At 57.5% G+C, this 142,644-nt stretch overlaps 1 protein-coding gene across 1 annotated transcript; it reads right to left on the bottom strand.

Moving 5' to 3' along the window:
• Positions 1–2,096: 2,096 nt before the first annotated feature.
• Positions 2,097–118,443, bottom strand: TSNARE1 (t-SNARE domain containing 1; the record flags this gene model as incomplete). Its single annotated transcript, XM_082858400.1, has 13 exons — positions 118,419–118,443; positions 89,338–89,463; positions 83,112–83,261; positions 81,522–82,019; positions 76,981–77,058; positions 76,179–76,248; positions 70,915–71,005; positions 68,035–68,130; positions 67,540–67,599; positions 57,435–57,593; positions 46,145–46,217; positions 41,427–41,509; positions 2,097–2,189 (listed from the first exon to the last, which is right to left on the bottom strand). The coding sequence occupies exons 2-13, from the start codon at positions 89,423–89,425 to the stop codon at positions 2,097–2,099; spliced, it is 1,539 nt and encodes a 512-aa protein (XP_082714526.1). The 5' UTR covers positions 89,426–89,463; positions 118,419–118,443.
• Positions 118,444–142,644: the final 24,201 nt, after the last annotated feature.

Here is a 142,644-nt window from a genome sequence, read left to right on the forward strand (position 1 = left end):
CTAAAGCGCACCTGCCTTGGAGACCTGGCCGGAGGAGCCGGGGGACATGTCACTGCTCCTGGGCCCTGGCTGGGGGCCGCCTGGGCTCGGGGTAAGACAACAGTCAATCCCGCACAGGACAGCCACGGAACCTCACCCAGACACCAGGCATCACAGCAGGAACACCCACGTCCTACCCGCGATCCTGCCCACTCCCACCACCCAAGCAGCTCCAAGCACCAGGAGTTCTCCTTGCAGGGCCAAGACTTTAGCAGCAGAACCTCCGTGTGTCCTGCTTAATGTTCGTGTCCAGAAGTCCTGCAGCAGAGGGTGGACGGGCTGACCAGGGCCACGTAGGGGCCACATAACGTCTGGGTCACGCGCCACACGTCTTTGGGGAGATCCAAGCCCTTCTGAATCCAGGGCCGCAGGGAGCCTGCCCATCTTAGGAGGTGGGGAGGACCATCAAGGTCACGGATGGGCAATGCCCACTCACAGTAGGCTGACGGTAAATGGGAGCCTCCCTTCCCCAGGCCCCACCTTCTGAAGCTCAGCGCAGACCGGAAGTTGGCTCCTTGGCCTCCTGGCGGCGCCCCAGCCCCACCTTGGGGACAGTGTCATCTAATCAGAAGCAGCCCAGCGAGGACGAGACTCTGGACAGCATGGCAGCCAGGGCTCGCTACCCTGACTTTGCATCTCAGCCTCACCAGGGCGGCTCCGTTCATGACAGGGGCCCTTCTAGGAGAAGTCTGACACGTGTGGCATGTCCTCTGCGAGGGCTGCCGACTGCAGTGACTTCCGTGGGGCTGCTGCAGCACCTCGCCTTCTGCCCCCCACCCCAGAGGCTGTCACAGGCTACGGCGGGAATCGCGGGGGACGGGGACAGGGTACACCCGAGGGTAGCCACGGAGCTCAGTGGCTTGCCTGCTCCTCCCCAACACCCTGGCCTGGCCCCTGCCATGCCCCAGAGCTGGGCCCAGGCGCTGCACACCCGGACGCCCCAGAGCTGGGCCCAGGCGGTGCACACCTGGATCCCCAGAGGAGGCACACTGGGCAAGATGAAGGCCAGCGCCCGAAGGCACCTGACCCTCCTCTGCCCCCTCCCTGAAGCCGGAAGTGTCCTTCTAAAGGGCCAGTGCACGAGCAGGTGGCCTGGGCATGGAAGCCAGCCTCCCAGATGCCCACGGTCAGCCCCCTGGACTCACTTAGGGGCCCATCGCAGCAAGTGGCGCTGACCCTGTTTGAGCAGCAGAACGAGGGTGGCGTCTGCCGGGCTCTCCAGAAGCCCTCACTCTGGGGGAAGCTTAGAACAAGATCCTCCAGCCCCTGTTGGGCCCTCAGATGATGCAGCCCGGCCGACATCCGTCTGCACTTCCAGAGAGACCCTGAGCGGAACCACCCAGCTGAGCCACCACCCAACTTCTGACCCACATAAACTGTGACAGTACACGTCTGCTGCTGCTTTAGGCCCTGAATTTTAAGCTAATTGGTTACACGCAGCAGGTAACACAGACACCCACTCAACACGCTGCGGGGCTCTGGCGGTCCATCAGGGCACCACACGTTTTCTGTCCCAGACCAGCTGCTCCAGGTCCTGCCCGGAGCCCATGCCCTGGAGGACCCCCACCCCATCCCGTCCAGGTCTCAGCACCCCCTCTTCCCCAGGAGCCCGTGAAGCTCCCTGACAACTCTCACCACGAGGGGCTGCTCCCTGCCACCTCCCCGGGCTCCCGGCACAGGCCCGCTGCACGACCCGACACTCTCTGCTCACGACTGCCCCAGGGGCCTTGCCAGCCGCGACCTTCTGGAGGTCAGTGCCTGCACAGAGGGGAGCTGCAGGAGCGCCTCTGCCGCAAGGCTGTGAGTCCCAGGAGCACAGGGCTCCCCTCTGCCTTGCTCACCAGTGGTCCCCAGGGCCCAGCCTGTGCCTGACACAGAGAAGGATGAATGGATGGATAAGTGCACGGGTGGATGGATGGACGGATGGACGGACAGATGGATCAAAAATGGGTGGATGGGTGGATGGATGGATAAATGGACTTATCAAGGATGGGAGGATGGGTAAGAGGAGGACAGATGGACGGTGTGGGGCAGGAGGGGCACTTACCACAGTGGCATCACTTTCGGGTGGAGGTGGCGACGATGAGGACGATGACCAGGACAGTGACTCCAGCCAGCAGGACGTAGCACCTGATCTTGGGTCTCTGCAGCTGGGGGAGAGAGAGAGGTTGCTGTCGTGTCTTGTCCCCCCCCAGCGCCTCCCATCCTAGGGGACAGTGGGCCTCTGACTTGCAAGGGGCTCTGCCCTGATCTCGCACATATTCATTCAAGATCTGCTCTGGACTGGCCCTGGGGCCAGGACCACAGGGAAGGAGGCAGGAGAGCCAGTGGGATTCCCGCAGCTCCAGAGGCAGCCGGGCCGGGGGTCGGCTCCTGGTTTGCTGTCCTCGAGCCAGGATCTTAGCCACATCCCTGCTTGGGACCTTGGATTCTTCTGGAAGCATAGGGTGATGCATGGACTCCACAGGGACACTTGAACCTTAACGAAGATGAATCATGCGAAGTACAGAGCCTGGGGTCTGGCAAGTACCAGACGTGAAGTCCTCACCAGACACTCTTCTTATCCTGTATACCGTTATGGTTATTATAAAGGTAACAACTTCTGGGCCCGCCAGAAGGCCTCAGGGATGGGAAGACACACAGCTCTGGGCTGGGTGGAGGCGGGGTGACTCCCCAGACCGGCCAGGAGGTAGGAGGTAAGGGACCAAGGGGGAGCCTGGAGAAAAGCGAGAGCTTAAAATAATCTGGTAGGTCACCAAGTGTCCGTGGGATGGGGAAGGGGAAGGGAGATGGGCAGGCCCTCAGATCACAGAGAGGTTTGGACAGCACCCCTGAGATAGCACAGTGAGGAACTGTAAGCAGGGGAGTGACATGTTCTAGAGAGTTAGTGAGGAGGCCACTTAGGAAGAAAATAGGAGGCTGGGTAGGAAAGCGGAGGAGAAACAGGAAGGCTGACCCCTGGAAGGACAGGGACCTAGTGCAGAAACGGGAGACCAGAGAGGACAGAGGCAAGACCGGGAGGGGAATCCTCAGAAGCTGGCTGTGACGGGATATTGGAGAGAAGGGAAATAGGTCAAGAATGAGTCCCCAGGGGCTTCCCTGGTGGCGCAGTGGTTGAGAGTCCACCTGCCGATGCAGGGGACACGGGTTCGTGCCCCGGTCCGGGAAGATCCCACATGCCGTGGAGCAGCTGGGCCCGTGAGCCATGGCCGCTGAGCCTGCGCGTCCGGAGCCTGTGCTCCGCAACGGGAGAGGCCACAGCAGTGAGAGGCCTGCGTACCGCAAAAAAAAAAAAAAAGAATGAGTCCCCAGGCAGCTCATCTGAGTCATTAGGTGGAAGTTGAGGCTGGCCATTCTTTCATCCATTCATTATTCCACTCACTCATGCACCCACCTACTCGCCAGCCCACACACCCATCCATCCCTCCATCCGTGCATTCGCCCTTCTGTCCACCCACTTTCAAGGGGGCTCTAGGCTCTGGAGTGAGGGTCGACAGTGGGGCATCTACTCAGCTGTGGGGAAGGGAAGAGACCAGCAGGGACAGGGCAGTGGGCGGTAGTTCCTGGAGTAGGTGGAACTGAACTCTGGTTGGGGGGCCAGTGTCCTCCCAAAACAATGAGTTTTGGGGTGAGGATTGGGTCTAGGGCGGTGTCTCAGATCTGCCGGGCATTGGATGGACGGCTGGCCCCCATCTCAGCTGCCTTGGTGTCTCTCCATTTTGGGAGGGACCCACACACCAGCCTGAAGACCAGCCATCATCAGAACGGCCCTGCCTCCTAGGCCTGGGAACAAGTATTGTCACTGTGTTCTGGGCCAGGATGCTGGTCTCAGAGAGGTTAAGCGACCTGCTCCAGTCTTCACAGATGGTGTGGGGCAGATCTGAGCTTCAGGCCTCTCTGCCCCTCTTCCCAGCTACTGTCACAAGTCACACTGCTGCCCAGACATGCCAGCTGGGAGGGGCTGGGAGGGACCAGAGTGAATCAGACACAGCCCTCAGGGAGCGCACAGCTTGGGGTGGGCAGGAGGCCGGACACCCACAGCCCTCCTGGCAGGGAGAGGGCCCAGAGGGAAAGGTGCTCCAAGCCAGGGGCCCTGCAGGACCCTGGACAGCACCCATGCCCACGGTCCCCGTGCAGCAGGACAGCCACCCCTTCCCGAAACCTTGTGACGAGCCCCACGTCCTGCTCGGGTTGCGTGCACTCAGACCCTCGCCCGGCACTGGCAGGTGGGTCCTGTCGACACACGTCTGCAGATGAGGGGGTGGCTCAGAGAGCCTCCGCTCGGGAACTGCAATCAGGATTCGAACCCGGCGCCTGGCTGCAGAGCCTGTGCGTAACACCACACCCCTCACAGAAGGGCCGATGCAGTCCAGCAAGGTGTGCCCTGAGGGTACTCAGCCCCCCAGCACACCCAGGCCCCCAACGAAGACCGACGAGGACACGTGCGGGAATCTGGGTGCCCGTGAGGAACACAGGCAGGGCAGGCTTCAAACCCCGTCCTCGTGTCACAGCCTGACCACGTGACCTGGGGTACATCCCTGGCCTCTCACCCTCCGGGTGGTCTCACCAGGGTCGCTGTCCCGGCTCTCCCATCGGTGCGGCGCAGGCAGAGCCCAGTGGCATGGCCGGCACTGGCCGAGCGCTCCCCAGCTGCCGGGGTGGGAGGGAGGAGGGGGCGGGCCTGTGCCCGCCCAGCCCGGCCCAGATCAACCTTCCGGGGACCCTCAAGTTGGCCTCACGCTGGACAGCAGCCAAGCACCTGCTCGGGCGTGATCTGCACCAGGCCTGTCCCTCCCTGGTCCCCCCTCGTCCACCCTCCACGCCCCACCCCACCCCCGCCGGGATGAGCAGAGGAGGCGAAGGGAGGCAGGGAAGTTTAGAGCCACAGCAGCAGCCAGGGGACTGGGCTGGGGGGAGCGTGACCCCAAGAGAAGCAGGAGAGGTCACCTGAGGGGAAGCGGGAGGCGCGTGACGTCCCAGGGCCCTCTGAGCCCACACCCAGCCTCCACCAAGCCCAGGCCCTTCCCATCCCTTCTCTTCCCCCCAGCAAACCACGTGGGGCCTCTCCACCGACTTCAAGCGGAAGAGGCGGGTGGGCGGTGACAGGCAGGCCCAGGGGCCACCAGATGCTTGGGCGAGGACATACGGCAGAGGCAGAGACAGGCTTTGATGCTGCGCTCTGCTCCGCAGCCCCCGGGTCCCCTCCTGACACAGGGCAGAGCCCCCAGCCTCCGCTCAGCCCCCACACCTGCAGCCTCGCCCACCGGTAGGGAGCTCCCGTGCCGAGGATCCAGCTCCTGCGGGGCTGGGCTGCCCAGAGCTGCGGGCCTCATCCCAACTGAGTGCCAGCAGCAGGGTGGGGGGTAGGCAGCAGCCCAGGTCCCTCAGCTGGAGGCCGCACCTCGCCCCCCCAGGTGCAACCACTGAGACGGGAGCCCCTCCCCGAGCTCTGGGGAGCAGGCAGCTGCCCTGGACACCACCTCGACTGACGGGTTGACCTTTCCAGCTCCCGATGAAAGGGTATTGACCACATCCATGACCCTCCAGGAAAGCGTAGAGGAGACTTCCGAAGGGGGATCAGTTGTCCTGTTCATATCGCTGCGCTTGATAAGGGAGAGGGTCTGGAAGGGCCCTCAAGGCGCTAGAGTGGGCACGGCTCATCTGTATGGCGCTTGGGCCATTCATAAAGGCAGGAGGGTCTCCAAGCTGGTGGGGGGTGCCCTCGTCCACATCAAGCTCTCATGACCCCAACTGGGCTCCACCCTGGCCCCCTGCTGTGGAGGACACCAGGCCACAGACCTGGGATGTCCATTGTTACAGGCTGAACTGTGTTCCCCAAAGAGACATGCTGAAGTCTTAAACCCAGGACCTCAGAATGGGACCTTATTTGGAGATGGGGCCTTTACAGAGGCCATCAAGTTAAAGAGAGGTCATCTGACCGGCATCCCTGTAAGAAGGGGAAATTTGCACACAGCTTCACAGGGAGAACACTGTGTGAACACGCGCATGGCTATCTACAAGCCCAGGAGGGGCAGAGTCTTCCTCACAGCCGCAGAAGCAGCCAGCGTGTCTTGGCTACTCTAAGCAGTGCTGCAATGAACATAGGGGTGCACGTATCATCTCGAACCACGTTTTACTCCAGAAATATGCCCAGGAGTGGGACTGCAAGATCATATGGTAGCCCTATTTTTAGTTTCTTTAAGGAACCTCCATGCTGTTCTCCATAGTGGCTGTATCTATTCACATTCCCACCAACAGTGCACGAGGGTTCCCTTTTCTCCACACCCTCTCCAGCATTTATTGTTTGTAGATTTTTTGATGATGGTCACTCTGACCGGTGGGAGGTGCTACCTCATTGTAGTTTGATTGGCATTTCTCTAATGATTAGTGATGTTGAGCATTTTTCATGTGCGTCTTGGCCAACTGTATGTCTTCTTTGGAGAAATGTCTATTTAGGTCTTCTGCCCATTTTTTGATTGGGTTGTTTGTTTTTTGATACTGAGTCGCATGAGCTGTTTGTAAATTTTGGCGTTTAATCCCTTGTCGGTTACATCATTCGCAAATATTTTCTCCCATTCTGAGGGTTGCCTTTTCATTTTGTTTATGGTTTCCTTTGCTGTGCAAAAGCTTTTGAGTTTAATTAGGTCCCATTTGTTTATATTTGTTTTTATTTCTATTACTCTAGGAGACGGATGGAAAAAGATATTGCTTTGATTTATGTCAAAGAGTGTTCTGCCTTTGTTCTCCTCTGTTTACAAAAGCCAAGACATGGAAGCAACCTAAATGCCCATTGACAGATGAATGGATAAAGAAGATGTCTTATATATATACAATGGGATATTACTCAGCCACTAAGAAGAATGAAATAATGCCATTTGCAGCAACATGGAAATTATCTGGAAATTATCATACTAAGTGAAGTAAGTCAGAAGAGAAAGACAACATCATATGATATCACTTATATATGGAATCTTAAAAAAATGGGGCTTCCCTGGTGGCTCACTGGTTAAGAATCTGCCTGCCAATGCAGGAGACATGGGTTCGAGCCCTGGTCCGGGAAGATCCCACATGCCACGGAGCAACTAAGCCCGTGCACCACAACTACTAAGCCTGCGCTCTGGAGCCCGGGAGCCACAACTACTGAGCCCACGTGCCACAACTACAAAAGCCCCCATGCCTAGAGCCCATGTTCCGCAACAAGAGAAGCCACCGCAATGAGAAGCCCGCACACCACAACGAAGAGTAGCCCCTGCTCACCGCAACTAGAGAAAGCCCGCGCGCAGCAACGAAGACCCAATGCAGACAAAAATAAATAAATAATTTTTTAAAAAATAGTAAAAAATTTTAAAAGATACAAACTTATTTACAAAACAGAAACAGACTCACAGATGTAGAGAAGGAACTTCTAGTTACAAGGGGGAAGAGTGGAGGGGAGGGATAGATTGGGAGTTTAGGATTGACATGTATGCACTGCTATATTTAAAATAGATAAGCAACAAGGACGTACTGTATAGCACAGGGAAGTCTGCTCAATATTCTGTAATAACCTAAATGGGAAAAGAATTTGAAAAAGAATAGATACATGTACATGTATAACTGCATCACTGCTGTACACTTGAATTAACACAACATTGTTCATCAACTATACTCCAATATAAAATAAAAATTAAAAAAAGAAGTCAAAAAAAAAGGCAGCCAGCTGTGCCGACACCTTGATCCTGGACTTCTGGCCTCCAGAACCGTGAGTCCACCATTTCAGCCACCCAGTCTGTGGTGTCGGTTACAGCAGCCTGAGCTGACTAACAGACCAGGCTCTGGTCGATCTCCTCCGCTGACCCTGGGGAGCAGCGAGGGGCCTTCTGACAAAGAGCTCGTGGGTCCAGCGGAGTCTCGGGCCTCGTCCAGGCCAGCCCTGGGCGCCCCCACAACAGCACAGCTGCTACTCACCTCAGCCCTGCTCATCCACTGCCCTCGCTGCCCTGGGTGCCCTCGGACCCTGCTTCTGACCTCCCAGGAACTGGGTGCAGGACGCGAGGGCCCAGAGACCAGTAAGGCTGAGGGTCCATCAAGGCCGTCACGTCCTACAGTGGAGGAGGTGGCCTCACCAAGGATGCTGTCAGGGCTGCGGACGCCTCCGGAGGTGCTGAGCACCTGCGCTGGGCGTGTCTGGGCAGCAAGGACCACAGGTCACTGTCTGGGAGCAATGCTGGTGGGTGGCCCAGAGTCTCCCAGCCCTCTGTCCAGGTCCTGTCCCCACAGGAACATCACGAGGGCCCCAGGGAACAGGCTCCACGCAGAGGCTCCCAAGACACAAAGCAGCCCTGCCCTGGTGGCTGCCCGCCTCAATCCCCGTGGAGAGGTGCTGGGTCCTACACACTGACCACCACCCTCAGGACAGCCCTGCGAGGGGCCCGAGCACACCCATTTCAGAGGTGCGAACACTGAGGCTTGGGAAGTGCAGCTCGCCCACAGCCCCTCAGTAGGGGTGTGGGGACAACGCTGCTCAGAGACCCCACAGAGGGAAAGGGCGGAAGAGGACCCCAGGGGGACAGGGCGGGTGAAGCCAGCATGGGGACCTCAGCCCTGCCTGGCCACCCAGGAGGGGGTCTCCCGCCTGCCTCCCGCCTCACCCCCCACACTCCGGGTGCCCGGCTGTCAGCCATCAGCTGATTAATCTCTTACACGGCAGCCCCACGCTGAAGGAGGCTGATGGGGCTGGCGGTGGGGAGCCAATTAACCTGAATTACGCTCTTGATCGGGGCCCAATTAGAGTCAGCTGCATGGGGTCAGAAGCAGTCCTGGTGCAGTAATTGTTGAATTAATTCCCTGGCTGGGAAGAGCTGCACCTTCCCAGCCCCAGCACAGGTGCCGGCTGGCTTCCCGCCACTTCAGTGAGGCTGCGGCCTCCCCCTGGCCTGGCCTGGCCTGGCCCACTCCCGCTGTGAGAAGGGGTGGCTATGTGAAGGGGGCTTGCTCGGCACGTCCCAGCCCTGCAGGGCCTTCCCACATGTCCCTCCCTCTGCCTCTGCAGCTCTTCACTCAGAGAACTCCTCCTCAGTCTTTAAAACCCAACTCCAGCATCACTGCCTCCAGGATGGCCTCCCAGGTGCTCCCTGGCTGCAACGGGAGCTGTCTCTGGGGTCCCTGGCCCTGCTTCCCTCTGCACCAAACTTGCCTCCTTCCCTCTACACCTGTTGAAGGTGACCATGACCCTCAGGAGGATTGCTGCCCCGAGCTCAGCAGGACTCAGTGGAAGCAAGTTGCCCGAGAGGAGCAAAGCAGCCGTCCCAGCCATGGGGTCCAGGGAGGGGCTCTGCACACACGGCCCTCAGGCCTCCACAGGCTCGCGCCCGCAGTGAGGAAGGGCGGACGCCGGCTGGTCAGTCCAATGCGCTCACCCACGTGCTGTCCTCTGCCTGTTCCCCCGTCCCCTAGAATGAGGGCCCAGGGTGTGCAACCCAGCAAAGACAGCAAGTGCGAGGCACAGGGGCTGGAGGTTGTTGGAGGTGATCCTGGCTGAGCAGGGCAAGGAGGTGACCCCCGGGGCCTGCAGGGGCCCGGCCACAGTGAGAAGCAAGACGCTGACTCCCAGAACACTGGACAAGCAGGGCGTCTGAGGCAGCGGAGGGCAGGAGGACGCCGGCTTAAAGTGCTGACACCCGCCCCCAGGCTCCTCCCTGGCCCCGGGGACAAGGGCTGTTCTCTGGAGGAATTCTCTGAGACCCTGGGCTCTGGGACTCCAGGCCCAGTGAGGGGAGCAGAAGCTGGGGGTCAGAGCAGGGCTCGGGGTAGAGTCAGCAGCGCCGGCCCTGAGCCCCGCAGGGAGAGCTTTCTCCAAAGACCCAGCCGGCCCAGGGAAGCCGCGACCCCAGTAAAGTTCACGATGGCTCACACTTCTCGGAGCCCCTTCCAGCCAGCACGTTAGCGCCCCAGCCCTAAGTACACGCAGACATCAGGGACCCCAGATAGTTGCAGGGTACCCATTGCAAAGGACAGAAAACAAAACAAACACAGAAACTCAAAGACAGAGTCAGTGCAGGTCACAGAAGGGAACTTCCGACAAGTAACACAGTCCTGGAAGAGCAAAGCAAGCAGTGGTAGCAGAGTCCCCCGGGACAGGCCCCAGGGGAGGGGCCCGGGGGGTGGGTGTGAGAGGCCCCTCCAGGCCCGCCCCCTACACCCGCCTGCTGCACCTGCACCCCAAGATGGCGCCAGTGGAGTGGCCGAAGGAGAGGCCCCAGCCCCGCAGCCCTGCGCTGGGGATGGGCCTGGTGGGAGCGGGATGCGGAGGCCCCAGAGCAGCTCTGGGGCGGGACGTGCAGGCCCGGCGCTCCGCCCCCTCCCTGTCCCCTCTGGCCCCACTGGTTGCCCAGCCTGGACTGCCCCTGCCAACTGCTCTTGGACTCCTCAGCCATAGCAAAGTCGTGGCCACGGCAGGCAAGGCAGGAAGTGACCTAGTGACAACCCGGGCTGCACAGTGCACGCTGCACGGGCCCACGCGTCCCCCAGACACACCAGAGGCGAAGCAACTCACCCATACCCGTGGCAGGACCTCAGCCTGTCCTGGCAGCCCCCCTCCCCGCCCCCTCTTCTACGCATTCCACCCCCGGCCCAGAGACTGGCCTGCGCCTGGCTCCTCTGTCACACCAGCCACTCTGAGCTGCTTCGGGCAGTCACCTCCCCTCTCTGAGCCCCAGTTTCCTCATGTGACAACGGGGGACAATGACACCCCTCGCCATGGATTCTCTGAAGGTGGATGCCCCTCCTGGACCCGGCACGGCTCATTTCTCTGTCCCTTCAGCCTCCAGTTCGAGGGCAGCCCCGTCACAGGTGTCCCAGGCCAGCAGGGCCCGCATACAGTAGGTGCTCACGGAAGCGCGAGCCTCTTCCGGGGCCCAGGGCTGGAGGCCGGAGGCCCAACGTGTGCTGAGCCATCAGGCCAGCCCTCTGGCAACTTCTGGACTCGCTGTGCTGTGACGAGTGGGCCAGATGGGCTCGGGCCCTGGAATCCCCTGTCTCCAGCAGATAGGGGCTCTGTTGCCGTGACGAGTGGGGCAGATGGGCTCGGGCCCTGGAATCCCCTGTCTCCAGGAGATAGGGGCTCTGTTGGGGAGGACGGAGGGAGGGGCGGGGTGGGAGGGGTGAGGGCATTTGAGCATCAGGTGCCAGCTTGGGACTCAGTGGGACCAACACCCACTCTACTCCCTCCCCCGCCCCGGCTGCCACCACCTGCAGGGACCCTGGGGGCTGGTCCCCGAGGCCCTGGGGAGCAGGAAGCCAGAGAGGGGCGACGACTCACCCAGGGGCTCCCAGCGAGGGGGACTCCTGGGGCCGCGCGGCCTCTGTTGTCCTGCCTCGACCCGTCTCCCCACCAGCCCCTTCCCTCTGACCCTTGGGCGCCCTTGTCCCCTCCGCAGAAGCCACTGGGCCTTCACCCCCTTCCCCAGAAGCCGCTTCTCAAACAAATGTATTCAGAATACATGACATTTCAGAAACATCTATTTGTATATATTTAGACTCCATTTCAAAAGAATTATTCAAAATCGGAGCCATTTGGATGGATGGGTGTGGAACGGATTGTTTCTTAAGTGTTAGCATCAAAAATACCATGTTTTCTAAGTGGATTACAAATGCTGTAATTATTGAAATGGGCACATTCAGCTGGGGGAAGATTTCAGAATTATGACTTGATTTAGGGATTCTGTGCCCTAAGACAGGGCCTCGGGGCACGCACCCCGAGGCTGGAGCCTGAGGGCGGCTGAGAGCTCTGGGCTCGTCTGCTGCTCCATTGGGAAGCTGAGGCCCCCTAGGCGAAGCAGGTCCTGCACGGGCCGCAGGCCTGTCCCTGCAGGGCCTGAACTGTCCTTGTCCACTCTCCAGCTGGCTCAAGTCCTGACCAGAAGGCTGGGTCCAGTACCTCCGGGGCCGGAGCCCCACCCCATGCCCGCCCCGCTCCTTGATCGGGACAGGCGAGCTGGTCTGCCCTCCCGTCCCCGACCATGACTTCCGGTTGCAGGGCGTGGCTGGGCCAGGCCTGGCACCCCACCCTGGGCAGTGTTGCCGGTGGGGACAGAGGAGGGCCGGGAGCCGGACCCCAGGCACCGGCTGTAAAATGGGCCAGGTGACCGACCTCGGGGGTGCCCAGGGGCACAGCACCTGCCACATGCCAGACCCAGAGCAGGCTCCCTACTGGTCAGCAGCTCAAACAGAAGGTCGCTGGTGAGTCAAGCCCAGCCTGTGTCCTCCTGCCGGTGGAGGCCACACTGCCGGTCAGCTCGGCTGAGATGCAAAGGTGGCTGAACCAAGCCAGCGGTCGGGGCCGGGCTCTTCCTGCCACACTGGTGGGGGGATCCACTGGTGGGACCTCCTCCAGGTTCAAGGGCACTCAGTAACAGCTAGAAGGCTCCACATAGGCTCCCCGGCCCAGCAGTGCCACCGGGGGCTACACAGGAAGTGACGGGCAGTCACGGCCACACGGTCCCCGCAGCCACTGTGAACCGGAGATGCTCCTGAGGCCGCCCCCAGTCAGGCGCTGGGTCGGCAGTCGGGGCACAGCCAACAGCAGAGCCTCCTGCGCCCGGGGAGGCCCGAGGAGTGAAAGGCGAGGGCAGCCTCCCCACCGGCAGCTCCCATCTGTGTAACACGTGTGCACACGCGTGTGCGTGATGATCCGATCGCTGGAAGCATCGTAACTGTTATGTTGTCAGCAGTGTTTCCCTTGGAGGTGGGGTTATGGGGAACTTCCTGTTTGATTTTTGGTTTTGTGTTTTGGCTGCAATGAGCTTCTGTAACAAAGTTCCTGCTCCTCCAGACATCCCCCCACCCCACCCACCGGGAGGCGCACAGGAGAGGCAGGAGGAGGAACCTGTGGGGCCGCAGCATCCAGGCTGAAACTCATGCCCCAAAGAGGTCACAGCCCCCGGCCCTCAGCCCTGACCCCCATTCCCTCGTTTCTGCACTGAGCCTCCCCTGGGCACCTTCCCTGTGCCAGATGGCCTTGTGGACACATCAGGCACGAGCAATCCCACCAGGCTACCTCTCCCCAGTCTCCGAGCACAGTCCAGGCCGGAGGGCAGTACGTGCCAAGGCCCCGAGGCAGGGGACACTTGGCGTCCCTGGACCAAGGGGGCAGTGCTGGCGTGGGCTGAGCGGGGTAGGGGCTTCCACACGCACTATCCCTCCGCCTGGGTGCTCGTCCCCAGATATCACGCGACCCAGCCCACCTCCCGCAGGTCTCTGCCCATTTGTCACCCTGTCAGCTGTCCCTTGCTGACCATCCTATCTAAGAGGGCACCTCCTGCTCTACGCACTGGCCAGCCCTCCCCGACTCATCTCTCTGCTGGTTCTCCCAGGAGCCGAGCTGGATGTCTCCTTCACTCCTGGTCGTGTCTGCTTCCCGTCACGGCAGCGTCAGCTCCATCAGGGCAGGGTCTTTGTCACTATCGTTCCCTGAGCCCTGGGAACAGCGGCTGGCACATGGTAGGGCTGCGTTGGTGACCAATACCACACAAGGAATCCACAGGCCTCACACGAGTTGCTCCATCTAAAAGGGCCCGGCACGAGGGCGGCTCCCTGAGAACGGGCAGGTCTCCGGTCCCTGCCCCCCCGCGCTAGGCGGGCGACCTGGCCCCTCTGAGCCTCAGTTTTCTCATCTACAAAACGCGATAATGAACGGGTCTCGTGGAATCCAAGGAGGTGACGCAATGGTCCCTGGTGACTGCACGCTGTGGACATGCACGCTTTCATGCTTGTTAATGAACAGCCCCAGACTCTAGGGGATCACCCTGGGTATGGCTGCTCCCGGGGTGAAAGCCCAGGGCCCCCCGCAGTGTACGCCGGGCAGGGGCAAGACGCTCTGCACCCTGGGGGGTCAGACGCTTCTCTCGGGCAGCGCGCATGACGAGGCTGCACTCGTGTTCGTCCGTGCTGGGCTGCAGCCTCCACGCCTGCCCCTGGCAGCTTTTCAACACATCCTGCTTACAGTGAGTGTCAGAGCGGGGTTGGAGGGCGGGCCTGTTAGAGACAAACCTCTGTTTGCTTCTCCCCGTCCCTCCCATCCTGCCCCACATGCCTGGGCCTCCGAGGTTCTCACTGAGGGTGGCGGCGTGCCTGCCCCGTCCAAGGAAGCCCATCTATTTTACTTAATGACGTGATTACGCCCCACCTCCGCCAGCGATTTCTCCAGGAGAAGGAGCCTCTTTGTCTCTTTCAGGCACCGGGACTCTGGCCTCTGGTACCCCCACCCCTTCCCGGCTGCACGGGACATGCACAGGCTCCCCAGACCCCGGGGCCCTCTATGCACGGCTTCCCCGGGCCCCCAGGTCACCCCCCGTCACCACCACGCCAGGCAATTCCGTCCCCTCTGCCCCCGCTCCTTCCGCCACCACCAGCCGAGCGCCCGCACTGGGTGAGGACCCGTGGACCCCAGCCAGCGGCTCGCCACCGTCCAGCAGGGGGACGCCCAAGCAGGTACTGAGAGGCAGAGGACGGAGAGAGGGTCTCCTGCTCCCGCTCTGCCTGTGTGCTGCCCCCGCACGTCTGCCAGTTCCTCCCAGGACCCCCTTTCCCCACTCCACCCCAGTCTGCAACAGAACCCTGCCCTGCCAGCAGCACCCAGAGGCTGCCACGCCCCCCGCCCCTGTCCCCAGAAGCATGCCCTGCATGGCTGGTCCCTGTCCAGTCCCTGTGCCAAGTGTGAATTCTCAGAAACCCCACAGCCTGACCCTGCCCTTGGGACTCCCTGTCCCTGCGAACCCAAAGGTGTGAGCCGAGGGAGAGATGCGCAGGGCAGGCTGTGAACCTGCAGCCCCTAGCACCTCCTCCAGGGAGGCCCCCAGGGTTCTACTCTCCTGTGTGGGCACAGGTCTGCTGGTGGAGAGCCCCTGAATGTGAACCCAACCGTACCACTTCCTAGCTCAGTGACCTTGGCCGGTCCTCGAACACTGAGCCTGTCTCCTCTTCCCAAATGGGGTTGAGCACGGCCACTGCCCAGGCTGCTGGGAGGATTAAGAGATCTCATGAGTGCTGAGCCCAGAGCCTGGGGCTGAACAACCAGGAAATGAGAAGCATTTGTCTCAGTGAGACGCCTCTTCCCTGGCCTTCTCCTCCTCAACATCATCATCAACATCACAGACAAGGGACCACAATCTACCCCCGCCCCAGACAAGGAGAGGAGCAGGGAAACAGAGGGGTCACCCCCCTCTCCCGGGCCCACCATGTCAGGCAGTGCTGACTGCGAGACCCCACCCCCAGCCTGCTCTTGACAGTTAGAGGCACACTCTTTGGGAGTCTTTCCTTTGGGTTCAGGCAAAAAGGACCCACCTTGGGAACACCGAAGTCTGTGGGGAGGTGTCCCCATGGGAGGGACAGGGATGCATCTGATTCCCCTAGGCAGAGTGTCACCCCTTCTCCCCACCTCCCAGGAGGAGGCCCTGCAGCTTCCACAGCTGTTTTGGCCCCCGATTCCTGGCCTGGGCACTTGCCAGCTTGCCCTGGGTGGGTCCTGGAGGAATCAGTGTCCAGTGCAGGTCACATCCTCCAGACCCAAGCTCAGCGAGGAAGCTCGCGGTGCTGGGCTGACCTGGCGCTCCTGGGACCCCTCCCACTGCAGGACCCTGGAAGGGGTACTCTTTGAGTCCCATCTGAGGGGGTGGTCTCCCAGGAACTCCCTCCTTCAGAAAGCAACCCCAGAGCGTTGGGCAGGAGAATCAGGAAGCAGGGCTGAGACGTCAGCAGCCGGCAGGGGGGACCACCCAGGGGCCACGCTGCCAACCTCCTGCAGAAAGGGAGGCCAGGATCCACAGATGTGGTTACAACACCGTAGCGGCCCTGGCAGCTGGAAGAGCAGAAATAAACGCTCTCTGGATGAGAAGTCCCCCAGTTCCAACTCAGTGAAGCCACAGACTCGTAATCAAACATCATCAAACCAGGAAGAAGGCAGGCAGGTCAAGAAATAGATTAGACACAACCAGAGACTGTCAACACTGAGGGAGACACAAGGATAAAACGTCTAAAGAATGGCAGATACGGTCATCGACAGGCAACAAGGGACTATTAAGAATGAACAGAAGATCTGAAAAAGATATGAACTTCTAGAAATGAAAAACATGATTTTTTTTTTTTGCGGTATGCGGGCCTCTCACTGCTGTGGCCTCTCCCGTTGCGGAGCACAGGCTCCGGACGCGCAGGCTCAGCGGCCGTGGCTCACGGGCCCAGCCGCTCCGCGGCATGTGGGATCTTCCCGGACCGGGGCACGAACCCGTGTCCCCTGCATCGGCAGGCGGACTCTCAGCCACCGCGCCACCAGGGAAGCCCCTGAAAAACACGATTTTTGAAGTGAAAGACTTAGTTGACTAGTTAAGCAGAAGATGTGACCCAGCTGTAAACTTAGAGGCATACCCGAGTGAATCAGCCATTATCCCACAAGACAGACGGGGACCGGAAACACAAAAGAGACAGTAAAGGCGGCGGGACAGAAGGTGGGGTTTCTCACGTGTGCCCAGTTAGCGTTCCAGAATGGCAGGGAGTGTGGGAGGCGAGAGGACAGGCACTATGTAAGGGGTGACAGCTGCACGTTCCTAGGACTTACACACACCGGCATCCACTGATCCAAAAGCACACAGAGCAGAAGAAAAACAAACCCACATCTGGACAGACCTTGGGAAACCGCAGAACTGTAAGTACAAAACAAGATTTTCCACTGGCTGGGGAAAGACAGATCCCGATAAAACTAAGGCAGGCGGACGATCAGCAGACTCCTCGGCAGCAACGATGGAAGCCGGGTGGCACTGGAGGGAAATCTCACGCTAGAAATCTGGACCGAGCAACACCTCATGTGAAAGACAACATGGGCAAAACGGCGTTAAAGACAAACAGAACCCGTCCATGTGATCACCAAGAGACCTGTCCCCAAGGGTGACATCCAGAAAGGAGGAAGAGCCCAGAAGATCTGAGATAAAGGAGTGACTGGTGACCAAGGACATGACACCGCTGAGTCGTAATCAGCACGGGCTGCAAAAATCACACCATCCCAGGCGTGAGGTCCTTAAAAAACAGAGAACTAAGGATGGGGGTGAGAACAGCACGTGAGCTGGAGGCAGTGACCTGAGCTCAAGTGCTAAGAGGCCCACGTGTCCGTCAGGAAGGGAGAGAGGGTGACGATGTCTGCCTTTAGACTCTGTGGCAAAATTTCAAGGGAAACAAATGAAAGGTTGAAATAAAGTGTACGAAAAATTGAACTAACTTTTAAAAACAATGGATTAAAGAGACACGACTAAACCCGTTTAGATTAGAATCCTGGACGTCAAAGAACGTTACTGGAATAATCAGTGACACCCGAATGGGATCTGTGATTCAAGAGAGTATTTGATGAGCGTTAATTTGCTGGTTTGCTGGTTACGCAGGAGAGCGTCCTGGCCCTCGGTAATTACATGCTGAGGTGTTAAGGAGTGACGGGCATCGTGGCCGTTAAGTGATTCTCAGGACAAAGAACTGTCAATGACTGGGGAGTACGGCTAAAGGATACAGGAACTCTGGGTCCCGGCTCTGCAACTTTTATGTAAATTTGAACTCTTTTTCAAAACAAAAAGTTTAAAACTCTAGTACTAAAAAGTAAAGCAGCTTTCAAAACTAAAGATAAGTATAAATCAGAAAGTAAGATGAGATAAACAAGAGCTAATATATCAACAATGGCTAAAGCTCGGCCAGGGAAAGAACGAGAGCGTCACAATGGATTTTCAAATCCAGCTCAATGCTGGAGACATTTCAAAAGCATAAAGGCACAGAAATATCGAAAATGAAAGAACAGGAAAATATATAGTGAAAGCATTAATCAAAAGAAAGCTGGAATAGACCCACTGAGAGCAGACAATATGGGTTTTAAGATACAAAGCACCAGGACTTCCCTGGTGGCACAGTGGTTAAGAATCTGCCTGCCAATGCAGGGGACGCGGGTTCGATCCCTGGCCCAGGAAGGTCCCACATGCCGCAGAGCAACTCAGCCCGTGCGCCTCAACTACTGAGCCTGCGCTCTAGAGCCCGTGAGCCACAACTACTGAAGCCTGTGCGCCTAGAGCCCGTGCTCCCCAGCAAGAGAAGCCACCGCAAGGAGAAGCCCACGCAGCGCAACGAAGAGTAGCCCCCGCTCGCTGCAACTAGAGAAAGCCCGCGCGCAGCAACGAAGACCCAACGCAGCCAAAAACAATAAATAAGATAAAAAGCACCATGTGGGATAGAAAAGGTCACTTCATAATACTAAGAGTTTCAATTTACCGAGATTATACACCCATTCTACACTCTTATGCAGCCTGGAAAAAAGAGCCACAGAACATATAAAGCAAACATTTACAGAGCTACAGGGAGAAGTTTCCAAGTCGAGCAAATGGGGCACAAGATTTCAACAGATTCCTCTCCATTTATGATAGGCCAGGCAGCCCACAAAAGCTAAAGACAGAGAAAATCTGCACTACCAAGTGAACAGCTTGGTTCAGTGGACACTGGAAGAACTTCCCGTGTCTGTGCATTTGAAGCATGCACATTCTTCTCAAGCACATTCTCAAGTATGGAATATTTACAGAACTGGAAAGTTCTAGGCCATAAAGCAAGTCTTAGCAAGTCTCACATAAAAGAAATCCTCTAAACAAAATGCGACTGTTAGAAGGTAACAAAAAAGAGTAAATTTTAAATCCCCGCGCATTTAGAAATTTTACCAGTCATTTCTAAATAACTCATGGGTCAAAGAAAAAATCATAATAGACGTAATATTTTAAATTAAATGACCATGGACATATGATATATCACATGTTGCAGGGGCGTAGTAAACGTGGCCCTTTAAGGGAGATTTATAGACTCGAAATGCTGATGTTAGAAAAAGAGAAAGGCTGAAATTTCATGGGCTGAGCATCCAGCTTTAGACATTCGGAGGAGGAAGAACTACCGTACAACTCAGAGACAGAAGGCGAGGAGATGACGAAAAGTAGAAAGCAATCGAAAATCGAAACTAGCACAAAATAGAACAACAAAGCCAAAGACACTAATTAAAATGACAAACCTCTGGAAAGACTGATCAAGGCAAAAAGGAACTGGACAGATAAAGTAGGAATGGAAAAGGTACAGACCTCAGATGAATGGGACACTGTGCAGTAATAAACAAGATTATTAGCACCCAGAGCCGCCACATCTGAAAACCTAGACAAGTGGATAGATTCCTAAAAACAGGTGACTTACCAAAACAGAATCTAGGATAAAAAAGAACCTGGGGCTTCCCTGGTGGCGCAGTGGTTGAGAGTCCGCCTGCCGATGCAGGGGACGTGGGTTCGTGCCCCGGTCCGGGAGGATCCCACGTGCCGCGGAGCGGCTGGGCCCGTGAGCCATGGCCGCTGAGCCTGCGCGTCCGGAGCCTGTGCTCCGCAACGGGAGAGGCCACGTCAGTGAGAGGCCCGCGTGCCGCCAAAAAGAAAAAAAAAAAAGGACCTGAATGATCTGTGTGTGCTATGAGAACTTATAATATAGAACAGACGATGTGAGAGAATACATCCCTAACTCATTCTATGAGGCTGATATAAACTTGTTATCGAAATCAGACAAGATCAGGAAAAGTAAGGAAAGGTAGAGGCCAATAGAAGCAAAAATCATAAATAAAATAGTATCTTCAGTGAAGGTTCTTCAAATTAGAACCTTCAGTGAAAGTGAATCATCATCATCATTATTTACTATTACTATTTACTCTGGCACGAGTGTGAGAAAAGCTACACATGCCATGCACCACATTAACAGATTAAAAGAAAAAAACCAAATAATCGTCTTAACAGATGTATATATATACAATGTAACTGAACACCTATCCAATACTTTTTTTAAAAAAAAGTCTTATCAAGCTCCTAGCAAATTTCCTTCACCTGACGAAGAGTACAATAAGTCTAAAATGAACATTCTTAACGGGGTAAGGTTGGAAGCATTTCTTTTAAAATTAGGAGCCAAGCAAGGATGCCCGTGGTCCCTCCTTCTAAGTCAGGGCCCACCAGGGCTCCCTGCCCACACAGTGGCCAGGGAAGAGAAATTGCAGGCATAGGTAGAGGGATGGAAGAAATACCGCTGCTGCGATCAGTAATAACAGGACTATCTTCAAAGGAAACCCGACAGAATTCTTAGGCAAAGCATGAGAAATAATGAGACCTTAACATCTGGCTGAACATAGACTCAGTTCACAGAAATCACACACATTTCTATACAGCAGCACCATGCTGGCACAGGTACTGTTTATAGAAGCAAATAAACAAATACATGTTTAGGACTACATCTTTAAAAATGTATGAGATATATATGGAGACAATCGTTTAAAATGTATTTTAAAACACTTTAAAAGACATAAATATAATAGAGAGATATATTGCGTTCGCAGATAGGAAGTCCCAATATCACAAGGATATCAGTTCTTACCCATCTATGAGCCACAGATTCAATGCAATTCCAATAAAAAATGCTAACAGGGCTGTTTATGGAACCTGACGAGGTGATTCTAAAATACATACGGGAGAGCAAAGGGCCAGGGAGACCCAAGCTGCTGCTAGAAATAATAGGGGTGGGGTCCACCTGCCAGACAGCGTCATTTAGCACAAAGGCGGAGTGATGAACACAGGGAAGAGATGTGTGGGGAGAGGGCTTGGCAGGAAGAGGAGGGACCATGCGTGGAAGCTGCCGTGGGACAGCGAGCAGGGCGGTGGACGAGGGGGGTCTTCAGACACGGTGAGGGGGACTGAACACCCGAGCGGGAATGTAAGAGGCAAAGCTGGGAGAAAACAAATGAGAACATCTCCCGGACTTGGGATGGGGGCGCCTACAGTGTGCAGGGACCCCCCGGAGCTGTCGGGAGACCCCACGTTGGGGGCGGGCAGTGACGCTGGCAGCAGGACCAGACGCCCAGAGCAGCGGCGTCCAGGCTAGAACACCCGCGCACGTGTGTGTACCTTCCACAAATCGCCAAGGAGGTAAGACAAACAATCCAAGTGTTTAAATGGGCAAAAGGCATGAAGACCTTTCACAGCAAAGGAAACATAAATGTAAACGTGTGAAAAACTCCAACCGCATTAGTGATCGGGGAAATGCAAATGAGGACCACAATTACATCCTTATTTTACTCCCACCAGACCGGCCAAGAGCAGGGAATCTGACGATATCACATACCGGACGGGCAGAGCCCACAAATCACTGTGGGGAGTGTGACGATCGACACCCCCTTTGGAAGACAACTTAGTCTCATCAGGTCAGGTTGAACCGTCCATGTGCCCCACTCCCAGGTCTCAACCCAGAGAAACCCTTCCCTGCCAGGAGCGGACTCGGGGCACACGCTCTCCCTGCCCCTCCCCTCCCCCTCCCCAGCCGCGTCCCAAAGTCCTGGCTTCAGTCGAGGGAGGCAGCCTGACCAGACCCCCAACCTAGGGTCAGGCAGGCGGGGTTCCAGTCAAGCGTAACTGGGAAGGCCCCGTAGCCATGCTGAGCCCTGGGCCTGTCTTCCACATGGGCACAGGGCGACCCCGGCTCACCGAAGATCGCAAGTGAGCTGACACCTGCACACGACGAGGCCAGTGACCTTGAACCCAAAGCGCGTGGTTCACGCTCTTCTTGCCAGGCGTTTCTGCTGATGTGTGGCAGGTCCCGCTGCATGCCAGCATGCCCTGGGTGCCTGGGCACAGAACGAGCCAGGAGGTCACAAAGGCTGCTGCCCAACGTGGCCGCAAAGCCCACGTGTGCCTGAGAGCACCCCACCCCTGCAGCTCTGCTCCTTGACAAGCAGGGGCGCTAGTCCTGGCCTAAGGCACCCACAAAGCCCGAGCCTGGGTGGCCAGGGGCAGAGGCGGGAGACGGGCAGCCCCAGAGGCCCGGGACCCCACCCAGACCAGAGGCGGAGGCTGAGACCTGACAGGGGTCAGGAGAGGGCTTCAGAGGGTGAGGATGCAGGGGTGCAACAGGGACGGAAGCTCCCCAGGCACAGAAGTACGAGGACAGCCTGGAGGAGGCCCCCTGGATGAGCTCCAAACCCCACGGACCCGGGGCCTTAGGCCAGGCCACCTCCTCCCTTAGGGGTGGAGAGCAGGCCCAGGGGGTGAGAGGAGAGAAGGTTCAAACCCAGCGGGTCACTGAGGTCAGTGTGTGTGGTGGGGGGACTGGGGTCCCTCCGTGCGTCCAGGGAATGGAGGAGTGGGTGGCAATTCCCCAGACCCCCAAGGAGGGCAGGGCCTGGGCAGAGGCCACGAGAGGAGGGGACAAAGGCAGACGGGGTGGAGAGGGCTTGCTGGAGGTAGGAGTGTGATTCTGAGCAGGGGGCAGTCTCTACCCTCATTCCAAAGTGCACGGCCCGTCTCTCAGCACCTCTCCCTGCTCCCTCTTCCCCGCAGGACCGTGCACAGCAGTCCCATTGGCCCCAGGTCTGGCCTGTGACGTGCCTGGTGAGTGCAGCAGGTCACTTGCTGCTCCCAAGCACACACCCAAAGCCACTGTGAGATTCTTCCACTGCTCTGGCCTCTGCTGTGAGCCTGGCAATGTCTGAGGGGGGCCGTCCATCAGTCTGGGTCCCAGAGTCAAAGCACAGGAGCAAAGGCACCTCCAGCCCACTGTGGGCATGTAACACGAGCTAGAACCAAACCCAGCCTTGGGCTCATTTGTTACTGCAGCCAAACAGCCTGAGCTGACTGACACAAGGAGGAACAGGATGAGCTCCGTTTAACAGAGGGATGCGAAATCCTGCCGCTAACCTGCGTGTGATCCTCGGTGGCCCTTGAGGCCTCTCTGGCCTCTCGCTCCCTCCTCCAAAGCCGACAGCAAGGCTCTGGTGACCATTAACACAGGGGACCCAGTGCCGAGGCCGGCAGCTCGGTGGGATGTATGTGCTAGTACTTAACGCCAGCAGGCCCTGAGTTAACAAACACCACTTGGAACCCCTCACGCTCACAGCCACGTGCTACTCTCTTATTCTCACATCTATTCTCCTGCCAGTAGCAAGAGCATTTTGAGGGAAAGTGCAAATCTGGGGGACATGGAGAGCTCCTCACCAGGCTAAAAATGGTGCTGTAACGAGGCCTCCCTCCCCCAGAGCAGAGCAAGTTGAAACTCCTCAAGGTGCTAATGTTCCGAGTGTGGGGGCACCAGGGTGTAGCCCCCGATCCCTTTCCCGGCAGACAGCAGTGGACGCTGGACCAGCGGAAAGGGACACAGAGTGTCCGCGTGGCAGAAGCCTTGCCTGCGGGGACAGCATCAGGGACAGCTTAACAAGCCCGGGATCGAAGCTGTCCCCTTGCTTCTGTTTTCCCTTCTGAGCCTTTTCATCTGCCCTGTTGGCAACATCATTAATGAGCCATCAACAGATGTTCCTGAAGCAGCAGTGAGGTACCGGGGTGGGGGGGGGCGGGTAGTGGGGACCACGGAGTCACCGATGTGTGAGGGAGGCAAGGACATGGCTGGACGGGCCACGGGTGCAGGGAGGTTAGCCTAACCCCCGCCCCGCTTCTGCGATGTGCACTCAACTCCTACCCTGGGGCTGCAGGGAGGCTCACCTGGGAAACAGGTAAAGCCTTGCAAAGGGGAGGGACGATGCTTAGTGATATCCTTCCCCTCCCGGGACCCCCGCAGAGTGACAAGGGTGAATCGCTGCCCCCCTAGGCCTGGGGTCTGAGCCAGGCGAAGGAGGGCACATCCTGAAAGATGACCCAGTGTCCAGCCGCCCCTGCCCCTGTCCGTGGTGCTGACGCTCCTTCCGTGGTCCATTTACAGGCTGGGAACACCAAGGCCCATGAACACACAGAAGGCAAGTGATGGGGTCAAGCCCACGTTGTTTGGAATCGGGTCCAGACCTCCCACGCCCACCTCGGTCAGACCCCTGTTCTCCGGATTGTGACCCGGTCACGGGGACGCATCCAATGGCGCCCGCTTGGGGCTGCTCGGAGCTTGCGGTTCCCAGCAGTTGGGGCTGAAAAGGAGAAGCCAACCCCCAAAAAACCACAATAAAGAAGGAGAGCTGAGCCCCCCGTTTCTGAGGGACAAGGAGGCTGGGGCAGCAGAAAGTGGGGAGCACCGGTTCTGCCCTCCTCGCCACAGCCCACGCCTCCAGGACCGCGCTCCAGGCAGCCGCAGCCCTTGCAGTTAGGGTGCGGCACACACCTGCCCACCCCGGGCGGGCTGCCTCTCAGCCCTGTCTTCTGAAAGCATCAATCGGCCCGGAGCGCTCCCGCCCTGGAGACAGGCCCGCGATTCGCTGGAGGGGTTGCACCCTTCAGCCTCCCAGCAGCCGCGCTCCGCCCCTCCACATTCTTCTATCTGCAGAGCGCGCACTTTGAGAGAGAGCTTGTTTGGCGTCTGGGCGGTTTGTTTGGTTTACTTTTGTTGTTTCTGCCTCTCTGCTGTCAAGAGGTAAACACTCTACTTGTCCTCCGGGGGGGCCAGTTAATAATGCTTCGGCAGCAGGTGCAGGAGGACGGCCAGTACCCGGGCACCGGGGTTTTCTTCCGGGCTGTGCCCCTGACCAGCTGTGTGACCCAGGCCAAGTCTCTGAGCCTCTCTGGGCCTCTTCTCCTTGCATACAGATTGGGGCTGGAACTCTGCCCAACCCTGAACTTAGAGGTGGTGCTGGCGGTGACAGTGCTCAGTGCAAGAAGGGTCATCTGCACAGGCTGGGCTCCCAACAGACAGCTAGTTACCTGCACGACTTCACTTAATCCCCCAACCCCGGGCAAAGGATATTTCCAGACACGAAAAGGAAAGCTCAGAGATAATACGCAGTTTCGTCAAAGTCGCACAGCAAGTTAACTAATGCAGCCAGTACTCAGGCTGGGGCATTTCTAAGCTCTGCTCCTTCCCAGGCCGGGAGCTCATCAGGACCAGACAGCCCTGCAGGCACCCTTGTTAGTTACTGTGATCACTGCCACCATCACTCCCACATGCAGGCCCCCCAGGGGCGGCCTCAGCACCAAGTCCCCATCCTGGATCCTCCTTGAACTGGGGGCCCCCCAACCTCCCCACACCTCAGCTGTCTCATCTGTACGATGGGCGTGCTGCCCCCTGCCCTGCCCCCTGCATAGGACAGGTGTGCGGCTCGGCTGCGTGAGGTTGGACTCACAGAGGTGGGGCACGAGCCCCCTCCGTCCTGCCCTGCGCCTCCCGGCCTGGAGGACACATCTGATCCCTCACACAGACGAGGAGCCCAGGCCAGACACAGCCCCTCCCAGGGCAGGTGGCATTTTAGGGAGACTGGATGGGGCAGGCGGTGCTGACTCAGGGGGAATGGACTCAGTGGCAGGACAGGTTTGGAAGCCGGACAACCAGGGCGCCTGCCCAGTCACTGCTGGGTGTGACCTCGCTCATGCAACATTGCAGGAATGGCAGCAGTGACACGAACAACAAGGCTGGCGACAGGACAGTGGGTGGGGGACATGGGGGCCTCAGGCCACCCCACTGCAGCTGCCCACCCACCCCTCAGACCCGAGGCTGGACCAGGGTGGCGGGGCTGGGCTGAGAGCTGAGCCTCTTCCAGAAACAGAAATCGATCTCACGCAAACACTCCTGGCTTCTCATTGCAAAAGGGCTACACAGTTCTGTCTCCCTTTCCCCTTCTTTCTTGGCGGCAAGCGCGTGAGAGCCGTGGGCCCGGGCCTGTGGGCCTGGCAGCGCTGAGGTTCTCAATAAAACCAAATCTATATCTGTTTGCAGAAGGCAGGGCCCAGCCAACTGGATTCCGCTGGGTTCCAAGCCTCAGGGCTGCAGCTGGCTTCCCCGGCGCCCCATGTATTCCGAGTCCTGGCACAGGGGCCACCCCCTCACCCCAGCCTCCCCCGCCACCAGCGCCCACACACCGCCCCTCTCCAGACCCCACCTCCACCAGCTCGAGGCAACAGACACAGCAAATACTCCCCGAGCTTGCAGAGAGCACAGCAGCCCCGTCTGTGCACAGTGGCGGGGTGGGAGCTGTCCCGTGGACCGCTGCACCCTGTCTCCCTCTGGCCGTCCTCCCACTTCCAGTGCAACACCTGCCACTCCCGACTTCCTGGCTCTGTCCAAAATCCCGAGGTGCGCGGCAAAGCCTGGGCATCAGAGACTGGATTTGAACACTGGCTCCGCCCCTCACCAGCTGCATGATTTGGGGCAAGTGCTGGTCTTTCTTAAGTTTCAGTCCCACGTCCACAAAATGGGCAACAGTGGGCTGTTTGTCATGAGAGCAGGACAGGGACCGGACACGCTCTGGGGCTCCTCGGGTGCTGTAGCCCTGCCCCCCATGCCCCCCACCAACCGCACGCCTGGTGGGAAGCTCCCAGCAGGCACAGCAGGCCCTCCGGCAGGTCCTGGACACTCACCCTACACTCGGCCCTGTGCCAACAGCCAGAATGACGAGAGTGGCAGGTGTGTCCACCTGGGGAGCTGGAGGCTGGAGGGGGGTCGGGGGAGGCTGGAGGGCCCCAAGGCATAATGAAGACAGTGGGCTGGGGGCTCTGCTGCACAGAGGAAGGTGTGGGGTCCTGCAGGGGTGCAGTCTGAATGGAGCACAGAGTGTGTGCTGCGGTGTGGGGGGGTGAGAGGGTGCCGCGAGGTCACAGGACAACAGTGGTCCCCCAAGAGTGAGGACCACGTGTCATCCTCCCTGTGCTCCCTGCCCCCACCTGCCTGCATCGCCCTCCTGACAGCAGGGGCTCTAAAGAAGGCCCATAGGTCAAGTCACAGCTGCCCTAAGGCAGGCACGCTGTCAGCACCGACAGGAGAGGTGACAGTGGAGGGAGCGTGGAGAGCGGAGCTCTTAGGTACAGAGGCCTCCGGGGACTGGAGGGCAAGGACACGAGTTAGAACATGAGCCCCACCTTGGGGAGGGCTCTGAAGAAGATATGAGCATCGCAAAGACAGAGATCACTTTTCTTCTCCATTCTCCCAGGGCCTCGTACCATGCCTACTGTGGAGGACGCTCTCTTATCGCCATAATCACCACCACAGCAGGATTCACCACCACCACCACTGCCACCACCACCACCATCATCACCACAGCCACCACCACCATCACCATCACTACCACCATTACCACCATCATCACCAGCACAACCACCACCACCATCACTACCACCACACCATCATCAGAACAAGTCACTGTGCTAAGTGCTTCCCATGTAACCCGCTGAGGCAGCCCTGTTTGCATGTTACAGAAAAGGGAAATGAGGAGCAGAGCGGTGCGGCAACACACTCAGTCACCCACAGGCAGTCACTGCAGAGCTGGGATTAGAACCCAGTCTGTGTGACTCCAGGGACCGTCCTCATCTGTTAAATAAACAGCAGTGGCTGCCCCTACTCAGCACAGCTTCTGAAGAATGGGATTCTTGATGTGAATCGGACAAGATGCTGGGCTCACTCTGGTCCTCCAGATCACTGTTTCTCTGGGCCACTCACTGGTACTGGAAGGAAAAGAGGTTCATTTGCATGCAATTTGCATACAGCTGCTGAAAATGAGCCCAGATTCCTACCACTTCAAAACTGCATTGTTTCTGCCTTGAAAGGGACCTTCCCACGCACACAGCCATCCCCCAGTCACCCCGCGGTGGGGTGGTGTCCCCTCGTCACCTCTCTGGAGCGGTCAATTCCCCACTCCCAGTCCAGCCCCCACTCAGGGGTGACCTGAGCCTGAGAACCTCTGTCCTCTGGAGTAGCCAGGAGCTCCCACGGCCCTCCCAGCTGAAGCCTGCGGAGCAGGGCAGGGGTGGGGGCAGGCGGGGGCATAGGTCCTGCAAGGGAGATTCTGAAGTGGGCCACCCGGCATGCGCAGCAGTTCCCTGTGAAAATTGGACCCGGTACCCTGGACAGCCGGCCCGGTCAGTCTTACCACCAGGACTGGGCCGGATGCCGGGCGCTGCCTCAGGAGGCTCTCCCCTCCTCCAGGCCACCATCTTCCCGCGGGACCCCCGGCCCGCCCCCCCATCTGCCCGCCCTGTGTCCGGGTTCGGGAAGGCCAGGCAGCTCCTCTGCTGCCACGGTGCTCCGAAGCTCAGTCTGGGACTAGCAGACCAGGAGGAAGCCGTGCTAGGAGGGCCGCTCGGAAGCTCGCCCCCCAGGGGTACTGTGGACAAGGCCTGGGCTCTCTGCGGACCCGCCCAGGAGAGGGGCCCATCTGGTCAGTGGCCAGGTGACGCGAGGTGCGGCCAGGCGCCCCTCCCACCGAGGGGTGAGCAGCTCAGGGCCTGGTGGCCTGGCCTAGGGCGTGCAGCTCTTCCTCTGCCCCGGGCCCGGCTCCCTCGCGGGCCTCCACAGACCAGCGGCCTCCCGGAGAAGCCCTTCTGCCCACCTGGTGCCCCATCTTGGAAGCGGACCACTCCCACCTTCACGCTCCAGACACTGCCTGCAAGGCGAGCAAGGAGAGCACGTGCCTGCGCGCAGGCACGTGACGCGTGTGCACATGCATGGACTTCGCGCACAGCACCGCAGCACACCTGGGCACGCGCACACACATCATGCACACACCTGTGCAAATGCACACGTGCGCACACGTGCACCTCCCGCCAGCAGGCCTGCCCATGCCTGTGTCCCCGCGTGCTGTGAGCGGTGGTGGCCGCGTGCCCCTGAGTCTCGGGCAAGGCTTCACCATCTGGCCTCACAGGTCTCATCTGTGAGGGGTGAGACTCTTCTCACCTCAGGGCCTCAGAGGCACCCCTCGGGGGGCAGGGACTTCAGCTTTAAGACTGCCCCTCAGAGCCAGTCCGCCCCTCCTTTGGAGGCCTTTCCACATTCACCTGGGCCGTGTTGATTTATCCTCTGTCCTCCTCTGGCCCACGGGCCTGGCATTTCATTAGCCGTCTCTCTGGCAGTTCCTCCTGGGCCTCAAGGACACCCCTGACCCTTGTCTCCAGGACAGGAATGTGTGTCAGGCTGGACCCCCGCACCCACAGGGAGTGCCACTCGTGTGATCAGCATAGCAGGAAGAACACGGGGCGACCCTGCACTCACTCCCAAGGGCAGGCCCATCTCCCCTGAGCAGAGACTTCTTTACGGATCAAGGAAGGGTGAGAGGGCCTCTGCTGGGAGGGGCTTTCCTGCCCAGCCTTGCTGCGAGTGGTCCGCAGGCTGTAGTCGCTCACCCTGGGCCCAGGGCAGCCGGAGCATGGCGCCAGGACCCTAACCACCTCCCTGCTGCCTGCAGGCTCCGCAGGCCCCACCAGGTCCGGTCCCCAGGCCAGCCAGAGAGCAGGCAGGTCGGCCCACGTCCGCCGCTTAGAGGAGTGGGGACACCCGCAGAGTCACACTGAAACTGGGCCAAGGCAGCGCCCACCTGACCTGAAGCTGCTGCGAGTCGCCAAGGACACCGGGGCAGGTGGAGCACACAGCGGGGTGCAGGGCCCCCCCAGTCCCTCTGTCCTATGCCCATGACCTCTGCCCGTCTACCCAGGCATGGTGAGCCCAGTCACCAGCAGATTGACTTAAATCTTCGCCTGGGGTTATTTTCTGCAGGCGATCACTCAGAGCAGGGCTGCGGAGCGCACAGAGCCACGCGGTACGGGAAGGGGCACGGCTTGGGGCCCAGCCTGAGGCCCGGGTGCACACGGGGTCCCCCTCCCCGCCCCCCACGGCCCCACCAGCTGTCCCTCCCGGCGCCTGGAACCCAATTCACATTGACATTTCCCAGCAGATGGTGGGGAGAATTTATAACAATCTTATCATGAAAATAAGATTCTCCGGTGTTCTCTGCACCCAGGGACTCGGGCCTCGGCAAATCCAATTGCTGCTTATCTACCCTGCTCGGCTCCAAATTAAAAGGCACCTCCCCTCCCCCACAAGCTGCCCAGCGTGGCCCTCAGCCTGGCCAGGGCAGCAGGTCCCAGGCCCAAAACAGCCTGGACGAGGCCTCTCAGGCTCTCAGATGACAACATCCTGTCACTGGGAACAGGATGAAGGGCTCTGGCCAGAGAATCCCTCCTCGCCCTCCCTGGAGGCTCGGGGCCTGGGCCAGGCCACCAGCTGGGCTCTTCGCGAGTCCTGCCCTTGGCTGGACTTGGACTAGCTCAGAAGCCCAAGCTCCCCAAGACAGCATCTGACCCCGGCCTGGCCCACTGGAGACCTTGCCTCCTCCTGCACCTCCTAATCTCCCCGGCCCTGCCTTCCGGGTGCCTCTGCACAGGTGCGGGCGGTACACAGACCGTGCAGTGCGTTGACAGAGCACAGACTGCACGCTGAGCACCGTCCCGGGGGCCGGGGGCAGCCAGAGCCCTGCCTTGTGGAGGTTCCCTGCCCAGGAAGACAAGGACTTACAGGGGGCGTTGGCACGTGTGGGGATGGGAGGGCGAGAGGCAGCAGGGGAAGCCTCTCTGTTAAGCACATGTGTGAGGAAAGACCTACACTGGGGAGCAGTTAGGATGTGGAAAGGATGCAGGAGAGTGGGAAGAAAGGAGGCCGACCTTGTCCCTGGCCCCTGTGGGGAATTCACTGCTTTTCTCTGCTGCTGCGGCCTGAGGACAGTTGCACAGCTCCCCACGCAGGGCCTCAGGGTGTGCGTTCAAAGTTCAGCCTCATCTCTCATCCTCGTCCTTGAGGCAGCTCCAATGGAGGGTGGGGGGGGGGGGCATTACTTCCCCCAAAGCCGGTGGTTTGTCCGGGCTTCCTGCTAAACTACCAGCTCCAAAAGGTAGGCCACGGGACGCAGCGCGGTCCGCTTGTGTCGTGATAGGATGACCAGGTCTGTGTCCATGAGACAGACAGGACCACGATGATCCTTTCCCGTACGTATGTCACCTTTGATTTGACCTCGAGTTATGTATTTAGGAATTTCCCCTTTTTCCATTCCCCGGGGAGGTTTGTGTAAGACCGGATCTCTGCCCTGACAGTTGGGTAGAACGCACGTAAAAGACCGATCGGGCTTAGTGTTTCCATGGGGAGAAAGTCTTTCCGACCCATGCTATTTCTTTAATGGCTACAGAACCACTGATCTATTTATTCTTGAGTCAATGTTGGCAAACCGTACTTTTCTAGGAATCTGTCCATTTTTCCCCTAAGTTTCCAAACTTGTTGGCATAAGACCGTTCATAGAATTCTCTTATTACTTTGGAATTTCTGCTCTTCCAATGCTGGATCAATCTTACTAGTGGTTTGTCTATTTTCACCGTCTTTCCAAAGAACCATCTCTTGGCTTCCTGCAGACGCTGTTATAACTTAATAAATTCTGCTTAGTCTCTATAATCTTCTTCCTTCTAATTCCTCAGGGTTCATTCTGCAGTCCTTTTACCCTTATTTATTGTCTTTTTAATATCTTAATTCATTAATTTTCAGCCTTTCTTCTTTTGTTGTATAAGTATTTAAGGCTATTCATTTCCTTTGAAGTACCTCACAGATTTTGATATGTAGTATTTTCATCATTATTCAATTATGTCTTTTTTACATATCTATTAATGATTTCTTCATCGACCTCCCAGTCAGTTAGGACTGTTTTAAGTATTTCCCAACATACAAGGAATTTTTCTTTATTTTTGTGCATTTTCTAATAATTGTAGTGTTTTACCCACTACTGATTCTTTGAAGTTTGGTGACACTTGCTCTATGACCTAAGTCATGGTCAAAATCTGTAGCCGTCCCAGGCGTCCTGGAGAAGACCGTTATCTGCTGTTGGAGGGTCCAGTAAGTCAAGTGCTGATTATTACTGAAACCTGCTCTATATTCACTAATTCCTAGTCTCTGTGCCCATGTTGACACCTTCTCTCGTGATGGAGTCCCTTTGCAGGTGGGAAGTTCTGGCTTTGTTTATCTATTTAGAGCTCTTTTATTAGGTGTATAGAAATGTAAGATTTTTCATCTTCCTGAGGAGCTGAGCCGATCATGCAGTGATCTGTGCTGTCCTGTTTAATATATTTACTTATATGATTAATCCTGGTGGTATTCATGTACATATTTGTCTTCACGTCCATTTTGTCCAAAGCTGACCTTACCACTCACACCCTCCCTGACTCTCTGACCGATGTGTCTTTCTTTACAGCTTCATTCTCACCTTCTGGTCCTTATGTTTTACTGGATCACTTGTAAATGGCAAAGGTATTTTTTTTCCTACAATCTGATGATCCTTGACATTTAATAAGCTCTTCTAATCCGTCCACATTAATTTGTTTACTGGACACGATTTCAAAAGCTTGCCTCAGGTTTTCTATTTGTCCAAGTTTTTTTCTTCTGTATTACTTTAGTTTCTCTCTTTTTTTCCCTATTTTATTCAGTAAAGACTTTTTGTCTGCTTACTTGCATTCTTACTCCTTTCTTCCTGGTGTGGAAGTTATAGACTCCTACAATACTCTTCCAGAGGTTACTACTGCCTTCAATTTTATTGTATTTTCCACTGGTGTCTTGTGCGTGTAGGTCTGTGAGATGCTATCACACATGCAGATCCCTGTACCGCTGTGGTGACCAGATACAGAGCTGCTCAGAGCTGCTCCAATACCTCGGGGGGCCCTTGTGCTGTCCTAGAGTTGCACCCACCCAGCCCACCTCCCGGTCCCGTTTCTATCTCCACAATCTCGTCCCTTAGAGGATGTCAGGCCCACGGAATCACCCAGCATGGGCTCTACAAGACAGGCTCCTCCACTCAGCAAAATGCCCTCGGAACCCTCCCCCTTGTTCACCCTCTTTATTGCTGAGGAGTATTTCTTGGCATGGACGCACCACAGTTTAACCGTTTACCCACAGAAGGCATCTGGGTTATTTCCAATTTGGGGCTGTTACAGATAAAGATGCTGTGAATACCTGTGTACAGGTTTTTGTGTAAACATGACTTTATTTCTCTAGGATAAATGCGCAGGAGTGCAATTGTTGGGAAGTATCGTAAGTGAATGTTTAACTTTTTAAGAAACTACCACAGTGTTTTCCAGAGTAGCTGTATCATTTTGCATTCCCGCCAGCAGTGTATGAATGGTCCACTTTCTCTGTATCTCTTATTTTAGCCATTCTAGCAGGCGTGCGGTGGTTTCTCATTATGGTTTTAATTTGCATTTCTCTAATGGCTAGTGATGTTGAACATCTTTTCAGATGCTTATTTTCTATCCATGTATCTTCTTTGGTGAAGGGTCTGCTCAAATCTTTTGCCCATTTTCTAATTCAAGTATATTTTTTCTTATTGTTGGAATTAGAGATCTCTTTATATATTCAGGATACAAGTCCTCTGCCAGATATGTGATCTACAAACATCATCTCCCAGTAAGTAGTTTGTCTTTTTATCCTCTTAACAGGGTCGTTTGAAGAGCGTAAGTCTTTAATTTCAATGAAGGAATCCTTGAGTTTTTACCATGTATTGTTATTAACAGACACCAAAATTAATGAATATTTAATTTCTCTGAAAATGGGCTCAGACTAATTTAATCACTATCATTGTCCCATTGTTGTTCTGCCCTTTCTCAAAACTTAACTGCACAAATAAGACATTACAGTCAAAAAACAGTTTAATATGAAATGATGTCATTATCTCACACAGTCCTTTGTTGGATCTGCCCCACATTTACCAGCTCCTTGGTTCACTTTCCTTGTCACAGACCTTCCTTTGAAGATTACTCTCCATCCTCGAGTCCATCCTTCAGAAGCTCCTTTAGTGAAAGTCTGTTGGCGGTAAACTCTCAAGTTTTCACTCGTCTTTGCTCTCCAGAGATGGTTTTGCGGGCGGCGTGATTCCAGGCTGACAGTCCCTTCTCTCGGCCTTGGTGGGTATCACTCCACCGTCCCCAGCCTCCACGGTTGCTGCTGTGACTGAGCTGGGAGAGGGGCTGTCACTCCGCCCCTCCTCGCGAGCCTCCTTCCCGCTCTGGGGCCGCAGTTTCCAGGAGGCATGGAGCTGCCAGGTGTCAGGTGCCTCCTGTGTCTGCGAGATGGTGGGCGGTCGGGGTGGGGCCTCCTCACGCACTGCCTTTCCTCATTCAATTCTCTTCTCCTGGGACCCCGCCCCGACCTGTGCTGAATTGCTGGTATACCCTCCGCACCCCTTCACCCGTCGCCCTTTCCGTTTCCTTAGCTCTCCCTGGCACACTGTCACTTCCCCAGCTAAACCTCCCAGGTTGCTCCTCTCACATCATCCGGGACCAAATGTGTTGCCCGGTCCCCCGCCAAGTCCTTTGTTCTAAAAGTTATCACTGATCTTTTCCAGACTCATTGGGTCCCTTTTGATCATCTCTTATTATTACTCATCTTTGTGCTTTCATCTTATTTTTAAAATATTTCTTAGAAACTATCTTATGTCAGGTATCTGATTAATTCCTTGGGGGTCTGCAGGAGTCAGCAGCGGCTGCCCTGACAAGTGACACAGACTCGGTGGTTCAAACAACAGAAACTCACCCCGACCCCGTCCTGGAGGCCAAAAGGCAGATACCCCGGGGTCTGCAGGTCTCCTCCTCCTCCTGAGGCCGACCTCCCTGGCGTGTGGACAGCCCTCCCCTCCCGTGTCCTCACGCGGCCGTCCCTCTGTGCCCATGTGTCCTGATCTCCTCTTCTTATAAGGACACGAGTCACGTTGAATCCGAGGTCACCCCAGAGACCTCACCTTACCTCAATCACCTCTGAAGGCCCCAACTCCAAACACAGTCACCTGCTCAGGTCCCGGGGTGAGGACTTCAGCATCTGAACTTTAGGGGGACAGAATTTAGCCTGCATCGGGCCTAAAGCTGTGGTCTTGTTATTCCTGCAACTGCCGGCCCTCCCTCCTCCTCTGCACCCCGAGGCTGCCCACTGCAGACTAAGTGACCTCTGCCTGTGGGTTCACGTGGCTCTTCTGAGGGTCCCCCAAAGGCCTACGGGACTCTCCCCGAAAGGACCGTCTGCCAGCATCTCGGCTGCCTCCCGTCCAGCGCTTTTGCCTGGGGTGGCGAGGGGCTGGCGGTGCGGGGACAAGTTGGGTTATTTTGCTTCCCCTGCAAGCCCTCAAAGCATTTACAGTCCTGGTTTTTTCCACGTGAAGCTGTCTCCTAGCAGGGGAGCCGCATGGGCTGCTGAACCCGCAGTGTACCACGAGGGATCTGCCCAACTCCTTGCCTGCGGCTCCCCCAGGCCGGGGACCTGGCCTTACTCACTTGGGGTCACATGGACGGGCTCACGCACTTGGTAAAGCAGTGCGACGAAGGGACCGGGCATGAACTGGAAATCCTGAAACCGGGCTCCAAGAGGCCCCCAGCTCTCTCCATGACTCCGGCCATCACCCCTGTGCCCCCAAGGCCACCTGGCCTCAGATTTGCCATGGTGACCTGGGGTCTCTTCAGGATCTGAGGAAAGCTGTCCTGGCCGCCCTCCAGCCTGTCTCACTGGAACACAGAGGTCTTGCAGTCAACCAGAGCAAGACACAGAAACATGGCCTGCCATGGTGGCTGATGTCTTCTAGACGCCCCGCGTCAGAACCCTTCGGTCTTCACACCTATGGGCTGCTCTGTGCACAGGACGCTGCTGCCCTTCCCCCTCTCCTTAAAACCCCTGGGCACCTGTCACTCAGCCTCCACGGGGTCTCCTCCTCTCCCTGCCGCCCTGTCCCCGGGCTCCCACACGGGGTCCTCAGAGTCCCCCTGGCCCCTGGGCCCCGCACAGGACAGCAACGCTGCCCGCCCTCACCACCCTCCCGGTGGCCCTCCTCTCCCCCATCTCCCTGTCCAGGCCCGCCATCTGCCTGGTCACCCGGCCCAGAGTCTGGGCAGAAGGCACAGAAGGTGCTGGAACCCCCCCGGGGGGATCAGATGTCTCCCCGCTGCCTCACCTCACATGCTTCTCCCTCAAAGCTCTGCTTCTGACCAGCTCCTGTCTAAGCCAAGACCCAGCCTCCTCCTTAACGGATCTTCAGGCCACCCCGACCCGACCCTTGGTTCCCCTTCCCGCAGGAACACCCCTGCACTCGAGGCCAGGCAGGGCCCCCGTCCCCCTGCCTGCCACCCAGGCTCCCTCGTGCACCCGCAGACCGATGGCCCGACAGGCAGGCACCCCATCCCAGTCGTGCCCTGCCTGGCCCTCAGCGGGCAGAGAGCACACTGGCCCTTGGAGGCAGTCAGACCTCTACTCAGCCTGGGCTGCTGTGTCCTCAGCACTCAGTGCAGGGCCCAGAGCAGGTGTCCAATAGGGATTATGGGACTGGCAGGGTCAGAGTTCAGCATGGGACCAGGGTCAGAGTTCAGCACGGAACCAGGGTCAGAGTTCATCACGGGACCAGGGTCAGAGTCCAGCACGGGACCAGGGTCAGGGCTCAGCATGTGACCAGGATCAGGGCTCCGAGTGTGACCAGGGTCAGGGCTAGGTTGGGATCTGAGTAGGTGTTGACCAGGGTTAGTGGGTAACCTTGGAGAGCAGTGTTCATTGCCTGTAGAGAGGTGTGTGTCCACCGCAGTGGGCATCTTAGTGGACAAGCAGGGTCCGTGCCTTTCACCTGAAATGAAGCTCTAAGAAGACGCCAGACATGGCACTGAAAGGCACTCTGGCTTTGTAGGGCTGAAGGAAAGGCCGCCGTGGAGAACACATGGTGTCCTCCGGACCGCAGGGGAAGAGGAGGCTGGAAGGGTGCTGGCCACACTGCAGAGGGCTGGATGGGCAGCTAAGGAGTTGGGGCTCTCTTTTGTGGACAAGAGTTGCTGACATGCTGCTGGCCCCATGGTAAACAGAGAAACCAGGAAAAGTCCCTCCCACTGTGTGTGTTCCACCCTCGTCTCTGCTCCCCTCAGTGCCAGGCTGCCTGGGAGCCCTGGGACCAGCACGCTGTCCAGTTCACGCCAGGACCTCAGCCTCTTGCTTCCGGGAAAGGCTTTCATCACGAGTCTGGAGAAGGAGGCCAAGGGGAAGCTGGAGGTGGCATAGCCCCAGGGCCACGAGGACCCCAACAGCCACCCGAACTGTGCGCTGAGCCCCTGTGCCCTGCCTGGCGGGGCCAGGAGCTGGGGCCAGCCCCGAGGGACCCCACACGGCCAGGAGTCACAGGTGAGGCGGACCTGACACCGGCGGGGGGCATCAGGGCTGCCTGCCGGCCAAGGGCAGAGGCAGAGCCCAGGCGCAGACAGACGGGCTCCATCTCATTTCCTGTCAGCATCACCCTCCTTATCATCGCTGCCTTCTTTGGTTGTTATTTTATGCTTATATGAGAAAAATATCTTTTTCCAAGAAAAGTCGACAGGTATAAAATGGCATCCCACCCCATCCAGTACCAACGAACAGATGTGCACATACGTATATACACCCCACCCCGCAGGCATAAAATTGAGAGAAATAACCGCGGGCCCACAGGGCGTGGCCCCCTCGGGGCAGAATCGAGAGGGCGCAGGGGTCCAGCCCCCTCAGTCCGCACGCCCACGGAGCAGGCGGGCTTCCAGGAGTCACTCCAGGGCCCACGCCGGGGGCAGCGGGGGGGGAGCTGCGCTCTGCGTGCTTCTTCCCGCAGCTCCGCTCACCCACTGCCCGCCGAGAGGCGCCCCGTTCTGCACTCCACAGCACTCGCCCCGACGGTCGGAGCACAGGATGGGAGCGGAGGGAGCTCGGCCCGCCCACCGGCGTCACCCCTGAGTAGACCTCAGCCCAGCCCTCCGTTCGCGTCACAGGCCCGCGGACGATGGCAGGACGGAAGGGGCAACCACAGGCCAAGTCCTGCATCCTCTCTGGCTCCATCGAGGCCCCATCTCTGCCCCTCAGAGGGGCAGGACCGGAGTCCCTGCTCTGCACGCGGCCCACGGGGTCCGGACCCTAGATCTCCTCCTCCACCTTCAGGATCATCCCTGAGAAGACCTCCTGGCCTGTGTGGCTGCCCTGGGGGCTGCCCTGGGAGCCTCCAGCTGGCCTGCAGGCTGTTCCGCCCCCAGGGCAGCCATCTGGGACTGCGGGCGAGGCGCCCCGGGGCGGGAGGGCCTCCACCAGCCTCTCCAGGGTCCGGTTGAGGGCCTCGACGCCGTCGGCCAGCCGCTGGCTCTGCTCAGCCAGCCGCTGCAGCAGCAGGTTCTGCTGGGCCATCAGCGCACTCTGCTGCTGGGACCAGGAGCTGAGCAGGGCGCCCTGCTGCCGCTGCGAGTCCAGCAGCCGCCGTTCCACGTCCGAGGCCTCAGGCCCTGTGGGCTTCCCGGGGGGCTGGGGTGCTGCCGAGGAGGGCGGCGAGGGCCGGGAGGCCCCGGGGAATGTGGCCGCGGGGGGTGCCGAGGCCGGGGAGGCGGGCGGGGAGGGTGAGGAGGGGGACGCGGGGAAGGCTCCTCGGGGGTCCAGGGGGTCGGCTTCAGGCAGGCTCGGCCCATCCAGCGTCCGCAGGGGTAGCCACAGGCAGCCGGGGGCCTCGTCCTCGTCGGCTGGCAGAGGGAGACAGGAAACGTGAGCCTTCGCCAGCCAGGACCGGGGCAATGCCAGGGAGCTCCACCTGCACAAGGCCCGCTGCCCACGCAGCTATCTAGGTCTCGCGGGGCCCCTCTGCAGTGGGCAGCAGCGCCCTCGCTAGGACACCAAGACTCAGAGGGCGAAAGACGTCCTCCAGTAACGTCAAGGTAAAACTTCAACCTGGCAGCTCCAAAGCCAAGGTGCCACCACCATGCTGCCATCTGTCTGTCCATCCACCCACCCACCCAAGCTGGCCATTATCTACCCACCCTCCTGTCTGCCCATCTGTCTACCTACACATATGCACCCACTCATCCATCCCCTCATCTATCCGCCCATCTGTCTGCTCATCAAGCACCCATCCGTCCCTCCATCTGTCCACCTCCTTCCTTCCTTTCATCCTTCTTCCTTGCATCCATCCATCCATCCACGTGTTCATCTCTCAGCCATCCATCCTCAAAGCACCCATCCATCATCCATCCATCCTTCCATCAGCCATCCTTCCATCCATCGTCCATCCATCAACTACCCATCCTTGATCCGTCTATCCATCCATCAACTACCCATCCTTGATCCGTCTATCCATCCACCCACACCTCCATCCATCCGCCCACTTGTGTATACACCCTTCCAATCCTTCAGTCCCTCCATCCCTCCATCCATCTACCCACCCATCCATCCGCCAAGCGGACATCCCATAAACATGAGCAGCTGTATATGAAAGCAGAGCTACCCCAGGGTCGCAGGAAACGCCAAGACCTGGGATCCTACACACTGGGCTCCAGAATCAGCTCTTCCTCTTGACAGCCGTGTGACCTTGGGAAAACCCTTCTGTCCTCTGGGTCTCAAATCCCTAGTCTGCAAATGAGAGGCCCAGCTGAAGCCTAACCTTCCAGGTGGCTGGGTGTGGAGGGTGAGTCAACCAAGGGCCCAGGGAAAAGCCCTGGGCCTGAGCCCCAGGTTGCGGTGTCCTGCCTTGCTGACACCTGCCGACACGCTGCGTGGCAGTGGGCAAGAGCATGAGGAATTACTGCGGGGGGGCGACTCCGGGCTGTCCCTCCTGGATCTGAGCCCCTCTCACCTCACCTATGGCACAGGGGGTCCTGCTCTGCGATGGAAAAGGGGCGACGACAGCACCACCGCACAGGCCTGGGCGCACACGCTCCCCGGCGCCCGGGGGTTCTGAGCCTGGTGCGTCCGCGGGCACAGTGGCCGCCCGTCCGCCTCCTGCTCTTCCTTTTCCTCCTCCTCACTGTCACGTCCTCCTTCTGGGCTCCAGGCATCTGCGGTCCGGGCACTTGCTGACCCTTCCGAGCCCAGAGGCTCACGGGCGGAGCCACCCTGCCGGCGTGCTGCTTCCCTCCCGCGAGGAGGCTTCCTGGGGCTGAGGGCCCGCGGCAGGCACTGGCCCGCTCGGAGAGTTCCCGTTGGAGAGGCCGGGCCCTGGGCTTCCGACAAGTCCGCCTTGCTTGTCAATTGCAGTCTGCACCTTCTATTCTGGGAGGCCCTGGCAGGACCCAGCCAGGTGGAGAGATCCGGGTGCAGGTCTGGCTGCCCTCGGCATGCTGAAAGGTTGGGGCCCGTGGCTGGGGCAGAGAGCCCCGAGTTGGCACCAGCAGACACGACCTCCAGCCTTGCCTCCGCCCCGTCCTGCAGATACATGCCGTCGCCCCCCTTGGCGTGGTGTTCTCCAGCTGTCACGTGTGGCCTACGCTTGTCGCCCTGACTTAGGCGTCTAGTGGCCACTGACAGAGAAAAGGGGAGGCCAGCAGTGGGGCCAGCCTCCACCCCACGACGCACTCTTGTGGAGTCCAGCGGCCTCCCGTCCCGCGTGTGCTCTGCCCACTGGGCTCCCTGAGGGACGGGAAGCCTGGGAAGGGAGCGCAGCTGCCAGGAGGGGCCGCTCTTTCCCACGCTTCGCCCCACCCACAGCCCTGCCTGGTCCAGACCGTCACCCTGTGCCCTCTCCTCCCCGCTAAGGCAACTGGAGTCCCTTGCCCAGCACAGCCCTGACTTCCCAAAGCCCCCAGGGAACAGGACGTCATCCATCATCTCTCCCCGGCCCCCTCCCTGCTCCCGCCGGCACAGCCCCCACGCAGCTGTCCGCACCCCGGCCTGGGGCGTCCCGAGCTCGCCCGGGCAGCCCCTTCCTTGGCCTCTGTCCCCTCTGCCAGGACAACTCCTGCTCAGCGCTACCCCAGGAAGCCCTCCCTGCCTCGGCTGGCCCAGGGCCCTCGCGTCACTGGACTGGACTGTCCACCCCGCCCTCCCCTAGGACGCACGCTCCAGGAGAGATGCGCTCTGTGGGCTCCACCCCTGCGAGTCAGGGCGCAGCACGGAGCGGAGGGCCAGCGAGTGGCGGCGAGCAAGCGGAGGGCGGCTGCGGGCCCCCCTCCCTGCTGGACCCAGGTCCAAGCCCGCCTGGCCCAGTCAGGGCTCACGCGGTGGCTGCAGGTCAGCACGGCAGCCCGCCATTGGCCCCCAAGGCTACCCTAAGCCCATCGCAGGCAAATCAGGGCCAGATATTTGTCGTCACTCCCTCTGAGCCGGCCAACTTGTCCCAAGCAGAGAGGGCCCCACCAGCTCCAGCCGGGGGCCAGGCCAGGGGCAGACACGGCCACACCCGGCCCAGCGGCCGGGAGGCCAGGCGGCCCTCTCCGTGGCCCGCGCCCTCCAGGAAGGCAGCAGACACCGACAGACCCATCCTGCCCTTCTGAGAATAAGGGAGAAGCCACAGGGCTTCCTGCAGGGGCAGCTGGGGTGCCGCACACCCTGGGAACAGGGAGACACAGCCACGTCGGCACCCGTTGCAGCGAGACCCAGCTGGTGGGCGCTGCTCCTGGCCGCCCCTCACCCCTGACCTCTCACTTCACTGCTGAGCCGTAGGCAGAAGCCCCGGCCGTGCTCTCGGCGGCGCGGTTGGGGAGGGGGTGGTGCAGACTAGGGGGAGGCGGGACCTCCCACCCTGGGCACGCGGCCCGCAACCCCTTCCTCTCCCCTCCCCCATAGCAGCCCACCTGGGCACAGAGAAGACCCTGCGGGCCTGCCCCTCCCGGGCGCAGGCAGGGGCCGGAGGGGCGGCGGGCTGTCCCCTCACACTGACTTACTTGGTGCCGGCTGGCTCCGGCCAGGAGCTCACTGGCCACCTCTGCGTGCGAGGACGCAGCCTCAAGGCCGGCTTCAATACTATCTGCAAATCAAGACAACAGAAGCAATTATAGAGCGGAGACCCTGAGGTCACCCAGGGCCGTGCGGACGGGGCGTGGACGGCATCTGCCCCCCGGTGATCACTCCAGGCACAAGCGGGGAGTCCAGCCTCCAGAGAACAGAGGCTGCAGCGAGGGGGCACCGGTCGGCCCCCTGGCGTGGGCGCTGGCCGGCCTGAGCTGTCCGGACAGAGAGCCTAGGAGTGCCTGTCCCCTGGAGCCACGGCAGCCCACTCGGGAAAGGGTGAGGCCCGGCTCTGCAATGACTCTGCACGCTCACAGAGTCACCGTGAAGACGGCGAGACTGGGCCTGGGAACACCCTCCTCTGCACTCGGCCCTGGACGTCAGCAAGTGCACTGAGCGGCCGGTCCTGACGACACTGCGGGGCTGAGTGCGGACCAGGACTTCAGGCAGGGGCCGGCGGGGCGTGTCCATGCAGCCCCCCAGAGGTGCCAGCCCCACAGCACACCTGAGCCGCCCTGACGAGGCCCAGGGGCCGCCCTTGCACACCAGGAGACTCCCCTCAGCGACGCCCTTGGTAAAAAGGCAGCATCACAGAAAACAGGGGCCAGATCCATCCTTGCCCCGCTGTGGCTGCACAGCCCAGCTGGAGGGCACGCAGGGCAGGGGTGAGTTAGGACCGCGGTGCTTGACCCCAGCAGGAACCGGGTGTGCACCCAGCTGAGGACCAGGGCGATTCTCTATGCTGTTTTCTCTCCTCCCAAAGGGAAGGACCGCCCAGACGATCAGGGAGTGACCACGGCCACCACGGGCACGGCCCTCAGCAGGGACCAGGCGCAAAGGCGCATCAAGTACGTTCTTGCAGGAAAACAGGACAAGCCTCCGAATTCCTGCATTTTAGTGAGTACTCCAGAGGCAGAAACGGCTAGACGCCCACATCTCCCTGGAGAGCTGCGCTCCCGGGCGCCGCCCAGGCCCAGGCAGGGACCGTTCCCATAAACGCAGCTGCCGCCCAGGCACCAAGTGCCCTGGGCCCCGGGTTGAGCAGGGGGCGTCTTCCCTGCCTGTGGTGCCCTCCCTGAAGTCTGAGTCCGGCCCCTCCATGGGGAGCCCCATCAGGAGGGGCGCAGGCAGGGCCACAGGCCCCCGGGCTCCCCCACAGTCCCCGCGGCCGGTGCTCGGCGGGGCTGCCCTGGAGGCCTCTGCTCTGGGGGCCTCCGGGGCACCCAGACTCTGGGTCAGGCCCCCCGGGACCAAAGAGAAGCCCCTCAGCACCACTCCCCCGAACATGGACAGAGCTACAGGCACGCCGGGGGCGGGTGGCCTGCACTCTGCCAGCCAGCCGTCCGCAGCCCTGCAGCCGGACCCTGCCCAAGCCCCAGGCCAGAACTGACCCAGAGGCAGGAGCCAGTGCGGCTGGGCCTCTAGCCACCCCCAAACCAGGCATGGCAGCCACTCCCCTGCTTGGTCTCAGCCCACCGGAGCGGAGAGTGGGTGTCCTGCCCCTACCCCCTCTCTCACTCATTCAGCAAACCTCTCTGAGTCAGCACTGTGCCAACCGATCCCAAGAGGAGCTCGCTGTCAGCGTACCGTCCCGACGGAGGAGAGCCGGGAGCCACGGGGCCCGGGAGAGGGGCCGCCGGCCCACCAGAGCAGGCAGGGGCGTCTGCGCCAGGCTGGGCCTCGTGACCGAGGAGCGTGCCGAGCGCCGCACCCGGGGGCCACCAGGAGAAACACAGCCACCAAGCTCCTGCCTCGATGCGGGGACTGGGAACTCGCGGGACGGGTCTCAACACCCAGGGCCACACCCGTGCCACCTGCTGCCAGCCCCCCTCGGCCCTTAGAGTGTGCCCACCCTGCAGCACCCCAAAACCAGGTCTGGCTCTGCCTGTGGGGGAGCAGGTGGCCTCCCGAACTAGGCCCCTCCCCACGGTCCAGCCCAGGGCACGGCCGTGTCCTGAGTCTGCGTGCATCTCTGATCCGCCCAGCCCTGCTTGGTGCAGACCCCCACTAGAAGGTCTGCTGGGGCCTCTGCTGGGGGCGTCTGTGGCCCCTGCTCGTCCCCACGAGGCTGAATCCTGCCGCCCACTCTGCAGCCCTCAGGAGGGAGCTGGTCCTGCTTCTGCCATCGTCTCCAAAGTCCTTCCAGCAGCTCCCCAGGAAGGGGTGAGGCAAGGGTCCGGTGGAGCTCAGCTTGGAGCTGTGGGTGGAGCCATTACGCGCAGACAGAAGGCAGCCCGGCGAAGGGCACCCCTGACGGACACTGAGAGGCGCCTCAAGGAGGAGGAGGAAAACGGGTGCGGGGAGGAGATGCTGAGGCGCCCCGGAGGGCCCGGCCCGCCCTCCACACCAGGCTCAGAAACTTCTGCAAAGCTGGCCCCGGCGGTGGGCCCTGGACTCCGAGGGGGTCGCCAGGCCCCGGGAGGCTGCGAGCCCCAGACACTGCCCTGGCCTGTTCTGGGGGCTGAGTGACCCAGGGAGAAGGGACCCCACTCTGAGAGCCCAAGAGGGCGTCAGGAGGTGAGCTCACCTGCCCTGCCTGCACCACATCCAAGACAGGGCACAGCAGGGGCAGGGAGGTGAGCTGAGCCGGGCCAGTGATGGAGGAAACGGTGCCGGCCTCCCACGAGCACCCGAGCGGTTCACGGGGACCTCGGCTCTCCGAGGTCTCGGAGGCCCCGCGGAGGCCCTGTCATGTGGGGCGACCCCAGATGGACCTGGCTCTGAGCCTCAGCTCCTTCAGGCCCAGGACTGGCCTGGAGCCTCGGTCCCCGCAGACGCACAGGGGCCTCAGCTCTCCGCGCAGTTCTTGCTCGAAGCTCCGCGCAGGCTGCTGAGGGTCCACTTACTCGGCAGGGCCTCGGCGGGCTGGGCCTCGCCAGCGGGGCCGGGGGCCGTGAAGGTCTCAGCCACCATGCGCTCGACGGGCGTGAGGACGGGGCCGGGGGCCCGGGGGCGCTCGGCCAGCTTCCTGCGCACCACCCCTCGCAGGTCCCGCCACTTGTGCTTGACGTCGCCCAGGTCGCGGCGGCAGTAGCCCAGCGCGTTCACCGCCTGCAGGATGCGGCTCCACACGCGGTGCTTCCGGGCGGGTGGGCCCCGCAGAGCCCCGAACAGCAGCGGGTAGTGGCGCGTCACCCTCTGCACCAGCACCTCGGTCTCCTGCGGGCTGAAGTTGGGCTTCCGCGTCTTGGTGCGTGAGTGGGAGCCCGGCCGCAGGGGCGCACAGCCCGGCCCGGGCAGCAGGGCCACCACGGCCGGCTCGGGGCTGGAGCTGCGCCGGCACACGGCCTTGCCGCTGCTGGACCCTGGAAAGGCACCAGAGGCTCAGGGCGGGCGGAGGCCGACAGGCGCCTGGCGGCAGATGGGACGGGCCATGGAGAGCAGAGCCCCCGACCCCGGCTCGTGGCCCCGGGTCTCCACTGCACCCCGTAGAGGGGACGGTGGCCCCAGACCGACAACCGACATCGCAGGGACACCCATAACAGCACGCAGCACGCAGTGGGGGCCCGTCTGGGCCCAGGTGCCCATTCCCTCTGCCGGGCCCCAACCAGGGTCACAGCAGGTGAGTCCTCGCCACCTCCCCGCCCGGGACACAGCCCCTCCCAATCAGTGATGGGGCTCAGTGACCATCCGGGTGACACCTGGGTGTCCATCTGGAGCGTAAAAGCCTCCTGCACACCCAGACGAGATGGCAGCCAGAGCGAGGAGAGGGAGGACGTGGAGACAGAGGGGGCCCTGGGGAGACGGGCGGCCCCGCCCAGAGCAGGGTCCTGCAGGAACCCAGGCTCCGCAGCTGAGCGAGGGGCCTGAGGCAGCGCGGCCTGACTCCCTCCAGTCGCTCTGTTCCTGGGGGTGCAGCACACCCCGAGGAGGGCAGCCGGGCCGCCCGCTGGGGAGCAGGGCATGCATGGGCCTCAACACCTCGCCGGCGCCCAGGCCTGAGAGGCGGGAGGCTACTCAGAGCCAGGGGACCCCAGTGAGGCAATGACTCGGCAGGGGAACGGGGTGAGGGTGGGGGGCAGCCCTGGGCCGTGGCTGGGTGCTGACTGCTGGCCGAGTGGCTCGGGGTGCCCCGAGCCGCCTTGCTCTTCCAGGCCAGGGGCTGTGAGTACCCCCTCCCCGACCTCCCCGCTGCCCAGGGCAGCCGGGCACTCAGGGCAGCAGCAGGAAAGCCTTAAGGCCACAGCAGGTGGCAGGCCGGGCTGGGTGGGGCCGAGGCCCTCACGTTGGGGAGACTGGGAAACAGCAGGGACGTCAGCTCCCCCCTCACAACCCTGTAACCCACCACGTACGTTTCCTGGGAAGCGGCTCCCGGCTGCACACCCCCCCAGCAGTCTCCGCGGGGGGACCCACTGCAGCCCATCCCCTGCCCAGGACAGCTTGTCCTCCCCCTGGGGAGTCCCTGGCTGGGGAGGAAGGCCCGGGGCGGGGGGGCGGGGGCAGGCAGGCCAGGGCTCTTCCAAGAGCAGAACAGGTGGGCCAGCCTCTTGCGTGAAACTCCTCAGGCCCGGCCTTCCCGAGGGGCTGGGGGCGACCTGAGAAGGTGGGGAGGGAATGCGGCAGACGCCCAGACCTCCAAACCTGCCCGGGCCTTGCCGTCTGCCCACGCCTGGGGGAACGGGCAGGTGGCTGGGTGGATGGCATGGGTACCCACCGATGGCCTCTCCTTGCTCTGACACCATGGAGGCCAAGTCCTTGATGATCTGGTTCACATCCAACAGGTCACTCTGTGGAAACAACATGGCAGCCATTAGGTCAAGGGCACGGCCACCAAGAGTGCTAAGTGAGAGGCAAGGACCAGAACAAGCCCAGGGTCACCCCGAAGTCAGAGACATTGCTGGGATCTGAAGTACTGTCTCCTGACCCCGAGGCCAAGCCCCATGCTGAGGACCCCAGGGCTGCACGCTCCCTTGCCGTGTACAGAGGACCCTGGAAGGCTGCAGTCTAGTCTAGTGCAGGGCTGTGGCCCCAGCACTGTCCTGCAGACCTGACTAAAGGGCGAAAGAGGCTGAGAGCAGAGGGCACAGTCTGCACCTCCCACAGGCCTGTCAGTCCTGCAGACACCTCACTCCTCATTCCCTCCCGGGGGGGCTCCTTGACAGAGGGTCCACTTTTCCTTCTCTGTACACTCGGCACCTAGCATGGGCCAGCACACGTGGGTGGGTGGTGGGTGGATGGATGGATGGACGATGGATGGACGGTGGTGGGTGGGTGGATGGACGGTAGCCCCACTGCTGTCTAAAGAATGAGTAACTTTGTGAAGCTAGTGAATGGGGTAAGAAGCAGAACTGAGACCAGGAAACTCTGGGGTACCTCCCGCCCTGCATGTCATGCTGGCCTCTTGCATCTTCCATGCTGCCCACCTCCATCCTAACTCCACTTTGCCCAGCAAAAGTACCAATGATGCTGGTGAGGGATGTGGCCACACCACTCACAGACCACTTGCCTGGGGTTGTGCCAGGGGCACAGCACACATGGCACCTTCACACCTGGCAGCACCTGTGAAGGGAGGTCACAGCACCCACCTGACAATGGAGGTTGTGGGGCTTGGAAAGGTGTGTGACCTCCCGGGCCTCACAGAAAGGGCGAGGGCTGGGATGGGCACCGATGCCCGCTGACTTGAAGCCCTCTCCCTGCAGGAGACGGCTCCTCCACCGGCCAGCCAGGTGACCCTGCGCAAAGCCATTCACCTTGGAGTCAGGTTCCCCCACCTACCACTGCGCAAATCCAAACCTCCTCCTCCCTCAGTGCCCAGCGCGTGGCCAGGGTAGAGCCAGAGGGAAGGTTCCTTCACGCCCGTGAGACGGCGGGGAGGGTTCACAGCCCGCCCCTGCCCCTACCACCCTGCAGCTCATGCGGAGCCTGGACTGACTTCCACGAGGGTCATTTCACCCCACGGCAAAATATTACAAGGAGACTCATCCCCTTTTTAGGAGTGCTCTGGGAGATGAAGCAATTAGCCTGATCTTAAACCAACACGTACTATCAACTGCAATTCCACCACGGGGCTCACACACGGCGGAGGCGGCGGCTCTGCTGGGACGGGGCCCACGGCCGGGAAGGTGGTGGTGAGCGTGGGGCCTCAAGTGGCCTTGGCCTGGGCCCATTTCCGGGATCCGCATCCCCACGGCCCTCCCTGGCTGAGGCCACTGGTGGGGAGGCCAAGCTTAGGCACCACCCTAAGGTCCAGACCTCAAGGTCACAGCCGCGGGCTCAGCCAGGCCTCAGGCAGACAGACACACCTCTTCACACTTCCAGGTTCCCGTCCCAAGGCCACCAGACCACCAGCCTTGACCTCGGCCCCTGAGCTTGCCCGGTGGGCTGCGGACAGAAGTCTCTCTCGCACAAGGCTGGCCTGGGGGCCCTGAGCCTGACCGTGGGTGCACCTGGACTCGGGGGCTCAGAGGAGCTTTTCTAGGGCACACAGCCTCCCATGCTGTGTGAGGGCACCGCTGGTACCCACACTTCACAGACGGGGAAATCGTCACCAGAGGTTAAGGGATTTGCCCCGGGACACGCAGCTGGGGAATACTGGCACCCGCGTTCACGCCTGCCCGGCCCCCCTTCCCTGGGTCACCGCCGGGAGCGGGGCAGCCCCGGCAGTCGGGACACCTGATCAGCACCCAGGGGCGGCGGGTGCTCCCAGGGACGTCTGGTGCCACAGCCACTGGCACCGGCAGACTTAACGTGCACGCGCTGGACCCCTTCCCGTGGGCACAGGGATGGAGCCTCGCAAGGGAGAGGACAGGGAGGGGGTGGCTGAGCAGGGGCCTGGGAGCGAGCCCACCGCCCCTGGAGCACGAGCAGCCGTGCGTCGCCGTGGCCTGGCCTCGGCGGGACACACGGCTGCTGCAGCAGCACTGACCCCGAGAACCCGGGACAGCCCGGGTGGAACACGGGGTCCCCGGTCCGGCTCCCGTTCTGGGCTTCGGGAGAGGCCCCCACAGAGATGCAGCAGCCAACGCAAGCCCCCAAACGCTGGGCGCAGGGGCTGCCGACCAGCTCTGCACACGGCCGCCTCCACCAGGGCCTTGTCTCCTCCCCACGCGACCTTCTGTAGCGAGGAGCCCTCTGAACACGGTCGGGGCTGTGGCCAACGACGGCGGCCCGGAGCGGCAATGACCCGGTCTGCTGGCGTGAGCTGAGACGCACCCAGAGCGCCGGGCACACAGGCCAGCAGCACCGAGGAGGCGGAGCCGCACGCAGGCGACCCGCCCGGACTGCGCTCCAAGGGCACCCGCACCTCATCCTCCAGAAACTCATCATCACGGCTGCCTCCTGGGAGGTCTCCACTCACTGGGATCTGGGGAGTCGATGTAACCTTTGACATGGACACTCTCCTTCATTCCCAGCCTCCCTCTTTTTAAGACGCCTGAGACTCCGGCCGCCGACCGTCGCCACCGCTCGGCTGGCGTTGAGGAGCGCCTCCAGCCCTACGTCCTCTGCAGACTGTCCTGGGGCCCTGCTTCGCCCTCAGACCCATGACCCTCCGAGCTGTTCGGCGATGAATAAACCCCTCGCTTGGAAGAGACGCTCAGGCTGGGCTCCTGGCAACACTCCGCGTTCCAGGAATGGCTTTCTGCAGAGACCCTTCCCCACGTGACGCAGACTTGACTCACCCAGGACGAGGCTGGGCCCGGACCCCTAATTCCCTCTCTGCCTCACACAAGATGAACCGAACCACTCATCCCGCGACCCGCTGGGACAGGAGGCGTGCTGGCCAAGTGTCAGCCCAGCTCCTTTCCATGGCCTGCACCCCCCACGGATGCCCCAGCCCAGCCCCTCCGGCTCGGCGCACTCCCTTGCAGACGAGAAGCCAGTCCCGACTCCCAGGTGTTTGCACATCATACAGCACAGCGTCCTCCTCGCTCAAGAGCCCCCCACTCCCTGGAACAATCCTTTTGAATAAAGACCTTACCCACTCAGTAAAGAAGGAAGCCGCGTGGGGGGGATAAGGGGAGCGAGGGTGTGCAGGGCCCCCCGCTCCAGCGGGTCTCCACCAGCTTGGTGGCCAAGGGAGCGAGGATGGGAGCAGGGGACACTGCCCCAGCACCAGACTGACCCCCGACCTCGGGCCACCGTGAGGGGATCAGCAGGGTACGCCCCCACCACCACCACGCAGAACCAGACGGACCACGGGGAAAGGGTGGCAGGCGAGCCTGGGGCCACAGACCCCTCCTGGACTCCCAGGCAGAAGCCTCCTATGTGACCTCAGAGAACAGACCAGACTGGCTCCGAGGGGCTGCTCAGAGCATGGGGACCCCAGGATCCCAGCTCCCAGCCAGATGAGCCTGTGGGCACACAGCCTCCAGCCCCCCTGCAAGGTCTGGGGCAGGGAGTCCCACGCGCACTTCCCTAGTAATGCGGAGCAGGTGTGACCCTGGCTGCTCGGGGTCTGCGGTCCCCACCCCCAGCCCCAGGCCTTTGGCCGGTGGAGGAGTTTGTGGGCTAGCACCTCCTCCTCGTCCAGGATCACTCATGGGTGCTGGGACGTGCTGGCTGGGGGTAGACCTGATGACGGGCCAGGAGAGGGAGGGGCCCAGGGGAGGGGGCAGCACACAGAGCGGCAGTATCTGGGCACAGGCGACCGGCACGGATGGCTGTCCCTCCGGTCACCGTGCTGGGCACCTGAGCAGGCCTGGGCTCCCGATGGAGGATGCCAAGGGCAAATGAGGGGGCTGTGCCAGAGATCTGGGCCCCATCAGGAGCTGGGGTAGGAGCTGAGCTCCAGGCAGAAGTCCAGGACTCAGTCCCCGGGGTGTGACCTCAAGGCCTGGCTGGTCACAGGGGCCATGCTGGGAGCCCAGAAGCCCCCCAGGGCTGCCCTAGGATGGAGCCCCCGGGGCAGCCCCAGCCACGATGCACGAGGGCAGCACTGGGAGCCATGTGCCCAGGCGTGGGCACCAGAGAACGGGAGGAACTATAAAGCACCTTAACTTAGTAAATGTTTAAAGCAGGCAATTATTTTCCTGATGGCTTCTAAAACTAGAACTCATTAAAAGCTCTCACGGAATTTTCTCTCTTTTTACTGGCGCTGAGGAATAACAACCTTGCACAGGACATAATAAAACCTCGTGTGTGTGTGTGTGTGTGTGTGTGTGTGTGCGCGCGCGTGCGTGCGTGTGTGTGTGTGTCCTCCACCTTTAAGAGCAAAAGGAAAGAAAATGCCGCTGCACTTTTCTCTATCACGCAATCTCTTCTCCTAATTAGGATCTTGGCAACCATCCACCTACAGAGACGCGGTCCCAGTTCACGGAATAGCCAAACTTTATTTATCGACTTATTCCCATATTTATAGCTAGATATTGGCCAGATCAACAACCCCCCACGCTCTGGCCGCACAATGCCAGCTACGGGCAGGGTGGCTGAGGCCCCACACGCTCTGCTCAGCCTGGAGGCCCTTCCTGGCCCCTCTCTACCCCAGCCTGCTCCCTCCTCGGCCTGCCAGGTAGCCACGGCAACAGAGCAGCTGGTGAGCACAGAGCTCTGCACCTGGGTCAGGTGACACAGCCGCTCAGGAGGGGAACAGGGAGCGCCAGGCCTCACAGGTGAGATCAGGTGAGCTGGGCCTGGCACAAGGAGCCGGTGAAGACATGGCAGCACAGGCCGCGGGGCAGAGCTGGCTGGGAGGCAACAGGTGAGTCGGCCAGACCCATGCCTGGCAAGCCCGTTCCATGCTGGCAGTGGCTGGGGGCACGTGCCCGTCTCATTCGAACTCCTCCCGACCCCCTGGGGAGACCAGGCACCGCCCTGCCCTCCAGACAGGAGGAGCCCACCTCAACCAGAGTTAAGAGACCGGCCATGGGCAGGCGGAGCTGGGCCTCGTGGGCTGGCTCCTGGGCTCCGCCAACCCCTCGTGGGGCGATCTCAGTGCCCTGCTGCAACCTCCTCATCTGGGGAAGGTGTCAGAGCATCACAGTCGGGATAGCCCCGCTCTCGAGTCAGGCGGCTGGGCTCCAGTCCCGGCTCTGCCACACGCAAGCTGTGTGGCCCGGCCAGGTGACGACTCCGCCAAGGCTCCACCTCATCTCTGGTCAAGCTGGAGCGCCGCGCTGCTCACGTTCACAGGGCTTTTGTGTGGGCTGATGAGAAGCTGCATGTAAATAAAGGCAGCAGAGCCCTTTTATTAAAACACAAATCTTCTGCGGAGTCCCAACACGTACAACTTTTCACCCATTCACCTGCCATCCACTCAACCCTGTCCATCTACCCACCCATCCCCCACCCATGCCCCTACCACCCATCTATCTACCCACCCCTCCATCCCCCATCCCCTTGATTGTTCCAGAGAGAGTCACTGAGTGCCCAGACAGTGCCGTGCACCCTCTGGGGCGCCAGGACTAAAAGAGACGAAAATCCCTGCCTCCATGGGGCTTACGTTCTCCTGGAAGAAGAGAAATGATAACGAGGTAAGTAATTAAGTGGTATGTTAGACAATGCAGAGGATAACTGAAGTTTTAGACAGGGAACATCTGAGTCAAAACCTGAAAATAAAAGGAAACAAGTTGCTGGAGTGTCTGGAGGAACCAGGCTCCAGGCTCGGGACGGGGGTGGGGCTGGAGGGACGCACTGGCCCGGTCCTGGCACTGTGACCTCGGCCGCACTCAGCGAGGAGGGACAGGGCAGCCCACTTCGGGGGCAACGAGGAGCCCAGGTCTGGGAGGTGGGACCAAACTGCCCCCAGGCTGGAGAGGGCCGCCCCACCGAGAACCTGGGAGGACGTGGGCCCAGAGCTGGCCAGGGGGCAGCAGGAGCACGGGGGTGTGGAGGCACCCCTGGCAGAGGCAAGGGGCAGCCGTGCAGGGACAAAGCAGGGGTCACCCGTTAGCACTTGGGCAGCAGGGAGGGCCCTGAGGGTCCATGAAGACCGCCGGCCACAGCTGTAGGGACAGCAGGCAAGCCACTGGCCAGAGGGAGACTGGGGCTCTGAGGGCGGCCTTGTCTCCAGAAGAGGAAGCTCTGGAGGCCTTGCCTCCGCCCTCTGGGAGGATGGGCTTCCGGGAAAGGGGCCTGGCGGAGGGCTGGGCACTTGAGGGAGTGTGGTGGGGACCTGCAGGCACCCCTCCTGCCCCTCGGGAGAGGCCTCGCCCTGTCTCCCAGCCCCCAGCTCAGCCTGCAGCCCCACATTGGCACCCAGGGATGCCCCACATTCCAGTCCGCCAAGCACCCCGCAGCCCATTATCTGAGAGTCCCCCATTTCTGATCACCCCACAGGACTAAGAAACAGGCTCAGAGAGGGGACCTGAGGCTGGAAGGGATGCGAGGGGGGGCCCGCTGGGAGAGCCGGCTCTCCCCAGGCTGGCCACAGCCTTGCTGTGTGTCTGAAGGGACCCCAGCCCTTCTCTCGGGACCCCACATGCTCAGTTACAGAAGGCACAGGGTGGAGGGTTCACGGCCACTGAGAATGGGCAGTGGGCACCCAGCCCTGCAGGCCAGACTCCAGAGGAGGGAGGGCCGAGGCCCTGGAGGACGCAGGGCTCTGGCACAGCTGCGGGTGGAGAGACAGGCCGTCGAGGGGCAGAGGACAGGCCTGGGGACAGAGCTGCCGCTGGCCGACAGTGGGGAGGGGCAGCAGCTCCTGGACACTACTTCACTGGGAGCCCAGACACCTCCTGACACCCACCGATCCCGCCGCTGCCTGCCCACTCCCAGCCTCACACCGCTGCCTGAACCCACGTACAGCTCACACTCCATAACGAGATGGACGTTCCCTCTCCTCTCTGCTCCAAACAGGGCCACTGGCCAGGAGGCTGCGAGCCGCCACCTCTGCCCCAGCAGCACCCCTCCCCGACCCTCGGGGTCCTGGGAGGTTTGGGGCCCCTGAGGCCTGACCCACCTGGGACCAGTGTCAGGGAGGTGCCCTCAGCTGGGAAGCCAGAGACCAGCCGCCTCCAAAGCAGGGCGGGGGGAAGGAGCCCGAGAGGGGAGCCAAGGGCTGGCAGGGGGTGCACGGTGCCGCGGGTGCCCTCCCGTCGGAGGGACCCGCCCCGCAGACCAGGCTCCTGTATGCTCGGAGCTCCCCTCGGCCTGGCACGGCCCTCCTGATGCGCCTCGCCTGGGTGCGGCCAGGGCTCAGACCACCTGGGTCCCAGCCGTGTGGCGTGCCTGTGGGGAAGCGGGTACCGACATCCTGGCTCCACGGGATCACGTGCCAGGGACACGTGTGCCCTGGGCTGGCGCGGCTCCCCTTCGTGACCAGCCACTCTGCCCTCTGGAGCCACGAGGTGCCCCCCTATCCAGAGGGGTCTCCTGCACTCTGGGAGCCCGCAGGCCAAGCACAGCCGTCCTTCGGGCAGGGAGCCAGCTACTGGAACACCAGGCACACAGCTCTCCATCGCCACGGCCGCCTCTAGAGCTCCAGGCAGAGGGCAGAGCAGGGGAGGGGCGGCAGCCAGCAGTACCCGGATCTGGGAAGGGGCTTCCGGGCGGCAGGAGCCACAGGAGCAGCAGGTGAGGCGCATTCTGGGCATCACAGGAGCCCAGGGGTGGGGAGGGGGGTGTCTGCGGGGTAACAGGGAAGAGAGCAGTGGGGGGCCACCTCATCGTGCCCACAAATGGGGAGCCCCCAAAGGGTCTTAAAGGACATTCTGTGCTGCCAGAGGACGGGCTGCCCGAGGAGGTTGGGTGGAGGTCTTTACGGCGCCCCCAGGGCAGGATGCCCTCACTCGAAACCTAACTGAGCAGGTCCAGGGGCCACTGAGCCAGGGAAGGGCCCAGAACCACTGAGGGAGGCCCTGGCAGCCCTCAGTCTCCTGCCCACTCACCACCTGATCCCTGGCCAGCAAGCCAAGGTGCCGGTCGCCCCTGACAGCCCTCCATGGGCCATCTGAAATGGCAGGGCCCCGAGAAGGAGGCTCCTCCCTGACCCACCCATTTCACAGATGAAATGACCGAGGCGAGAGGCAGACCCAAGGTCACCCAGCCAGTTAGTGGAGACTTGGGTCTAAAGCCAGGAAAAGGCACCCCAGGATGGCATTTTATTTTGTCCCATAAGGTGACTCGGGGAGGGGGAGGAGAGCAGGGACAGAGACACTGAGTGGACCCATCAGCTCTACACCCTCAGCGCCAGGCTGCTCGGCGCCCAGCAGCCACCCGGAAATGCCCATCGTGGACCAGAAAGCAGAAAGAGAAGATTACGAAGGAATCGGATGTGATTAACCTGTTGTCGTGACTTTAATTCCACCTTCTGGGCCTCCGTTTCCCCATCCGTCCACACCCCCTACCCCCCACCTAACAGGTAAGTCCTTCAAGGCAGAACAGGGCCTCAAAGGGGCTCCCTGGGACCACAAGTCTCACTCCAGTAACACTGTGAACGCATAAACCCATGCAAGTCCAAAAGCCCCCCTGGAATGTGGGGGGCAGTAGGGGGGGTACGGTAAGGAGTTTCCACACGGAACCAGTCTGCAGCCTGCCAAGGTGAGAAATGCCACGTGTGTCTTCCTGAGGCTGTTCCCACAGTCCCCTTCCCAGAGCACCGGCCCACTCACCACAGCCCAGCCCCCGACAGGCCACGCAGATCTGGACAAACAAGCCCCAAGAAACCTAAGCAGCGGGGTTCTGGCCGTCTCTGCTGCCGAGACTGAGTCTCGGCACCTTCCCAACAAGTCCTGTTAGAGATGTGCTGTCACCAGGACAGATGCAAACCTGGGGGAGGGCTTTTTAAACGCTAATGACAATTTTCGTTTGTCTTTCCCACCTCCAAAGACCCTGAAGTGGGGGAGGGAGGGTTGCAGGGAGGGAGGAAGGGATGCAGGGAGGTGTGGTGCCCAAGACCAGTGATGCTGACTCCCCGTCCCACGCCATCACCCTCTGGCCAGCACCTGCTTCGTACCCACACCACCCACGCTGCTGATGAGGAAACAAGCTAGTCAGTGAGGCTGGCCTCAGGCCCCGCCCACGGCCCCCCAGGAAGCTCCAGCCTGGCTCTGAGGGCCACAGACAAGACATTGAATTCAGGCTGGCCCTGCATCAACCGAGGTCCTGGTCGGCCCAGAGCCCCACTCCTCTCCCACCAGCCTGTGCCCCTCCATCTTGGCTAAATGACAGCAGTGGCCTCCACATGGGGCCCCCTCACCCCCGGTAAAGCCCACCCCCTGCCTGTACTCACCACTCGCACGAGGAGGGGCTGGCGGTACCTGGGCCCTCTGCTCCCCTGAACCCCGGCGGGGGGCCTCTGCGTGAGCACAGAGCTGTGCATCTGGCCCCTACCTCAACCTGGCGGCCACGAGAGGCTGTCCAAAGCACTGGCTGACCCCCTGAGCAAAGCCCACGACCTCCTGGGGCTTTGCCCTCAGAGCGGAGGGCCCACCTGCTCAGGAGCTCCCAGCATTTCCTGGGGGGCAGCCCTCACCCCACTCACATCCTCAGGCCCTGGGCCCTGCTGGGGAGCCTGCACCTCTGCTCCCTATGTGCCGGACCAAGGCCAAGTCCGTCCGTCCTAAGCAGCCGCTTCATTCCACCTCACACAGGCAGTGCAGACCCCCGGGTGTGCCCGAGGGGCTGTCGGGGGCTCCCCCTAAGAGGGCTTCAGCTCTCGAGCTGCAGGAAGAAGCGGGTCCCTCTCTGCTCAGGCCTGCCGGCACCCGGAGCTGTCAGGGCGATGGCTCCTAATTTGTTCTCAGCTTCTCTGGGAAAGCAGGTCTCACTGTGCCAACGGCAGGATAAAAACCTCTCTGTGTGTCTGGTCCTTTCTGGACCATCTCGGCAAGAGGAAGAGGGCTGCCTTCCGAGACACGGCCCCCGTGTGGCCGCCTTCCTCTCTGGGCAGCGAGGTCTGGTGGGGGGAGGCGGTCCACTGAGGCAGGTCCTCTGACGGGGGCTGAAGAATCAAGCATTCCTCCACCAGGCCAAAGTGTGGGGGTGGGCAGAAGGAGGGGGGTCGAACCCCGCCTCTCAGGGGGGCGTCCACCTCCTTCAAGAGTGTAGGACCTGCTCATTGCAGACACGGTAACAGGGCCTGGGCCAGTGACTCAGTTTACCAACTTGCCCAAGTCTCTTTTTCTAAAAGAATCTGCTTTTAGGGAAATTCTGTTCCAGAAACCCAGCTCCTGAGAGCTTCGGGGCAGGCAGGCCCCCCAACTCCTCCGCCGGCAGGCAAAACCGAGGCCCAGAGGGGGGGGGGGACACACACTCAGAGGCTCAGGGCCCACCGCCAAGAGAACCAGGCGGCCCATGCACTTCCCACATCAGGAGGCCCCCTCGCACACTCACGGGCACACCTGCCCCTGCACCTGCACATCCACCCACATACTGGCACACCCACTCAGGCACCTGCTCCCACAGGTCCATCTCAGGGAACTGCACACCTCTGGCAGTTGTCACAGGTCATCCATGGCCAGCAAAACATCTGGCAGCACGTATTACACACGTGCAAACTTGAGAAGAACAAAGAACTAGCAGCCCCCCACACCCCATGGTCGGACACTGACAACACCACCGCCACCTGCTGGCAGCCGCCCCAAATTACAGGTTCAGTTCTCTCGGCAGTTCACTCAACCACTCAAAAACTATCACCTGGAACTAAGTGCTCTGGGCGCTGAATGGCCTCATCAGAGCGAAATGGCTTCCTGGAAACCTAAGCGTGCAGTGAAGGAAGCAGCCACGGAGACTGGCACGTGCCACCACGTGGCCAGAGGGCTGAGTCCACTAGGAAAACGCGGCGGGCAGGGCGATGAGACACAGGGTGAGACTCTGTTGGGTTCCCTGGACTCCCTCTCTCCACCGGGCGGCCCAGGTGGCCAAGCTCAGGCAATGCCCTGGGAGCCCAGGTCCAGCTCCTCTGGGCTTGGGCAGGGGGCGGGCCTCAGTCTGCTGGTCACAGAGCAGTGGCACCACCAAAGGGCTGGCCCAGTCTCCACTGCTGGAGTGCCGAGAGCCACCACGGCAGCCGGGGACACCCATGGGCACACACACACGCCTGCACGCGTGCGCACGCCAGCCCTCACCTCGATCTGCAGGATGGCCTCCTCACGCAGCCGGATGGCCTCCAGGTCCTCCTCGGTGATCTCCGGAAGCAGCGCCTGCCCCTGGGCCTGCCACACGCCATCGCCCCCGTTAAAGATCTTCTCATCCTCGGACAGCTCGGCAAATGGGGCCTGGGGACTCTGCCGAGACACAGACCAAGGTTACCCGCACGCACAGCCCGCTGCCACCAGGCCGAGCTCTCGGCAGGCACCCAGGAGCCCCCAGCCTGCAGCCCTGAAGGGGCGGGGGGGGGCGGGCTCCACCCTGTCACTCGAGGGACGTCCCCACAGGGTCCCGGGTGCTGGGGCTGCCGTAGATGGTGGGCAGACACTGGGCCCTGTGGCCGTCCCAGGCCTGGCTGCGGGGAGCACTCGGCAGGACCCCACAGCCCCCCAGAGCCAGGGCCACACAGAAGACCCTGCAGAGCACAGCCGCCACGTTCCCAGCTCTTGAGGGGTCACAAGCCTCTTCATGAGCCCCCAGGAAATGTCCCTACAAGCACACAAATCCCAGCTATTCGTCGGGGGGCTGTGGCCCCCCTGGGAAGCCCATCCCAGAGCTGGTTACAGACCAAGTGCAGCTGCCGGGCAGGGGCCGTGGAAACCGAAGCATGGACGTCACCCAGTAGGGCACAGACCCGCCCCAGCTGGGACCAGATCACGGGGAAGGAAAGCCTGAGGGGGGTTTTCAAGTTGTCTTATCCTTTACTGATTCCTTTAATTCACCAAATTTTCGAATGCAATAAACTAGCAGCTTCTCCCTTTAATGAATTCTATCTGTCCCCTGAGGGAACAACCTGGGTACAAGTGAGCTGACATCCACCCCTGAGGTGCCAGTCCCGAGTGGGAAGTGGGGTGCCAGTGGGGGGCCACGCCTACCCAATCCCCGCAGAGATGAGACAGCAGGAGCCAGGGATACCCCTCCTCCCAGAGCCATGGCTTCACACGAACAATGCTTCCAATTTACCTGCAGATGTTCAGCAGCAAAGCCTACTGACCAGCACCCCATGGCACCCCCCCAGGAAGACAGATAACGGCACACGCACTCCCCCCAGCCCCGCTCCCCCAGGCCTGTCGTGATGACCAGAGCAAGAGGAGAAGGCACAGAGGACGGGCAGAGCCCCGGGAGGGCAGCCTGCCCACCAGTGCCCCTCACCTCCCACATGTGTCGAAGCTCCTTGGAGCCGCTGTCTCTGACGCTCCCAACATCCTTGCAGGGAGCAGCCAGGAGCCCACTTTACAGATGAGGCCGCAGAGGCCGAGAGGCCAAGGAACCCAGAAGAGCCGGGAAGTGGAGCAGGGCTCCGGGCTCCCACCTGGCACAGGGAGCTCCAGGGCGAGAACCACAGACCAGGAGAGAGGACAGTGCCGGCACAATGCTGACCACACGCCCTCCTCCCGGCCCGGGGACACACTGCCCTGGAGGCAGAGGTCAGTGCTGGGCGCACAGACAGACGGGGGGACAGCTGCCGCTCTTCTTGAGTCCCTCCTACAGGTGTCTGGGCAGCGGGGACGGGGCTGAAACACAGGACTGCCGTCGCCCACGGAACGGCCCTCTGTCACATCCCCAGGACACCTGGCGTCGGTCACCTTGGAAGGAGGCTGCAGACGCTGCCACTTGCCTATTTTCTGTTTCCCCTTTGTTACAGGCCCCTGATGTCTGCCTGCAATGAAGACCACCTTCCCATGCCCTGTGCAGCTCAGGGTCACATGGCAGAGTCCTGGCCACACTGACGCCAGAGAAGTGACTCTGGGTGTGTGTGGGGGCGGGGGGCGGGTAGTCCAGGGGTCCACTCGGCTCCACAGGACGGTCTCTGTGCCTGTCCTCCCAGCAGACCCTGCTCCCTGCGGGCCCTGCCACACCGCCTACAGGAGGCCCCGCGGGTCAGCAGGAAGAGAACACAGTCTAGTGTCCACATTCTTTCCTGCACTTTGGGGCCCACGATGGCCACCGCAGGCCTGGCCTGCGGTGCAGTGGAGCGGATGGACACTGCCCACACATACTCATCTGGGCACCAAAAGCAGCAAATGGCACAAACAAGAACCTTGGGGCACTTGGACAAACGCCAGTACAGGCGGGCGCAAGGCACTGGAAAGCCACGTGTGACTGCGCCTAGGAAAGGGGACACACCGGATGCCACCCTTTCCATTGCTCGAGGCCCCACAGGGTGGGCACGCTCCCCTCGGTCACAGGGGGATGTGTCCGCACACACCCCGTCCTCCTCCCAAGGCTGGCACTCTCCCTACAGACCACACCGATACACGCAGCACCTCGTCCCCACAGTCAGCAGAGGCCTTTGAATAAATAAATACGTGGATACGTGAACACAGAATAAAAGATCCACAAATTCTGCTGACGGGCGCTCCTCGTCCAAGGCGGCAGTCACCACCTCCCCTTCCCGGTGTGGGCGGGCGGAAGTGAGCAGTGCCAGGCGGGCAGGAGCGGGGTGCGGGCTGGCCCCGCGCCAGGCCGCGCGCCTCCACCGCCCCCCTTCTGCGCTTCCCAGGCCCCGCCTAGGCTGCAAAGCCAAGTCAGGTTCCGGCCCAGCACTGGCACCGTCGGGCCAGCGGCACACTCTCAGGGCCTCAGCGTTCTCCTCCACAGAACGGGAAGAGTGACCCGCGCCCAAGGCCTGTGGCCTGTGTTCACCACACAGCAGCTGTGCTGCTGTCTGCACCCCCCCGTCCCGTCCCTTCCCCGTGCTGCCCAGCACACCCCTCACTCCCAGCAGGAGCCGCGGCATCTGGTCCCCCTCGCTGATCCCATGCCCTCAGTCCAAGGCGGGGAGGGACCGAGAAAGCTCAGCTCTGCCGCTTACTAGCTGTGTGATACTGCCGAGTTCCTTACCTTCTCCAACCTCAGCCTTCGCTTCCCTAAGACGGGGCTGATACCGCCTACGTCCCAGAGTCACATAAAGAAGTGACTGGGATGCAGGAGAGGCACTGACCAGCGAGCACACGTGAAAACGAGATGCCAATGGAAAGCCCAGGCCAGGTGCCACGCAGGGCCGGCCGTCCCCGGGCAAGTGAGTTACAGGGCACAGGACACGCGTGCCTGCGGGGGACCCCAACGGTGCACCCCTCCCAGCAGCGGCTGCTCCAGAACAGGACACCCAGCCCTGAGCTGCACTGACGCCTGCCCCCCACCCACCTGACTCCATTGGCCTGGGGCACCGCCTGGACAGGGGCTCCTAAAGGCCTCCCTGGCAAACCTAACAGCCCCCGTGGGAAGAGCCCTGGCCCGCGCACCCAGGGGCACGCCCACTGCAGCTCTGCTGTAAAGCACAACGTGACCAGCAGGGGGTGGGCAGGAGCACAGGGGCGCAGCCTGCAGTGAGCACCGCGGACCAGCTGAAAGTGAGTCAGACACTACGGTGCAAAGTGACACTACGGGTGTCGCGTGAAGCCTCCTGGAGTCTGGGTTTCCGTGGAAGCTCCAGAAAGCCGAAGCAAAGGGTGCCGGCCTCCCTGCAGGCGTGGGTACGGCGCCTGGCCTCCACAGGTATCGGCCGCCTTCCCCAAGCCGCTCAGGACAAGGGAGCAGGGAGGGAGAGAGGGCTGATCCCGCCGCGGCCCCCCTCCTGAAAGGATCAGAAAGCACCCTTTATTCTCCTCACAAAGCCTCAATGTGGGTCTTGAGCGCTGAAGCCAGGATTAGGATGTGCTGGCAGGGTGGGCGCTGGGGCCGCAGCGCAAGGGATAGCCGTGTGATGGCTTTCCAGCTTGCGGGGCAGCCAACAAAGGCGGCTTTCTCTTTGCTCCAAGGCCCAGGGCTTGGGTTCCGTTCCGACACGTCCATTAGAAGCCCACAGTCCAACGAGACTGCTGGGGGGCGGGCCCAGCGGTTTCCCGTGAGAAGAGAGGGAGCCCAATGGGGGTTCAGGGAGGCCAGGAGGGCGCGTGGCAGGGGCTCAGCGTGGCCCCCCCACCCAGGGCCAGTGAGCAGCACCCAGGGCTCTCAGGGGCTCTGGGAAACAATTCCAGCCCAGGGCTCTGCATGGGAAGCCCGTGACCTCGGCGGGAGGGCAAGCGTCAGAACGACAGAACGAGAGCTGGTCGCACACTTGGGAAACACAGCTTCTGCGTAGTAGCCCGAGGCTGGTCATCCACTTCTCCAAACAGCAGAAGGCTGTGTGTGTGTGAGCTGACGGAAGGCTGGAGGCTCAGTAAAGCCCAGGACACAGAACAGGCGTGACTGTCGCGATCCTTCCCTGGCACCATATTAAATAAAGGCGCTGGGGCCCAGGGGCAGGGCCAACCCGCCCTGCGCCTGGCGGGGACCACAACTAGGGTACTTCCCAGCAGACGTGGAGGTGAGGTGGTCTTTATTGCTGCTGCTGGGAGCACGGGGCTCTGGTGAACCCACACCGAGCTGGCGACGGCAATGCAGACTTCGGAGTGTTCCCAGCGCTGGACAGGCACAGCCCTGCCTTGGGACAGAGGCCAGCCCAGAAGCACCTGGCGGCTGCCCACTGCCTAGGCCTGGGTAGGAGACTGACCCAGGGCCCAGCTGAGGCTGCGGCCGACAACAGCCAAGAAGGCCGACTCCAGAGAAGCCAACCTGCCCCTGCTCACAGCCACACCCAGCACTCAGCTCAGAGGAGAGCCAGCAGGCAGCGGCCTCCCCTGCTCCTGCCAGGACCAGGACCACCGGTCCGCAGATGACGGCCCCGAAGTCCGGATCATCAATGCGGCCACATCCCCAGGCTGAATCCTGCAGTATATCCTCTCATCAACTACAGCTTGCAAAATTCCTGGAAATAATCTAATCTTTCATAACTTCTCAGAAGCACTGTTGACCACTGTCTTCCTCTTTAAGAAAAACTCTACTGAAATAGGACATCAGTAGTTGAATGCACAAATCACAAGTGTAGATCGGTCTGTGAACTGTAACAAAAGGAAGACTTCCGGGTCAAGATACGGACATTCCAGCCTCCTACTCATCATGCTGTCCCCTACCAAGGGTAGGGGCTTCTAACTCTGCCCGTTGGTTTGGTCCGGTTTTGACCTCTATCCTCTTTGGGCTCAGCGTGTGTCCGAGGTGTCACCGGGGCCTTGCTGGCCACAGCACAACCCTTCTGCTGCCACAGTCTCCCATTTACGGACTCAGCACAAATACTGTCCATCCCACCGCAGGCTGGCTCTCTCCCAGGTGTCTGCTGCTGTATGTCACGTGTGCTCAGCGTTCTTCTATGTGACTTTTCACTGGGTATACATTTAAGGTGGAGCTGCAAGGCCACAGACAGGACGTTTCACTCCCCAGGTGTGTTCAGCTACCAGAGCAGGGGCACCACTCACACTGCCGTCTACTGCACAAGGTCTCCGGCTGCCCCACACCCTGCCGGCACTCGGCGCGCTCCTGCATTTTCATTAGTTCTTTTTAGTCGTGTTGGTGGGGGTGAGGTGTGCAGAGATGCAGCATCGTGGGTTAACTCTGCCTGCTTCTAATGACACGTGCTGAGCACACACCCATGTGCTTACCAGCCATGCTGACGTCCCTTTTGAACGTGCATGCCCAAGGTGTTTGCCCTTTTACGTTTTTGAATTGAGTTGTCTTTTTCCTACTGATTTGTAAGAGATCTTTACATATTATGAAGTCCTTTCAGATACGTGATGTGCAAATGCCTTCTCTCACTCTGTGGGTCACCTCTTCGCTCTCTGAGAGTTGTACAGACTGTAACAAAGTCAAGTTTATCACTTTTTCTTTATAGTAAGTACATTTTCATCTGTGTGGGAGGAAGATAGCCTCCTATGGTAGCCTCTAGAAGCTTCACTGCCTTACCACTCACATTTAGATGTGTGATCCAGGGAAGTGTTCTGAGCCTGGGTGAACCGGGGTGAAGGATCTGTTGTGCCAGCAGTGCCCCAGCCCCCTCCCAGCCACACAGCGATGGCCCTGGGCCCGCAGCACTTCCTGGCTCTGGCTAAGAGGGTACTCACAGCCTGAGCTGGCTTGTCGCCTCGTGTGGACATCCTGCCCTGCACACCGCTCCTCAGTCACTCTGACACCAAGATGAAGTGGGCGGGGTGTTCGGACCTGTACTTGCCGTGTGCTCAACAGGACCTTGCCCAGCTCAACCATCAGCCAATCAGCATCAAGTCCTGTGCAAATCCTGTGCCTCCCACTGCGTGGCAGTGCACCTCCCACAAACCAGGTAATCACGTATGTGTGAGTCTGCATCTATAAGCGACTCTGATCCCACTGGTCTGTTTGCTTAGCCTTCAGCAAATACCACACTGTTCCAATTTCTATTGCTTTATATTGTGTTCTGATACCTGGGAATGTAAACCCTCAGTTCTGTTCTTCAAAACTGTCTTCATTATTCGGGGGTCTTTATATTTCCATATAGATTTTATGATCAGTTTGACAATTTACACACGCGTCATATACAAACACATATTCAAAACCTGCTAGGATTTTTATTTGGATTGTATTGAACCTACAGAACCACTTGGTGAGAACTGACATCTTTATACATCAAAGTTTCCAATCTACAAATATGGTGTACCCCCCATTATTTAATCTTCTGTAATTTCTCTCAGTAATGTTTTATAGTTTTCTATATAGAAGCTTCAACAACTGGTCATGGATGTCTTCCTGGTTTTGATGCTATTATAAATGCTGTCACTTTTTAAGTATCATTTCCAAATTGTCTTTTGCTGGCACACACAATGTTTTCTTGCACACTGACATGATAACAGAAATCCTGTTACATTCACTTACGAACTCTCAAGTTTCATCAGATTCATTCACATTTTCTAGTTACACAATCATGTTGTCTGTGAAGGGGTTTTAAACCTTCCCAATTTTAAACCTTTTATTTCTTTTTCATCTCTTATTGCACTGGATATGCCCTCAGTGCAATGGAGAATAGAAGCAATAATACTGGACACCATGTCTCCTCCTGACTCTCAGGAGAAAAGATTTTAATATCTCACCAGTGAGTGTGCTGCTGTTAGACTTTTGAAGGTACCCTTTATCAGATTAAAGGCATTCCTATCTACTCCTAGTTTGCGGAAAGTTTTGAGTCCCCCTAAGTGGCTACTGAATTTTACCAAATGCTCTTCCGTGTCTATGGAGATGATCAAATAGATTTTCTTTCTTACTGAATTAACATGGTAAATTACTCTGATTATTTCTTAATGTAAACCAACCTTGCATCCCTAGAATAAATCCTACTTTATAATGATGTATACCTTTATATATATTGCTAGACTTAGCTTATTAACATTTTGGTTAGGATTTTTGCTTCTATGCTCATGAGACAGCACCTTATTTTCCATTTACTAGCCTCATAAAGCAAGGTGGGATGTATACCCTCTTTTTATATTCTATATACGAGTTTGTGGAAACTGGTATTATTTATTCCTCAAATATTTGGGAGAATTCATCAGTAAAGCCATCTAGTCTGAAGTTTTATTGCTAGGATGCTTGTTAATTATGGATTTCATTTCTTTAATAAATACTGGACTTTCCAGATTTTTTACACATCCTGGGAGGTCACATTTTTCTTTAAAAACTGGTACTTCATGTAAGTTGTCAAATTTATGGGTATGAAGTTGCTAACAGTATCTTATTACTTTTTTTTTTAGTTTTTAGAAGCTATAATGATATAGCCATTTTCATTACTGATGCTAGTAATTTGTATTTTCTCTCTGTATCTTGATTAACCTTGTAGGATTTAACAATTTTATTCATCATTCTAAAGAACAAATCTTTGGCTTTGTTGAATTTGTCTACTGTGCATCTATTTTATTTTTCGCTGGTTTCTGCTTTTTCCTATATATTTTCTTTGGATTTAGTTTTTTGTTGTTTTTCTGGCCATTTGAGGTTGAGAATTAGGTCACTAATTTTCGCGCGTGCTTCTCTAATGTATGTGTTTAAAGTTATAAACTTCCCTCCAAGCACTGCTTTAGTTGCAACCCATAAGCTTTGATTTGTTGCATTTTCATTTTTGTTCAGTTCAAGATTATTTCTAATTTCTACTAGGGTTTCTTCTTTGATCCATGGGTTATTTCAAATTATATTATTTAAATTCTCAACCCCCGGTGTTGAGAATTTTGTTACCAGAGTCTGGTTTAATTGCACTCTGGTTAGAGAACATATTCAGTATTATGTCAGTCATTTAGAATCTGCTGAGACTTGCTTTACCGTCCAGCATATGCATTATGTGTATATTCTCTTAGTGTCATAAATATCAATTAGGTCAGTGTATTAATCAGTAGTATTGCTTGAATATTTTATATCCTTCCTGGATTTTTTCAATTTATTTTATTAGTCATTTAGAGTGGTGTGTCATAATTTCCGACTGTGATCGTGGATTTACTAGCTTTCCTTTTACTACTATCAGTTTTGCTTTATATTTCTATTTTTGAGGGTATATTGTTAGGTACATATAAATTTAAAATTATGTCTTCCATTTGAATTAACTTTTTATCCTTACAAAATATACCTCTGTATGCCCACTAAGAATTCTTCATGTGAAGTCTACTTATTCTGATATTAATATGGCTATACCAGCTTTCTTTAGCTTTTGGTTGCACAGTATATTTTTTTCCATATTTTTACTTTCAACATTTTTCTGGATTTATATTTAAGGTTTGACTCTTCTGAGCACTACACAGCTTTTTTCTTTTAACCAAGTCCGACCATCTGTGCCTTTTAATTGGAAGGGTTAGTCCATTTTAGCTTAGCATAAGTGGTAGAAATCAACCATCTTACAATTTATTTCCTATTTTTTCCTGTTTTGTGTTGATTTCTCTTTTTTTTTTTGCTTTTAAATTAAGCATTTGTTTTATTATTTCATAGGTACCTCTCTATTTATGTTACACTGTCTATTCTTGTATTGTCCTTTTAGTATTACCCACAATGCAATATGCATCCTTGGATTATTACAGCCTACCTTACGTTGGTATTTTTGTCTCTTCTCTGATGATGCAAGGACATTACAATACCTTAACACCATTTACCTCCTTTATGTCCTCTGTGCTGTTGTTGTACAAGTATTTTCATTTGCCCCATATCTTAAGCCTCACAAGTCATTATTATTATTACTCAACAGTCAACATGGATTTAGGTGTATCCACATTTCATTGTTTTCAGTGCCCATAATTCCTTCCTCCATTACTATGCTTCCATCTGGGATTATCTTCCTTCTTCTGCTTTTAGAGAGTTCTGTTGATGAATTCTCTCAGTTTTTGTTTCTCTAAGTATGTTTTCATTTCACCTTTCCTTCTGAAAAATATTTTCACCGGATGTAGAATTCCAGGTTGGTAGTTATTTTCTTTCAACTGTCCTCTGGTTTCCACTGTTTCTTTTAAAAGTCCAGTGTAAGTCTCATTGCTTTTTTAAAAATAATGTGACTTTTTCTTGGGCATCTAAGATTTTTTTTCTGGCTTTAATCTGCTTTTAAGATTTTATTTTTGTCTTTGGTTTTCAAGTTTTTATTATGATGTGACTAAGCGTAGCTTTAAGAAACAGGATAACTTTATCCTATTCATCATAGAGCTTCTTCAATCTGTGGCTTGAAGTATTTGGACAGTTTTGGAAAATTCTCAACCATTACCTCTTCAAATATTGTTTCTGTCCATTCTCTCTCTCCCCTGTTCATCTAGGACTCCAATTACACTCTTTACTGGATTTTTTATCATTCCTACTCACAGGAGGGTTGGTCTAATACAAGTTGGTCCTGTACAATAGGTAGAACTGTCAGCAAGCACTTCCCTGTATCAAGCCCATGCCAGAGACCTGAGGGTAAAATGTCAATTTCTTTTTCTTTTTCTATTTTAAGGATATTTAATTCATTATTTTATTTTATTTTATTTATTTTACCTACATTTTTATCAAAGTCTAGTTGATTTACAATATTGTGTTAACTTCTGCTGTACAGCAAAGTGATTCAGTTATACATGTATACATTATTTTGTATATTCTTTTCCGTTATGGTTTATCATACGATATTGACTACAGTTCTCTGTGCCATACGGTAGGACCTTGGTCCTCCCCGCCCTTCCCTGGAGCCCCAGTGGCACTGGATTCTATGCTGTCCTCTAACACCCACTGGCCAGGTAAATACTCAGCACCCACCTGCTGCTTGCCAACCCTCTGTGCTGTGGGAAGCAGTGCTCTGGACTTTTCTGCAATTCTCTGTTGGATAAAGTACAAGAAAAGGGAGACGGGAAGAACAGAAAAGGTGGGGAAAAGAGAAGAAACAGTCAGATAAACACAAAGTACTGACGATGACACAGCAAAGCACACCTTCAGCTGCCCCAGGACTCTGGAAACTGGGAGCTTGGCTGGGCTTGGGGGCTGATCTGCTAGATGGCTTCCTCCCACATCCTCGGGCGGGTGTGGAAGGATGGGTGATACCTGTTCTCCCACCTCCCACGGGGCTGTCATGAGGACCCTCTTGGGCAGCACTCCAGAGGTAAACATCCCTCACTTGCACGCATGCTGTGGTCCCACCAGCCAGATCCTGGCGATTATCCAACGTCTGCAAGGTGGCCCTTCCTCTGCTTTGGGGGATGGGACTGTACCAGGCCGACCCAGAGTGGGTGCTCAGGGGACCTGCAGGGGTCTCACCTTTTGCACCACTCCATAGCTCTGGATGGCGTCTGAAAGCTGAGTTTTCAGACGGTCCAGCTGAAGACGCTCCTGCTGCAAAAGGGGGGGGGGGGGCTTCAACAGGCTGCCGAGGCCTCATCTTGCCCCCGCGGCCCCTCCATCCCTGGGCACTTCAGTTCACTATGCTCCTGTGCCCCTCCCGTCCCTCCTGGCAGCACCTGCACCACAGCATCCCCGTCCATCCATCTCCAGCCTCACGGCCGTCACCACCCCCTCTGCCATTAGAACTGGGTTCATCCCCATCTTCATCAGCCGGTGCCGTCATCTCCGTCACCTCAAACACCAGCAAGGGCTCCACGGGCTCAGCCAGCATCACCGTGAACACCATCTCCACCCAAACCACAGGCATCATCAATACTGACCTCGGGGCCAGCCGCTCTAACGTGATATGCCTGTCCTGTCCCCAAAACAAACTACTCGGGTGAGAGGTGTTACAATCCCCACCTAGCAGCTCAGGAGATCTTGGGCACAAGTTCTAAGTGGCCTGTTCAAGGTCACACAGGTGGTGAGGCTGCATCTCAGCCCCAGCATCAGAACTGCGGCCGGCAAACCATCCATCCTGCCCCCAGCACCGCAGCACTCATACACGGCCTCTGTCCTCCTGCTGGAATGGGACCTCGTCTCTCGTTCGTCTCTGCACCCCAGCGTCAAGGATGAAACCCGGCACAGAGCCAGCACTCAAGGCATACTGACAAACGAGGGAACGGGCAAGCAAGCCCTGGACCCTGACACCGCCAGGCCATCAGGAGCCACAGCCCCTCCTCTCTCACCACACAGCACTAGCACCAATGGAGCCACGCCAGTCCCAGTGTCCTTGGACCAGGACGTGGACACAGGCTCCTGGTCCCCTCCTGCCCCCAGCACCTCCTGTCAGCTCCCAGGAGGGCCCTGGACACTCCCCAGACCCTGCGTCTCAAGTCCCAGAACCCAGCCCTCACTGCCACCATGCACCCCATGCAAGCCCATGGGTGAGAAGGAGCCACGGGGCACCAGCAAGCCAGGCGCGTTTCGGGAGACCAGCTCTCCAACACCTGCCCTTCCAGGGCACTTGGCAGTGTCTGGGCCTCACAGTTCTGTGGAGTCTGTTTCAGTGTCCAGGTAAGGCTCTTATAATTGGCACCATATGTATGCCCCAGGACAGACCTAAGGGCCCAAGGGGCCATTTAGTGCTTTTGAGCAAACCATCTCCAGCTCTGCAGCCCACGTGCTCCAGCACCAGCTCCAGGTGACGGGCTCAGCCTTCTTCCCTGCGAGAGCAGTGACCCACGCTGCCCCCCTGGACAAGACATCCTCCCGCAGGCCCGCATTTGTGTTCTCCCAGCATCTGGCAGAGTAGGTGTGCAATAAATGTTTGTTGGTTCTCAGATGGATGGACGGGTGGGTAGATGGCTGGGTAAGTCAGTGGACAGGCAGGTAAATGGATGGAGAGACAGATGGACAGACGGGGGGCTGGTGGGTGGGTGGATGGAAAGAAGGAAGGATATATTAGGCTAAAAGTGAGCCCTCTGAACTCCCAAGGGGGTCAACTCTGCTTTCCAGCCCTCGTGACATACACAGAGCCGGGGACATGCGTCACAAGGCCACACGTGGACAGGCCCATGAACACCAAGGCCTCAGAACCGCTGCAGACGCTGCCCTGTGCTGCGTGAACCCTGGGCAAAGGCCAGGACCAGGCGCCCACCTCTGGTCCCGACGACCAGGCTGTGATTGTTATACCGCATGCAGAGCAGTGCCCGTCACTCCCAGCAAAGCTCTGAGTGCTTCCTCCACCTGAGACCTCGGGTGCACCCTGCCCACGCCATGCAGGGACACCTGACCCCTGATCCTAGGACGTTTTTTTAAGTGTATTTTTTTTTTTTTTTAATCAAAGTGTAACTCGAGTTTTCGAGCTGGGTCTACTTTATTAGGTAAAAATCCATCTATCTTAAGTGTACAGTTCACCTTAAGTGTAAGCTTCAGTTGTACAACCAGCACCAGCACCAGCACCTGGTTTTAGAACATTTCCATCACCCCCAAAGCCCTCTGTGTCCTCCTGAGACCAGTCCCCAGCCCACGCTACCACGTCTGCTTTCTGTCTCCAAAGGGACCCCCGGGCACCTCGGACGAACAGAACACACACGCGCTCCTCTCGCGCCGCGGGGGCGCTGTGCTCGCCCAGGCCGAGCAGCATGAGTGGCCCGCGCCCGCCCACTGCTGGACGGCGCCCGCGGGGCTCACCACGGGGCCTGGGTCCTCCTCACCAGAGGCAGGGCCTCTCTGCGAGGGGCCACACTTCAGCTTCTAGGATTTGGAGGTGGGTCTCTGCTGTTGTAGCTGCTGGCAGCCCTGGGCCACATGTAAACGAATGGGCAACAAACCAGCTTCACTGAAGAAAACAGGCCCCTGCTCTGTAAGCCGCGAGGGCTTAACAACACTGCATGCTCTGGGCTCCCCCAACCTCTGCGGGAGCAGGTAGGGTGTGGATAACAGACAGCCGGCCAGGGCTGGAGGGCACATGAGAGGCCAGTGGGGAGGCGCAGCGGGGACGTGGGGGCTGTGAAGGGGCCGTGGTCTGGGATGCAGTGGCCGTGACCACGCTGAGGAGGCCAACGGTGAGTGCAGTGGCAGGAAGGGCACACGCAGAGGTGGCAGGTGGGTGAGGGCCACGTAGAGCAGGGCAGGGGGACAGGGCACTCTTACCCAGGAGGCCGGGAGCCCACGGCACCTGCACCGCTGCCCGGCCCGCGGCCCGGTGAACAGCGGAACGCGCGACCTCTGCCCCGAGCAGCCGCGTGGCCAGCATCTGTCTCCCCACCCCCGCCCCGGGCCCTGGCCCCCTCCGGCCCCCAGCGAACATACCCGGGAGCAGCCCCGCAGGAGCTCAGCCATCTGCTTCAGGGCACTGGTGCTGGCTGCGATCGCGTGGTTGGTCTGCTGCTGCACCGTGTGCCTGGAGTGGGTGTGGAGGGGAGAGAAGACCAGGGGGCGGGCAGCAGAAAGGGGGGATGACACAGAAGGGCAGCACGGCAGGTGGCGGGCTCGCGGAGGGACGGGAAAGTGCACAGGAAAGGAGGAGTCGTGCAGAGGAGAAAGGGAACAGACGGGAAGGACGTAAAGATAGGCCCAGGGAGGGACGGACACGGGAGGGGGGCAGGCGAGGCGGGGGGAGGGGGGAAATGACATGACACGGTGAACTCAGGTCAGCGTCACCAGGCCCCTCACCTCCCAGCCCCCATGGACCCCATACTCAAGCCACGGGCTCGGTAGCTGCACCCCCGGGGCCCCAGCCATGAGCCCTCCCTGTGGAAAGGCCGCTGTGGGTCAGCACCGGTCGGGGCCCAGGAAGCACGGTGGCCGCACAGGTGGCCCTGGGACCACCGCTGAGGAAAGCCCAGCCCTCCCCCAGGCCTCTGGGGGCCCCGGTGAGACTCCCACCTCCAGACCCAGGAACAGGGGGAGGCTGGGACCAGGGCCTCTCCCAGCCCCTCAGTTTATGATTCTGAGTGTGACCTTGAAGGTGCTGAAAAGACCAGCCCCTCACCGCCTGGGGCTGACCACTGCCCCTGTGGATGGAGTGACACAGGGCAGACCCTGTCCTCAGGCCTCCTGCGGGCTCACAGGCCCAAGTGAGGGAAGGGCCCTGGCCTGGCTACAGGGCACAGACACCAGAGACCCTCCCGACCTGCAAGCTGCAGCGCAGATGCCCCTTTGCCCCCTGTGGGACCCCCACGTGGCAGCAGCGGGCGTGGGTACCAGGCCACCCCGGGCTGAACATGGGAAGCTCCGGACAGGCCACCCACAGAGCCGGGTGCCGTCTGCCGAGGTGGACGCCCCGGGAGGCACGGGCAGGCCCCAGGCCCCAAAGCTGGCCCCTGGGTCGCACGGAGCTGCGGCATGCGGAAAGGGGGATGGGGGTGGCATAGGAAGGAGACTCTGCACCAGCCTAAGGGGGCGCGGGCCGAGGACGTGGTGCAGGGACCCTTTCCTCCCAGGTCGCCCGGAGGCCACAGGAAACAGCAGGGACACACGCTGTGTTTCCCCTCGGGATTTGGTCACGTGGTCGCTGGCGCCACAGAGCCCTCCCTCCTTGTCACACCTCCCACCCAGATAAGGAAATATTATGAATCCCAAATGCCAATAAATTTGACAGCTAAGATGAAAAAGAAAAATTCCTTGAAAGACAAGAATTATCAAAGCTGACTCAGGAAGAAACAGAAAACCTAAACAGCTCTACACCTACTGAAGGAATTAAATTTGTTCTCGAAAACATTCCTACAGATACAGACGACTTCACCATCAAATATTTAAAGAAGTAATATCAATACTATAGAGTCCTCCAGAAAACAGACAAGAAGGGACACTTACATTTTACGCGGCCAGCACTACCCTGATACCAAAACCTAAACAAAGAATCTAAAAGCAAAGAGCAGCAAAAGTCACATAACAGAGCAGCAAAAATCCTGCACAAAATATTAGAAACTTGAATCCACCCACATACAAAAAGGATAACGTCGTCCAAGGAACGCAAGGTTGGTCTGACATCCAAAATCAATTAATGTAATCCTCATACTAACAGAACAAATTTAAAAGGGAGAAAATCATCTCAACAAACTATGCAGAAAAAGCACCCGACAAAATTCAACAAGAATTCATGACAAAAGCTCTAAGAAAACTAGAAAAGAGAAGGGAAGGTGATCAACTTGCTGAAGAGAGACTGTAAAGACAAAGCAGCATCCTGTCACTGCCAGGACAGGCGGGCGGTTCCCCCTGAATGGGCACCGGCACAGGCGTACACTTCCACGACTGCCTACCTCCACGTGGAACTTTATAGGTTTATGACATTCTAACTATAAAAGGACACGGTTACAACACTGTAACGGGACGAAAGAGGAAAGCAGCACAGAGATTTAAAACAAAGAAGTGGAAGAGTCTCTGTCACAGACGACAGGTTCATTTATGTAGAAACATCCTAGGGAATATGGAATCTAACGAGGGCACAGGCACAGGCGATAAACAGAATCAGCTGTATATCCATGTAGCGGAACCAAAAATGGGAAATGAAATTTAAGCAACAATACCTCTTACAACAGTATAAAAATATAGGGACTTCCCTGGTGGTGCAGTGGTTAAGAATTCACCTGTCGATGCAGGAGACACGGGTTCGATCCCTGGTCCAGGAAGATCCCACATGCCACAGAGCAACTAAGCCCATTAGCTACAACTACTGAGCCTGTGCTCTGGAGCCCGCGAGACATAACTACTGAGCCCGCGTGCCACAACTACTGAAGCCCACGCACCTAGAGCCCAGGCTCCACAACAAAAGAAGCCACTGCAGTGAGAAGCCTGCACACCACAATGAAGAGTAGCCCCCGCTCAGAGCAACTAGAGAAAGCCCGCACGCAGCAAGGAAGACCCAACACGGCCAAAAATAAATAAATTAATTAATTTTAAAGTATATACATATGAAATCATCACCATAAATTTAACAAAATACATGCAAGACCAGTGCACTTAAACCTACAAGGAACTGCTGGAAAGAAAACACCTGTAAATGAGACGAAAGCCGACCACGTTCATGGCCAGGAAGACTCAGGATCCCTGAGGCCAGTTCTCTCTAAATGCGTCTGCAGAGTCGCTGTGACCCCACATAAAATTAGAGCAAGCTTCAAAACTCAGAAAAGGACAAGCTGACTCTAAAATTTATGCTGAAATACAACCAGCCGGAAGTAGCCAGACAATTTCAGAAAAGATGAGCAGAGCTGGAGGACGTCCAGCAGGGAGGTGAGGCCGCAGGGCAGGCTTCCTGCCCGGCGCTCCTGGAAGGACCGTCCATTCACTCAGCTACTCTTGCCGGGGGGGCCCAGCAGTGCCCTGGGCTGACACCGATGAGCCTCACCTTCACTCCCCGGCCACCTCGGCCAGTCTGGGAGCCCGTGCTGGGGGGCGGGACAGAGCCACTCACGGTGGCTCACAGAAATGACAAAGCCCACGCCTGCCTCACGCAAGATGAGAAAAACAGGTTCAACCTTGTGAGGTTCTCGTGAAGCTATATTTATTCAACTTGAAAGACTGTTCTTTCTCCTGAGATCAGGTCCTGCCTACTTCAGGAGTACTGAAATATCTTTATTTTTTAATATGACGGCAATAGTGGATGGTAGCGTACTTCCTTTTTTTAATGTCCTTACTTGGCAAAACACAAAAGCTGGCGACTGTCAATGTGGAGAAAATATAGACTTGACAACTCCATGCTGTCTCAAGTCATTTAAAAATGCTAACAGCGGGCTTCCCTGGTGGCGCAGTGGTTGAGAGTCCGCCTGCCAATGCAGGGGACACGGGTTCGTGCCCCAGTCCGGGAAGATCCCACATGCCGCGGAGCGGCTGGGCCCGTGAGCCATGGCCACTGAGCCTGCGCGTCCGGAGCCTGTGCTCCGCAGCGGGAGAGGCCGCAACAGTGAGAGGCCCGCGTACCGCAAAAAAAAAAAAAAAAAAACTTAGGGGACTTCCCTGGTGGTGCAGTGTTTAAGAATCCGCCTGCCGGGCTTCCCTGGTGGCGCAGTGGTTGGGAGTCCGCCTGCCGATGCAGGGGACGCGGGTTCGTGCCCTGGTCCGGGAAGATCCCACATGCCGTGGAGCGGCTGGGCCCGTGAGCCATGGCCACTGAGCCTGCGCGTCCAGAGCCTGTGCTCCGCAACGGGAGAGGCCACAGCAGTGAGAGGCCCGTGTACCGCAAAGAAAAAAAGAAAAATGCTAACGGTCCGGGAGGTGCACTAATTCCCCCCACATATGTGGCCATGGAAGGCTCTGGAAGGCCAGGACACACAGGCTAGGGAGCCTGGTCAGCCCCACCTGGAGGAGGGGCAGAGGGCTGGGGTTCCTGAGGGGCGGAGGGGGGCAGGAAGGCACTCAGCGAGCTGTGGACCTGGAAGCTGAGGCTGCAGGGGTGGGTGGGAGCAGCTGGGGCCCGGGGAAGGGCCCGCTCCCCTCTCCAGACCCACATCGGTGATGGCATCCTCCAGCCCCCAGACCAGGCAGCCCAGGAAACGCGCTCAAGGGTCAGGGCTCTGAGAAGGCCACCTGTCTGACCCCGGAGACCGCACTCCGGGAGCCCAACCCAGAAACAGGCAGCAGCACAGAGACAGACTGCACGTTCCTGATGCTGAAGACGGACCAGCCCGAGAGCGGTCCCGCATCTCAGCTGAACAACCACACAGAGCCGACAGCGCCATCTGTGCCTCTGAAAGGCACGTCTTCAGTGTGCGACGGGGGCACGCACAGCCCCAGCCCTAAGTGTGACGAGTAGGATCCAGGACATCAGTGACTGACACACGACTCCACGAAACGCCTGTGGGCCTGAGAAGAGGCTGGCAGGAGGCCACCCGAGTGCCCACGAGCACGCACTGCTTTCACCATCAGGAAACAATACATGCTACTTTCAAAAAGAAACGTAAAGAATAACTTAAAGCAGAATTGCACACAAAACTGCCGAGGGCCCTCTGTTGCCTGGCTCTGCACCCCGAGACTGGGCAGGGGTGGTCCCAGACTGCTTGGGTGGACGGAGAGAAGGAAGGAGGGGTGGGTGGACGGACGGACGGGTGGGTGGCTGGGTTCTGGCCTATCCACTGAGAGAGGTGCAGCCTGAGCCACACATCCAGCCCCCCTCGGGGCCTCAGAGTCTTCCTCCATGAAGGGGAACAGCCTTACCTGCCCCCTTCCTTCCCAGGGTACTTGCGGGATGCAAGGAGCCGAGGGCAGGGCTGAGCCCCGCCAGCAGGAAGCCCTACCCTGCTGCCACAAGCTAATTCCAAAGCATCAGGAATCATCAGGGCAGAGAACGCTAAACCCACCGGTGACCTGCCCAGACCTCGGAGGTGCAGCCGGAGCTCTGGTGTGTGGCAGACACGTGTGGGGACAGTCGGTGAAGCAAAAAGTGTGCAGGAGACGCATGTGCCGCCACCTGAGTGCACACCTGTACACAGGTGTGTCTACATGGGTGTCACACATCTGTGTTGGGGGTGGCCCCACGTGAGCCCAGCCAGCTGTCGGGCTGGTGTGTGGATGGGCTGGCATGCGAGTGGGTGCAGGGCACATCCGTGTACACCCACACGCACCACACGCACACTCACAGGCTGTCCCGCAGCTCCTGCGTGCCACTTGGCGTCCCCAGGGACCGGAGGCTCTGCTCCAAGAAGGCCACTGCCGAGAGAAGGGGGCAGGAGTCAGGGGCAGCGGGGCTCCACCACGCAGTCCCCACCCTCCAGGATGCGCCCCCAGCCTGCCTCTGTGCAGGGACGTGGGTGCCGAGACCCCACAGCAGGGCCCCAGGGCAGCCCTCTCCCCAGCTGTCCAGAGACAGAGGCCCAGGCCCGAGTGGGGCTCAGAGGCCCTGGGGAGCTGCCCCAGTGGGCCTCGCCCTGGCTCTGGGGAGGGAGGGGCTTCTCTCCCGCCCTGGTCAGCGCTCTCTGACCTGGGAGAGCTCAGAGTTCAGGGCAAACGCGAGCTCCCACCCACGAGGGTACAGGGAGCCCGGGCCACCCCGTGCCCATGCCCCCGTGTCCTGAGGGAGTGGAGGACAAGCCCTGTCCTCGTGGGCTGTGGCTCTCGCCCTGACCCCTAGCCTCGGTGACCTGTGAGGGGGCGGCCCTGCCAGTCTGAGGGAGGCTCTGACACACTCCTCCCCAGGGGGCCCATCCAGGTCCCAGGTGTGCGACGGGGGAGGGAGGAATGGGCCCAAGAGGGCACCTGCCGAGGACACAGCCCAGCCTGAGCCCAAAGCACTGGGCTCATGCCCTGCCCCCACCCCGCTGTCCTGCGTCGGCAGGGCCTGGGCCACAGGGCACCCTAGTGCGGGAGGCCACCACCCCGAACCTCCCGCAGTGCACTCCGCGGCCCGGACCAGGGCAGGGTGAGGCCAGGGCACTGACTCACCATTGGAGTTGATTCGGAAGACGCTGGCCGACGTCTCCTGGAACAGCTCCTGGAGGTCACTCAGGTCCATCTCGGTGGCTGCGAGGAGACAGGAGGGGGAGGTCACATCTTCACTGCGCAGCCTGAAGGTGGATCCCTGGGTGGATCCCAGGGCCACCATGCTTGGGCAGAGCCACCCCCTCCCAGCTGTGTCCCCTCGGGGTCCAGCAGAGCCTCAGAGACAGAACAGGAGCCACAATGCTCAGTGGGGGGGGCGAAGAGAAGGGCAAAGGGGGCAGCTCCTCGGGCCAAGCCCCCACTGCTGGGCACAGCCCAGGGCAACGGCAGCCTCAGAAACTGCGGAAGCCAGAAAACCCCGCAATGACATCTTTAAGCACTGAAAAGAAAGGAAAAAAAAAATCAGTCAACCAGAACTCTGTACCCAGTGGAGATATATTTCAAAACTAGAGGCAAAATAAAGACTGATTCTCAGACAGAAAAAAGCTGAGAGAAGCTCTTTCAGCCAGAGATGCAGGACAGGAAATGTTAAAAGCAGCTCAGGAGGGCAAAGGACGCTTGGATCGGCCGGAGGAGCTGAAGACCGCGGTGGGCGAGCGTGCGGGCAAGCGAAGACGTCCTGTCTCGCTCTTGACCTAGTTCAGAGTCAGATCATCGGAGCCAAACGAGTACCAACGGCGTTAGACATGACGTATGTGTGGGGTGCAGGGGCGCAGACGGGAGTCCTGTAAGGAGCTCACACACCAGGAGGAGGCGAGGCTGTTCCTTGAGGGAAGGCCACGGACGCTAAAGACGCTGGTTACACACTCCAAGCAAAACCGCTCAAAACCGGAACACCCCTAAGCCAACAGCGGAGGGAACACAGAGCACTGCACCACACTCGGTCACGCCAGAGAAAGAAGGAGGTAACACAGAACACTGCACCCCACTCGGTCACACCAAAGGAAGAAGGAGGTAACACAGAACACTGCACCACACTCGGTCACGCCAAAGGAAGAAGGCACAGCGGAGGTAACACAGAACACTGCACCCCACTCGGTCACGCCAAAGGAAGAAGGAGGGAACACAGAGCACTGCACCCCACTCGGTCACGCCAAAGGAAGAAGGCAGAGAGAAGGACGAGGGATCACAGGGAAACAAAGGAAGCAACTATCGACGTGGCAGATTTACCCCAAGCACACACGTCTTGACACGAGAGAGAACCCATCTAAAGCAGGGTCATGCATCACAGCCCACGCATGACCAGTAAAGACCACGCTGGAGTGTGGATTCAGAACACCTCTGTCGTCACCGGAAGCTCAGGGTGAACTGCTGCCACCACTCAATCCACAGCAGAGATGTCAGATGGGACAAAAGCAAACTCGACGGCACGCCGAACACGAGAAACCCAGCTCACGTGTAAAATCAGATACGGCTTATAAAGTAAAGGATTGGAAAGTGCATCCATGTAACAGTAATCATGAGACAGCTGGAGGGGCCACACCTGACATCAGACAGAGTAGCACTCAGGACGATGGGTCCAACCAGAGACCAAAAGGACGTGGTTACAATGGTATCAGGGACGAGCGATAAAGACAAATGACCTAAACATGCACCTCGTGTCACTGTGTGAAAATACACGAAGTAGAAACTGGCAAAACTGAGACTCGCCAACACCCCACTCTCAGGAGTTCCCAGTACGAGCAGACGGAAGATCAGCTGTCTGCCAGTGCTCTCCAGCAACTTGACCGGAATGAACATCGCAGGACGCGCCACCCAGCAGCAGCGGAACACACATCCTTGTCAGACACACAAGGAACTCGCAGAGGATGCCGATACCTCAGGCCATAAAGCAAGTCTCGATGGTTGATAATAGTTGAAATTACGCACAGTATATTCTCTGACCACAACAGAACTCGGAACCAATAACAGAAAGAGATCTGGAAATAGACACTTAGTTGAAAAACAACACATTTCCAAATAACCATTAGTAAAGAAAAAAAACACAAAGGAAATTAGAAACTATTTTAAACTGAATTAAAACATAATACAAATGTGTGTAAGTAAAGCAATGTGCTGAGGATAATTTGTAGCAATAAATACTTACATTAGAAAAGGATAAAAGTCCCAAGTCAACGATCTAACAGAAACGAATCAACCCCAAAGTAGAAAGGAAATAATAAAGGTCAGCAGAAATCAGTTATATCGAAGTGGGTAAATAGAGAAAATTGATGAAGTAAAAATCCGGCTCTTTGAAACTATCAACAAAATTGATAGACTTGCAGCCAGACTAGTTGAGAACAAAACAGAAAAGAAACAAATTAGCAACATCAGGAAGGAAGGAGGAGCTCTCACTACAGGCCCTACAGGCATTCAGATGACACGAGGACAAAACAAACAGAAAAGAAACAAATTAGCAACATCAGGAAGGAAGGAGGAGCTCTCACTACAGGCCCTACTACAGGCATTCAGATGACACGAGGACAAAACAAACAGAAAAGAAACAAATTAGCAACATCAGGAAGGAAGGAGGAGCTCTCACTACAGGCCCTACAGGCATTCAGATGACACGACGGAAACTTTAGGAGCAACTCGTGCCAGCAACTCTGACAACTTGGACAAAACAGGCAAGTCCCTCGAAAGACACAAAACAATGAAGCTCACTCGAGAAGGACCGCAGCAAGGGTGGCACAGACTGTTAGAGAGACTGTGGGTGACAATCCTCCCACAGAGAAAGAAAGGCCGTCTCAGATGGTGGCCACATACTTAAGGGAAGAATAATACCAATTCTACAGAAAGCCTTTCGGAAAACAGGAGGAAAGGATTCCCCACTCATTTCAATACTGGCCTCACAGTTTCCGCAATCAGACAGTGTGGGCTGTATAAGCAGAGACACAGATTGAAAGAAACATGAAAACAGAGGTGCCCAGGTCATTCCATGTTCAACCAACAGTGCGATAACTGGGTATCTACAGAACCTCGACCCCAAATCCACCACACTCAAAAATGAACTCAGCGTGGACCATAGGTTCAATACAGGTGTCTGGCAGGTCCCTTGCCTTGTCTCCAGAATCAAGATTGAGCAGATGCACGCGACAGGCCAGCAGCCCAGGAAGAGATGGACGTGGGTGTGAGCAGACACTGCACCAAAGAAGAAGGATGAACGGACAGACAGCACAGGACAAGCCCCTGGTGCAGAGACCGGGCTGAATCGCAGCGAGGCCCCTCTCCCGCCAGCTCTGTGTGGCTGAAGCCAGCATGACTGCCAGCAGGGACGCCAAGCAGAGGGCTTCTCACAGCTGCCCTGGGGCCTGAAAACGTCCAACCGCTGTGGACCATGGCTCGGCAGTTTCTCACAAAGTTAAACTGACACTCACGCTGGACTCGCGATTCGACTCTCAGGTGTCTACCCAAACCCGCCAAGAAAGCGAGGACGCGTTTCCACACAGATGTTCACACGCCCTTTTACTGTGCCAAAAGCCGGCAACGAGGAGCCCGCCCACCACGTGGACGGACACAAACCGTAGAGCGGCCCCTCCCGAGCAACAGGACAAGCTATGACACACCCCAACACCCACGGCCAGTCCTCGAACATACTAGGACAGGGGAGGAAGCCGGAGCCCAAGGAGAGCAGCCCGCAGACCTCACACAGGCTGGGAGGGAGAGCAGAGCTGGGCCGGCATCTGGAGGGGAGCAGGGGCCACCCACTGCAGCCCCGGCTCTAGGCCAGCCCAGCCCCAGGGCAGCACGGAGATGTGACACTCGTGCAGCGGGGACCCAGCGCAGGTACTGGGCGCCCTCACCCTCCTCCGGCTCCACAGCTGCTGCCACGATGGCCTCACACAGCAGTTCTGCGGCCCGCGTGCCGCCCAGACGGCACCTATTATTACCGCCCCAGCGCTCTCTGGGCTGCCAGACAGCAGGCCTGCGCTGACCTCGCCCTCCCTGACCCGCTGTGCCCGACTGCAGCCTCTGTGGAGAAGTCAGGCCCCGCAGAGCGATGCTCCCCTGGAAAGCCCGGGAAGGGCTCTGCCTGGGAGGCCCGAGGTAACCGGGGTAACAGGGTCTCAGGGCCCCACCTGCCCATCCTGAAGCTGCAGGGCCAGCCCAGCCCGAGCCAAGGCCTCGTCTGGACCCTGAGCCAGAAACAGAGAGAGAAAAGCAGGCGCGTGTGGGCGGAGCAGGCAAGCGCTGCCCTGGAGAGCCTGCGCCTCAGCTTCACGCGTGGCACCGCCAGGAGAAGAGGCCTTTCTCATTGTAGGCCACAGCCCAGAGGCTGGAGCTGGGCGCCCTCGAGAAGACAGCTGCATCTTGTCTGTGCCTGGCCCTGCTCTGCGACGGGTGAGGGAGGGGACGGGCACCACCGAGGAGGAAGCCAAGCCCCGAAGGCCTGGGGTTTAGACGCTGTCACGTGCACAACGGCCAGCTGGGCGAGCACGTGAGTGAAGGAGCAAAGGATGAAGGACAGGAAGGATCCAGAGATCGTGGAGGGAGGACTGAGGGGAGGGACAGCGGCCTTCAGTGGCCACGAGCTTCCTGCCGGCCGAGCTGGGCGATGAACTCACCTCTGGGCAGCTCGGGGCTGAGGCCCTCGGAGGGCAGAGCCTGGCAGGAGAAGGTCTTGGCCACGACCTGCTCCACAGGCGTGAGGGCCAGGGCCTGGGGCTTGGCAGGGCCGGGGCCAGGGGCCACTCCACGCAGGTCGCCCAGCTTGCGCCGCACGACGGCACGCAGGTCCCGCCACTTGTGCTTGAGGTCCACGATGTCGCGGCGGCAGTAGCCCAGCGCGTTCACGGCCTGCAGGATGCGGCTCCACACGCGGTACCTCCGGGTGGGCTCGGCCCTCAGCAGCCCGGTGCCAAACAGCAGCTGGTGGTGCTTGCTGACCTTGGCCACCAGCACCTCCGTCTCCTGCGGACAGAAGTTGGGCTTCCTCTTCTTGGCCCGGGAGGCCCTGGGCCCCGCTACCCGGCCATGGGCCCTTGCAGCCAAGTCCTTCCTCGGGCCGGCAGGCGGCGAGGTGCGCTCCGGTGTCCCGCTGCCGTCCGTGGCGACCCCTGGCCCTGGAAAGGCACCAAAAGGCGGGTGTTTAAGGCCCCGGCCAGTGGAGTGGCAGATACGGTGGAGGCTCCCGGGGAGCCTCTTCAGATCCAGAACACTGCTGCCAGCTCCCACCCACCAGCCCCCTCCCTGCTGGGTTGCCCAGAGGCCTGGGTCCAAGTCCTGGCCCTGCAGCTGCCTGGCTGGGCGCCACGCGGCAAGGACCTCACTTCCGGGCCATGGTGCCCATCTACCTCCAAAAAGGGCCACCCGGCCCTACCTGCCTCCAGAAGCTGATGTCAGGGGCAAAGGAGTGAGAAGGTTGGGACAGCTGTCTCCTGTCCGCAGGGAGAAGGCCCTCTGGGGCCAGGGCCAGCCTGGGGACAGCACTCACCACTGACACGCCAGACACCCTGGCCAAGAACCCACCCCTTGGGGCGCCACTGACCCCTGCCTTCCTGCCCAGCTGCATGAGTCCTGCCCTCGGCTTCCCCTCCCACGCAGCGTCCTCCTGAAGCACACTCCGAGGACCCGACACTCGCCTGCCAGCCCCCTCTGCAAGGAGGATGCAGGCTCTGGGGCCAAGAGACCAAGGGGTCACGGGAGCCAGTCCAGCCCCTCACTCTGTCCTGTAGGGTCAGCCTCGTCCCTGAAGCCCACAGGGCCCTGACAGCCTGGCAACATCCCTCCTGCCACTGGTCCAGCCCCACCACGCCATCAGCTGGCCCTGGGAAGGGACGTGCTGGTGGGGGTGAGGGTAGAGACGGGCCAGGCCCCCGCTTTTAGTGTTTGTCTGTTTTTAATATTTATTTATTTGGTTGCACCAGGTCCTAGTTGCAGCACGTGGGCTCCTTAGTTGCAGCTTGCCAGCTCCTTAGTTGCAGCATGCGAACCCTTAGTTGCCGCATGTATGTGGGATCTAGTTCCCTGACCAGGGATCGAACCCAGGTCCCCTGCATTGTGAGCAAGGAGTCTTATCCACTGTGCCACCAGGGAAGCACCCACAGCCTGAGCCCCTGGAAGTCCATGCCCCACCTGACCCTGCCTCCTCAGTGCTCATCATCTCTGGGTGGCCTTCCCTGGGACCCCCAGACCCAGCATCCCAGCGGAAGTACCTCGCTTCCTGGCCCTTGGGCCTCTGGGTGTACCGGCCGGCCCCAGATCACCTTCCCCGCCCTCGCCCACACAGGGGTCCTGCAGGCTGCTCTCTGGCGACGGGCAGGGGAAATGACGGATTCCGTACTCAGTCCAACATTTAGCGCACTCTACAGACAGCAAGGGACAGTCTCGGTTATGCCCCGCCTGCCTGGAGAGTGGCTCAGGGTGCCGCTGGTAGAACAAGGCTCTCACGTAGCACAGCAGGTGTGCCAGGCCCTCCAAGCATCCATGTTGACAGCTCCACTCACTCAGACCCACCTCCTCCAGGAAGCCCTCCCTGACTGCCACACCCTCCAGAACGCCCCGTTTGCTGAAAGAGAGCAATCAGTTCAGAACTTTAAATTTTCCAAATCTTTCTCCACACCCAGGTTCTTCTGAAAGGTAATTCCAAACCAGTACGAAACTCCTTAGAGCAAAGCCTCAGATGTGGCCCACAGACCAGGCCAGGCCTTTGACAGGTGTTATCTGTGTGCAACAAACAACGCGGCAAAAACGGAGAATGAGGCCTTGAGAACGTCTGTGGCAATTTGAAATCGCCGCAACACCAGCACAGGACCATACTGCTGTATTTCATGAAAACACTTCCTGGTGTACTGGAAGTGAAAATAAAAACGGGTTCCCCTGACACTCGGCTGCCGAGCTGAGGAGCAACTGTGGGGTTTCCTCTTCGATAATTTTCGTTCACTCAGAAACACTTCCTGCACAGGTCTGCCAAAATTCCTGAGCCCTAAGATGCACGTCGTGAAGACACTCAGACACCTGTCTGAGCAAGCTGCCTCCTGTCCGCGGCACCTTGGGGCCCACGGAGGCGCTGGTGCCGGGCAGAGGCTACACACCAAGCCCATGAGGCTGCGTGGGCCCTGCGCCGCCTGGCTCTACGAGGAGGGCACTTTCCAGAAGCCTGCTCCAGGGCAGACATCTGAGCACGTCGACAGTCTGGCAAAGTCCTGGGGACTGGCAGTCCCGGCCCGTCTCAGCGCTGAGCTCCTACGGCGGCAGCTCCTTCGCAGAAAAGGCCTCCACGTTGGGTGTATCTGCGGGTCTGAGGGTCCAGGACAGGGCCCATCTCGCACGAGGTCAGGGCCTAACCTCCCCTCTTCCCCAGGGGCTTCCTGGGGAGCCTCCAGGCAGGGCCTCCTCCTCAGGCACCCACCCAGCCTCCCCTGCAGGCAGACACTCCCCAGGCCCGGGAACCCCGGCCCCAGTGACGGCTGCCCAGACAGCACTGTGTAGGGTGGAGATGCAGCCGCCCAGGTCCCGGGCGATGGGGTCACCCTTCTGCTTCGTGGGGAGCAGGGAGACCGCAGGCCCGGCTGGCAGGCCAGGTGCCACTCGATGCCCAAGCCTCGCTGGCATCCGGTCACCAGGAGTCCAGACCCTGCCCACCTCCCCCTGGTTGCTCCACAAGGTTCCCAGACACCCATGGAGGGGCCAGTCTGATCTGCCCTCCGGAATCACGTGAACTTTGAACTTTGGGGGGGGGGGGGAACTGGGATAATTTACGTGTAAATGCAGACAATTAAAAAGAAAACAATAAAGATCATTTGCAACCACACATCCCTAGGTAAACACTGTCCACACTCGGGCTGAGGTCTCGCGCAACTAGAAGACTGTGGACGGGGCTTTGCCTGTTTCATTCCCCATGTCCGTCCGTCATCCCACCGGGCCGTGGATGGGTCGTCGGCACTCTCCAACAACTGATGCCCACGGCGGCCGGCTCTCTTCACTGTCTCCCCAGGCTGAGGGGTGATGGCATTTCTGAACTCTGTCTCCTACCCCCATGTGGCAAACACCTCTGCCTGTATCTCTGATTATTCCCTAACAGAGAAGAGGCGTGGCTGGGCCGGGAGGGAAGGCAGCGGGGTCTGGAGGCAGGGAGCCCTGTGCCCTCCCCTCCGGGGAAGCCCGTCCCCCCACAGCCTGGCCACGGAAGAATGGCCAAGTTCACTTCCAGCTCTCCAGGTACCGGTGAGGCTGAGTGCCTTCTCCCGTGCTGCGAGCCATCCCGATCCCGTCACAGATCTGGCCCATCCGCATGAAGATTTGGCGGCGGGGGCAGTTCCTTCTATTTATGTGAACTCTTTGTGTGTTAGTCATGTCCCACTTGGCTTTTTGCTGCATTTGCGATGGGATTTTATGATAAGGGCCCACTCTGAGCTCTTCATAGTTAACTTTAGGGTCCCCGAGTAAGCCGTAACACATGGCACTTGGCACACAGCAGGTACTGGTGACGGCAGCTGCTCCCACACCTGGGGTCTCCACAGGGCCCCACCATTCTGGCTGGGAGGCCCAGCCCTGCCTCCCTGGGAGCCTTGCTGGTCACCCCCAGAATCACACCAGCATCCCGGAAGCAGCCGTGGTCTCAACAGCTGTCAACAAATCAGGAAGATGCAGACCCTTCTCTGACAGAAATGCAATTAACTTAGAAATCATTTTTAACAGACAATTAGAAAGAAATACGTATGTTTGGAAATGACGAACTATAATTCTAAATAAATCCTGGGTCAAAGAAGAAATCATAATGGACATAAAATATTTACAACTAAACACTAACAAAAAAAAATACTATATGTTTTTAAATGTGTGAGGTTCGACTAAAACAGTGATTATTTGGACATTTATAATCTTAAATACTTTTATTAGAAAAGAATAAAAACTAAATTTGAATGAGGTAAACATCCAGCTTAGGAGTCAGAAAAATAAAACAGCGTCAACTCAAAGAAAGGAGGAGGAAAATAGTAAAAACGTGGGCAGAAATCCATCAAATTTTAAAACTAGCATATGATAGAGATCAAGAACGTCAAGTCAGCTCTTTGGAGAGGCTCATAACACTGCCAACGGTCTGGCAATATTGTTTACGAAAGAAGAAAACGGGAAGGTACAAATAAACAACATTAGGAATAAAAAGAGAATTTATTTAGGAATAAAAAAGAGAATGTGATCCTGGTACCACAGACGTTACCAAAACAACAGGAACAGAGCTTCACCGGGTTAACTTGCTCAGTCTCCACCACGACAGGAGGGAAGCCTAACCTGGTCCATCTTCAGGTGGTCAGGGCACAGCTGGAACACGGCAGAGCAGCGGGTCGGAACCAGAGCAGCTACCCTCCGAGCTATGCCCTTGACCAAACAATAATGCTGCCCGGGTCCCACTGGACAGTGACACGCTACCACGCACGATGTCATTTCAATCAATTTGAACATTTAGACGAAGCAGACACATGTCCAGAAAAACACAACAAACTGACCCAAGAAGAAACAGAGAGCCTGGACAGCCTTCACAGATGGAGAGAGTAATGGGCAGTCCAAAGCAGTCCACAAAGAAAACTCCAGGCCCGCGTGGCAGTTTTACAGCAAAATCCCAGATGCCTGTGAGGAACACAGAGTCCTCTTCGTCCCAAAACTCACACAGAACATAAGCACCATTTCTACTCAACCCTGAACTAGAGCATCGGGCCGGCTCCAGACGGCAGGAAAAATAAGTAAAAGATAAAAGCATTGAAATAGAAGAGGAAAATACTGTTGTTATTCATAAATGACACTGTCTATACAGAAAACCCAAGATTCTACAAATTATTACAATTAATAAAAAGACTTTAGCAAAATGGCAGGACAAAGTCAGTGGGCAAAAGTCAATTACACTCCACAGGGAGAACCTGGCTTCCTCAAGAAATAAAGTTCAGGAGGAAAAAAGAAAAACTAAGAGGAGAATCTAGAGATTTGGAAAGACTTAAAAGGCGCATCATCGACTACAACGCGTGGATCTCCTAAGGACCCTGTGGAAACGCATGTCTCTGTGGTGCTCCGGAACCCACCAGTGGGCAGGAAGCCACGGCTGCAACTGTACGACACTTGGTCACGGAAAAGAGACACACCCTGAAATACTCACACAGGAGATGTGCTGACGTCTGGGGCTTCCTTCTCAATGCCCTGGGCAGAGGGGTCATGAGGGCAGAGGTGAGGCTGGACCAGCCACGGGGATGCCCCTCACCCCGAAACCCAGTGGACAGGTGCTGAGTTCATGATATCACTGCGTCTACTGTTCTGTTTGAAGTATCTCACATTTAGAAAGTTAAAAAATAGGATGTAAAAATTAAATAAAACCTCTGGACTTCCCTTCTTAAAACAACCAGTCGTGTGTGCGTGCACCAGCAACCATGACTTGGAACGTGTAATCTATACCATTTACAATGGTATCAATTATAAAAGCAGCAAAAAACATGTTGTCATTTTGTTAAGTTTAATGGAAGATATGTAAGATCTTTATGGAGAAAATTATAAACCTTTACTGAAAGAGGTTAAAGACCCAATAAACAGAAAAACCTACACGTTCATGGGCTGGAAGACTGGTGATGACAGAGATTCCGATTCTCACACGTTAACACAGCGGAAGCAAAGCGATCGCAGGCCAAGTCTGACGCAGGGATTCTATAATCCATTCAGCAGCAAAAGGCCAAAATACCCAAGACATTTCTAAGGAAAAACAAGTAGAGCAACTTGCCCTAAAAAGTATCAAAGTTACAACAACTGCATGAAAATTAGGGTAGAACTTTGCACAGGAATAGAAAACCTGACCAGGAGAACCTGTAAGGGAAACTGTACTCATCACAGAGCTGGCACTGCAGGTCTGTAGAAAGGGATGGAATTTTCAGTCAAGGGCCCAGGGACCATCTGTTATACGGAGAAAAGTGCTATTGCACTCCACCCTCCCCTCCCCACCTCTCACCATAAACAAAAATCAGTTCCAGGTGATTGCAAGACTTAAATATGAAAAACAAATTATATAAGCTTTAGAGGACGCAAAGGCAAAATCATTATCACCGTATCATGGGATTTATTAAACAGGAAACGCACAGCGTGACAGGGATGACTGACAAACTCAGCTACGTCGTGATTAAGAAGCTGCTGTCCTCAGCAGCACCATAATGAAAAGCCAGCCCAGTGGACAAAGGTTTCACCCCCAGAGACCTTGTACATCGACAAGAACAAGACAAACTCAAAGGAAAAATACACGAAAGAGTTACCCAGAGAGCCCCAAATGCCCAGTGAAAACCTGATCAATCCCATGAGTTACCAGAGAAATGTGAATTACAACCAGAAGACACCATTCCACGCCCACAGACGGGCAAACAGTTAAGGCCGCCACCGCCCGGTGCTGAAGGGATGGGAAGCAGGGGCAGGTCAGCACGACCACCGGTCACCGAGCTGGCCACCCCTGGCCACCCCCTCGCTTGGGCCGTCCCGACAGCGCCAGCGTCCAAGGGTCCTCAGCACCACCACGCAACAGGGCCCAAAACAGGTGCCCTAACAGCCCCTCGCCCATGGACCAGGAACGCCTGCCATGGCCACGCACATGACCCAGCGCCACAGCGAAGGGAGATGGAAGGGCAGCCACGTGAACGGCAGTGACTCAGGGGCAAAACAGCAAAACCAGCAAACTGCAGAATAATTCAACCGTACAGAGTCCCAAAACACGCAGACTCGCAAGGTCTGTGTGAGACTATGACATGTAGCAGCAAAACCACAAGCAAGAGCCAGGAAGCCGTAACCCACAGCCCAGGGGTGACGGGAAGGAACTGGGATCCAGGGGAGGCACCTGGGAGTCCACGTCGCCAAGCCTTAAACGTCACATTTAAAGTCCCCATGCACACTCACTCACACTCACTGAGTCGCACATCTGCCTGGCACCCCCAAGGACACGAAATCAGTTACGTAAGCCACACGTCCTGCCGAAAACCGCCTTGGCCCAGGGAAGGGAGCCAGCGAGTGAGCAGACTGTGCGGTCAGCCTGTGGGGTGAGGGCTCGGCACCCGGAAACCTAGAAGCGGATCCCGCCCGGTGTAGCTCAGGACAGTGTCCATCACCCCGCGGGCCTCGCTTCCCGCACTGCGCACTGCACGCTAACACCTGCTCCACAGTCACCCACTCAGCCATCTGCCAAGCACCCGCAGGCCACCGCAGAATGACCGCAGACACCCAAGTCCACCCCACAGCAGAGCAGCCTCTCCTACTCTGCTCTCTCCTGGTGCCGACTCAGCCCAACGCCAACGGCGCCATCCCAGCCCAGGGCCAGGGTCACCCCTGGTCCCGGGTCACAGGCAGCGCCGGCCAGGACAGAACCCATCTACAGCCACCAACACAGCACAGTGGAGACCCGCCCACACTGCCCACTGCTGTCCTTACCTAGGGGCTGATAGCCTTGTGTGGAGGGCCCCCCAAAAGGGCCGTGGCTCCCCAGGCCGCCGCTGCCAGCGATGGATCCGTAGGACATCTTCTCACAGAAGGCAGGGCCGCCGCCTTCCTGCAGAGCTGGAAGAAACCAAACCCGGGCAGGGAGGGAGGAAAGAGGGCTTAGCGCTGGGATTCAGGATGCACTCTGGCCCCACCCACCCTGCCTAGGAGTCTGACTCTGCTGCACCCTCACCTTGCAAGTCAACAAATAATGTGTAAATGTTGGAAAAAATCAAGCAGTAGCGACACGAGTGTGTTATTCAGAGGAAAGCATCAAAGATCTGCTAGAAAAATCCAAAGCAGCTGACTCGGGACAGGAAGGAGGGCGGCTAGGGGTGACTTTTCTCTGAATTAACCATGTAACGCTCCTTTACTCCATAAACTTCATGGATGGATAACATAAAAATATTAAAGCTTAATTTGCAAAATTCCAGTAAGATCATCCTCCAGAAAGATCAGTGTGGAAACAAGAGCTGCGGCTGCAGGGGTGTCTGCCTTGAGCAGACAAGATCCAGGTGGGGGCCCAGCATCTCCTCAGATCTCTGGAAGGCCGCCCCATCATTGTCCTGTGCGGCCATGCAGACCCCAGGCAGGCACAGGGACCCAAGAGGACTCGGCCCAGTTCCACAGGTGCACCCGTGCACCTACTGTGCACCAGGCAACGTGTCCAACGTGGTCAAGGGGGCCTGGCCCTGGGGACCTGAGCATCGAGTGGGCGACAAGGGATCCAACAGCAGCTTTCAGAGACCCTGGGGGCACAGCAGAGCCACAGACCGGCGGGTCCCCAGGGCAGCAGCTCAAGCGGGATCTGAGCCGGGAGCAGAGAGCAGGTGGCCAAGCCGCAGAGCCACGGTTTGAAGGGAGAGGCAGGGCAGCCCTGGGAAGACAGGAGGGACAGCAAGTGTAAGGCGGTCCCACTGCCACCTGGAGGACTGGCGGAGGCTGCGGGGCGGCACTAGGGACCCTCCAACCCAAAGGCCCACCGTGCGCCCAGCCACAGACGGGCAACTGGAAGGGACTGCGGGGCCCAGCCAACAGCACCTGTTGCTTGAGAGGCAAAAACAATCCAAGGGACTGCCACCGATGTCCAGGCAGGTGAGGGGTCGTGGCAGTCCTGGTCTGAGAAGGGCAAGTCCCCAGCCTGCCATCTCATCTAACCTGCAGTCTCACACGGCCTCTGCCTTTGCTCAGGAACTGGGAGATGGAGGCCATCCCACCGCCGGGCCACAAAGACTCAGTCCAGCCCGAGGACACTGGTCTGGGAACACGAAACGCCACCGGGCAGGACTCTGGGCCTCAAGGCCCTGGGGACCCGGAGCCCAGCGGGCCCGTCCCCAGTGGCTCGCAGCCACCCACCCCCACCCCCAGGCTCCCCACGTGCCAGACTGCACCCTCAGCTTCCTCCCCGCCGCTCCCGCCCATCCACCCGCAGCCAGTTCACGCCCCGACTTCTGCACCAAGGTGTCCCCCAGCAAGGGCAGGCAGCAGGCAGAAAGGACCCAAACAAAGAAGAGGGAGGGAGCCGCTGGCAACCCAGAGGGCGGGCGGAAGCTGCAGCAGGGCCAGGCCAGAGGGCCGGGCGGATGCTGCTGGGCTGTGGTGTCCCAGGGCAGCCCCAGGCTGCCTCCAAACTGCTGGGCAGAGGCCAAGGGAGCAATGCCCGCTCCCCGGGAGGCCTCCTACCAAGCAGCTTCCATGACCGCCCACCAGGGCTGCCAGCCTCCTCCAGCCTCGTGCCCCTGGCTCATGTTGGCGCCAGGCTGTGCCCTGGACGTCAGCCCCCTGCCCCCCAGCAGCCTGAAGGGAGCCGTCTGTCCTCAGACTGCCCAGATCCTGTCCCCCAGGCACCAGAGGAAGTGCGGGTGCCAGGGGACGCCCCCAGCAATGCAGCCCTGCCTGCAGGACAAAGCCCCCAGGCCCGGGGGAGGAGTGGCCCGCCAGCAGGATGCCAGGGGACACGGGGCTAGAGGGGGCACCCGGACACGGCTCAGGCTGGGGGCCAACAAGCCGAGCTCCAGGGCCAGCGCTGAGGCTGTGGTAGGGCCGTCTCTGCCCCGGATGGGCTCCCACGCAGGGCGTGACCTCTGCCTGCAGCTCTCTCCTGCCGGCCTGGGTCTCTCAGAGGCCGGGGCCCCCCAAGACCAGGGTCGACCTTCCCAGCAGCAGACAAGGAACGGTACTGTCTAGACGGGGGTGCCACAGAATGGGCCCTGCCCCCCTCACTAAGCTGAAGGGACCGCCCTCCCCAAGGATGGAGAGCCGGTCCTCCCAAGCTGGGGCCTGCACAAGTCACTTCACCCCCCTGGTCCTGCTTTCTCATCTGTAATAGGGGGCAGCACGCCCGCCCTTAGCACATCAGGGTGAGGCGTCAATCAGTGACCTTCAGGAGCTCACCTGTGAGCCTGTGCCCCGTGGTGACATGGGGCCACATGCAGCACCGGACAGCAGCGGCGCTGAGTGAGGGCCAGGCCTGGGGGCTGGAGAAGCGAGAGCAGCACGGCTGTCCCTCCTTCCTCCTGCCCTCAGCCTCCCGAAGGCCTGAGCCCACCAGGAACCGCAAGATGCGCCCAAAACCCAGAGCAGGAGGAGGGCACGGGGACCCCGCAGCCCCCCTGGAGGTACGAGCTGACCTCTGCCCGATGGCTGTGCCTCGCCCTGCACCTCGCTCCTGCTGGAGCCTCTGTGAGGCCCTCCCGGCCGAGGTGATGGGCCTGACAGCAGCAGCAGGTGTCCTCCCCGCTGGAGGGTCCACTCCCGGGCCCACCCCACACCCACCTGCAGGGGAGCTGCTGGGGCAGACCTGCCCCGATTCTGCTCTGCGCTCTGCTCCACCCTGGGCCCAGCGGCATGGCTCCGGGTCCTGACCTGCGTTGCTTAGAGACCGCAGAGCTGCCCCGGCTAGGGCGAGGGCGAGGTAGGAGGCAACACTGATGCCCAGTCCCGCCCACGCCACTCCAGGCGGAGGCGGAGCAGCCCAGGCTGCTGCCCACTGACAGCCAGGAGGACATGGTGAGTCGGCCCGCACACGGCAGCCCTCAAGCTAGACCCACACTTCCCCCCACTGACCACCCCCCATGGGCCCACCGAAGGGGCTTCCGATGGGGGGCATTGGGGAAGCCAAAGCAGCTCGGAGACCCCGGGAGGAAGGCAAGGACATCACCCAACACCAGGCCCCGCATCTGGAGTGTCCTGCAGAGAAGACATCTGGGATCTGTCTGGGGTCATGGGGGCCTTGGAGGATGACAGGCATCTACCGTGGGCCCAGGGGAGGGGGTGGAGGTCCCTGTGCCAGGCATCCCCTGATCTAGCTCAAACCCCCAATTTTTTGTTTAACATCTTTATTGGAGTATAATTGCTTTACAATGGTGTGTTAGTTTCTGCTGTATAACAAAGTGAATCAGCTACACGTATACATGCATCCCCGTATCTCCTCCCTCTTGCATTTCCCCCCACCCTCCCTATCCCACCCCTCTAGGCGTTCACAAAGCACCGAGCTGATCTCCCTGTGCTATGCGGCTGCTTCTCACTAGCTATCTATTTTACATTTGGTAGTGTGTATATGTCCATGCCACTCTCTCACTTCATCCCGGCTTACCCTTCCACCTCCCCGTGTCCTCAAGTTCATTCTCTATGTCTCCGTCTTTATTCCTGTCCTGCCCCTAGGTTCTTCAGAACCATTTTTGTTTTTTAGATTCCATATATATGTGTTAGCATACAGTATTTGTTTTTCTCTTTCTGACTTACTTCACTCTGTATGACAGTCTTTAGGTCCATCCACCTCACTACAAATAACTCATTTTCATTTCTTTTTATGGCTGAGTAATATTCCATTGTATACATGTGCCACATCTTCTTTATCCATTCATCTGTTGATGGACACCTAGGTTGCTTCCATGTCCTGGCTGTTGTAAACAGTGCTGCAATGAACATTGTGGTACATGACTCTTTTTGAATTACAATTTTCTCAGGGTATATGCCCAGTAGTGGGTTTGCTGGGTCATATGGTAATTCTATTTTTAGTTTTTTAGGAACCTCCATACTGTTCTCCATAGTGGCTGTACCAATTTACATTCCTCCCTTTTCTCCACACCCTCTTCAGCATTTACTGTTTGTAGATTTTTTGATGATGGCCATTCTGACTGGTGTGAGGTGACACCTCACTGTAGTTTTGATTTGCATTTCTCTAATGGTTAGTGATGTTGAGCATCCTTTCATGTGTTTGTTGGCAGTCTGTGTATCTTCTTTGGAGAAATGTCTGTTTAGGTCTTCTGCCCATTTTCGGATTGGGCTGTTTGTTTTTTTGATATTGAGCTGCATGAGCTGCTCGTATATTTTGGAGATTAATCCTTTGTCAGTTGCTTTGTTTGCAAATATTTCTCCCATTCTGAAGGTTGTCTTTTCATCTTGTTAATGGTTTCCTTTGTTGTGCAAAAGCTTTTAAGTTTCATTAGGTCCCATTTGTTTATTTTTGTTTTTATTTCCATTTCTCTAGGAGGTGGGTCAAAAAGGATCTTGCTGTGATTTATGTCAGAGTGTTCTGCCTATGTTTTCCTCTAAGAGTTTGATAGTTTCTGGCCTTACATTTAGGTCTTTAATCCACTTTGAGCTTATTTTTGTGTACAGTGTTAGGTAGTGTTCTAATTTCATTCTTTTACATGTAGCTGTCTAGTTTTCCCAGCACCACTTATTGAAGAGGCTGTCTTTTCTCCATTGTATATTCTTGCCTCCTTTATCAAAGATCAGGTGACCATATGTGTTTGGGTTTATCTCTGGGCTTTCTATCCTGTTCCATTTATCTCTATTTCTGTTTTTATGCCAGTACCATACTATCTTGATTACTTTTGTAGCTTTGTAGTATAGTCTGAAGTCCGGGAGCCTGATTCCTCCAGCTCCATCTTTCTTTCTCAAGATTGCTTTGGCTATTCGGGGTCTTTTGTGTTTCCATACAAATTGTGAACTTTTTTGTTCTAGTTCTTTGGAAAATGCCACTGGTAGTTTGACAGGGATTGCACTGAATCTGTAGATTGCTTTGAGTAGTATAGTCATTGTCACAATGTTGATTCTTCCAATCTAAGAACATGGTATATCTCTCCATCTGTTTGTATCATCTTTTATTTCTTTCATCAGTGTCTTATAGTTTTCTGCATACAGGTCTTTTGTCTCCTTAGCAAAGTTTATTCCTAGGTATTTTATTCTTTTTGTTGCAATGGTAAATTGGAGTGTTTCCTTAATTTCTCTTTCAGATTTTTCATCATTAGTGTGTAGGAATGCAAGAGATTTCTGTGCATTAATTTGTATCCAGCTACTTTACCAAATTCATTGATTAGCTCTAGTAGTTTTCTGGTGGCATCTTTAGGATTCTCTACGTATAGTATCGTGTCATCTCAAACAATGACAGTTTTACTTCCTTTCTGATTTGGATTCCTTTTCTTTCTTTTTCTTCTCTGACTGCTGTGGCTATAACTTCCAAAACTATGTTGAATGATAGCATTGAGAGTGGGCAACCTTGTCTTGTTCCTGATCTTAGCGGAAATGGTTTCAGTTTTTCACCATTGAGAATGATGCTGGCTGCGGGTCAAACCCCAATTTTTAAGAAGAGAAACTGAACTCAGGGAGGGAAACCGACTCACCCAAGTCACAGAGACAGACGGGGTCTAGGACAAGCCCCCCAACACCCCACCCCATGGCTGCAGTGCTCCCACCCGCCCTCCGCAGTACTCTCTGCCCTGGGTACTGCGGTCCCACTGTGGTCCCACAGCTGGGGAGGAAGAAAAGAGCAACTCCCGCACCTGCCTGGTACCCCGCCAGCACCCTCCCTGCCCACTGGAGCTGGCAGGCGGCGTATGAATGCAGTCTGCACTGCACACAGACGGTGCAGAGAGAGATGTGAGTGGGTACACGGAGCTGCACAAGGACCAGTCGTTCACACAGCTGTGAGTGTGATGTTCATCTTCTTCCCAGCCTTGTCCCCTAAGACGGGGTAACGCCCCAGAGCAACGGACACGCCCAGCAAGCAGATTTTGGTTACAAAGTACCATTCTTCACAAAAAGGAATTAAGACTGCTTGGAGAAATGGTTGATTCCAGGACTGGGCAGAGAAAGTAGAAGATAAGCCTAGAATATTCTGTTACACAAGAGTACGGAAGTGCTCGAAGCAAGGTGGGGCTGTCCCCAAAGGACACAGGAACCAGCCTGAAAGGCTTCCACTGGCTAAATCTGGGACAACCTGAGCATGAAAATAGACAATAGCAGAACTTCCCTGGTGGCGCAGTCATTAAGAATCCGCCTGCCAATGCAGGGGACACGGGTTCGAGCCCTGGTCCGGGAAGATCTCACATGCCGTGGAGCAACTCAGCCCGTGCGCCACCACTACTGAGCCTGTGCTCTAGAGCCCACAAGCCACAGCTACTGAAGCCCGCGGGCCTAGAGCCAGTGCTCACAACAAGAGAAGCTACCACAATGAGGAGCCTGCGCACCGCAACGAAGAGTAGCCCCTGCTCGCCACAGCTAAAAGAATGCCCACACACAGCAATGAAAACCCAATGCAGCCAATAAATAAATAAATTAATTAATTAAAAAAAAAAAAGAATCCGCCTGCCAATGCAGCAGATATGGGTTCGAGCCCTGGTCTGGGAAGATCCCACATGCCGTGGAGCAACTAAGCCCGTGTGCCACAACTACTGAGCCTGTGCTCTAGAGCCTGCAAGCCACAACTACTGAGCCCATGTGCCACAGCTACTGAAGCCCATGTGCCTAGAGCCCATGCTCCGCAACAAGAGAAGCCACCGCAATGAGAAGCCCATGCACCGCAACAAAGAGTAGCCCCTCCTCGCTGCAACTAGAGAAAAGCCCGCACGCAGCAACGAAGACCCGATGCAGCCAAAAAATAATTAATTTTTAAAAAATAGACAATGGTAATAAAAGATAACTTGTATTTATTATAGCCTTATAATAAAGAAGTAAAACAGAAATCCATGAGTCCACATGGTTATAAACAAATAAACAAGTGAAAAAAGGAAAAAGCTCTTTCTTAGAGCATATACTGACAACTGGGGAAGGAATGATGGAATTAGCAACATTGTGACCATAACTGATTCAGGCAAGAATGTCCAGTGGACCTTAGAGCTGGTGGGTGAAAGTCCCATGAGTAACAGGATATTCACATAGTCTCAAAGTATCTTCCCCAAGAAACTTACTAATTAAAAATGGAAAAAGAATAACCTTGTAGAGGAGAAACCTGGCAGACTAGTCACCTTAACCCAAGGACCTACATCACACCATCGGGGACACATGAGACGTCATGTGCCTCCTGCTGCCACACGCGCTGAGGAGGACACGGCAGCGCCTTCCAGGTCCGCCTGCCAAGAACAAACAATTGTGGAGACATCAGACACACCCAGCTGAGCGAAAGCCTGCAAAACAACTGACCTGCAGTCTTCACCAATGTCGGTTTCGGGAAACAAAGACAGAGGAACTAACCGTCCAGGTTCAAGGAGGCTAAAGGGACGTCACTCCCCAAAACCAACACACAATCCTGGATTTCATTTTGCTAAGACGAGTTACTGGGATCCCTCACAAGGTCTGTCCCGTGAACACCAGTAAGACCCTTAGGCTAGAGTACTGGCTGGTTAATGTCCTGATTTTGATAACCGCCCTGCAGTTACGTAAGAGATCATGTATTTGGGGATCGAGGAGCATCACATCTGCAGCTCACCGAGCAGTTCAGAAGAACACACGACGTTCACACGAACATGAAGAGGGAAGGAGATGAAGCAAATACGGGGAAACGGTAACACATGGGGAATCTGGTGGAAAGGTAGGCTTTCTGTTAATCTGGTAACTTTTCTTTAAAACTAGAATTACTATGCCCAAGAGTTTTAAGTTCAAAATAAAATGAAAATTCTACTAGAGTTTTTTTTTTAATAAATTTAAGAAAGATGCAAGATCTGTGTACTGAAAACTAAAATAAAAAAAAATTATTAAAAGTAAAGGAAACATAAAACAAATGAGGGGCCATGCCGTGTTCGTGGTCTGGGCACCAAGACTGCACAGCTACAGAACCAGCTGTAACACACTTCACTGGCAGTAACTTGCACACATGTCCGACATAGCTTCTAAAACCAAGAGGTTCCTCCCACTTCAAAAATAATTAGACAAGTCTTGGAGAAAAAGGAAAAAATACCCACTAAAATGAAGAAATTTCTTTAAAAAAAAGTGAAAACACTACATGTGAAAACCAACAAAACACACTTAAAGCAGTGATCAGACGAAAAGTCATAACCCTTAACATTTCATGAAAAAAAAAAGGAAACAAATGGACTTCATTCTTAGCTCAAAAGGTTGGAAAAGAGCAAAAAAAAAGTCAAAAGTAACCACAAGGAAGGAAACAATACATATAAAAGTTAATAATATTAATGAGGCATAAAACAGAAAAACAATAGACCTAATTATAAATCAAAATCCTGTTTTCTAAAAAGTACTAACAAAAAAGACAACTAATAGCTAACTTAGTCAGGAAAAGAGGGAAGAAGCCACAAATACACAATATAAGAAATGAAAAAGGAGGCAAATCACTGAAACAAAAATGTTAAGGAATCATTAAGGCTCTACTTTCAAATCTCTATACGAATAAATCGTAAAACATGGACAAGATGGATAATATCTTAGGAAAACGAAGTTCACCAAAAAAAAAAAAAAGCTACCCACTGGAGACAGAGAGCTCTAACAGAAAAATTTGGATAAACGAAATAGAAAGTTATCATAAAAACCACCCAACAGAAAATACCAGGACCAGATGGTTTTGTGGGGGGTTGGGGGGAGGGGGGATGATTCCACCACATTTCCAAAGCCACATATTTCCCGAGCTCCATAAATTATTCCAGTGTGTTGACGATGCAGGAGAACCTCCTGATTCTTTTATGAAACATGTACAACATTGATACGGAAACCTGATGAACGCAGTCCAAAAAATGGGAAAGTTACGAACCAGTACTGGCTATGAATATTGATGCCAAAACACTAAATAAGATACTAAGAAACAAAATTCAAACCTGATTTGTTTATTTTTCTAGGAATGTGGGGCACGTTCGACATTAGGAACCCATTAACGTGACACCACGTTAACAGACCGAAGGGAAAGGCTTATGAGTTTCTCCACAGGTGCCAAAAACAGACGCATCAACAAAACTCCTGATGAAAACAATCAAAAATCTTTCTTAAAAGAGTAAACACCCTTTAATCCTAAAACAAGCATCTGTTTAAAGGGAAAGCACTGGAAGCAATTCCCAGAGATGCAGGAGAGGGCAGAGGTTCCCTGCGTGCGCAGCACCACCCAGCACTGCTCCGGAGGCGTCGGCAACACAGGTCAACAGGCGAGACCAACGGGACGTGGGAAACAGAAGTGGGACCAGTGCCAACGGCATGACAGTGACTGGGAAACCCTGAGACAAGGTTCAAATTCCAAGAAGTAAAGACTTGGGCAAAGCAGCAGAACATAAAACTCACATACAGAAAGCAACCGTCTTCACATACACACACCCAGTTAGAGGACAGAATCGTAAGGAAAACCCGTCACCAGAGTAACACATCAAGGAATGAAGCTAACGTGAAATGGGAAATACCTCTGAGTGGAAGCTTTAAAACACTCCAGAAGATGGAAGGCCAAGAGGATCGCATGGAAAGCCATCCTTGTCCTTGAACAGGATGACCCTATTCACAAAAACATCCCTTCTTCCACCCCAATAAAAATACCAACCAGCATCTTTATAGAGCCAGACAGGCCGAGGGAGTTCATGTAAGAAAACGCTACACAAACAAGCAGGTAAAAAGCACTGCTTCCCCCAGACTTAAAAATCCCAGAGAAAGAACTGCTGATGCTGCTGCGACACAGATGAATCCTGGAAACACTGCACTGAGGAGCCGGACACGGAGGTCACACGCGCACGATCCCACGTCTGTGAAATGCCCAGGACAGGCAGGTCCACAGAAACAGGACACAGGCAGGTGGTTGCTAGAGGCTTGGGTGGGGTGGGGGGAGCAGGGGAGTGACTGCTAATGGGTGTGGGGCTTCATCTGGGGTGATGAGACGTCCTGGGCTCTGATGGCGGTGACGGATGTACAACTCTACGTAGATACTGAAAACCACTGGACCGTACGTGTCAGGAGGGTGAACTGTAGGGTACGTGAGTTATGTCTCAACAAAGCTATCATAACAAATGCTAGAAAGTCTCTATAATTAAAACCAGGCAGGAAAACACAAACAAACCAATGGAATAGGAAAGGGAGTCTAAAATTAGAGCCGCATACGTATGGATGTTTAGGATAAAATAAATGCAGCACCTCAAATCAAAGGAGAACTTTTTAATAAATGGCGCTGGGACATCTGGCGATCTACGAGGGAAAAAAAGTGGTTCATGCCTAACACAATAAAAAGAACATATGCTAAAGGGATCACGGCTATCCAAGCAAAGGATAAAACAAAGTATCTGAGAAAAGAAGAGCTCCTCTTCAACCTGTACGCAGGGCAAGTTTCCTAAGTAGGACTCAGAATCAGATGCTGTGAACGAAGAGACTGGCACACGTGACCACTGCCTCGTGGACGCTCCCCTCACCCGGCCTCCTCCTCCACGACTGCCCGACCACAGCACCGGCCCCCCAAGAGGTGCAGGGGTAAGGGAGCTGTGTGTGCAAAAGGCCCAGAACCAATGCTCCCGTCCGTCCCTGCTGTTTCCTGCCCCAGCACCCGGGGGTCAAAGGGACACATGCTCACCAAAGCCACGCGGCCTCTTCCGGGTCCTAGCCAAGCCCTGCACCTGCTTCTGGATCCTTCCTCTGCTCCTCCAGGCCACCTCCCCATCCCGACTGCAGCAATGCCCCAGCACTCCCCTGCCTCGCCAGTCTGTTGAGACCCCAAGCTCTCTGGGACGCCTCTCCGTGTGTCTCCCCCCAGAAAAAAGGTGGGGGTAGGGCAGGCCCCCAGGACTGGGCAGGGGGCACACGGACCAGGCTGGGAGCTGAGCACAACTCCCTGGGGAAGAAAACCATCTGGTCTTTGAAGGAGCAGTAGGGCGCAGACCCAGGGCCACGGGAGCTGGCTCAGGCCAGGCACAGGCACCTTCAAAGGACAGCTGGGCGGTCTTAAAGGCCCTGCGAGCCAATGCCTGTCCCGGCGGAGTTCACACACACGGGAGAGGGGACAAACACCCCACCCACGAGGGAGGCTGTGACAGCATGATCCTGCCCCAACGCCTCACCCCCAGCTTGCCTGAGAAACCAGGACACAGGCACTGAAGACAAGTCAGCCCGGCCATCCCCAGGAAGGAGGCCCAGGGCGGCCTCAGGCCTCCTGCCTGCACCATCCGTCGGCCACAACCCCCAGGACCTGTCCCAGGCCACTGCAGGAGCCGGGGTTGTGAGAGGTGGGGAGCCCCGAGAGTGGGGGACCCCAAGACCACCACACCGCAGAGGAGCACTGACCCCGGCTCAGAGGAGATGACCCCCCGACCATGCCAGGATGTGCCCGGACCCAGGCTCCTGACCACAGGCTGGGCAAGGGGAGGCTAGGCAGAGCCGAGGACAGGCCTGGCAGAGAACCACGCCAGGGACCCACCAGCTACCTGCTGGGCCGGGGCTCCAGAGCCCAAGAACCTGGCCTGAGCCCGTGGCTGTCGGAGCCCAGCAGGGACCGAGACCCCTCCTGGCAAGGACAGAGACGCAAGAATGTGAGACAGAGGGAGGCCTCGACATAGATGAGAAAGGAGGGAGGAACACAACCCCACCGGATGAAAAAGCAAAAAGGAAGAGCCCCCTTGGCCTCCTCTGAATGTGCAAAGGAGCGGGTCTTCTCGAGATGTTAGTTACAAAATTCAGGGAAATTAAACCTAAAGTTCATTCGCTGGGGACTGTGGCTTCCAAGCACATCACTTCAGAAGTGGGAAATCCATGAATTTCAGGCCCCTGGAGGGTTCTCGCAAATGAAAACCATTTGAAATGGGGGAGAGACACTGAGATTCAGACAGAACCAGTGGGGCAGGGAGAGGCCAGGCAGCGGAGGGAGGGACCCAGCCCCACCTCAGTGCCCTGCCCTCAGTGGGGGGGGGGGGGGGAACCCTGTGAAGAAAGTCCCCACGGCTCGCCCCCCCACATCAGACTCTTCAGCAGGACAGAACGTGCGGGGGCCCAGCGCCTGGCAGAGCCACACACCCAGTCCCCTGACCCCAGGGAGGCGCCGGGCTCAGTGAGAAGACGAGACCCAACATCACAGCACAGCAGGAGTGGTCCCCCACCCGAGAGCGCACCCCCAAGCAGCCGGGGTCCACTGCGGAGGGATCGGGGCTCGTGGCCCTGGGGGTGCAGAGGCAAACCGATCTGCAGAAGGCACCACGCCCTGCACCCCAAGAGCTCTGCTCCAGGAGCCAGACAGGAAGCACTCGGAAGCCAGAAACACTACAAAATAAAAGCTAGAACAACCAAAATAGCAGCAATGAACAATTAAATGCATCCCGTTAGGTGTCTAAACAGGGTGTGATGAAGCGACTTTAAATAGTGCTAAAAGTATATATTCAGTCGTGGGCGGAAAATGCTCACACATGACGCCAAGGTGAAAAATGATGCTACAAACACAAGACACACAGTTACCCTGAGGAGTGCATGTCCTGGCCACGGGGACGGAGGAACCGCCACTCAGGAGAACTGCTCAGCAGATTCTTATAAAGACACATCTACCTCCGCCAGGGTCACCCCACTCCTGGGCACCTGGTCATCATCACCCACCCTGAAAGTAGCCCAGACGCACACCAACAGGAGAGGGGACACGCCGGGACCCTCCATCTGCTCAGGCTGCTAACGTGAGCTACACACGCAGGGCTCGCAGAATCCTCGTGTCGAGCACGAGAAGCCAGAACAGAGGCCCCCCATTGCCCCCGCCCCCGGTGGTCACGTTCATGCGACAGTGGGAAGAGGCACGAGGAACCTCCAGGGATCACATCCCAGACCCACGGCACACGTGCACGGACCAAAGACTGGAAGGAAACGCATCACCAGGGCCTTGAAAACACGGTGAGGTGGGGAGGCAGCCACCACAGAGGAACATGTGGTGCCAGACCCCGTCCACGTGAGACGTCAGAACACACAAATCCACAGAGACAGGACGTGGCCCGGGCTGCCAGGGGGAATCAGAAGTGGGAATGGGGAGTGACCGCCATGGGTACGGGGTTCCTGTGCAGGTGTGGAAAAGTTCTGGAATCAGACCTTGGTAATGGTTGCACAACATCGCAAATGGGTTAAAAATCACTAAACTGTACCCTGTAACGGGTGAGCTGTACGGTGTGTGAATCACATCCCATGGCGATTACCAAGCTGCTCAGAGCGCGGTGGCTGGTGGCGGGTCACCGGGGGCTGTGGGCAGATACACTGCACTCGGGACCCAGGGCGTGCTCGGGGGGTGAGCCAGGCGCCCCCGAAGCTCTTGGCCAGGCATACACATCACTTTTACAATCAGGAAAAATACATGTGGTCACTTAACCCAGCAAGCAAACATGCTAGCACTGATGGGCTGGACGCACAGGCCAGCGGTGGCACTCCACCAGGCCAGGACTGCATTTTGGCCATGGTCCCCGGGGTGGACCAGTGCACAGCAGGTCCTCAGGTAGTTTGCTGACTGATGGACCCACAGCACGCCAACAACCCACACGGGCCACCTGGTGCCCTGGGAGCTGCCCGGGGAAACCACCTGAGACAGCCCACACCTGCAGAGCACACGGCCGGGAGTGACTGACGCATCCACGTCCTGCCCGGCCAGCCTCAGCAAGTGGACACACCCCATTTGGTTTAGGATCATTCTGTTAACTTATGCAGCTTGGTGAAGGCTGAAGACCCAACCAGTCCACTGAGGAGACTTCATCCCCGGCCAGAGCCTAGCCCAGGAGGGACGCAGCCTGACCCCTAATTCGGTCGCAGTTGGGTCGGGCCAGGGCACATGGTGACCCCTGACCCTGGCCACACACCAGCCCGCACCCTGGGATACCCTGGCCCCTCACCTCCCAGCTAAGAGACCATGGATGAGAATGCAGCCTCCTGCCTCCCTGCACCAGCAACAGGGAGACAGCTGCCACAGACCTACTTCTCCAGTGGCTGGGGAGTCAATGAGTTAAGACACGTAAGCGCTTCAAAAGCACCAGGCGTGTTCGGCGCTCCATCCGTGTGCTAGCCATGCGCCACCACCCCAACAGGGGACCCTGAGGCACAGAGCCTGGCTCGGGCCGCCTCTCCCCACGCACGCACCTGGGCCAGACCCCAAGGGCCCCTCGCACGGGTGCCTGTGTGCGCAAAGGCAGAGGAGGGGCCCGGGGCTGCAGTGGCATGCGGTGGAGTGTTGCTATAGCAACTTGGACTCCTCTTCAAACAGAGCGCCAGCCAGGCGCCCCAGGCACCCCGAGAATGATGCCCAGAATGGCCACGGAGAAGCAGGATTGCTGACAGCACCAAAGGGCGGTTGGGATGCCAGCCACTCATGCCCTTCTCCCATCCCACCTGCCACACCACCCCTCCCCCACCCCCACGCCCCTCCCCATAAAGGCCACGGGAGGCCCGGCTAAGGGCCTAGCTCTGCCCACCGCCCTGCTGCCTGCCCGTCAGCCAAGGAGCAAGAAGACTGTGCCTGAGTCACGAGGGCGGGGCCCACAGCACAGCCGCACACGGCCAGGACCCACGCTCTCCTTCAGACCCCAAGACTCCCCGGGCCGTGGGGTGGAGAAGGATCACGGCCTGAAGCCGGAGCTGGAGGCCCCGTCCTCCCGGGCGCGGCCCACGCAGGCGGGAAGCCAGCCCACTTCAGCAGGCAGCCCGGCTCTCCAGGGACAGGCTACCCAGCGGGCCCTGGACTCACAGCCCGTGGTCACCACTTAACTGTGGGGAAGGAACCTTCGCTGTCACACTCCATGGACAGGAAACTGAGGCTCAGAGAGGTGAGGAACTTGCCCAGGAAGCCCAGCTGATCCGAGGCCAAGGTGGGAACCAGACCCAGGTCTGTCTCTGGGCAAAGCCAGTGCTGTCCCCACCCCACATGACCACGGCCCCGCCAGAGCGGCGGCAGCAGCAGGCCGCAGCTCAGGCCACACCGGGCTCACAGTCCAGCTCTCCCAACAGGGGCCAGCGAGGCAAGCGTGGCCACGGTCATCCGACGAGACAGCAGAAGCCCCAGGACTCTCCCCCGGCCCTTCGTGGGGAGCCACAGGGCGGAGGGGCTGCCACACACCTGCCACGTCCTAAGAACAGGCTGGCTGAGGGTGCTGCTGAGCCCAGCGGTCGCGGGGAAAGGGGGTGGGCACAAACCTGAAACCTCAATCCTAAGGGCACAGGCTTCATGACCCCCACACCCAGAGCTCCTTCTCCCTGCCTCGCCCCCCCTCACCCTCACCCAGGCAGACAGGCGCATACTGACTACCGCTACGGAGGGCAGCCAGTGCCGAACGCTGGGGGCCCCGTGGGGAAGCCCCGTGCAGAGGGAGCGGGGAGACAGGGGGCCCAGTGCGCTGAGATCTGGGCCTTCTTCTGAGCCACCGTCACCACCTGAGTGTCCAGGGTGCAGCTGCATCCCAGTCTCACCACCACATCACACCACCCCGCCAGGAGCAGCCTGACCGGACAGTGTCACCACACCACCCTGGCCACCGGAAAACCTCCATTGCCATCCCCACCCCTCGGTACCACCCCCCCCAGTGGCAGCATCGCCAGGCCAACCCTCAGCAGCAGCCCTGCCCTCCTATGAGCCACCGGCCCCACTGCCACCCCCCAGGTCATCGCCACCTCCTCCCTCGCAGAGGACAGCATGACGTGAGGCCAAGGAGGCAGGGGCTGCTGGACAGCTTGTTGTCTGCCGCTTTAATGAGGAGGGCAAGACCCCTCCTGCAGGAGACGGGGTGGCGGCAGGAAGACGCGGGGTCCCCCTTTCTACAGATGGCAGAGGTAAGCCACAAGTGTCACTGCTCAGAGTGACAGGCAGGAGGCGTGGGCTGGACCCCCAAAGCCCACGCTCTTTGCCCCGGACCTGAAAGTGCAGACCCAGCTGGAGGGGCCCCTGGGAAAGGAGAGCTTGCCCTCAGCCCCAAACCCACAGTAACACCCTGCAGCCCCTGCCCTGACTGCCCACCAACCCGCTGGTATTGATGCCAGGGCAGGCCAGTGGCTCAGACCCGAGGGCAGCCCTGGGCCTCCAGCCCTGCCCCAAGGCCTGCAGGGAGGAGGTGTCCGTTGGCAGGATGGGCTGCAGGGATGGAGGCCCCGCCCTAGGAGCTGTCCGTGGTGCTGAGAACAATGGACCCAGACACAGCCGGCTGGCCGTCAGTTAACGGCACTGAGTTTAACTTCTCTAGTCAAAGAAAAAAAGATTCTCAGATTGGATCACAAAGCAAATCCAACCTCATGCTTATGGAACAGACAGACACCCACGAAGGAACGCAGGTGAGGGGCAGAAGGATGGAGAAGGCGCGCCAGGCAAACCAAGAGGGAGGGCAGCGCACCATGATCCCGAAGTCAGGCCGCGTGGAGACGAAACAAAGGACGCAATTCCGAATAAAAACGATAGTTGTACCACAGCCGCCAGCAGTCACAGGAGACACAGGAGGAAGGGGCAGAAACAGACCTACGGCAGGACTGCAATTCCCTTCTCTCAGTCCACGACAGAGCAGGCAGACAAAACTATGACCTATGTGACCCACAACACGATCAGGTGGTGAAACTGACTGACACACACGTCAACTGCTGTTCATCCAAAAGAGAGAACAGATCTCCTTTTCAAGTGCCTGTGGAACAATGGTGAAAACTGACTCCGTGTTAGAACCACAAGAAAAACCACATAAAACCCAAAAAGTTCGAAAGAGAATAGTCAACATTCTCTGATCAACATGCAATTAAGGGCTTCCCTGGTGGCGCAGTGGTTGAGAGTCTGCCTGCCGATGCAGGGGACGCGGGTTCGTGCCCCGGTCCGGGAGGATCCCATGTGCCGCAGAGCAGCTGGGCCCGTGAGCCATGGCCGCTGAGCCTGCGCGTCCGGAGCCTGTGCTCCGCAACGGGAGAGGCCACAACAGTGAGAGGCCCGCGTATCGCAAAAGAAAAAAAAATGCAATTAAAACCAGAATAACAACAAAACCAAGAAATCAAAAGATGCTTTTAAGACTTGCTCCTCAACAGCTCTTGGACCAAAAAAGAGACTACAAACCAAAATTATAGCACTTCCAGACAGCACTGATAAGGAAAACACATACTATCAGAACTGAAGGAACGGCCTTTAAACATTAAACGCTTTTTTGAAAAGAACAGAAGAAACAAGTTAATCAAGCATCTAAACATCTAGGGAAAAGGATGATAAGATAAACTGAGACAAAGCAAATGGAATTCTTAACTATAAGCAAAAAGGGATGCATTAAGAAGCAGGAAAGAAAAGGACAATGAATTTTTTAAAATACCCAAAAGGTGGCTCTTTGAAGAAAAAGAAAAACCATAAAATGGAAACAACTAGCCAATCCAACCAAGAAAAAACAGGAACAAATAAGATGGAAATAATCACAGAAACCAAGAAAACTAAGAGAAGAGTGAAGGATAATTACACTCAAGTCTACGTGAATAAACCTGACAACCTGGACGAAACTGATAATTTTCTAGGAAAATATAATTTCTAAAACTGACCCCCAAAAACGAAAGAAAAAATTTACAGGATTTTCTTGCTCAAAACAAAAACAAAACTAACAGAAGAGCACCGGGTCTCAATAGTTTCACAAAGTCTACCAACACTTTAAAGACCAGGTATTTCAACGCTATTAAACTACTCTAGAAATGCATCAGAAAGAAAACGTTTATTTTTATGAAGCAGATGCGACCCTGATATCAAAACCTAGAAGAAAGTGCACACCAAAAACGAAATGACAGACCAAGCCTACTTATGAAGAGCACTACAGATGCTAAATTAAACAGCACAAAGTACCCAGCAGCACCTTAAAGGAATCCCACATCAGACCAAGTGAAGGGCTTTCTAGGAACTCAAGAATGTCTCGCTGTTAGCAACTCCCATTAGTGTGATTCATCAGATTACTATATCTAAGGAGAAAAGTCATATGATCATCCCATAGATGATTTTTTTTTAAAGAAACTGACAAAATTCGACAATAATTCTTGATTTTTATAAATGAGACCCTCAGTAAAATGGGCAGGACAGGCTCTTCCTTGACACGTGGAAGGCATGTATCTCATTCCAAATCCACATCTGCCCCACGGGGAAACACCAGGGGCGCTCAAGAGAGGTGGCCTCCACCAGCTCCTCGGAGACACTGAAGGATGAGTCCACGCAGTTACATAACAGAAGGAACCTGGGATATAAAAACTGGAAAGGGGAAGGTTAAATACCACTATTTGCCGCTGCTACGATTGGACACCTGGAGAACTCAAGGTAATTAACTATTGGGTTGGCCAAAACGTTTGTTCGGGTTTTCGTAACATCTTACAGAAAATCCCGAATGAACATTTTGGCCAACCCAATTAAAAACACAGAATTCAGCAAGGTAGCATGGGGCAAACTCATATGAAGAAATCAAGAGTATTCATACATGTGTATACAAACACAGGATAATACAGAAGAAAAGACTCCTAACCATCACATTTAAAAGGATAAAATTCCTGCAAATAAACTTGAAAACATTACAGAAAAAGAGACCTAAGCAATTGGGAAAGTACAGCACATTCTTTTTTTTTTTTTTTAATAATTTTTTTTACTTATTTACGTATTTATTTTTGGCTGCATTGGGTCTTCGTTGCTGTGAGCAGGCTTTCTCTAGTTGCGGTGAGCGGGGGCTACTCTTCACTGCGGTGTGCAGGCTTCTCACTGCGGTGGGTTCTCTTGTTGCAGAGCACGGGCTCTAGGCACATGGGCTTCAGTAGTTGTGGCACGTGGGCTCAGCAGTTGTGGCTCACGGGCTCTAGAGTGCAGACTCAGTAATTGTGGCACACGGGCTTAGTTGCTCCACGGCATGTGGGATCTTCCCCGACCAGCGCTCAAACCCATGTCCCCTTCATTGGCAGGCAGATTCTTAACCACTGAGCCACCAGGGAAGCCCTACAGCACATTCTTAAGAAGGAAGATTCACTGTCATAAAGATGTCGCTCTCCCTAAGTTAGTTTGTACATGTAACATAATTGCAACCCAAAACCAACCAGGTTTTAGGGATGCGAGTGTGTGTATGTATGTGTTTGGTGGTGGGGACTGAGTAAAGAATAGACAAGCTAATTCAAAGTTCATATGTAAAGATAATCTAGAATAGGCAAAAAAATTATGACAAAAGAGCAATGAGTTCTTTGATATACCGAAACACAGTATAAGGCCTTAAAAATTAAAATAGATGGGCTTCCCTGGTGGCGCAGTGGTTGAGAGTCCGCCTGCCGATGTAGAGGACACAGGTTCGTGCCCCGGTCCGGGAAGATCCCACATGCCACGGAGCTGCCGGGCCCGTGAGCCATGGCCGCTAAGCCTGCGCGTCCGGAGCCTGTGCTCCGCAACAGGAGAGGCCACAACAGTGAGAGGCCCGCGTACCGCAAAAAAAAAAAAAAATTAAAATAGAGGTTACAACTGTACACATGGACAGTGGAACAGCTTACAGGCGAACAAACGTAATCAATCTTGAGAAAGAACAATAAAGTTGGACGCATCACCCATCCTGATTTCAACATATACTACAAAGTGACAGTCACTGAAACAGTATGCTACTGGCATAAGACGAGCACACAGACCAATGGCACAGAATAGAGAGCCCAGAAAGAAATCGACACAGTCACTGGATCTGCCAAGGGTGCCAAGAACACAGAGCGGGGAGAGGACAGTCTCCGCGACAAATGATGCCAGGAAACTGAAGCTGAACCTGCAAGAGAATGAACTTGGACCCTATGTTACACCACGCACACAAGTCAACTCAAAATCAATTAAGGACTTAAAACACGAGACCCAAACTGTAAAACTCCTAGAGGAAAGCACAGGGGAGAGGCTCACAGCACTGGGCTTGGCAGTGACTCCATGGATATGATGCCAAAAGCACAAAGTAACAGAAACAAGAAACAGCTAAGTGGGACTACATCAAACTACAAAGCTGCTGCAAAGCAAAGGAAGTAATCATGGAGCGAAAAGGCACCTACGGAGCGGAAGACCTTCCTCGCCTCACAATGGGGCTGCACCCTGATAAACCCACGGTAAACTGAAGGTAAGTCGAAAATGCATTTAAAACACTGAACCTACCGAAGGTCACAGCTTAGCCTGGCCTTCCTGAAACGTGCTCAGAACACGCACATTAGCCTACAAGTGGGCAAAACCATCTAGCACAAAGCCTATTTTACACTAAAGTGTGGACTATCTCATGTGATTGATTGAACACTGTACTGAAATTGAATACAGAATAGCTGTCTGGGCACCGGCTGTTCACCCTCGTGACCTCGGGGCTGATGGGGAGCTGTGGTTGCCACTGCCCAGCATCACAAGAGTATCCACCCCACATCTCTGGTCCAGGAAAAGATCAAAATTCAAAATTCGAATCATGGTTTCTACTGAATGTGTATCACTTTCGCACCATGAAACGTCAAAAAAACTGTAAAATCGTTAAGATGAACCATGCTAAGTATACGACTGTGTGCATCTTATAAGGGGTTAATCTCCAAATCATATAAGGAACTCCTACAATTCCATAGTTTAAGAAAACTAATAAATTACCCAATTATAAAACGGGCTAAGGACTTGAATAGACATGTTTCCAAGAAAGACATACCAATGGCCAAGAGGCACATGAAAAGATGTTCAACGTAAGTAATCATCAGAGAGATGCAAATCGAAACTACAATGAGATGTCACCTCACACGTGTCAGAATGGCTATTATCAAAAAAAGAAGAAAAGAGAGAGAGAGAGAATAAGCGCTGGCAAGGATGTGGAGAAACTGGAACCCTGCACACTGACCGTGGGAACACGAAACGGCACAGCCGCTATGGAAAACAGTATGAAGCTTCCTCAAAAATTAAAAATAGAACTACCATGTGATCCAGCAATACCGCTTCTGAGCATTTATTCCAAAGAATTAAAATCAGGACCTCCAAGATACTCTGCGCCCCATGTTCACTGCAGTGTTATTCACAACAGCCAAGATATGGAAACAACCGAAGCATCTGTCTGCAGGTGCATGGGTAAAGGAGATGTAACATATCCATATAATGGATATCATTCAGCCTTTAAAAAGGAAATTCTGCAGTGCGTGACAACACGGATGGACCTTGAGGACATTATGCAAAGTGAAATAAGCCAGTCACAGAAGTACAGACACTGCACGACTCCGCCTATATGAGGGATCTATAACATAGTCCAGTTCAAAGAACTACCGAGTGGAACGGTGGCTGCCAGGTGCTGGGGCAGGGGACGTGCAGAGCCGCTAATTAGCACGCAGAAGCAACATGATGTGGCTCCAGAGCGCGTGTGGGCAACGCTGCACCTGGTCGACAGCATGCGGTACTTGTACTGTGCATGCAGTCCTGTACTGTGCACTTCAATCTGCGAAGGGGGTAGGTCTCACGTGAAGGGCTGTTATCAGGATAAATACATTATTTTAAAATTTAAATACAAATGGCAGTTTAGGGCATGACTAAGCTAGAACCTAAAGCCGGTGGGGGAAGAAATGGATTCTTTAATAACTCGGACAGGACTACTAGTAGACCATCTGGGAAAAAATTAAGGTCAGACTCGTACCTCACACCACACACCAGGATAAAAGACAAATGAATAAAAACTTTAAAAGGAAATCAACGAAAATGAGAAGAAAACACAGGACTTCTTTTTAAACTTGAAGAAAAGAAGCATTCGTTAACTACGACTCAAAATCCAAACACCACATGTGAAAGTTGACGGATCTGACTACACGAAAGGACAACAAAAGGCAGCAGCAAATGCCCTGCATTCATCTGACATTCAAAGAACTCATCTCCATAATCTACAGGGAAAAATCAACAACGCAGTTTTTAAAACATGGACCATGTCAAGGAACAGAAAGCTCACAACTAAAACACAAATGGCTCTTCGATACATAAAAAGATACCATCATCCATCAGAAAGGAAATGCAGATGTGTCCCCGCTCTGAAGCCTGATCATACCCAGCATGCAAGCAGCTGGGGGACGGGCGCCGACAGCTTTCCATGGGTATGTGGACCAGTGCCTCCCCTTTGGAGGGGGGCTGGCAGGGTGTGTCCTCATGAGGAAAGTCTGAGTCTTCTGACCCAGCACCTGCACTCAGAGCATACATCCTACATACATGCATCAAATGACATACGAAGAGGTCATTCATTCTGTAATAGGCAAACACTGAAAATAACCTAAATTTCTATCAACAAAAGACTACATTAAATCGATTCTGACATACCCATACTCGAAATATTCTGCAGTTGTCAACGAGAAAAAGAGAAGCTCTCTGTACTAATATAGGAAGACCTCCAGGACGTTTTGGTTAGTGGGGGAAAAAATTAAAACCAAGGTGGAGAAGAAATTTATAACATGACTTGTGACAGAAAAAGGAAAAACATCAAAGTGTAGATTTGTATTTGGTAGATAATCGCATTCTTACGTATCTGGAAGGATAGATAAGAGACCAAGAGCAGGGTCACATGTGGAGACAAGGACCGGGCCGGCTGGGATGGGGAGACTTTCAACTTTCTACTGTACGCTTCCTCATATGTTTCTACTTTTGAACCATATACACTATTCAAAAAGTGCAAGAGCACTGAACAGTTAAACCGTGCTCCGTTCACACCATGGAACAGGACTTGGTGATCAAAACAAACAAACTACAGGTACATGTGCCAACCCTGAGAAACCTCCGGGGAATCACACCAGATGAAAAGAGCCAGTCCCCAAGGGCTACACACTGTATGATTCTATTTGTATAACATTCTTGAAATGACATAAGAAAAAAGGAGGACAGACTGGGGCTTCCCAGGAGTTCAGGAGGGTGAAGGTAGCAGGGAGGTGGGTGTGGCTACAAAAGTACAACCACGTGACAGCAACAGCCTGTATTTTGACTGCACCCATTGTTGGTATCCTGGGTGTGACATGGTGCTACAGCTCTGTGAGATGCTACCTTTAGGGAAACTGGGTAAAGGTACACAGGAAGGCTCAGAATCAGTTCTTACAGTTGTACATGTGAACACACAATGTCTCAAAATATAAAGTTTAATAATTAAAAAAACAAAAACAAAAGACACTGGGCTGTCGATCTCCATGCCCGAGGTCACCAAGTGGCCAGAGCAGAGGACATATCCAGCCTGATTTGCTTCCCAAGTGCCTGCCTCCTGGGACATGGGGACCACAAAGGAGGTGACCCCACAGGGCTCAACCTCTCTCTGAGCACAGGGCAATCCTTCAAGGAAAAGGGGAAGACCAGCGAGGAAGGGTGTCCTTCCCAAGGCACAAAGCTGACTCTGTGGTTTTAAGCTGCTGGCACCTGGGGGATACTTGTTACCGCAGCAAGACCTACCCTACACCATTAAGACTTCTGTCCATCCAATCACATCCGTGCCTGCACCTGCTGCCTGACTTCACTCCTGCCCACCTGGCCCTCCTGGCTCATAAGACAGAACCCCGCCTGCTGCCTGTGGGGCCCCCCTCCACGGGCCTCCAGCCCCTCCTGCAGGTGGGCAGCAGCACATGCTGCCAGACGGAAGAGGCAGGGCAAGGCTGCACCCCACAGCAGCAGGTGGCTCTGGCCCCTGCCTCCCCAGGTGTAGAATGAGGGCTGAACCAGCTTTAGAGCTTTTCCCAGCTACAGAATCCTTCCTTAAAACACAATCATCCTCAGAAGGTCCAGGTGAAATGGATGAGATCAGAGCTGCTCTGGCTAAAGGAAGAGGATGCTGCCAGCTGGGGTGACTAGAGCCCCTCCAGTTCCGGGGACCCCCTGAAGCCACTGGTCCAGCAGCTCTCTACAACCCTGGGTCGGTAACGCTGTGGGGCAGAGTGGGAAAGCCCAGGTTCTAGGGCTGGACACGCCAGGTCCTACGCCCAGCCTGCTCTGCACTTCGTGGCCTTGGGAAAGCAGGCATCACCTCGTGAGGTCTAAGAGGAAATGACTGCCCCGCTTCCCTGCTCTGACCAGTGGCACCAAAACCACCACATCCTCCACTCGGAGCTGCGGCCCCGCTCCTCAGGGTCCCTACAGCATGTTCCACGTGCCACCTACCTGCAGGGCCCTGGAAGACTCATCCCCACACAGCTCCGCCCCCTGCAAGCTATAACCCACCCTCTGCAAGCTGCCGTCTCCCTTCTGCTCCGAGGAGCCAGGACACACATGTGAAGCACCTGCTCACGGCTGGCCCACCTTAGATGCAGGTGGCCCCTGGCACGGCAGATGCCCAGAAACCAGCTGAAAGAGCTGAGAAATACCCCTTTCCAATAGCTAGCTTGTGCTTACATGAGCATTTATCGAGCACCTACTGTGTGCTCTTCCTGTGCTGGGGCCACAGAGACAGACAGGGTCCTGGCCCTGGAGAGTGCATGGGGAGCCCGACACCAAATGACCACAAGGAAGCGAGGAAGCAGCCACGCAAGGCTTTCCATCAGTCTGCAGCCCCTCCCCTGCCCCGGGCCAGGCCCCCGAGGACGGGCCAGGCTTCCACACGGCAGCACAGACCTGAGCCTTGACCGGTCGGAGGACGTCCCCAGGGGCGCTGGCGCCCGGCCATTCCAGCCAGAGGGGCAGCCAAGCTGACCCCAGAGGGCAGCCTTGGGCAGCCGAGAAATCGGCCCAGCAGGTTGACCAGAGGCTGGGGAGACATTCAGGTCACACCGTGAGAGCTGCAAAGGCCAAGTGCGGAGGCGGCCCGATGCTACAGATGGGCGCCCTGAGACATGGCAGCCAGGGAAACACGCCAGAGCGGCCCCCGGGCCAGAAGAGCCAGGACACTGAGAGGGGATTACGGGGTCCAGGCTGGAGGCTGCGGACCAGCCAGAACGTCCGCCCTGCGACTGAAGGCTTTCCGGACCCTGGACCCGGAAGACACAGAACCCACTCACTTCCCAAGCCCAGGCCCGCCTCCCACCTGCCCAGGCTCATTAGCACCCTGGCTATGGGTGAGGCCGTAGCGGGGAAGGAGGGCAGACCCGAGGCAGGGATCCAGCTCCTCGGTGGTACCGCCACCGAAAGCCTGTGCTGAGAGGGCAGCCAGGCCCGGGAAGGGGGCTGCTGTGCCGAGTTCACGTGGGAGAGGTTGATTCCGGGCTGCCGGTGTAAAACTGTGTCCCTTTCCGAATACTTGGCAGGAACAGATCATGGCTCCCGGTGGAGGGCAGCCAGCCAGCGGTGTCTGGGGCGGAAGGCGGGGGGGCTGCCCCTGGCCGGCTCTGTCTGGCGCCGACTCCCTGAACAGAGCTCTGATGCCCCTGCCATCCCCCGGGGTGCCTGCCCCCTGTCTTCCCCAGACGACATCCCACCGCCCTCCTTCCCCACCACCCCGCACCCCTAACATCCAGCTTCCTAGTTGGTGCAGGCGCAGCCTGTGACCCCGCGACCACATCCAGGGTCTGGCTCGGGCAACAGTAGGACAGACGTGGACAGACAGGTGCCCGAGCATGGCACCTGGTCCCAAAGCCCTAAGGACCTGACTCCTTTCCACAGGTCCCAGAGAGGAGCCATGGCCAATGGTGGGCTCACTGTAACCCCCCTTCATCCGGCCACACTGGGAACAAGAATTCCAAGTTCCAGCCCAGCCGCGACCCCCGCCCCCCACGAGAGATACCACACTTCCAGAGCTGGACTCCCTGACGCCCTCGACCCGTGCCAGGCACTCCTTTAGAACATCAGTTCAATACGGAGGGAAAGTCAGGATAAAGTCTTTACTGGTATAATCATCACCACTACCAAAGTCGTTCTCCAACTCAAAAAGCATCCTCTGGGGCGGTGGCATCTTCCAATCTGGTCCTCACAGGAAGCAGCAGAGCAGGAAGGCTGGGCGGGCGGGGCAGCAGAGCGGTAAGCGGGCTCTGGAGCCAGAGTGCTGGAGGCAAATCCTGGCCGCTCACTTACGCGCCTGTGACTCCGGGTAAGTTACTCAGCCCGGAAAGTGTCCTGATCTTAGGAATATGAGGAACCGAGCAGGTGCTAGGTCCATAAACGGTGCTCACTATCACGATGATGATACAAAAGGCTGACGATGGCCAGTTCTCCTGGGTCCCCGCTAACCCACCTCAAACGCAGGCCAGAGAGCAGTCTCTGGAGCCGGAGGGCTGCTCAGAAGAGGAGCAGCTGCACCAGCCTCCCGGGCACCCCCTGACTCCACAGCCCCTCCCAGAGCTTCAGCGCCTGTGTCTCTGCGATGGCGCGGATGCCACCACCTCCCGGTGGCTGCGGGATCAGAAAGGACAGAGGGCGGGGACGTGCTAATGAGGAACGTGACTCAGGACCCCACAGCTGAGACTCAGCCACGCTGTGTCCGCAGGATTTCACTGTTCATACCAGGATGCTGACGCAGTCAGGGCTGGGTCCCCATCCTTCCCATGGGGGACATCAAGAGGCAGAAAATGAGACAGTCTTCCATCAACCCACGTAAAGAAAACAATAAAACTTTATCGACTGGGAGCTCCGAGATGGGGGCTCACAGGGTCAGCACGACTGCCTGGCCTGCTCTCCTGCGTCCACCTCGGGGCGGGCTGCCCTCTCCTGGAGGCGGGAGCGCAGGGCTGCTGGGACTGTGTGCAGCCTGCCGCGCCGGTTCCCAGGAAGACCCCGCTCTCCCCAGCCAGCAAGCACGCCAGGGAAAGGTCCACGGCACTGCTACCACCATCGTGGACCCAGCCACACGATACTGAGCCCAGGGGCCGACAGCCTGGACTCTGTGGGCTGGGAGGGGGCGCACACCTCTAGCCACAGGCCCCTCGTGTGGTCCGGCCGAGACCCCAGACGTCAGACCCCTGGTCCCTGCTCCCCACAGCCCTGTCTCGGCTGCTCTTCAAGTGAGTCTCAGCGCGGCACAGGCTGGCCCTCCTGGGACCAGCACCAAATCCACGCCTCACCTGCCTCCCTCGGGTCTGCCGCTGTTCATTCCCGCTTCACTTTAGTCTCATGTCACCCACTCCTCCATTCAGGGGTCCAGCAAACACTTAGCAGCCAGGCGGTGCTGAACGTTCTGGCAGAAAACAGAGGAATCCGAGAGGCGGCCTACCTTCACAGCCCAGCAAGTCCGTCATTACAGACATGGCACAGATCACAATTCAAAGAACAGAAAGAATGATGGCTGGACTGAGCCACCCAGGTTAAATTCCATTTGTAGCAAATAACACAATCAAAACAAACCCAACAGCCACAGATATGCCTGTGCGCATTAAAAAAAAATCTAAGCCTTGGCCAACAGTTTGTTTCTCCCAAACACTAGTCAGAGCAACGAAACTCTCAGTAACACAGAAGGGTGCTGTGTGCTGTGAGCCGTGGTCATAAACGTGGGTGAACCGACCCAGGAGAGGAAGGGGACAGGAAAGCGTCCAAAGAGAACCGGAGTACAAGGCATTCCAAGTGGAAGGCACAGACATGAGAAAAGACATGGGCTGTGCAGGAAACAAGGGCTTGTGCACTGGCAGGGCACACGAAGCAAGTGGTGGAAGGTGTGGCTGGAGCAGTAGGCAGGAACAGGGTCCCGAACAGGGTCCCGACCTTCACCTTGCAGGAGGGGACTTAAGGACTCCTATCTGCCCATGAGCCCCCAAACCCCTAGATGGCAGAGCCCGTGTATAGGTGCCCACCTCAGGGCCCTGCAGAGGAGCGCCCGGAGAAGGTAGCCTGGATACAGTCAGAGCAATCAAAGGAGGAGAGAAATGTGCAGGTGGCCCAGGAAGCTCTGCCTCCTCCAGGAAGCCTTTTCGGTTCGGACTGCCATTCTCCCACAGCTACTGCAGTCACAACTGGGCTCCTGCACTGTCCTGGGCAGGCTGCGCCGGGTTTCTTCCAAGGACCTACAACATATGAGGCTGACCACTCAGAAGTACCATTTTAATAGGCTGAAGCCCTCCAATACTGACAAACTTCACCTGGACCTCACCCTGACACTGTCCACCCTGGGGCTATAGTGAGGAACAGTCCCAATCCCTGCCTCCTGGGGACCCAAGATAAAGCGGAAAACAAGCAAACAAGCGACAGTGACAAAACATGAAGTACTGAGAAGGAAAAGAGAAAGGACCTGAGCCAGGGTACTGGTAGGAGAGGGCGGTCAGCAAAGTGGGCTGTGACCTGCCTTAAAGATGGTGAGCTGCCATCCCACCAGGAACTAAGACAAGGGCAGGAAGAGGGTGCGTGAGGAAGAGGCCAGGTGTGGCTGCAATGGCAGCAGGCCCATCTAGTCCAGCAGCTCGACCCAAAGAATTTTCTGCCATGACCGCAGTGTTCCATGCCTGCGCCGCGCTGGCTAGTGGCCGCCACACTGGACGGCGCACAAAGAGCCCAGAGGGCAAAGGAGGAGTGAAACGTGAGTCTCCCAACAGGAAGCCCCCGGAGGGCTTCCGTGGGGGCAGCACAGATCAGAGGCACCTGGAAGCTGGACGGGCGGGAGGGCCCCTAACCTCCGTGCCCCAGAGGCACGTTTTAAGCCAAACGTAGAGAAAAAGCAGAAAGGAGCGGAGAGGAGGCACAGCGTGTCCGGCTCTCCCTCAAGGGCTGCCTCCCGCTCGCTGGTGACGAGCAGCGTCCCTGGCGCCCAACAGGTGTGCACCCGGGCCTCGGTGCGAGCGCTCCGCCCCCGAGACCCTGCCCCTCCCACGACCCTGCCCCTAGGCCCCGCCCCTCCCATGGCGGTCCCGCCCCTCCCGGAGGCCCTCCCGCCGCGCGGGCCCCGCCCCACCCCGCCCCCGACCACCCCGGGCCCCGCGCGCCCCTCCCGGCCCCGGCCTCCGCCGCCCCCGCCTACGGCCTCGCCCCCTCCCAGCCAAGGCAGCCTCCCCCCGCCGGCCCGCCCCCGCCGGCCCGGCACCACCGCACGCCGCTGCCTCACCTGGGCCTCGGTGGCTCGCGGGCGCGTTCCGTGCTTTCTCGGAGGGAGGGGCGGTACGGGGGGCGGAGCCGGCACCCAAACATCACGTGACGGCCTCTCTCGCGCCGGCGAGGGCCTCGAGGCCGCCCCCCTTCCGCCCCGTCGGCCCCGACGCCTCGCGCCAGCCAATGGCCGCCGAGCCGCGGACGAGCTGAGGACGGCGTGAGCCCTGAGACTACAAGTCCCAGAGTGCCCCGCGCGGGCGGCGGAAACGGCCTGGGACGGCGGCCGGAGGGGCCAGAAAGCCTGCGCCCGGCGGGAGCCCCCCGCGGCCACCGAGGGCGCGCCGTCCCGGCCTGCCGGGCTGGGCCGAGCCGTTCCCGCCGCCTTACCGGGACTGTAGGTGGCCGGCTCACTCGCACCCCCGATCCTCAGTACCCCCATCTGTGGAACGGGGGTGACAGACGCGGAGTGCGCGGTCCCCGCCTCAGAGGCCCCACCGGATCTCACGGGTCTGAGAGGCCGAGCCGCGGCGGCGCAGTGGCCGTGCGGGCCCCGGTCTCGGGTCCGGAGGGCACAAGGGCCAGCGCCCGGGTCTAGGGCGGCCGCTGAGCACTGCCGGGAGGGGCCGTGCCCTGCGGACCCCACGCCTTGGTCCGTGCCTGCGGGGGAGTAGACGGGATCGTCACCACACCCCAAAGCCTTTCCGCGGAGGGCCCTCAGGGGACGGGTCTGCAGAGAGCGGGGTCTGAGGGTGCTCCGGCCACGGCCCACCCTCAGCGGGCGCGGGTGTGGAGGAAAGGAGGGGAAAGCCAAGTACGCCTCCTCCAGGACGACCACCTGCAGAGTGTGCTTTCCGCCTAGCCAGCGGGCCGAGCGGGTGCCCCGGGGCTGCGGCCCGGGGCGGGTGCTCAGTACCTGCTGCCTCCTCTCTAGTCTGGGGCGAGGGTCCCTACCGCCCCTCGGAGAAGCAGGAGAGACGTCCCCCTCCATCAGGACCCGGACGGGTGAGGGTCAAGGGGATGGCCAAGAGACCCCCAGAGGAAGAGCGGAGGGAAGAAGCTGCCGCAGCCCCCACGGGGCATCTGTCCGCTGCACTGCATCCTCGCTGTGCCCGCGGGGTCTTCAGAAGAAGCCTCCATGTAGCGCCCACCAAAGCCGACCCCAGAAACGCTCGCTGTAACAGGGGTAGCCACCTGGGCTTCTGCGTGGTAGTACCAGATCCCTGGGTCAAACACTGTCAACCTGGGGTCTGCAGCGAGTTCCCCTCCCCCACCCTTCCTGTCTATCCCCTGAAGACCGGCTCCCAGGGCCCCTTCTCTGGGAAATCAGCCCACCCAGCACCGTCCGGGGGAAGAAGGTGTTTACACTTCACTCTGCCCCGCCACACCCCGACCCAGCACGTGGCAGCCCTCACTCACTCACCACAGACCCTCCTCCATCAAATCCCGTGAGCAGGTCATCCCTGCGGCCCAGTCCCCCTTTGTCCCTTACGAACAGAACCCATTTTGTTCAAGGCAGCATGGTAGTGCTGGCCCGGAGGAAGACGGCAGAGGCCTCAGTGAGTCTTCAGACCCAGAAGGGACCGATGTAGCCAGCTAGCCCTCTGCCTTCTCTTGTTCCAGCCTGGAATGCGGGCACGGTCTCCCAAGGAGAACAGCCATTTGGGGAGCAAAGGGGTGGGTCCCAAGCTGCGGACAGGGAGCAGCTGCGTGGTGGAGCCTCCGCCCCAGCTGTACCCGCTCATCAGAGAGGAAACAAGCCCCTGCTTCCTCCACACTGCTGCTGGCACCCCTCCTAGCCCGTACAACCGCATCCAGGCGTGACGACCACCCTTTTAGGCTTGTGACCTGCCCACCGTGCAACAGGCCTCTTGAGGGCAGGCCCATGTGGTTGAATTTGCATCTCGGTGCTCAGCAGGGCACCCTGCATGTGGTGTGGCCTCGGGGAGTGATGACAAGTCAGTGAGCACACCAGCTGCACTCACGGGGGCCTAGTGTTCACTCTGTGTCCCCACAGAGCCTACTCTCTTTTAACACCAAACCTATCCCTGTGTTGCTGTGTGATGTTGAGCAGTGACACCTTCTCCGGGCGTGTTCAAAGCGGTGATGTGGGAGCCGGCTGGAGAGCAGGCATGGGAGGGGCAGGGTGGCACACCGCTACCCTGTCACCTGTCACCTGTACGGGGCAGTGTCACTGGGGGACATGTGCTGGGAAAGGGCTGGCGCAGGCCCGGCACCTAGCGGGGGCTTGACCAACACAAGCACCTCACCCCCAAGTGTTCGAGACCAGTCTCAGGCGCTTAGAAAACTGACTCCACATGAGACTCCTAGCAGCCTCCCAAGGTATTTATCACCAAGCAGGAGTGGCAAAAAAAAAAAAAAAGAAAGAAACTCCACGACAGGAGCACTTGAGCGTCGTCTTTGCTAACCTCTGTGAAGGAGTTTGCCGCCCCTCCTGGGAAGTAGCAGAACCTGCTTATTCCCCACCCCCATGGGAGGAGGCATCTCCACACCCCAAGGAGCCAGTCTGTCTGTCCGTCACCCAGCACCCAGGCTTGCTACCTGGCACAGCGTCCCCCTCTCCTCTTGCCAAATCTTATCCTGTTTGCCATCATTTATTCATTCAACAACCTTCCGATGTCAGGCAACATGCTAGGCCTTGGGGATGCCACACAATTAGATTTGGTTGCTAATGCCAGAAAATCCCAATAACAGTGGCTTAAATATGATCAACATTTACTTTCAGTGGTACACATTAAAGTCCAAATAGGCCATAGGGCTGGGAGGGTGGGCCTCACAATCATCAGTACCCTGGACTCCTTTAATCTTGTTCCTTCGACCCTCGAATGGGGCCTCTGCCTCATGGCACAAAATGGCTGTGTAAGTGCCAGCCATCACGTCTGCTTTCCAACAGCAGGAAGGAGAACTGGATAGTGGGAATGCACACACCCCCAATCCCATCCTTTTAAGGACACTTCCTGGATACTGTACACCCCATATCTGCTTACACCCCCCCAACCCCACCACCACCACCCCTCTTGGCCAAAACTGGGTCCCTTGGGTACTTTTAGTTGCAAAGGAGGCTAGGAAATGTCGTCTTCCTGAGGACTATGTTCCCAGCAGCCATCTGGGCTCTTGTACCAAGTAAGAAGGGGAGGATGGGGCCCATCTAATAGTCTCCACCAAGACACAGCCCTTGTCACAGTGCTTGCTGTTTAGCACGCAGGCCACAAAACGTACAAATGTGCACTGGGAACCTGGGTGAAGGCTGTGCAGGAGCAGAACGGGGGCGTGGGGGATCCAAAGGGGGCTGGGGGTCAGGGAAGTCCAAGGAGGCCTGGCACAGGGGAGTCTTGAGGGGTAGCGTTTCTGGGAGGTGAGTTGGGAGTGTCCAGCAGGAAGGCAGGGAGCCTGTGGACATCCGTGTGCCACTGTCACACCTCCTGTGTGGAGGCGTCCTGACCTCTCCAGCCGCTGATGGCCTCAGAGCCCCTGCCGCTCAGACTACCCCTTGTGCTCCCTCAGCCACAGGTGGGGAACCTGGCCCTGGCAGCGAGGGGCACACACAGGTCCACAAGGGGCCTCAGCAGCCCTGGGGCCCCAGGCCTGTCTCTGACGCCCAGGCCAGGGCTCTACCTCTACATCACAGCCCGCACCCCTCGGGGCTTAAGATCATGGGCATGTAGTGGCCTTCAGATCATGGGCAGTGGGCTCGAAGACCAGCCCAGTGGACTTTAGGGAGGGTCTCGTCTACCTCTCCCTTTAAGGTCCACCACACACAATCTGGCCTGATTACCTGTGCCCGGTGTGTGCACTGATGGGCAGTACACCTGCGCCCAGGTGACACTTGGAGCCCATGAGGGCCGTAAGCGTGCTGGCCACACCCCCAGCCCCTGGGCAGCCTGCGGTACTCACGTGGGGGGAGAGAGTAGAATGGACGGGAAGACAGACACTGAAGGGGACACCTTGGGGACCAACCGAGGCAGCCAGTGCTCACTGGTGCTTACTTCTCTGCCCAGTACACGCCCACATTTTGTGGCCTCCTGGGCAGTTTGGCGGCCCCGTGGCTGGCCCCAGACATAAGACCAGGAGCAGCAGTGAGGGCGCCTCTTTCCAGCTGCACCAAGCCTGCCCCGCTGTCCTGCGTCATCCCCCTTGTCACCAGGACGTAGAGGAGCTCCACCGGCTTGAGGGCCTCCAGCTGATGCCGGACAGGCCCCAGGAGGGAAGGGCCCCGGGCCGAGGCGCTCTCTCACCCATGGGCTACTGAGTGTGAGAGGAGAGGACAAAGGTGGGGCTACAGGAAGCAGACAGAGGAAAAGGCACTGCCTCTGCAGGGCCTGGACCGCTAGACGAGCCCCAGACAGCACTTGGGGTTTGGGGAAGGGGGTACGTCAGCCCAGCGCTGTTTCCCAGGGGCTCGGGGAGCTGGGGTGAGGAGCTGGCAGGTGGGGGAGGAAGAGAAGTAAAGAGCAGGGGGCGTAGGGGAGGGGGAGGGGAGCAGGGGGCCCCTCCGGCACCCCGCGTGGGTCTGGCTCACCCCCAGGTAGGGTGTTGGGAGCTGGGCCTGCGTTTGGGCTCCTCTGGGAGGAGTGTGGTGAGTTCTCTTGGCCCGAGGCGTCCCCATGCCGGGACCCACGTGGCTGCTGCCCGCACCCCACCTTGATTTCCTCTGAGGTGCTCTGCACACGTGGCACCTTGTTCTTTTGGTACCAAGTCTCTGTTTAGGGACAGACAGATTCCTTCTCCTCTCCCTGTCCCTCTTCTCCCTCCAGCTGGGCCTCCAGATCACTGGCCACACTGGCCACCAACCCTGCAGCGCCTCCCCCGGCTCTACCACTGGCCAGCAGGGGCGGCCCGTCGACACCTGCCCTGAGCCTTGACTTCCTCAGATCTGCGGCATGGATCACAGTGTTCCCTGCTCCGTGGAGCTGACGTGAGGCTTGTGGGGGCCAACGCCTGCGAAGCCTTCACTGCCCTTAGCCCAGACCTGGTCCGCTGGAGACCCTGGGCACGTGTGAGCACATGGCCTGTCTGACTTGTCATTGATCTCTTGGGTGCGTGCTGAGCACCAGTGCCAAATACCAGGGCCAAGAGCATGTGGATGCCACCCTCAGGGTGTCTCAGAGGAGCAGAAGGAGACAGACAGGCCCAAAGAATCACCTACTGGGCTGTAAGTCTGTTGTTAGAAGGTTGTATGAGGAAACAGGGTGTTGGAAAGGTTTCCCAGAGAAGGGGCATTTGGATTGGGTGCTGAAGGATGAGTAGGAGTTTGCCAGCAGGAACGGTATGAATCTAACGTGGCTGCCGAAGAAGGTCACCGTGTCCACCTCCTGTGTTGGATTCTGCCCAAACTCCTATCCCAAACCTAACACATGGGGGTTTGCCCAGTCTCCTGCCTGCTTCCCCCTCCTCTCCTCCCTGCACACGTTGACATTGACACAAACACAGTCCCACACACTCATACAGAGTCACACACATTCTCACACTCACAGAGTCAAGAACTGATTTTAGTGTGTTCCTCCCCATCCCCACCCGCCACGCGCAGGGAACAGCGGTAACGAGATGCTAATGAGCAAAGGTAAAGCTCAGAGAGAACGGCATTTTACAAAATCAAAACACTCTGTGCTTCCAGGGACACCTCCCGGCAAGTGAACTGCCAAACCTCACGACAGCGCTGTGTGTGGGCAGAAAGCACCCGCCAGCCCCACCTCCCGGGTAGTTGATGAAGTAAGAGGGGTCTGCGAGGTAGCAGAGTGGGAGAGCAGACTCCAGGCCCTGCCGGACGCTGCCGCAAGCCCACGGCCACTAACTCTCCAGGTGCATCCTCTCACCTGTGCCCAGCCGGGTCTCTCTGCCTGGGAGGTGACGTCCGCATCCTTCAAGCTGTCCCTCCCACACACCTGCACCTCAGCCTGGGGCTGGGGTCTCCTCCAAGCTCCCCGGCCCCGGGCTTGCCTCCTGCACAGCACTGATCACACTGTCCACGCCTCTACCCCCGACCCCAACCCCAGCATACAGAGAGCGACCTGTCGGCAGCACCTGTCACGTGGCTGCTTTTCACTGTGTGTTAATGGAAGGAAGGAATGAGTGAGTGAATGAGTGATAGACAGAGTGGCTGAGCTGAAGAGGTCTTGGAGATCATGTGGCCTGTTCTGGGGGAAACTGAGCCCCAGAGCAGGGAAGTGGCCCCCCAAGGCTGCCTAGCCATGAGGCAGAACTGGGCCTGGAGCCTGCCCGTCCGATGCCCTTCCCTCCTCCTCTGACTGCTGATGTCCCCAGGGCTGGGGGCTCTGCCCTTGCTATGATGGTCTGTCCCCTTTCCTGGGGTCCCCACGACCCTCGAGCTCCATCAGCTCCCTCTCAGCTCAGACCCGTGACCATCCCTCCTCCCTCTCGGGTACCTGCCCCCTGGCCGAGCCGTGGGCTCTGAAAGCAGGTGGACTGCCTCCTCCCTCTCGGGTACCTGCCCCCTGGCCGAGCTGTGGGCTCTGAAAACAGGTGGACTGCCTCCTCCCTCTCGGGTACCTGCCCCCTGGCCGAGCTGTGGGCTCTGAAAACAGGTGGACTGGGGGGCTTAAGAGAATGGCTGGGGGCTTCTCCCTGGAGCTAGTGGGCCCTGCGCGCCTTCATCTTCGGAGTCCAACACCAGAACGAACAGCGTCTCTGGCCCCTCAGAAGTCAAGGAGGCCTAGAGGAAGGGAATCCAGGCTGGACCACAGTGGGCTGCTTCCTCGGCCTATCTGCAGGGAGCTCCCAGGGCCTATGAAGCCATGGGATGAGGGTCTTGGAGCCCCCTGGGCAGTGCACAGGTACTGGGTGGAGTTATCCTGGTGTTGACCATGGAGCAGACAACCCAGGCGTCTCCCCTGTTTCCATCAAGGTGGGTGTTTAACAAGGCATGATTACAGAGACCAGCCGCGTGGGGCTCCAGCACAGTCCCCGTGTAAGGGGGAACCTGGGGGAGGGGCGGCACACAGTGCCAGAGCGGCTCCCCTGTGCCCGGCTCAGGCCGAGCCCTTAGCAGTGCCCCGGGGACAAGTGCCCAGGCCCCTGCAGGGCCAGCCAGGCCCAGGAATGGTGGTCAGTGGGGTGAGATCAGGGAAGCCCAAGCCCCAGCCTGACCTTGACTCCCCGTGTCCTGAGCCACATCAGCATATCCGGACGTTCCTTTTCCATCTGGAAAAAGACGACGTTGGCCTTGATTCCAGGTCTCACCTGGGGGCACCGTCACCTTGGAGGACAGAGCAGAGCCTCCTGGCTGGGGAGCAGCAGCCATGTTGGTTTTCTGGATTTATGGGCCCCTCGTCCTGCCCCTGCCTGGTGGGAACCTCCCACCAGTCCTGCAGGTGAGCTGCAGCGCCCCTCCTCCCTCCATGCCTTGACAGATCCCCATCCGTGAGGAGGGGCTGCACTGACCCCATCATGTACTCAGTGGGGCCATTATTTCCTGTCCTCCATCCGTCTACCCACCCACCCACCCATCTGTCCTTCCTTCCATTCATCCATCCTTCCATCCACTCACTCAACGAACATTCACAGAGGGTCTTGACCAAGCACTGGGGACAGAAGAGACTGAAACCAGCAAAGCCCCTGTCCCCTCCAGGAGTGGGCGCTTGGCGTGGGGAAATGACCACATACGATGTCCACTCAGCTTGTCACCCCCATTTCTCTAATGGAAAAACTGAGATCCAGAGATCCCAGGGAAAGAAAATGTCCTTGGCGTCACACATGAGAAGAAAGACGAGAGATGCCAGCACGTCCACTGTGGGGGAAACAGGGTCTGTCCCAGGGCTCCCAGCTGAGGACCTGCCACACCTCCCCTAGAGCCTCGTGTGTCTGTCCCTCTGCCCCGGGCCCCCGGCTGTGTGGGTGGCAACACCGCGGGCAGGAGGCGTTGGGCACATTGACTGTATTTGGTGATCACTGCTGTATTTATAGGGCTTGATGGGGATAAAAATAAAGTGAGGGAGCATTGCAGGAGTCATCGTGCAGCACCGCGAGCGTGCGTGGTCCCTGCCTCTCCCGCCAGGAGTCGGGGTCTCGGGGGCAGTGGGGAGGGAGTAGGGGCACATGGGCCCAAGACAAGGTGTGGACCTGCTGGTGGATGTCAGTAGAGCCACGTGCCCAGCTCAGGGTGGGGTCCCCATAACCACTGCCCTTCTGCTTCTCCTCCCCAGGCTTCCCTGTGGCCAAGGACTGTGCCACTGGGCTGTCCAGTGAGCTAGGGGCTCAGACTGGGACCAGGGTCAGCCTGTGACCAGGTTCAGGGCTCAGCGCGTGCCGAGGCTGGGTCTCAGTCTGGCCCCGAAGTAGGAGGTCTCCCACGGTCCTGGAACCCCAGGAGGAACAGTGCTCAGGTCCTGTCTGGGAACCTGGGTGCCTGTGAGAGTGTCCCCAGCAAGCATTGTTGGGTCTGGATCCCCTCCGAGTCACTCTCCTGGCGAGTCCCTCACGATCAACCAGAGCAGTTCTGTGTGGAAGATGGGCACCCTGCTGGCCCTCCCCATCGAAGGCCCCCAGCCCTGTCCTCCAGGGGTAAAGCTTCCTCTCCAGCTCCATCCACCAACTATTTTTGCTTTGAATTCAGCCCCATGATTTCACCATGTTGGGGAGGAGCTGGGAGGAGCGAGGTCAGCAATGACCCCACCCCGGGTCACGGGGCTTGCAGTGGCTTCCGGGGACACACCCCCTGATTCTCCTTCAGGCCAGGCACCGGCTCTCCAGCGCTAGGGTGCTGCCAGCCTCATCCGGTTCCCTATGTGGGACCAGCCTGGCTGGAAGGGGCCTCCTTGCCTTCCAACGCAGGGCAGCCCACAGCCCAGGACTGGTGCATAGACTCTGCAGAGGCCCAGTTTGGGACAGCTCTACAGGGTCGTCCCCCCTCCTGTGAGGCCAGCTGAGGTCTCTGGGTCGAGGGCACCTAGTGCGGTCTCTCCCTCGGGCCAGCCACCCCCCGCCAGCCCAGGAGCTGTTCCCATCTGCTTTCCACAGTAAACTTCCAGCAGGCAAATCTCTCAGGACCCAGAGACGGGACTTTGGCTGTGGACCACCACCTCCTGTCCCCCACCCCAGAATGTGAAGGGATCCTACCGGGTGATGGCCCGTCCCCACTCCTGATTCCGGCAGGGGCGGGAGGAATCGGAGGACAGATGCAGCGGGCAGAAGACCATACCCTCCACCCGACACCCCCAGCAGCTTTAGGCCAAACTCCTGTCCGGGTCCCACAAGGCAGGCGTGGCCACCGTCCAGCCTCCGCCGTCTGATGTCAGGTCGGGCTCACGCACCAGGCGTGCGGTGACTGTGACAGTGGGGATCCTGCTGCTGGGCGCGGGTCCAAATGTCCGCACCACCGTCAGCCATTGCCTTCACTTCACCGCGGGCTCCATCCCTGCCGTCACCATGGGACCACCGACAACTCCGCTGTCCCCACGGTCACTGCTGTGCGTGGTGCCACCTCACGTCCCCCCTGCCGCCATCACTGTGCAGTCACCAACACTCGGCCCCATCGCCCACCCCCCACCCCGGAGGCCCACCAGCTCTCACGTCCCCCCTGCTGCCATCACTGTGCAGTCACCAACACTCGGCCCCATCGCCCACCCCCCACCCCGGAGGCCCACCAGCTCTCACGTCCCCCCTGCTGCCATCACTGTGCAGTCACCAACACTCGGCCCCATCGCCCACCCCCCACCCCGGAGGCCCACCAGCTCTCACGTCCCCCCTGCTGCCATCACTGTGCAGTCACCAACACTCGGCCCCATCGCCCACCCCCCACCCCGGAGGCCCACCAGCTCTCAGGCCTGGGAATTCTGTCCTTCACCTAATGGACGTTTGGTTTTTCCACTCCTTTGATGACAGAAAAGGATGCAAACTGGAACAAACGTCTAAAGGCACAGAGGGCCAGCATCTCATGAGAAGATAAAGGCTTTTCTTAAGGGTCGAGGAGGGAAGTTTAGTTTCAGGCAGTGCAGGGAGAGTCCAAGAACCTTCAGGAGGTCAGATGATGACTCTCCTCCCACCTGTCCTTCCTGAATTCCGGATGACTCTGGGAGCCGTGCTCAGGCCGAGTGGCCAGCGAGGGCTTCGCATCTTGCCTACCCCGTCGTGTGGCCTGGCTCGCTTCACCCCAGCCTTCTGCGCGTGGGGTGATGCTTGGCTTGGCGGGTCAAGCCTAGGCCCTCCCTAGTGTCCCAGATGGAGGGTCTATGACTCCTCTGTGTTGGAAAGACAGATAATTAAATGGGGGAACCCCATCCCCTTTTGCCTTCTCCTCCCGTTTGGAGACAGGTGGGGGACCCCAGAGGCTGAGGCCGTGGGGAAGGGAGGTTGGTGTTAAAGTCTCTGGGGGCTCAGCTGCAGGTAGGACGGTGCAGGCACACACACACCCTCATTGATCGTGGCTGCAAACCCAGACGGAGGGCCTGGAGCAGTGTGAGGGGCTCTCGCAAGTAAAGGTTAGCAGGTGCCTGGGAAGAAAACTGGACTTTGAAGCACCCTCAACTCACTGGCCAGTTCCCCCCTTTTTCCCTCATGTCCTCCAGCTTAGATCAAGGCCGCCTGAAGTCTGGAATGGGCATCAGTGCCACCAGAGAGAGTTCAAAGAAAATCCCCCTACTTATGGCTCAAAGAAGAGGACTCCTAACACTGAAAGAGAGCGGAAGAGGTGCCCAATTTATTTTTCTTTTCTCTGCAGTCCCACACCCAGCCCCCAGGCAGTCCTTGCAGTGGCCAGCTTGGCAACGGCAACAGCAGTAGGCCCGAGGGCATTAAGTGTGCTAAAGGAGGGGAGATTCCCTCCCTAATCGGGAGCTGTGCTCTCAAGAAGGCCAGGTGGACCCACTTTTTTTGTCTCTCTCTCCCTCCTCACTCCACTTGGTCCTGGATGTGGACGCAGACATGGGAAGTAGATAGCAGAGTGTCCTAGTGAAAACCCCATCCTTCGGCCAGAAGACCAAAGGGAGGCATCCCAGGAAACAAGCGATCGGGAGAACACAGAGGGGGGCTTGGAAAAGTGACCCCTTACTTGTTTATGATCACTGAGGATCAGCCCCAAGCTAAGCGGGCGTGGACCCCAAACGGTGAGCCAAAAATTCTGAGAAATTAGCTACAGGGTAGCTACCACCCAATCCCAGAATGTCCACTGGATGCTCACACAGGACGGATCTGAATAGCACCGAAATGCTCGAAACTCTGACCTGAGGTAGGAATCACAACCCCTGAAGACTGGTCAGAACCTGCAGCCTGGACCCAACTGTGTTGATTGCCTGCTAAAGTCTAAGTGTCTATTTCATACATCTCCACAGGACTTAGAACATACCCAGAGCCTTATAAAATAATATTCAAAATTTCTAGGATACAATCCAAAATAATTTGGCATATGAAGAAACAGGAAAATCACAACTTGCATTTTTCATGGAACAAAATGATAAACAGGAGCCAACTTGAGATATCACAGACGTTAGGATTATCAAACAGAGAAAAGCAGCCATTATAAAAATGTTCCAACAAGTAAGGGCAAACGGTCTTGAAATAAACAGGAATATAGGAAGCCTCAGCAAAAAAAAAAAAGACATAAAGAAGAACCAAATGGAGACATGACAACTGAAAAATACATAACCAAAGTAAAGGTACATAACCAAAGTAAAAATACTCAGGGTATGAATTCAATAGCAGAACGGAGATGCCAGAAGAAATTACTAGTGAACATGAACACAGTTCAATAGAAAGTATCTGACGTGAGCAGGAGGGGAAGATAGATTAAAAGAAGAAAAATAGAGCTCTAGGACCTGTAGGGTAATATCAGAAGGTCTAATCTTCACAAGCTTGGGGTCCCAGAGGGAAACAAAAAATTGTGATGCAGAAAAAAATATTTGAAGAAAGAATGGCTGAAAATTCCCCAAATTTAGTAAAATACGTAAACCTACAGATTCAGGAAGATCCACGAACCAAAGAAATTCATTCTCAGACACATCAAGATCAAACTGCTAAAAACCAAAGACAAATGAAGCAGAAAGAAAAGCAACGAATTATTCATAAGGGGAAAACTACCCAGATGGCTTTGCTGTCTCATCAGAAACCATGGAGGCCAGACAGAAGGAGAACAGTATTTCCCAAGCGCTGAAAGAAAGAGCTGAAGTTCAGGCTTCTATGTCCAGGGAAAATACCTTTCAGGCATGAAGGTGAAATGAAGACACTCCCAAATGAAGGATTTCTCTCTCTGTGGAAATTTCATAACCTCCTGTGGGTCTATCGTGGTTTTGAAATAAAAAGTTAAGGGAATAAAAAGGGCAAAAGATTTGAAAAGACACACCACCGAAGAAGATATTCAGATTATAAACAGGCATATGGGAAAATATTCAACATCACTAGTGACTAGGGAAATGCAAATTCAAACCGTGATGAGATACCACTACATACCTATTAGAACAGCTGCAATAAAGAATACCAACCATACCTGACAACGTCGAGCAACAGGAACGTTCACTGCCGGTGAGAATGTAAAATAGGACCGCCACTCTGAAACACAGTCTGGTGGTTTCTTATCAAGTTAGACGTACACATAATGCGGGGCCCATAAGATTCCTGGTAAGTGGATACCTATCCTAGGAATTTACCCAAGTGAAACCAAGACTCATGTTCGCAAAAACCTGTACACAAGTGTTCATAGCACCTTTATTTTTCATAACCCCAAATTGGAAATAACTGGATGTCCTTCAAAGGATGATGGTTAAACCAGCTGTGGTACCTGCGTGCAGTGGAACGGTCACCAGCAGGAAAAAGGAAACGGCAACAGTGCAGGTGGATCGCCACAGCTTTACGCGGAGCAGACGAAGCCAGCCTCAGAATTCGGCAGCTGTGTGAGTCCCCGGACAGGACAGCCTCGAAAGAACAAAACTGTAGTGATGGAGGACACACACGTGGTGGCCAGGGATGAGGGGTCAGGGGAAGGCGTGACCACAGACGGGTCGCCTGGGGGAGTTTTGGCGGGGACGAGACTGTTCGTATCCTGATAGTTGTGGTGGACAAACACCAGCTTCTCCAGGGCAGACAGATTTGCCACTCCTCCCTCGTCTGGCCACAGCACATGGCAGGCAGGCACACATACATGTGACAAAGCCACGTGTCCGCGCTCTTATACAAGTGAGGTCTGCACAGACCTCGTGTATTTGTGTTTACATTCACATGCATGAGTGTCCCCGTGTGTGACACGTGTGCACGCCGGCTGTGTTTGTGCAGTGCACCATACCTGTGGCCTTGCCCGTGTGCATACACGTGGGTGCACACGTATGCATGGGTGTGGTGTGCGTGCCTGTGCCTCTGTGCATGCGCACCTGCACTGCGTATCGTGTGTGCACACACCAGTGTACATGCATGCACACATGGGTTGCACACACAGGCACGTGCCAATACACCTGCTTTCCCTCCAGAGTCAGCCGTGACAGAAGCACTGGGGGTGGCACAGGGTGGGCCCAGGCCCGGCCTGGACTGAGGGGTGTCCTGCCCGCCCCGCTCAGGCCCCCACTGTGGCAGAGCCGTAGGGGTCACTGACCAGACTCTGGGCACAGCTGCGGCCAGGGGCAGATGTCAGGAAATCCAGCTCAGTGCCTACCCTCCAGGCAATGCCTGAGCTCAGTCCAGATCCTCAGACCGCGTCACCTCTCACCACGCGTCTGCAAAATGGGTGTCCCGTCTCCCTCGCGGACTCTGAGGACAGCAGGACGCGTGGGCTGTGGACACACCAAGAAGCCCTCCAGTCAGGGCCGCCCTGCCCCGCCTCGCCCGATGCCGGGACGGCGCCCACTGCCCTCGCCTTCTGAAGCGAGGTTTCCACAAGTCAGGAGGTTGGCACGTAGACTCGGGACGGTGGAACTGAAGCCCCAGAGCTCTCTGCTGTGGCCCTGATCTCGGCTCTGGGAGAGGCCAGACGGCTCCTTCCCAGGACCCAGGGGACCTCGGCGCCAGTGGAGGTCCCAGGAGCCGAGCCCCTCGCCTCCAAGGAAACCCAGATTCCGCTCTTGGCAGGGTGGGTCCAGGCCAGCTGGCTGCACCAGGAGGCAGGGGTGCCGTGCTTTGGGGTGTGGGCACATAGGTGAAGGCACCACCCACCTTCAGATCAGCGCTCTGGCTCCAAGGGCAGGGAGGGGGCGGGGCGGGGAGAAGCCCTGTGTCTTTTCTCCTTTTATGAGTTGGGAAATGGCCTTCCCCACCTTCTCAGGGTTTGGGGAGCTGCTGATCTTCACGCGTCTAAATCTGGGGCCGGCAGGTCGCGGGCGCCGAGGGCACTAAGGAGGTCAGCCCAGGAGGGACAAGCTGCACAGCCCCGACCCTGTTTGTGACCCATATCGCCGCCCATGGCACTCGGGATGCCGCCCCCGGGGTGCAATGTGATTCTGGGGATGGGGGTGGGGGTGTGCTGAGACCATCACTCCTTACACACATGCACACACGCGCACACGCACATGCACACACACGCACACACATGCACATGCACACACGTGCACACACGCACACACACGCACTGGCCTGCTCTCCTTATAGATGGCCCCTGGGCGTGTCCCCTAGGCCCCTCTCTCCCCACACCTCATCTGAGAAGCTCTGGGTCTGTCCTGGGCAGGAGCCGGACCAGGCAGCCCCTCATGCCAGGCCCCGGGGTGATCCCGGGCCAGGGCGGACCCTCCATTTCATTGTCTCCGCGCCCTCTGTCCGTCAGCTCCACCAGACACCCTGCCCCGCCTGCCACGTCCCCTCCCACCCCCGCCGCCTTTGCCTTCGGGGAAGAGTCTGGCTGCAGAAACAGGAAAAGTCAGAGGTCGAGCAACACAGACGACCTACCGAGCAGTGAAGTGACCGGCCCCAGGCCTCATGACCTTTCGGGCTCAGAGCCAGGATTTAAGCCCCGCCCCGGCTGGGGACTCCCATCACCCGCCTGACAGCAACACCACCCAGCCCCCAATCCACCAGCCACCTTGCCATCCATCTCCTTGGCGCCATGCCCTCCTCCTCGTAACAAGCACCCCACCCTGCCAGCCCCAGCACCCCCGGCTTTACTTCTGTCGCGTCACACATTGTGGCAGCAGCACCGGGGAGAAGGGCACAGGCGGCCAGCGGCACACCTGTCCCGCCAGCTCCACCATCACCAGGCCCGTAGGCGGCATCACCCTCCTGCCCTCCCCTCCCCACGGATGGCGAGCTCTCCCTCGGGGCGCGGGACCCTCCAGTACACATTATACTCTTCGGAGCCTGCGGCCGGCCGGGCCCTGCTCCAGGTGCCAGGTGAGCCTCACCCGGAGCTGTCCGGGCCCGCACTCCCCCCGCCCGGTGCCCGGGCCTTGTGCGCTCAGCTGGCCGCTCCCCTTCCCAGAATGAGCACTAACACACCCTCTCGGATGGCTGGGCTGGGTGTTGGTTTCCTGTTTATTTTTTTCCTCTTTGTGTCAAACTCCCTTTTCTCACTCTAAACTGGCACGAGAGGGGGATTCACAATTCACCCTCCCGGCTCCCTTCCCAGCACACGCACCTCGCTGCAGTCTTAATCATCTAGTTTGTAATATTTCATCTCCCCTCCCTTTCATCTCCCTCCGAACACCTCGACCGGTTAGAATAAACATGTAGTTTTAATTCTGAGGCACCTAATTTAGTCTGGCAGGCAACGTTCCGCCACTCACTGGCATGCACCTCCGCTGAGTCACACTCCAGCTCACCAGGCACGCCGGCCCCCGCCCACACTGCCAGGGGCTGCGTGGGGAGAGGGCTCGGGGCCGCGTTCCCAGGAGGCAGGCCTGGGACAGGTGGCAGTGCCCTCCCCCAGTGGTGTCCTTTCCTGGAGAGGCCGCAGGACACCGCCAAGGAATCCCATAGGCGGCTCCTGGCCCCAAGCACTGGCCCCGAAAAGCCAGCCCGAGGGCTCCAGCGTCACTCACCTTCCTCTCTCCAGGGCCGGGCCATGTACGCAGGAGGGCCTGTCAGCAGGGGAGCGGGTAGAGGCCCCCCGGCCGGTAGCAGTTGCCCCTTCTTGGTCTCCGTGGGCATATTTCTGGCCCCTCCTCCCCTTTGCAGGGCTTGGTCAGCAAGGCGGACCTCATTCTGGGTGGCTCCTCTCAGACCACTCAGAGGCCATTGTCACCTCCCTGGAGACCACCGACACCCGACTGCATTGCCATCCTTGACCCCGGCCTGGGGCCTGCCACTCTGCTCTCTCTCCCCTGCCCACCAAGCTGCTGGGCCTGGCCGTACGTTCCACAGGTCACAGGAGTTGACAGGTGACAGGTGAGGGGTGGCACCCGGCCTGCTTGAAGCAAGGGTGCCTGAGAGGACGGGAAGCCAGAGCCCCAGCCCTGTGTCCCCTGGCCAGGCCTGGCTCTGATGAGGCTGGAGGGCTCACCCAGGGGGACCTCAGACCCCCACTCGCCCAAAGACCATGTTGGAACCCATTACCTTAAGCAGTTGGCTGGAGGTGATTTAACATCCCTAAGTCAGTGGATATCCTGCCTCCCAAGTGAAGTCTTCTCCAGCTAGTCTGTTTTTCATTCATTCATTCATGCATTCATGGGTCATCTGCTCATTCATTGGTCCAAAAAGTGTCTGGCTGGCCAGGAAGGAGGGGCTCCAGGGATTCAGAAATGAGCTGTGTTGGAAGATGGGGTTCTGAAGCCAGGAAGGTTGTGTGCTTAAAGCTGAGGCAGTGGGAGTGAAGACAAGCCCCCAGGCCCTGGGGTCTCTCTCACGGGTCACAGCTGCCACTCCCACCGCTGCTCAGAGCAGGAACCTGAATCTGGGTTACACCTGGACCAGGGCCTGGCCTGCGCTGGCCTGGGCATTTCTGCCAGTCCCAGGGCCTCCAGGCAGCGGGTCTGAGGCCTCTCCAGGTCCTCACTGATGACCTGCTCCAACCTGCCCATCTCTGTCCCTTCCCACTCAGCTTCCAAAGCCGACGGAACACCTGAGGGACAGGAAATGACGAATGGCAACCGTGTGAGATTTCATTCGTGCCCCTAGGCAGGACCTGCTACAAGGACAGGGGAGGTGACGGCCAGCTCCCCAAGGGTGTGTGCGCCCCAGGGCTCATCCACACTGGACAGTTCAAGCTTCATGGGCCCTTTGGCCCAGCGCTTCTCTTCCTGGATGCACATCCCAGAGAAAGTCCACCCCGTGCACCAAGGGGTCACCCGCAGGACGTTCCACCCAGCTTGCTGTGGAGACGGCAGCCAGGCCCTGCTGGAAGCTTGTCCACAGAGCCGCACCTGGGGAAACGGAAGTTCCGGGAATGGGAGAGAGGATGGATAAAAGGCCTGTGGCCCCATCCAGGATGGAGCACCTCGTGGCCGGGAGGATGAGGCAGCACTGGGCTACAACCTTCGTGTGCATTCTCCCCACAGAGCTGAGTTAATTGCTGAAAGGAGTTAGCTTGGGACACCACTCACCCATGTCTCAGGGGCCCATAGACCGCATCAGTTCACTGTTTGGATCAGTGCGTACCGCGTGGAGATGTAAAGAACGAGGCAGAGGTGTGATTGGCTCAAACACAGGCAGAGGAGGGGCCATGTGTGCTGGGAAAGTCACAGAGAACCTGTCCACGTTGGCGAGGTTTTCTCCCCTTAAAACCAGAAAGATCTCAGGCCAAACACTAAGCTCTGATGAAGCTGGGTCCTGGGCCGGGGCTCCCCCATAACTGTTGCCCCCCCCATACTTATCAGCATACTTGAAACGTTATATAGGGACTTCCCTGGTGGTCCAGTGGCTAGGACTCCACGCTCCCAATGCAGGAGGCCCAGGGTTCGATCCCTGGTCAGGGAACTAGATCCCACGTGCTGCAGTTAAGACCCGGCGCAGCCAAATAAATAAATAAATATTTTTTTTAAAAAAAAGTGATATAAGTTTCAAAGGAGAAAAATGCATCTATTAACTCCTCACCATGAAGGTGTAAAATGCTGATGACCCAGCAGCCCTGGAGGTTCTGGGCAAGCGCAGCGTTCCCTAAAGGGAACAGGGGCTCATGGGGGGCCATGGGGCTCCTTGACCAGCAAAGGTGGCAGGCTCAGAGTGGAGCTCCTCCTGGACCCTCTGCAAACATCTCAGCTGATTGGTTCCCAAGGTGGCAGAGTCTACATCTAAGCCCGTCTTAAGAGTTTAGGGACCAACCCCAACCTGCTCAGGGAGAATGGGCCCCCCTTTCTCTCTCCCTGCGGTACTGACCCCGCCAGCTCCCAGGGGCACTCAAGTTGGCTGATTCTCAGAAAGGATCCTTTGCAGCCACAGCTCCCTCCCTGGGAATGTACAAGTCCGGCTGGGTGACACCCATAAGGAGAGTGGCTGGACCCTGTGGAGGCTCGGGGGTGGCATGCAAGGCCACACGGGGTGCAGCAGGGTGAGCACATCCTAGCTTCAGGAGAACAGACCCCCGGGCTGGCTCTGCTCTGCCTGGCAGCGTGATCTGGGCCTGCGTGCTGGGTCGTGTGTGGATGTGGGTGTGTGTGATCGTGTGTGAGTGGGGGGGTGGGGTTGGTGTCTGCGTTTGTGTGCCAGTGTGTGTGCACAAGGCTGAGACCAGCAGTGAGCCTGGAACCAACAGAGCCCTGCGGGCCCTGTGGAGCCAGGTTCTAGGACGAGGGCAGAGAGGGGCAGGAGCAGGTGCCTGCCTGGCCCTGGACATGGTCATGGTCAGGGTAGGGAAGAGGGCCGCAGAGGGGTGGGGGCTCTTGGGGTCTAAGGAGCTGCTCCCTTGTCTTATCGTATCTCCACATCTGGACTCATTCAGGCATCTACTCATCACACACTGGCCAAGTAAGGCAGCTCCTCGAGGTAGGGGCCAAGACAGACGAAGAAATAAGGGTGCCCAGGCCATGCCACCCGAGTGCTGAGAGAGACAGCACAGCCTGAGGGGGCTGCCTGGGAGAACAGGATATGGGGAGAGCACTGAGAAGGGAGCAATTCCCCACCCTCCCAGAGCTCCAGATGAGGAGGGGATGGTGGACTAGCCACAGGCAACAGGACAGAGGCATAAAATAAGCCAGCCACTGGCTCCAGAATCTTCGAGGAAAGAGGCACAGATTCCTGACTTTGGCTTCATGAGTCATCCACACCAGGCAGACCCACTCTCTTCAACATCATCAGAATCACCACTGTCCTTACCATCACCATCATGATCACCATCACCACCACCATCACCAGCACCACCAGCCCCATCACCACCATCACCATCATCACCACCACCACCATAACCACCATCATCACCACCATCACCACTGCCACTATCACCACCATCACCACCATCACCACCACCACCACCACCACCATCACCACCACCACCACCACCATCACCACCATCACCACCACCACCATCACCACCATCACTATCACCACCATCATCACCATCACCATCACCACCATCACCATCATCACCACCATCACCATCACCACCACCACCATCACCACCACCACCACCATCACCACCATCACCATCATCACCACCATCACCATCACCATCATCACCACCACCACCATCACCACCATCACTATCACCACCATCACCATCACCATCATCACCACCACCACCATCACCACCATCACTATCACCACCATCACCATCACCACCACCACCACCACCATCACCATCACCACCACCACCACCACCATCACCATCACCATCACCACCACTATCACCACCGCTGCTATCACCACCATCACCACCATCACCACCACCACCACCACCACCATCACCACCACCATCACCATCACCACCAGAACCAGAACCATCTCCACCACCATCACCACCACCACCACCACCATCACCATCACCACCACCACCATCACCATCACCACCATCACCACCACCACCACCACCATCACCACTATCACCATCACCACCACCACCATTCTCCTCCCACATTAGGTTCTGGGTAGAGGACTGTGTACGTCAGAGCAGGCAGCTGGATAGCCAGGGCTGTTGAGGAGTCGGCTGGGAAGAGCAGGAGAGGATTTGTGGGATCCAGCTCCTTGCCGGGGTCCTTGCTTGTCATGTGGCCTCACACAACTGACTTGTCATTTCTGAGCCTCAGCTCCCCGCCCTTTGAGAGCAGGGTTATGCTCCATGACCCCACTACTTTTCGATGTTGTTTTGAGAGTGAAATAAATGGAACTATTTGAAGGTGTTACGTAAATTTGAAAGTGGTGAGCAAATGTTATGCATTCTTCTCAGCATGTAGATTCCATTCCCAGCTGAGCCCCTCTCTCTGCCCCCCATCCCAGCAACCACACACTTACCAGGTCCTGGGAGTGTGAGGTTCCAGGAACCAACCCCAGGAGCTGGAAGATTGACACCACCTTTGACTGCAATGCAAACAACATGCAAATGAACAAGCAAATTCCCTCTCCTCCTTCAGGAGGGCCCTACCTGGTCCTGGTTGGGCTGCCCTGCCCTGGCTCTTGTTCAGGACAGGTGGTGGAGGGACAGGGCTGCGGGGGTCCAGGCAGAAGGAGGGGCCTGGAAACACCACACGTCACAGAGCACCCAGCAGGTCCATGTTCTCGCCCTGTCTCTGCTCCACAAAATATCCATGCGTCTTCCGGAGCTGCAAGCTTCCCTCCCTCGTCTCAAACGTGGCATCCGTCCCCGTCACTCCGCCCTCCTCTCTCTCCTCCCTTCTGTCCTTCCTCCAACTTTCCCTGGGGGCCCTTGCAGGCCCTGGACTTGGTGTCCACCACCGGCACTTGGGCTCCAGGAGAGAGACTAACAAGAGGCCATGGCCCCGCAGTCCCAGCTCACGGTGCAGAGTGTCACCCTATGGACCCCCAGGGGTCCGAGGCCACTCCTTGAGAAGCCTTGGCATGGAGCTGCATGTCTACCACCCTCCACATGTCTGTCTCTCTGGCCACCCACCACCCAGGCTGGGCTGTGTCCTGGGTGCTAGCTAGTGAGACCTCCTGATGGGGCCACGGGGATGGGACATCAGAGCCCGGGGGGGCAGGGGAGGACCCATGTGGAGGCTGAGGTGGTGTCCAGGGTCCCTGTGGACACCTGGGGCCTCTTTGGCACTCAGAGGTGGTGAGAGTGGGGTCGTGCACCTGTCCTGGGGGCCTGTGCAGGGCACCAACTCACGGGGGAGAACTTGGCCTGCGCCTGCAAGGGGGCCAACGCCTCATCCGTGCCACTTGGAGCCCGCGGGGCGCCAGGTGTGGTAGGCAGGTGTGCAAAGCCGCTGGGCCGTCTCGAGCCTCAGCTCCCTCGGCTCTGTGATCCCTGCGATTGTCTGCACTGATTTTCACTGCACGGTTTATTCAATGCTTAATCTCCCTCCACTGAAAGCTCCGAGAGCGGAGCGGCGTCCTCGGTCCCAAGGGCCTGCTAAGCCCAGGGGAAGGCCTGACGGAAGCCGGGTGGCTACTGGCACGGGCCCTGAGTCCACACGGCCTCTGCTCTGGGAACCGGGGTGGCAGGGGTGGCGTGGGGACTGGCCCGGTGTCAGCAGGTGCCAGGCCCACGGGAGGCGCCCGAGGAGGCCGGTCAAATGGCGGCCGTTGATAGTCACCCTCAGGGGTGCCTGGGGAGGGTCAGGGCTCAGTCTCTGATATGGATTAGGGATCAGTATGCCCAGGACCAGGGCTCAGTCAGGACGTCGTGAGGACTGGAAGTGGTGCTTCAGAAGCGTCCAGGGCCGGAGGCAGGAACTGCATGTAATGACCCTCCTTCCCTTTCTGCCCTGTCCATCCTGAAGTCCCCCTTTGAAGAACGAGTCCATGAGTCTCGGTCGCACCTGGTCGGAGTGAAGGCTTCGGTGCCAACCCTAGTGCCTGGCTGTGTGAGCTTGGGCCAGTCACATCACCATTCTGAACCACGAGCTGCCCAGCTCCAGAATAGCCCCACGCCTTGCAGCCTGTGGAGGTTACAGATGGAGATGGGCGTGCAGTGGGCTGGCCAGCACAGCTGCTGAGGACATGTCAGGAGGGTGCCCTTCAGGCTGCCCACTGGCAGGGTCGTGAAGGCCCTTGGACGTCCCCAGCCGGCCCCACCCCGGGTCCCCAGAGCAGCAACGGTGCCAGCTGTGGGCTGGCGCCACCGCACCTCTCCCTGACCTGCATTTCCTCTGCCGGCCCTGTGGGGGGTGGGGAGGGAAACCCACCACTCGCACCTGGTTCTCAGTCAAGAGTTGTGACAACGGGTGGTTGAAAATAGTCTGAAACTATCCCAGCCTCGTCCTCCCCAGCGAGGACAGGGCAGGCGAGGGGTGCCAAGGAGTGGGCAGCACGCTCGGGTTACATAAGCTCGGCGCCCTGGGCGCCCCGGGCTCCCCGGGAGAAGGCAGATGGCTCAGCCCCGTGGCCGGGAAGCCAGGTGTCCTGGGCCTGCGGACGGGTCCTGCGGGCAGGGCGTGGGCTGTGGGCCCGGCAGAAGCTGCGGGGCACGGTTGGCCGCGCAGACTTTCCCGGGCCTGAGGACCAGGCGGACGAAACTCTCCAATCCCTATGTCCTGAGTCCCCCAAACAAGTGCCCCATTCCTCCTCCTTCCCCCAGAAGCCCGCCTGAGTCCCGCCCAATGGAGACCCTCCAGCGCCTTCGCGCTCTGAGCCTTTCCCGGAGAGCTCAAAGAAACGACGCCGCCCAGCCGACAAGGGCAGCCTCGGCCGCAGAGTCCAGAGCAAGACTGGCCGATCTGCCCCTCGCCTCTGCCCACCTGCTCCCCCTCTCAGGAGGCATGTCCCTCTCCTGGGTGCTCACACCCCAGTGCCCCCATGGCTTCGATGCCATCCACAGAAGCTGAAGGGAGCTCTGTCTTTCCAGGCCTGGTGTCCCCCCGAGTGACCCTCAACCTGAGGTTTCTGCGTCCAGCAGGCCTGCTGTTCTCCAGGGCCTTAGGCAGAGGTGGTGAGCGGGGAGCAGGTGGCGCGCCGGGGCCCGTGCTGCAGCAAGAGAGCTTAAGGTCAGGCGTAGGAGGAACTTCCAAGGGCTGAGGGTTGTGACAGCTGGAATCATGGGCCAGCTTTCCCTCCTGTCTCCTGCCCTTCCGCTCCCGAGGCCCATCACTCAGCCAGCCAGCCCGGGCGTGGGTGGTGGCCCCAGAGGATCCCCGGGGCCAGGGCCACACTGAGGGTGTGCACAGTGGTCCACGGGAAATTCGTTCCTTGGCACTGGGGGCGGGTGGCAGGAGCTCAAGGCGTCGGGGCCAGACAGGGAACAAAGCCGTGGGCAGCCAACTGCCGTCTGCTGCCGTCATGCCGCCTGACCCCAAGGGGCTGCAGGGAGGGGGTCCTGTCCTGTGGGCTGGGCTGAGTCAGGGCAGGGAGGCAAGCGGGTGTGGGGCAGGAGCTGGGCCCCAGCCAGGAAGCTTGGCACCAGAGAGCAGGAAAACTGGGGCTCTGGCGTGGAGCCCACACCTCCATTGGTATTTGCCATCTGTGCCAGGCCCTCCTTGATTTACTCATTTAATCCTGACAAAGACCACATAGGTGGGACTATTACTGTCCCCATTACAGATGAAGCAGGCACAGACTGGGTAAGTTGCCCGAGGTCGCACAGCTAGAAAGTGGAGCAGTCAGGACACCACCCAGCCTCCCGTCTGGCTGCAGCCACTGCACCAGCGCGGCCTGAGGCGCCCCACTCTCACCTGGACCCCCGATGTGTGGAGGCGAGAGGTGCTGGGAGGCTCACGCGCTCTGCGGCCGAGCCTGGAGCCGCAGGTCGCGTGCTCGCCCTCCCAACGGAGCCTCAGGACTCCTGGATGCCAGACCCCGGCAGGGCTGGCCGGCCACAGCCGCAATAGGGCAGCCGCTAGCCACACGTGGCTGTTTAAAGTGGAATTAGTCTAAAGTACGTAAAATTACAAATTCAGTTCCTCAGGCACACAAGCCACATTTCAAGGGCTCGGGAGCCACACGTGGCCAGTGGTGGATGTGTTGGACAGCGCAACACAGAATGTGGCCACCATCCATTCTATTGGACAGCTCTGTAGGGCCATCTTTGGAGACGGGCCTTCTCTGCTCTTTGCCACTCCCGCCCCCGGCCCAGAGGCGGGCAGCCTGGGGAGAGGGGCAAGGGGATGGTGGGAGGGAGGGTCGGCCTCCATGGGCCCTCTCACTGCCCACCTCCTGGTAACTCACCCTGACGCTGGCCCTGAACCTAGTCTGCTAGAACACAGACCACAACTGGGTCGCTGCTGTGTGTCCAGACCTGGCCTGGGCTGGTGAAGGGTGGTGGTCCACGCAGGACCATGGACTTCACGGAATGGAAGCTGCGGCACATCTGCCCAAGACCC

The sequence above is a fragment of the Leucopleurus acutus genome (genome assembly GCF_964270905.1).
Source record: "Leucopleurus acutus genome assembly, chromosome: 17".
In the NCBI taxonomy this organism is placed as follows: domain Eukaryota; kingdom Metazoa; phylum Chordata; class Mammalia; order Artiodactyla; family Delphinidae; genus Leucopleurus; species Leucopleurus acutus.